This window comes from Heloderma suspectum, chromosome 4 (assembly GCF_057233095.1).
Source record: "Heloderma suspectum isolate Gila_16-S chromosome 4, 16-S_ref, whole genome shotgun sequence".
Lineage (NCBI taxonomy): Eukaryota > Metazoa > Chordata > Lepidosauria > Squamata > Helodermatidae > Heloderma > Heloderma suspectum.
The window spans coordinates 113,563,155-113,707,333 of NC_139461.1; the positions used below are offsets into that span (position 1 = coordinate 113,563,155).

The window sequence follows — 144,179 nt, forward strand, 5'->3', positions numbered from 1 at the left end:
TTGTACGGGGAGATGAGTGGATACTGCTGACCCATGTCTTCCTCTGCACCTCCCTGGGAAAGTGCAAATGAAAAATGCACAATGTGATGGTAATGTATTACTGTTTCCCCACCTCCATTCTGTTTAATTAGCTCCTTCCTGGGGGAGGGGAGACAGGAAAAGATTACAGTGATGAAACTTTGTTATGCGCTTTCCCCAGCTACGGTACATGTTACAGGGGAGACAGGGAGGGAGGAACTTCACAAAAGAGTTTTATTTTAATTTTTTAATAAAACATCTCTATGCCTACTTTTGGCTCTAAAAAGAGCCCAAAGGCGGTTTACAACAATAAGATAGTAATACACTTTAAAAGAGCATTGAAAGGCAAAATAAAACAGATAAAGAAAACCATGACTAAATAAAATTAAAATTCACTAAGAGCTTGGTGGAAGAAAAATGTCTTACAGAGCATGACATAAATGAATAAAATTATGCATGGTGTGGAGAAAATGGATGGGGGGGGGTGTTCTCCCTCTCTCACAATACTAGAACCAGGGGTTATCCCATGAAGCTGACTGGTGGGAGATTTAGGACAGATTAAAGGAAGAACTTCTTCACTCAGCACATAATCTAGAGAATTCGTTACCACAAGATGTAGTGATAGCCACCAATTTGAATGGCTTTAGGAGGGGGTTAGACACATTTTTGGAGAAGAAAGCTATCAATGGCTACTAGACCTGATGGCTATATGCTACCTCCAGTATCAGAGGCAGTATGCCTGTGTACACCAGTTGCTGGGGAACATGGATCGGAGGGTGCTCTTGCACTCATGTCCTGCTTGTGGGTTCCTGGGCTACTGGTTGGCCACTGTGTGAACAGAATGCTGGACTAGATGGACCCTTGGTCTGATCCAGCAAGGCTCTTCTTATCTTCTTAATCCTATGCATGTTCATAAAGAAAACATTCCTACAACTCCCAGCATTTCCCAGCCAGCCATGCTGACTGGGGAATGCTGGGACTTGTAGGACATCTTCCATCTAAACATGTATAAGATTGCACTCTTAACCACCTGTCTCAAGGGCAGCAGGGAAGGAGCCATCCTAACCTCTCTTGGGAGGGAGATCTACAATCAGTGTACTGCCACTGAAAAGTCCCTGTCCCAAGTCCCCACCAATCACACTAGTCTTGGTGGTGGGATGCACAGCAGGGGCTTTGAAGATGAATGAAATTAACTAGGAATGTTATAATACAAATGTTTGATTGTAGTTCTCATGCTTCTGCGAGAGGTTTCACAAGCCGTTGTGTATGGTACTGTGCAAGTGGAAGTACATTGTTGGATTTAGTTTCCATTTTTTGGTGCCATGCTCTTAGCAAGAGGTGTACTACAACCCTTTCATGAGTGGAAGACACCTTCTTCTTCCACTAGGTTATTTTTTGGACACAAATCATTGCATTTAGGTTTGGGATACCAATGGCCTACAAGTCCTTTCCAAGTAAGGAATTCAATATTCCCCAGATTTTGACTTATGAAAATGGCTGCTAGTACTAATTACATGGAATGTAAGCACCATACGCCTTCACCAGATTCTTCACTAGGTTACTCAATATTGTCCAAAGTCCATTGCACTCCCCCAAATCCTCTGTCAGGTAGGAGATTAGAAAGACAATCTATTTTTATTTAAAAATCTAGATTAACATGCTGTGTTAACTTTCAACCTTACTCCGCTCACTTAATTTGGATTGCAAAGAAAAAGAGGTCAAATGGCTCAATCATGCTTCCATTAAACGTATTTGGCTGAACTCCCACTGACATCATTTAGAGAGGGACTAGAGCCAGAACACAGTCAAATGTCTTGTTTTTCCATTGTCTCAAGAGCCTTTCCAGATTTAAGAAACCAATGCATCATCTGTTTCCAGGGTCTTTTTATTTTGAAAATGCTTGTGGGTACAATCCACAGCCTAAGTGCCTACAATTAAATACCTTTCAGCATTTGGTACATTAAATCTGTTTGGTATCCATTTGTTATGCATTTATTATGCTGAGCTCAGACATTGTTGTGCCTCCACTGCGGGAATGTTGCACTTTCCTGGGAATGGATGTGCTATATTTTTATATCTGGGGTACTGTGCCCAGTTACTGACACCACCGCCAATGTGATTGCCACTCTTGTGTTGCACGTAATAATTGACTATTGTGAAGGCAACACAACCCCTCCTCCCCATGCATGATCATACGTTTTGTGAACATGAATGTATATGCATTTGTGCGTGTGTGTGTGTATCTGTGTACACTCTCAATATGCTGTTGTTGCACTAGAGTGCTTTAAAAAAACAACACTATTTCTTCTCTGCTCTTACCCGCTCACCATGAACAAGTGCACTACTAACTGTGCTGCTCCTTTGCTGTGCAAAGCTAGTGTTGGAACACTTGCCTAGCTCTGTTTGCAAAATAAATATGAGTACAACAGAAGGGTTATTTCTGCTGTGTAAAGATACCGACCTGCACCCCACCACATCAATTACTTGAGGATAGGATATCAAGCAAATATTGCTGGATTAGGGGGCTAACATGAATATAGACCCAAAGATAAAATCATGGGATGTACAATATCTTAAAGTCTCTCAAGGCACAGTTCCCAGTGCTATGGAAAGGCAGCTAATAAATCTTTTAAAATAAAATATAGTAAAATGTTCCTTCTTGCCATCTGTTAACCTCAGACTTCTGTCTCCTCCACTGGCTACATTCAAACTGCCAAAGTGTTTCTCTCCAAGTCTTAATCCAAGCAGAGGGGGCTACATCTACAAACTAGTATCCATCAGCTATCAAACATGTGTGCATCCATCAATGCTCACTAAGACACCATCTTTAGCTATTAGCGATACAAAAGCCTAGGTGGTTCTCTCTTCACTTAATACAACACAATAGCATCCTGTTACATCATATTATGTTAGCAAGAAGAGTGAACAAATTCATTTGGTTAAGTATAGCAACCATGTTTCTTCAGTTATTTAGCTTTTCCTGGTTCACATAACTGCAGAAATCTTTTGCCTCTAAAAAGAGGAACTATTTTTGATTTGTAGGCAGCTTGGGGTTTGCAATTTAAAAAAAATAAACAGATTAAAATGTTTAGTGGATACAAAGAGTATTGTATAAAACATAAATCATGAATAAATGGATTAATGTTAACGCCTCTATTTTTATAAATGGAAAAATGACTCAATACATGAGAGATTTGAAGTAAATCCAGAGATTGTTAGTCTTAAATCAATTATGTACATGTCTGCACAGAAGTAAGCCCCACTGAGTTCAACAGGACTTATTCCCAGGAAAGTATGTATAGGATTGCATTCTTATTCATGTTATTATAGCTGTAAAAAACCAAGAACAGCACTCCACCTTGAAAGCATGTTTGTGTTCTACAGGGCACCGTTACTCAAATGTTTTTACTTTTCTGTAAGTTGTCTCCTTATTTTGTTTCATAATTCAAGATCTTTCATTTTCTAGCCACATTACATTCTTAGCAATCATCCACATTTCAAGTTCACTTGTGGAAACATAGCCTGGAAGGAACAAGACATACAGAAATGCAAACCAGCCACACATTTTCCCAATGATACATAATACTCATCAAATACAGAGATCTGTGGTATTTTCTGATAAAAACAGGCTCTGACTTATAAATATTAGTCGTGACTTACAATGACTACTTGTGAAGGAGTGCATTTGCTCCAGGGCAGGGGTGAGGAACCCCAAGCCCAGGGGCCAAAGCTGGCCCTCCTGGGGTCCCAATCCAGCCCTCCTGGGTTCCTTGGATGGCCATGCCTCCTTCGCCTGGCTCCACCCCCTTTCCACTGCCTGCTGATCACTGGATGGTTTCCCGGCTTTTATGCAGTTCTTGTCCCATTCTAAAAGGTTGAAATGCCTCTCCTAAGGTTAAGTTACTGGAAGTAAATGCTTAAAGACAAAATATGCTGGTATTATTTTGCATTTTTGTCCCCACCCCTTTTGCTTTTGGCCCCACCCACCGTTGGAATGCAGCCCCCAAGAGCTTCTCCAAAGTTGAATTTAGCCCTTGGGTTAAAAGAGGTTCCCCACCCTTACTCTAGGGTTTAACAATACCGTTGATGTCATATATGTCCTATGCAAGACACCAGTCACAAGCCAGTGTGGTGTAGCAGTTAAGAGTGTTGGACTAGGATTGGGGAGACCAGGGTTCAAATCCCTACTCAGGCATGAAGCTCACTGGGTGACCTTAGGCCAGCCACCATCTCTCAGCTTAACCTACCTCACAGGTTGTTGTGGAGGATAAAATGGCAGGGGAGAGAACTATGTACACCATGTTGAGCTCCTTCGAGGAAGGATGGGATAAATATGTAATTAATAAATAAATTAAGGGTGCAATCCTAGTGGGATAGTCAGCCACCTCTGAACTTGTAGGCAGCAGGGTGGGCAGAGCACGGAGGGGATACTCCATGGACTTCAGAGAAGGAGCAGGGGGAGGCTGCATGGCGCATAGGAAGTGTCGTAACGACGCTTCTGCAGTCTTCTCCCCTCTCTGCCCCCAGGAACGCCCCTTTTTCACCCGCTCCACACTGCATTTACAAGTGTGGAGACAGAGAAGAATTGTGCCATCTATGAGGGGGCGGGGAGCACGTTTTCTGGGAACTGAGCTCGGAGCCCAAGCTTGGTTCCCAGAAACCGAAAAACCTTTTGGCCGTCTAGACACTGTCTAGCGGCCATAGGATTGTTTTCCCCAGAGTTTGTTTCCATTTACCCAACTGTCTACTGAGTGTCTGGATATTCGAGACTACAGGACAAGCCTTGTAGTATGTATGAAGGCACATTGTGAATGTAATTAGTTCTTTTGTATATGTCCCACGAGTGCCAACAGTCACAAGGAAATGGTAACAATCCCTCATACATCTGATGAAAAAGAGGAAATACCAAGTTTACAAAGAAGGAAATGGATTAGTGACTGTGGACAATCATCTAACGGTCACAGTTAACATTCACTACTGTAGGTCCATAAGGTCAGACTTCAACCAGATGCATGCAGGACTGACGGCCAAAGGATGGAGCATGGAGCATCTTCAGAGGCCTTCTTCAACCTGGGTTCCGCTAGATGTTTTGGATGACAACTCCCATCACTCCTGGTCATTGGCCATGCTGGCTGGGGATGATGGAAGTTGTGGTCCAACACATCTGGAGCAACCCAAGTTCGGGAAAGCTGTTGTAGATCTTTGAATACCAGATGCTGAGAACAAAGAGCCAAACAAGGCTATTGCCTTCATGCCCTGCTTGTAAGCTGCCTAGAAGCATCTGTCCAGCCACAGATGAAAACAGATTGATGGACTAGATGGGCCTCGTCTTAGCCAAACATAGGAGCTGAAGCAGGACTGAATCACTCAGCAGCACTTTCAAATAGCATCCCCAGTACTGAGCTTCTGCATGTCTACTCAGAAATAATGAGCAGCATGGCTACTCACAAGTAAGTAGGACAAGTCTCTACATGTCTACTCACAAGTAAATACAATGTATATTGATATCATTTCCTCATAATTATCAGTTACTGTACTTGGTGCATTCACTGCGATATGTACTTCGTAGTTTGTAAATTCGTATTAAATTAGATATAGGTTTACATTTCCTCTGCCTGACTGAGCCAATAATGCAATTAATAATGCTTGGACAATCACAGACCATTACCATGGAAGTGACTAAGATGCAGCAAACTAAGTGGAAGACCTAAACTGGCTCGAAGGAAAAAACTAATTAAAAAATGGACTACTGCTCTGGATTAGAAGAATTCAGTAGTCAGGTGGTACAAGAAGGGGAAAGAAGCAGACACATGAAGAGACTAACCTGAGCTTTGGTGGGTCATTGAAACACTATGGCAGTTGTATTATTTCACTGGGTACAAACACAGCTCTGGGGCTTGTTGTAGCCTTTTGTACTGGGCGGACTAAAAATATAATAAATAATAAACAAACATGTGGATCTTTGGCTCTTCAATACAAGTAACTTGTCACTCAAGTACAAACTGAGCTGCTCTTGGATTGCTTGTCCCTGTTGCCTCTGGACCACCTGCCCAGACACCATCTCTTGTACCATGCCTACAATGTGCTGGGAAAAGCAGAAGCCACACTAATACAGTACTAACACTACTATACTGCTGCTGCTGCTGCTACTAGTACTACTGCTAATAAACCACAGAAACCCTGAAGGAAGTTGCCCTGTAGGCAGGCACTTAATTGTCTGAGCAAAATTGTTTCTTTACGTGACTATATAATACGAGGATTTGTCTCTGCCATGTTACTGAGAGCCATTCCCTCTTGAGCACCCAGATGAGTTGTTTGCATAGTCTGTAGCTCCACTTGTCATACTGAACCACAGGATTCTCATTATGTGTCTCATGTACAAGTCTGTGATTCACATGAAGTAATTTCTCAATCTGTCTCTCCACGGGATAGCTATAAACACAGCATAACAGGATTTTGTTTTTACCAAAAGCAATTTCTTCACTATTCTTCCAAGGGGAGATGTGATATTAGTGAACAAGAAGGATTGCTGCAAAATGGAGCATCTTAGTTTTATAGCTTTACAGCCATGAGAAATGATGGGGTTATAATTATACCAGTCATAAATAAAGAAGGGGTCAGCCCATAATTCAGTAGTCCCTACTCCAGCCTTCCCAAACCTGGTGTCCTGTTTGTATGTACAAGTACCCTTATCACGTCATGGCTGTCAAAACCATGCGGCTTCTATGATTTGTGAGATTTCAGTGGTCCATTTTTTGAACTGCTGTGATCATATAAACCATAGTGTCTATGTGGATAGCCCCCACAGTGAAGCACCAGTTCTTACAAACAGTCGCTCTGCATGAGCACCTCCTTTGTCCCAAGGTAGATGGCAGTTCCAAACACTTTGCGTGAAGGGCCATAACTCAGTGATAGGGCACCTGATTTGCATGCAGAAGGTTGCAGGTTCAATCCCTGGCTTCTCCAGGTGGAGCTGGAAAAACTCCTGTCTGAAATCCTGCAGAGCCTTTGCTGCCAGTCAGTGTCAACAATACTGGGCTAGATGGACCAATGGTCTGACATGCTATAAGGTAGCTTCCTATGTTCCTTTGTACTCTCAGAGACTTATTAAACAACCACCACCATGCAGCTTGTTTCACCCAGATTAAGGAACGATGTGGATGTTACAGTCCTTCCGTATGACAGGGCCCATGTGATGCTCCTGCCCTGGGTTCTGCCTTTTCTAGTTTCACCTGATGAAATTGAGAAGAAAAGCCTCTCAGGACATCTGTCTCTACTGGGTCAGTTGTCCTTACTGACACACACAGCTTCAGCCCTTTTTACTCTCTGGGTTAAAGAGACACCTGACACGCCTAATTGGTCCCCTCCAACCAATACAGGAGAAGTAACAAGGAAATATATTTTTCTAATGGTAGTGCAATAAGACAAACTAACACGTGGGATTTTGTATTAATAAAACAAATACAAAGTTATTTAATACAAGAAGAATTATATATTATTATTCATCAATCTATGCTTGGTCCTAACCTACTGCCTACTCTACCCCTTCTACATCCTGTTTCCAAAACCCAACTCACTAGATGTAGCTTCCTCAATCCCTAAGGTGCTGTCTAACTTCGGTCAATTCATCCTTTTTATAACCTAATAATCCTCACAGGCACACACAAGCCCCACCCCCGTTTCACTCACTCTCTAACACTCTATTAACCCTATCTTACCTGGGTCACATTTAACAATGCAAACATATACATTAATATAACAGGCATACATTACAGGCCACAACATCTGCTTCCCCCTGCCATATAAGCCCTGCTCAGACGTCCTTCTTACCAGTTTTACTGAACGCATGTGGAGAAGAGCTCTCCAGCCATGCCTCCTCCTCATGTGTTTCCATCACCCTGTACCTGTGAAAGGGACGGCGACGGTCTAAACACACAATCCTGGACCTGGAGCGCTCCTCTCTTCGCACGTTCAGTTAAACCAGTAACAAGAACACCTGAACAGGGCTATTGATGGGCTCCATTCACAATGAAGGTTGTCTATATACACTGGCACCACTGGTTACCAGAATGTGTGGCAGAGGCAAATCAAAGGCAAAGGCAGACTGTACCCAGCAAGATCAAATCTTCCAGTTGATTAGACCAGAGAACAAGCCTGACCTGGAAGCGTATATAGAGAGATGAGCAATGTCTTGGCCTATTGGTGCAAGGAGGCCTTCTTGGCTGGCATGACTGGTTTACTTGCCTTTAGCAAGTAGTGGCACACTGAATTCCTGCCTTATATGCCTTAGGTCACCAAGACTTGCAGTACGTTTGATTCTGGTGGAGGGTCTCCAAATGATTTGATCTGCCCAGGCTAACTAAAAGCAGACTTCAGCCATGATGGCTCCTGTGCGGAGTGCTAGCTGTGGCAATGTTTTTCAGCAGCCTCTACATGGGTGGTATAATGGTTGAACCAATCCTAATTTTGTGGAATTGGTGGCATATGCATCCAAGGTTAGAATACAGTCCTTCCAATCTCTCCAGCAGACTAGAAGAAACTCTGGCCCACCAGTGGGCATATAAGAGTCTCTGGATCTAGAGTTTAGACTTCTAAAATTATTTTTAATGGATGCAGGCATGGGTTAAGCTAGGGGTAGGCACATCCATTTGGGATGGGACAGTCCACTCTATCAGTCCTCTGCTGTTACACCCCTGACACCAATGCTGCTGCATCCTGGGCAGGTTCCAGTGACAATACCTGGAAGGCAATCTACCTGATCCAACTAGAATGACAGGTGACAGAGTGAATCACACAACACCTCTTTCAAAGCAAAACAATGAATGCAAAGAATGTAACTGGCTGACTTAGCAGAGAAAGAATGTCTTTCCTTTAGTTCCTAGGTGCTGATGGGTGTGCACTGAATAGCAAATGCCTGATCTAGATTATCATGTTCCATTCTTTTAACGCAAACAATGTCCCCTGGACTTGACAGAGCACTGACAAGATGCGTTCCGTAAGCTAAACTTTTCTGGAACTTTATCTCTTTATTGAACAGCTCAATGCATAGAGTTCATGATCATCACATTTCAAAAGAATGATTGTAGTCTACTAAAATAAAGTGCCTAATAAAGAGCGGGTCTTATGGTAGGTGTTAGTGTTTGTCTCCCACTTAAAGTTTTCATACTTTTGGTTTCAGAACCAGTGGTCCATTGTTCTGCTGGATTCACACCCTATCCTGAAGAATTTGGGCACCCAGTTGTGCCAATGCCCTTCTGCAAGAGCAACATTTACTAATTTTGGCTTGAGTCAAACACCCAATAAATTTATTACATTTTTAAATAATCCCAAACCATTTCCATGGAAGTAGAATTTTTCTGTAATGGATAGAGGCCATGGATAATCCATGGCACCGTGGAGCTAAAGTATAGTTTGCTTAAGGTTCTTTGGGAACATTCCAAGACTTGGCCAGAGTTCCCGGATGTGTTTGCATGGCTATGTCAGCCACACACTGTATGGCTCAGTTCAGGCATCATGCCAGACCATAGGTTGGGCTAACATAAGTTAAGAACCCAGACCATGGTTTGAGCTTCCACACGTGTAACAGCCAGCCATGGTTTTAGAGCTGCTTGTTCTCTTTCATCTTCCATCTGCTCAAAACTCTGCTTCATAAGTTCATTAAGTTCACTCCTGTCTCCATGATGCAGAAACCTCTGGAGATGGCACAATGGCCATAACTATGGTTTATCCATGGTTTGTAAATTCAGATGTAATGGCAAATTACAGTTAACTCAAAGTGTGGTTTTCTATCCTAGTCATGGCTAAGATATCATGGCTAGTGGGCTGACATAAGTTCAGATATAAAAACAAACGATGGTTTGGCTTTGCATGCCATGGTTTGGCGTAACTTCTGGATTCAGCCAAAGTGCAGGAAAATCAATGTATATGCAACAATCAAGTTCCTAAAAGTATGGAGCTGCCCTTACATCAGGACCTGAAAAACAGAGAAAATAATCTTCTCAAAGGAAGAGTAATTAACCTGTATGTCTGCTTCTTCTTTCTAAGGCCTCTTTCCTTTTTTTATACGGTAGCATTCCTTTCTTTCCAATCCAACAGTTCACTAACAAACAAACAAAACCCCAGTAGAACCCCAAAATCAATTATGTACATTGTATTTTAGATGATATTACATGATTTGTGCTTTCTGAGTGCAGAATTTTGATTTTTTTCCAGTCTACGGGCCTCTGCTTGTAAGGCAACCTGCAGTGTTTCATATGCAATCTATCTTTCCTCTTGCAATGTTATGGTACTCATCACAAATATATCTCATTTTACCAGGGGCAAAGAAGCAAGTAAGGAGGCCTTGACATGTTAGGAGAAAGGCCTCTTGCTCACCTGAGGAAAGCAATGGTCAGCTTGGGGAAGATAGGGTAGGGCTTTCTGGGCCTAGCTTGGCATCAAGAAAGTCAAAAGCAACCTGGAGCATTCTTCAAGAGTTGCTTCAAGAGACATGTGGCAACTTTAGATTATAGTTAAGGCTGCAGAACACCCTTCTCACAAGTGAATCCCTGCTCCTCCAATTTAAATTCATAAAGGAATTAACCTACATTCTGACGGTGGCTGCTTCCTTCCTTCCAGTCTCTCTTGAGGGCCCAGCCTGCACAGGAAGAATAACAAACACCCAGGAACACCAGTTGGCTGTAGGCATTTGTGGGTGCCCTTTTCAGAAACAAATAGCAGGGTTGTGATTGGCTCTGGGGCAACTGATCTGGACTGTATGTGGAAAACTTTCAGAGTGGGCCTCCTGAATGCTCTGCCTGCTGCCTGCCTTAGAAATTTATGAGAATTTAGAGAAAGTTGCTTAGCCAGACAAGATAGAGGGTAGGAATACTCAGGAACCCCAGCCAGCCAGCTAGCTCTGCCCTGCCCTGCCCCACCCCAGCCACTTCCAGCACTAACACAGGTCTGGACTGGAAGAGAGCAAAGGAGACTAGAGAGCAGCACTGCACAGTCAGTGTACGTAACGCTCTTCTCTGGGGGAAGGCAGAGAGAATGGGTTCTGCTGGCAGGATACCTTCCTTCCCACCCTTAATAAGGAACCACCCCTGTATCTGCAACTGTGACAGAACAGTTTAGTTAAGGAGGTTGTAGAAATTGGAAGAAAAATGGACCAAATTTACTACAGTCCAATTTGGCATATGCTGAGAAAGTGTAAGGCACTGATGTGTGAGAGGCTCCCAGAAATTAGCTTCCTCCATCTTATCTCCTATGCCACCAGCACGCTGTACACTGCCCTGCTACCCTGGTAGACTGCTCTGGATTTCAAGGGTATAATCCTGGCTAGAATATCAGCGTACCTGAGCATCTGGTCAGCTGACTCCAAGGACCAATCTCAGTGTAGCTGGTTGTATAAAGTTCTGGGGTGAAGCCTGGCTCCTTCAGAACAGATAAAAGGAAGTACTTCTTCACACTACTCCTTCATTCCCTACCACAAGGTGTAGTGATGGCCACGGATGTGGACGGTTTTAAAAGGGGATTAGACAAATTCATGGAGGATAAGGCTATCAATGGCTACTAGTTCTGATGGCTATATGCTGCTTCCAGTATTACAGGCCATCAGCCTATGCACACCAGTTGCTGGGGAACCCAACCAGGAGGGTGCTATTGAACTCATATGCTACTTGTGGGTTTCCCACAGGCAGTTGGTTGGCCACGGTGTCAGCAGAATCCTGGACTAGATGGATCCTTGATCTGATCCAGCATGGCTCTTCTTAAGTAGTCTGAGCAGCTTGTCTCTAGTGTGCCTAGCTCCGCTCCCTTGTCTTCATTGCTGCTTTAGTTCTAAACATCTGCCTAACTTACCTATGCACCTGCCTCTGACCCCTCTGATCTTTGTTGTGCTGGACCTTGATGTCTATCTGGCTTAGCCCATGTACCTGCCTCCATCCTCTCCAATTCTTTGCTATTCTGGAACTTGGCCTTGTCTGTTTTGGACCATACACCTGCTTCTGGGCCACTTGGACAGACAGCTCCATGAGTCTCAGAACTCAACAGCCTAGAACCTGACCACTTTTAACCCTAATAGAAAGCCCTCCAAGGGCTTTTTTGTTCCTTCAAGCTTTTCAGATGCCCCTTGACTAATCTGTTACCTTGGCCTCAGCATGAATCACATTTGGACTTAATTAAAATCTTATTCCAAGGCCCTTGTCTGGGTGCCCCCTTCATAGGAATTTATGTGGGTGGCAACTAAGAATAGGGGAGGGCCCTTCCTGTATTGCCACCTTCTCTTTGAACCTCTCTCCCCAGGGTTGGACTCCTGGCACTTACTTTGACTAGGTTAAAACCGTTTTATTTGGCCAGGCTTTTTGATGTTCAGTAACTTTGCTTTTTTATTCCTCCTGGTTTTGTTGCTTTTACTGGTTACGTTGCTTGTTTTTGGTGTGTGTGTGTGTGTGTGTGTGTGTGTAATTGTTTTAATACTGTTATAAGCCACCTTAATTGAAAGGGGGGAGTGTGTGTGTGTAACTCATAGAATCATAGAATCATAGAATAGTAGGGTTGGAAGGGGCCTACAAGGCCATCAAGTCCAAACCCCTGTTCAGTGCAGGAATCCAAGTCAGAGGCAGAGCATCCCTGACATATGGCTGTCCAGCCTTGTCTTGAATGCCTCCAGTGTGGGAGAGCCCACCACCTCTAGGTAATTGGTTCCATTGTTGTACTGCTCTAACAGTCAGGAAGCTTTTCCTGATGTTCAGCCAGAGTCTGGCTTCCTGTCACTTGAGCCCATTATTCTGTGTCCTGCACTCTGGGATGATCAAGAAGAGATCCTGGCCTTCCTCTCTGTGACAACCTTTCAAGTACTTGAAGAGCGCTATCAGCGCTATCGAGCGCTAACTCAAATAGATAGATAGATTGATAGTTTGATAGACAGAGGGTATTTGGGACAGCACCAGCTGCCCTAGAAAGCACAGCATAATGTCAATTCACCGTTTAAGCAAGTTAAGCACAACAGTGAATATTCTGGCTATTAGCATCTAGTTTTAAAAAGGGTGTTAACCGCAGAAGGAAATTGCCTTCCTAAACACATCCTAAATCATTCAGCATTTGTTGTTGACTTTTTCTAAGTGCTTAGCTTTCTTATGTCACAACCAATTATAACGTCTTGCATTGCAAGTATATATTTAACTTCTGAGGAAACAGACAAGCAAACCAACCATTGCCCTTCCTTCAGTATCTCAGTCTCCATTGAACTAGGATTAATAGTGATTATAGCTGAGGGTGTAACTAGATATGACACAAGTACGATTTGCTATCCAAAATTACCTGTGTACAGTTTCTTCTTTTCTCACTTTAAGTTTCAGTTCCTGAAATACACTGTGACATCATCATGCCATACATATACCTGCCTCTGCCCCACATGGTTGGCTGCTGAGGGGCTGGGAAAATGTGAGCTGTGCCATTGTACGTCACAAGTTTCAGAAACTGATGTTATGAGAAGGAGGGGGGATTAGATACAGGGTTGCTATTTTGGGCAACAAACCTCCATTTGGCATCATGTCAAGTTCTGCCCTGAAGGGAAGATGCTAAGTTCTCCATATTCTCCCCCACCCCATGTTAATAAATATAACAATACTATATTATGTGTGAAGGTGCATGGCTGGATGAGAATTGTGTCTCTCAGCCTATCTAAAAAAGAAATATAGTTGCGCTGGATCATGAGAAAAAATCCACAGTTGGACAATTCCTTTATTAGGACCAACTGAAATGCTGTGAAAGAGAACTTAATTTTTTTTGGCATTTCGGTTGATCCTAATAAAAGTATCGCTCAGCTGTGGATTTTAGATTCCCCCCCACACACACACACACCTCAGCCTATTAATAACTCTTGACAGTATTTTCACATGTGAGGCTTAAGATGATTCTTGCTTAAATCAGTTTGTAATGCAAATGTAGACATAACGTTGGCCAGAAAGGACACTCAAAGTACACATCCATTCCCTTCTTTGCATGGAGAAACTGCCATATGATGTCGGGGGGCAGGGAGGGGCTTCAGGGAAGGGCCTGCCCCTCATGTTTTTGAGCTCCCTGAAGCACAATCCAGCCGCCCGTGGGCTAAACAGTTCCTCAACCCTGAACTAGAGGGTTACATGTATACATCTAAGAGAGAAGTTTAAAGTAGATTTAAGGCACAATCCTATGCATGGCTGGCTGGGGAATGCTGGGACTTATAGGACTCTTTTCTTTGTAAACATGCATAGGATTGTATCCTTAAGGCCTTGTGTGAGGAAATGTTTATGAGGGCTGGCACAGGCAAGGACTCAGGCATGGACAGGCAAATGGAGGAAGTAGGCTTCAGTCAGCAGCTTTATAGGCCTAGGGGATATCTAACTGGTCCTTTGTGTCACCTGATTCCTGCTGAGTTGACAGCTGCTGTGCCCACCTTTAGCCATTGATGGTGGTGCTGCTGAAGTAAACAGAAACAAGCAAGCACCTCTTTCCCTTAACAACTTACCACTTGACTGTAGGGTCTTACAGCTAGAATTCCTAGTTCAATACCTTGGTGCCTCACAATGTCCTGTATCATTATCTTTCCCATCAGCCAAGTGCAGACTGATGGCTCCAGTGTCAGTGGTGTGGTGAATCCACACTGGGTTCAGTCAGAACCTGTCAGAACTCTAAAGGAGCTATCCAAGGTGCGGAAGTTCTGGATGGTTCTAACTGAAACCTGGAGCAGATTCACCGCCCCACTGACATCAGAGCCACCAGCCTCCACTGTGTCAGCAACTAGTTTATAGAGAGTCAGGAAATTATATAGTAAAAGCAGCGGGAATGTCTTTTAAATGGAAATACTGCCTTTTTTTATGTGTTTTAAACCACTGATAAAATCACACACATCCAGAGGCAACCTCCCACTTACATCCAAAAAGAGAAAAAGAGGGATAGGACAGAAAAGACAAAGATTGTTTCTTTCTTGCTCAAGGGAAGGGTTAAAAATAGAGAAGGGATTTTTTTCAAGAAGAATATAATTACATAGATATTACTCATGTTCCATTCATATCTCATGTTCTCTCACAAACAAACCAGAACACGTTTTGAACTTAAAGGCATGACAGGGACTGAGATTAGGAGGTACTTCCTCAGGGTTTTTGGTTTTTTTTTAAGGTGAAATATGGACAGAAGTGTTTGGGAGCATGGAGAATGTAATCCACATACTCTTCAGGGTCTCATGAACCGCTAGAACAAAACCCAGGCCTGGAAGATTGCATGTTGCTTTTTATGTTCTTCAAAAGCTCAATAGCTGAACAAATGTTAGAGAAGGTGGGCCACCCAAGTGGCAATGGGTGTTGTATTTTTTTTTTTTTAAGATATCAATGAGTAGGTTGTTGTGCAGAAGCAGAACAACAAAAGGTATGATGGGCTCAAGTTTAAGTTGTGTAATTATAGTAACAATGTATATTACAACCAGACTGAAATAATTCATGTAATTACTTAGTGCATTGCTCCAGTTTCTGCGATGGAAGTCTGTTTACATCTCTAATTATGCTATGCAGACACATCCAATCATTTACGCTTGTTTTGACATGAAACAGTCAAAGTAGTAAACACAGAAGAGCCATATATTACTCATGGACTTCTGGAAATAGACACAATCCGTTCTATTATTCTTCATTCGAAAAAAAGAAAAGTGATTCTAGATTTTCTGTGTGGTTTTTAAAGTTTTGCAAGATATAGAGCAATGTGGTGCAATGGATGGAGCTAGCCTTGGTCCAGGGAGACCGAGTTCCAATACCTGCTCAAAAAGTACGAATTATAAAAGGCTGAATCTACACATAGCAGTTTTACGTTCTCATACTGTAGTGATAACTATTGGTGCCCATTGGTGTCATGTGCACCAATAGTTATCATTGCAATATGACAACTGTCAAAATGCTTTGTGTAGATTCAGCCAAAGTACTGCTCAACCATGAAACTTACTGGGTGACCCTGGGCCAGTCACTATTGCTCACCCTAACCTACTTCCCAGCGATGCTGCAAGGATGAAATGGAATAACTCCATGCATGCTCCTTGGAGGAAGGTCTGTGTGTTTGGGTACAGATGTGATCCATATTAAACAGAAGTACATGGGAAATCCTTCATTAAAAAAAAAATGCTTTCTCAGTCTGGGTGGATACTTAGGAAAAAACAAGATAGCATAACATAGGTTAGTTATACTCTCTGAACAGCACGTACTCCCCATTTTGTTACATGATGAATACCAGATCATCATTTATTTATTCAAATATGAATACCTTGCTTTCCCAAGAAGTATCTCCAATCACAATAAAGTTACATTTAAAACCATTTAAAAACCCTACATATTCCAACATAGTAAAACAAAAGAAAGCATCAGCATAGGGGAGGTGGAACTCAACAAACAGTAAAGAACGAAACTTAAGTTCCCTGGAGGACCAGACTGGGACCCCAGATGGGCCTGTTTTGATTCCCCCAGCCTGAGGTTCTGCACCCCTGAACTCAGGCAAGACAAATGATGAGCATTTCTACATTAAGCTTTTAACCTGAAGCTTACCAAAGCTTCTGCTTCCAGATTCTTTGCAGGATTAAGAGCTTCTCTACACAGAGGCTTTTTATCCTGCAACTTTTCCAGGGCTTCTGCTTCCATATTCTTTGCGGGATAAATATTGCCTTTTTCATATACTTCTGTTCCCCCCCCCCCGGGGAGTTCCTTTATCTGCAAGCTGTATATGTTTCATTACACATCCCCTAGGTGGCACTGTGTCATAGCACCACTTCCTCTTTTCGTGGAGAAAATCAACTTGCAATATTTAAATAGCTAGTTATCTGCGGTCTTTAAAAAACTGGGATAAAGGTCAGAAAGCACGGGAGAGGCCCTGGAGCTTGACGACAACATGTAAAGGATCCGCAAACTTCCGTGAGTAACCAATCTCGATTGCAGGATAAATCTCTGTGTGGAGAAACTCTAAGATCAGCTCCTTTACATGTTTTTTCCCTGAGATTTTTCTCAGGAGCCAGGTTTCAGATGTGAGAGGAACCCAGGGCAGCCCTAGAGAATCTCAGCTCTCAGAAACTTTGGATGACTATTCTCTCATCTCCAACACTGATCTCATCAGAAAGGTACAGCTCACTCAGCACACACACCATCTCCCAGAAGACTTCACAAACCAGAAATTTGCCAACCTCGAAGGTGGTACTGAGTGGAAGTCAGCCAACATTGAAAACCAGCTTGTGCAGGGTCAATACCAACCTTGTAATGATGCATCACTGTGCTCTGCATCTGGAAAACTGGGGTATTCTTAGCAGAATATGAAAGGAAAACACTGAAAACCTAGGCTGTCTCTACACGAGTGATTTATTGCATGCTCGTGATTGGTCATTCACGGAAGTTTGCGGGTCCTTTACACGACATCGTCAACCTCCAGGATGTTTCCTGTACATATCCCCTTTATTCCGCTTTCAAAAAGATTGGAGATAAGCTAGTAATAAAAATTAATGGTGCCATATCAGCAGTGTGTAATGCTGCTGTACTGCTATGAACTTGCCAAGGAAAGACTTTCCTTGATTCAAACCACATGTTTGCCATGTAAATGCTTGAGCACATTTTTCGATTGCAAGCCAATCAGAAGGAGAAGAGGGTAAAATGCCTCCCAGCAATGAAGGGAGACAGATCTGAACCCCCACCCCACCAAGCTCAGAATCAATATCCTCTGTTGATTCAGAGCACCCCATTAAGTTCAGTGGGGCTTACTCCCAAGTGTGTCGAGGGTTGCAGGGTTACAGCACAATCTTATATCTACTCAGAAGTAAGTTGTAACTTTCCTGGGGGGCTGTGAGGAAACAGTACAGCACAAGTTAAGCGACGAAATCAAGACACACACACCCCGCACGCCTTTGCACACATGCCAGGGAGGGAGGCGCTTCCTCGATTCAAACCACAGGACTGCCATGTAAAGGAGCCCATCCTAACCATGCAAATACACTGAAAGCAGAAAGCCATGGTAAATATGCGAGTTCTTTGCTAAATGTAGAGACAGACACCCCTAAAGTGAGTTGCTGTATGGATACTTAAAAGAAGAAGAAAGAAACAGCTTATTCCTGTAACAAGACAGATAACTTTCAGAAATTGCTGTTGGCGTAACAAACACATTCTAATGCCTATATTGTCTCAGGTACAAATCTTACAAACAGCAATTCCACATGGATTGCTAACAGTTCTATTCTCTCCATAAATAAAAGGCACTGACTAGGAAATGCATAAAAAAATAAAAGTGATATAATGAGAGACCTGTCTGTGGAACATGGAAAAATATTCCCAATTACATATGGAGAAGATGTATTTCCCTTCCCTTTCTCAATTCTGCCCAGAAGTAGCTGAATATAAATGACCACCCTCTACCAGAAGTGGTGCAAAATGAATAGCAGAAATTAAAAAAAAAATAGACAAACACGGGGGATGCAGAATGGAGAAATGGAGTTAGAAATTTTCATCTCAAAGATATATATCCTGATGGCAATTCAGTATTTTATTGCCTAGTGGGACTGATCATTTTTAAAACTCATCTTTCTTTTAGGAATGCCATAATTTTGCAACAAATTATTCTGGATGTACCAGCACATTTCAGCCAAAATTATACAGTCATGAATGAAAACATGCTACCAAAACAATGAATAAAAATTAAGTTCAACAACTTATGCTGGAATTATTTTGTTTTATAATGGAAAAGATAAGTTTTCAGGTACAAAACTATTGTTCCCATAATCTGGAGAACTATGAGCTTGGTCTCAAATCCCATATTTCTTAGGGCTTCTTCGTATGGGGCTTTTATCCTGCAATTGAGATTGGTTACTCAGGGAACTTTGCAGGTCCTTTACATGACATGTCAACCTCCAGTGCGTCTTCCGCGCTAAATGACCTTTATCCCATTTTTTAAAAGATCGCAGATAATGAGCTATCAAATTACAGTGGGTTGAATTTCCTAGTGAAAAGAGGAAGTGGCGCAATTAGAGGACCTAGACCACAGTCCATCTAGTGGCTGTATAATGAAACGTATCTAACACGCAGATAAGGGGGAAATGTGTGTGTGGGGGGGGAAGAGCGTGTAAAGCGAGCCTATTGTGATCCTGCAGTTAAAATGGAAGCAGAAAGCCCCAGTAAAGTTGAGGGATTTTAGCCTGGTGTAGAAATGCTCTTAGACTGGACTGAGTGGCATAATCTGCATAGCATGGTGTAAGATTCTGACTTCCTTTGGCATTTTTAAAGCATGGGTTTCTAGTCCCCATATGGTGGAAAAATGGAAAACGTGTGATTATTATCTGAGAAATATTTGGAAATGAGCATGTCTTCTGATTTAAGCACATTAATGTTTCTGAGCAGAATCACTGAGATTTTGGGGGTGGCACAGTGGTGGGGATGGGGAGGGCTGCACAAACAGCCATGGCGGCTTCATGCGACCTGTGGGTCGTGTGTTGTTGTTCACCCTCTACTTTGGGCTTATCTGGTGGTTGTGTAATGTACTAATCTTTTGGAAATTTATTCCTAGAATTATCAAAGCTTATAGTGGAAATTCTATCTCTAAAACCTGAAATCATGGTGTTGGTCTTTTTCCTTTCTTTTCTTTTCTTTTTTTGACAATCCATATTAAAAAAATAACATGAATGCCTGGATAAATTTGATGATCACAGCCATATATATATGAAGAAAATAGGTCTACCTGTCATGGAGGAATGCCTAAGAAGTGCCTGGCAAACATTGGTGATGGTGAAATTAACTACTATAAGGGCGCAATCCTAGCATGTTTAAACAGAAAAGAAGTCCTACAACTCCCAGCATTCCCCAGCCAGCAAGGCTAAAATCCAGCATGCTTCAGGCTGCAATCCTATACATACTTACCTGGGAGTAAGTCCCATTGAACTCAGTGGGACTTACTTTTGAGTAACATGCATAGGATTGCACTGTGAGAGTATTAAAACCATTAAGCTTAAGCACATCTAAAACTGTGCTGGATAGTGGCTCCCAAAATTCTAACAAGATACATTAGCAGCAAATACAAAATACTCCAATGACATGGATTTTCAACAGCTTTCTTGTAAAAGTGTCATAATATTTTAGGATTATGCAGGATGCCATAAATATCTGTATGTCCCAGGCTTACAAACAGGCTTGAATAAATGTCCTTATTAACTGGGAAGGGGAATATGCTATTTGAATGTTTATGTCTGAGGGGGAGTTTGACATCTGAAGGGATCATACTGTAGAAATAAATAGCATGCATTTGCAAAGAAAGTGTACATTATGCTGATCTGAGTATGAAAGTAGCACATTTTCTTGACTCAATATTTCCTTTTCTCATTTGTGCAACAAACATTTAGAGGAAAATGAAACAGTCATAAAGGTTCCTGAAATGATGATGCTGTGTGTTTTTGTTGGGGTTGGGATGTCTGCTTGCTCCTTTTAAAACTTTAAAAAAGAACTAGAACGAGATGATTACTCCATTACTGCAGTAGCACACTCTGGGAATATACATCCACTGTGATTATTAACTTTAAATAGAAATTACAACATAAATGTACACAATTCAAACATAAAAGGGCTTGGTGTTGCTTGCCAGTACTGATGTCACGGGCATTCTCCAATAGGTACCCTTGATACATTCCACACAGCTCACAGTTACCCAGCTATATGCCACACAGCTCACAGGGAAAGCCTATGTGTGTTCTGCAGGCTTCCCCTCTGCAGACAAGCCCCCAATGCATGGACAGCATTGGGCAGGGCTGGCAGGAGATGCGATGCCGAGGGCCCTGCTCTCTCTTCACATGATGTTAGTTGCATGGAGAGAAGAATGTCTGAACAGGTTTTAAAGGTTATATTAAATGTGTGATTGCATTGCATTTAATGTGCCTAGTTGTTGTTTTTAAAGCACCCATGGGGAGGCAATTAGGACAATGGTATGTGATATGGCAGCAGGCTAGTCCTTTCCCCAAGCTGCTAATTGTGGAAGGCAAGCTGCCATTGGTGCCAACAGCAGCTTCTCCCAGGGATGGTGGAGAATTTCTCCACGAATCTTCGGGAGGCCGAGTGCCGATGCATTCGGCCCCCTGAAAGTGTTGGGGAAATTCTCCGCCGGCCCCCCGCCCCCCCCCAGATGGGACTTACCTTCGGTGAATGTCCCTCTCGGCGGTGGGTCCCGGCGGTGGTTCGGCGGCAGTTCGGCAGGGTCGGGGGCGGCGGCCGGTCTCCCGACCAGCCGCCGCCGCCGCCATTTCAAAATAAAAAAGTACAGGAAAAAAAAAAAACACCCGTGATAGGCTACGTGACGATTTACGTAGCCTATCACGGCTAGATTTCCAAAGTCAGCCGTGATAGGCTACGTAAATCGTCACGTAGCCTGTCACGGGTGACTTTGGAAGAAAAAAAAAAGCGCCTACGCAAATGAATTCCTTATTTGGACAGGGGTAGTCTACGTAAAGATTTACGTAGACTATGGCGAAAATAAGGGAACGCTATTTGCGTTGCCCTTATTTTCACCATAGTCTACGTAAATCTTTATGTAGACTAGCCATGCCAAAATAAGGAACGCAAATGGCGGCGCCCATGGGGCGCCACCATTTGCGTACGCGCTTTTTTTCCCCCAAAGTCACCCGTGATAGGCTACGTGACAATTTACGTAGCCTATCACGGCTGACTTTGGAAATCTAGCCATGATAGGCTATGCAAATCGTTACGTAGCCTATCACGGGTGTGTGTTTTTTGTTTACTTTTTTTTTCCGCGGCCAGGGAGACGGGGCGCTCCTCCCCGGCCTGAATTTCGCCGGCGAGGGATGGGGCACCTCCCCCCCCGGCCTGAACTTCGGGGGGAGAACCGAAGTGCCTCCCCCCCACCACGAAGCAAGCTGCGGGACAAGGTAAGTCCCTTTCGTCCATCCCTAGCTCCCCTACAACAAAGAGCAGGTTCAGCAGGGCGATTTACGTCGGGGCTGCAATGCAGGGGGAAAGATTTAACCCCTCCATATGGACTAATGTTCCAGTCCTGATTCTCCTCCCCATTGCTACCATTAAAAAAACCTCCAGACATATTAAATGTGATCAGCCATTTAACACGACATGTAGTTTAACCTTTATTTTCTGAGCCATACCTTTGCAACCATACTCCCCCTGGGACTCTAAGACTTTGGTAGCCCAGGAGCTGCCCAGCGGGACATGGGGATAATGCCTCCAGATCACCAGTAACATTGTTTATGGTGGGAACGCTGATGGTTTCCAATTGCCTTCGAATTCTTGTTTATCAAAAGCAGTCTTGGCAAATGCTTTTGTTCTGATCGGTCTGCCTCTGGTCCAAGGGCAGGATCTAATGGTGGCTGGGCACTAGTGCAAATTATGTTGTGCTAGCATAAACCAACTCTAGTGCAGCACCAATAGTGCTTGCTAGTGTGATGAATTTCCCCAGGAAAACTTTTGCACCAGCAACTGCTATTGCCATTGTGCTAGTGTTGATTTATGCTAGTGCAATGTCATTTATGCAGGTGCCCAGGCACCACTGTATCCTGCCCCAAGAATGTAACCTCTAGTGGCACAATATGAATGCCCCCAGCTGTCCCTCTTAATCATGGCCCCAGTTCCAAAAACCCAGTTCCTATTCTATTATTCTCAGGTGGAGTATTCTGGTGACCAGCCTGCTTTGAACACTCTAATGTTTTAAAGGGCACATTTTGGACCCCTGAGGCACTCAGTTAAGAGCATCGAGGAAGCACTGAGAGGCAGAAGCTTGGACAGGCAGGAGCTTGCCTCATAACAGACCACCAGCTCAAGATCCAGCTACGAGCTTTTTAACCGCAGCAACTTTAATATACACTGTTGGAGCTGGAATTACCACAGCTGTTGGCACCAGACATGCCCTTAAATGGATCGTTAAAGGATTTAAAGTGTATTGATTGCAAAAACTCAATTTTCCCTTTCCATTCATAATCAAAAGGTTTGTTGAGTCAAAGCTGACTTGAGTGTCCTTTAAAAAGACTGGGTATAATTTTGGCAATACTACTACTACTACTACTACTAATATCAATATGTCCAAATATAAAAGCTGAATAAGGTTTTAATTATAAAAATAATGGAAATGTTTGAACTACCAGACATTTTATCCCAACTTTATGAAGAATCAATATTGTAAATATTCACATACGCCATAGCCTTGCTGAACCATCACAGTAGTGCTTAGGTTAGGATAGGATGTGCCAACAATTACCTCATTGCAAAATACCTCATGGGATCCTGCTTATATTACAATGGTATCATGGGCAGTTAAGCCAGTGCAAATGTTTAGGGTTAGTATACCCACTTCAGTTTTTAGCTTTTACCACATTTCATTCATTTATTAAATTAATTCACGTATTAAATTAATTAGACTAATTCAGACTTTGCTGTCTCCCTATTTAGAAGCAGGGCTGACATATTAACATCAGATGAGACCTATGACTGCATTCACTTCCATTAGGAATTCTGTTCTTTTTGGGTTACAACCCTTGCTTTTGTTTTATTTTTCCCCTCGAAGACCCTGAGGGAGAACACCATGTAGTGGAATAAGAAAGGGGATTACAAAAGCTTTCTTTAGGTCATATCAATCCCTGTTTCTTGAAATTCATTGAATATTCCCAACATCTAAGAACTCATACAGATGAGAAGTCTAGTCTGTCAATGATATGAGAAAACCTTTGTCACAAGCCACAGAGAAGGGGTGGGCCTGTGAGATGTCCTCACAAACGACAGTTAGCACAAATCATGGTTTGTAAACCCACTTCAAACCATGGCTTCTTATTTTAGTTTATGGCTGATTGCAAATCATGGTTTGGCTATTTGGATAAGCTTCCATAACCATGATTAGGTATTATATCTCAGTTCAGAACCATAGGACAGAGTTTGGCTTAGTCCTGTATCAAAAGCTAGCATGGTTTTAACTAGGACTGCACCATTGCGCTGATTTTCCTAAACAACAATAATTCATACATGTATATAGTACTTTCCAAGGGTATTATTTATGAGAACTGGATACTTACAATGAACTCAGGGTGACAGATCCGGAGTTATCCCATTTTGGCCTCATAATAGGAATCCTATGAAGTAGTGTAGGTTGAGAGATAGTGACTGGCACAGGGTTACTCAATGAGCTTCCTGGCTAGGTGAGGATTGGAAGCTAGGTCTCCCTGATACAACTCTGAAAATCTGCATTGGTTCTCCAAGCACTCCATATTAATTATCTATGCAATCTTTGCAACATCCCTGTATGATAGAGCAGTATTATTAAACCCATATTGCAGAGTGGGGGTTGGGGCTGAGGTTGAGAACATAGCAGCTTGTCTAAAGCAGGGGTGTTAAACCTCTTTCAACCCAAGGGCCAAATTCCATTTCAGAGAAGCTCTCAGGGGCCGCATTCCAGTGTAGGACTGGGCTGAAGGCAAAGGGAGGAGGGACAAAAGCAAAGAGGCAGGGACAAAATCCCCCAAATACCAGGATATTTTAATTTAAAGCTGTTACTACCAGTAACTAAGCCTTAGGAGAGGCATTTCAACTTTTTAGAATGGGGCAAACACTGCACAAAAGCTGGGAAAACACAAACGATTGGTGGTTGGGGAGAAGGTGCATGGCTCTCTGGGGAACCCTGGAGGGCCAGACTGGGATCCCAGGAGGGTCAAATTTGGCCGCCAGGCCTGAGGTTCTGCACCAGGAGTCTAAGGGCACATTTACACATGATAGTGATAAATCCATGTCTTCACAGATTTCCACTGAGCAGTCACCAAGTGGTTAGTTTTGATTGTTTTGAAATGTTTATATTGTTAGGTGCCATGACAGCATTCATACTTAATAGTGGGATATAAATTTTCAAATAAATAAATAAATAAAAATAAGCAGGCATTGGAAGATTTTCAGAACAGAAGCAGTGAGAGGGAGGGGTGCTGAATTCCTATCCCCTGCTCTCCCCCTGCCCGCCATACCCTACAAGGACACACAGATGACATTTACTCCGAGTTGGGCTAATTTCCCACCAAGTGAATTTGGGCTGACTTTGCAGCTCATGTTCTTAGCTATTATACTACAACAGCTCTCATTTCTTTGTGGGGAAAAGTTCGTGCAATACATGTATATCATTGAGTGTACATGCAACGAAAGAGACACATGAACGTATAATTATGAACATGTCATGTACATTCTTTTTCCTAAAGCAAATCTGCTATCTGTGTAGGAAAACTGGCATATGTGAAATGATCTAGTGAGATCCAGCCAGATGTTATGGATCTGGTGATTCCTACTAAATTCCTTCCATATTCAATGGAGCAGGCACCCAAGTGTGCATACAATTGCAACCTTAGTTTCTTATCACTGGATCTCATTGTTTACAAAATAAATCATATGGCACCTATCATGCAAATCCCTTGTAATCATGGTTCAAATAATGTTGATGGCCAACCTTATCAGAGAAAGCACTTACGCAGCTGTTCTGCTGATGGGAGTAGTGTAATATGCAAGCCATGAGTCTACAGTTCCAGTGTTATGCTCACACAAGTGGTGCAAAGGTTCCACATCATGGGAATTGACTCTGATTTGAGCTAGACAGAATTTCTGTTTACAGAAACAAGTGGGCTTTGCTCACTTTTGAAATACTGTACTGCACTTTAAAATAAATTAAAGACAGCTGCAGTAATAAAAACAAGAACACAAAGTGTGTGAAAAGGGGTACAATTTCCAACTCATCTGCTTCACAATAGTCAATTTTCAGAAATTCATTCTGCCAGTCTGAAAACTACTGAGTGGTGACTTAATTACTTAGCTTTATGTAATTTGCAAAGAACTATCAATAATCTTGTAACTTTAGTGCTTTATAAAGTCAAACAGCAATGCAATGTACAGTGTATTTTGTGTTCATATGTGATATAATTGCAACCAGATGGAACAATTTGGTTGTGCAAAGGAATTGCCTTTACAAATCTAGATTTAAAACAAATGGAGCGCAATTTGCCACACATTGAAACAAAATACAAAACTTGCTTTGATTTTAATGGGTCTGGACTACAGTTACGATGTCTATAATTTGGTACTTTCCAAGAATTTTAGCTCCCCATTGTTTTAAAAAAATGAAAGGGTAGAGGGTAAGAAATCCAACAAAATACATTTTCGTATCACACATGCTCTGTTGACATGAATAGAGAATCAAAATTTGTAGTGTGGTATCACTGCATTGAATTCAAGTCAAGCCAAAGGTATTGATTCCTGAAATATAATTCATAATGGTTAAAATTCTTAGGGGTTGCTAACTGCTTAGAAATGAAGGATATGCCCAAGGGATCCAAACTAGGATTCTTTTCCATCTCTCCAGTGGATCAGAAATACTGCAGAAGATTAATTCAAAACAAGCTTGGCTTTATATTGTAAGAAATGCTGAATCCCTCCCCAAAATCCAAAGTTGAGAAATGTTTCACATCATCCTTAAAACTGAACAAATACTAAAATCTGAATTGGTGGTTCTCCCAATATGTGGAGGCCTTGCCCAGGTATTAGTAAATATTAAGCTAAAGCTCTCAATATAACTGTGTATAATTTTCAAGCTGAACCTACGAAAGTGTTACTGTCTGTGCTTGATGACTCAAGATGGAGCTAGACATTATATATTATCAAAAGTATGGTCACAATCCTGGTGTTTTCTGCAATAACAGAACTCTGAGGATGGGTTGTGTTCATACAGGGAGTATCAGCAGGCAGGACATTTAAGGCACAATCCTATGCATGTTTAGACAGAAAAAAGACCTACAAAAAACTCCTGGGAATGCTGGGAGTTGTAGGTCTTTTTTGTCTAAATATGCATAGGATTGTGACCTTAATTCATCCTACACCTGCTAATTCTCCCCTGCAAGAGTTCCCACTTCTGAGGCTGTTTCCCCCCAGTCATGCTCACATCTGGTTTTAGAACTCAGCTGAGAAAAGTAGATTTAAAACTGCCTGGAGGGAATTTGAAGGGCAGAAGTGGGAATGGTCAGGTATCCCCTTTCGCCTGCTAAGTCTCCTCTGCATGTGAACCCCATCCCTGTATTAGCATTATGAGGAAAACAAGGACTCAAGGATTCCATGTTTCTATTCTAATGCCTAGTTCCTCCATCAGTAAATAGCAATGACAAGGCTTGAATTGAAAACCTGTGAGGTGCTGTCAAAATTATAGTCACTAATAATGGGAAATCCTCCCAAATACCATCAATCACAAAATGGTAAAAAAAAAGTCCTGAGGGTAGCCAAAATGTATTGACTACTTCACTACAGGTTAAAGAGGGGTGAGGTCCTATTAGATTTGTGATCCCCATTTATTTCTTTTGGAGAAATATGTAAACAAGTATGTGATAGCTTTTGCCTATGATTTGTAGCTGCCTGAGGGTTGAATCCCATCTTAGTTCTACTTGGAGTAGACCCACTGAAATGAAAGGGACGAGTTAGACTAACACTGGATACAATGGGGGTAGTGGTGGAGGAAGCTAACAGATCTTTGTTAAAGACTCTTAACCCTCTCACACAGAAAGCCATGTCAGTTAAACTAGTTTCAATTCCAAATGTGTTAAGACAGGTGATTGCTTAATCAGGCAAAAGGCTTTACATACTGGAAGGGTGTTACCTGTGCTTGTAATGGGAGGGGGCAAGGTGGAATGCCATCCCATTTCTTCCCAGGAAGGCCTGAAACCACCCCACTTCTTTTCATTAGATATGACTGTGTCTGGTCACCCCACTTCCCCTCCTCACCCCCCCAAAGAAAAGAAACCAACTCACTTCCCTTTCTCTCTCCCACTTGTAGCACTGGTTATAACTACTGTCAAAACCCAGGCATGTATATCTGACATTTCTGTCCCTCCCCCGGTATTGTATCATCTCAGGCCTTTGTCCAGGCTTCTTTTCCATGGAAGTTGAGGAAAGGCCTGAGTTCACCATGCAATCATCCAGTCCCCAGCCTTCCCTTGAGAGGGTGACTCTTTGCAGCCATTGCCTCCCACATCAGTTTTTCCACAACACAAACAATCCTTCTTTCCCTCTCTCTGAAACTATGTACACTCCAGGCCGGGGCAGGGAGCCCAGAGCAGACAGCTGCTCTTAATGAGGCAGCTCTTCCAGTCCAGACCCCTTTTTGCCTGAGGTGGGGGTGGGGAAAAATTCACTTCCTTGATTAATCATGTCTTTGGTGGGACAATGGGAGGCGAGGAGGAGAAAACTCATCATCGTCTCTCAGCTTGTCTGTGAAAACATGCAGATTTTTTCTACCAAGCCTGCATTTCCATGAATTCACATAAGCAAACAGCAGTCGATGCATCTCTGGTGATTATAAAGGAGAGCACGTCTAGCCTGTTCATGTGTTTTAATTACAGACATACTATGCTTTAAAAAAAATGCTTCATGACCGATTTATTTTATTTATTTTATTCCACCGTTCTCCCATTGTGGAATTCAAGGTGGCTACATGCAATTCCCAGATAGCCTCCCCTCCAAGCACTGACCAGATCCAGACCTGTTTAGCTGCAGCAAGGTGGCTGCCTCATGCGCCTTTAGACCATGCCCTGAGATGTATTCAGTGAAATTCCATGGGTCTCTCCTGGAATTCTTCTTGCTTGTGTTTCCTATTATGCAAGGAGCTATACCTCTGTGAGGTGTGAAGAAAGGCAAGAGTGGCCCCATTACTGTAATACAGGACCTACCCAAGACATGGCTGAGGAGGAAAATCCAAATGACACTTCTCTACGGCTACTTAACATGGGCCAAAATCGAGTACGAGCCAGTCCAGTGCAAGCCTCATACTACTGCTTTTCCTCAATAAGCCACGCTCAAGTGGCTCACAATATCATCAGAAGAGTTTACATCATGCAGCAACATTTCAAGATGGTTCTCTAACAATTACAGGACATAACAAAAAGTAAATATAAAAACCAAACAAAATGTTCAGCGATATTTTCATTGGCTGTATGATTGTGTTAGTTGTTGTTTTACTGTTTGTTTGTTTTTATTATTATAAACCACTCCGAGGGCATTTCTCAGTTGGGCAGGATATAAATCTGATAAACAAATAAACAAACAAAATAGTCACACAAATATTAATAGGCTAATCAAAACATTTCATATCAAGAGATATACACCAAGATTAAACAATCCACTCTTAATTCATACTAAAGCCTAACAACAGAGATACAAAAACATACTCCAAATAGCAGCAAAAATTCATCATATCTGAAACAAAACATTGCCCCCAACAACAAGACCTCACCCTGATGGTGTGTAAGGACCTTGGGCAGCAGAAGCAGCCTTTATAGTTGAAGCCAGTCAGGGCCCCAGTCCTAGGCCTGGAGGAAATAAGCCAGGGTGTAGGGGCCAGGTATTGCAGGAAACAGTGGGAGGCAGACAGACAGTTCCCATGGGCCACAATACAGCACGAAATAATCCAGCACAAAGTTCATTCATAGCCCCTGGGCAGCTTCCGTTCATTTCATTGAGGCTTGCGCTGGACTGCTTCATACTGGATTGTAGTCCATCTTAATTCATGGGACACTAGTGTCATTTGCATTGCATATACCTACATTAGGCCCCACCTTTCATCTTTCTTTTCCGTGCTGCATGGAGTGCTGGGAGCCGGGTGTATTTGCCGTTTATAACGGATCCTGTAGGAAATTAAAATGGTGGCTCGGCGCAGCTGTCCAACGTGCTGCCAAGGCCGTTATCACCAGAGAAGCCTACCACAACCTTGTTGTTGTTCAGTCGTTCAGTCGTGTCCGACTCTTCGTGACCCCATGGACCATAGCACGCCAGGCCTTCCTGTCCTGCGCTCTCTCCCGGAGCGTGCTCAAGTTCATATTCATTGCATCCGTGATGCTATCCAGCCATCTCATCCTCTGCCGTCCCCTTCTCCTTTTGCCTTCAGTCTTTCCCAGCATCAGGGTCTTTTCCAGAGAGTTTTCTCTTCGCATTAGGTGGCCAAAATATTGGAGCTTCAGCTTCAGTATCTGTCCTTCCAATGAGCACTCAGGGTTGATTTCCTCTAGGATTGACTGATTTGACCTCCTTGCAGTCCAGGGGACTCGTAAGAGTCTTCTCCAGCACCACAGTTCGAAAGCATCAATTCTTCGGCGCTCAGCCTTCCTTATAGTCCAGCTCTCACAGCCATACATTACTACTGGGAACCTACCACAACCTACCTCTGGGCAAGGGGGCTCCCCAGAGGGCACTTTGCACAGGATCCTCCTCTCGGACCTGGAAAAGGCCCCCTGTAACAGGGGCTGAGCACCCCGTTTTCCCACCCTGGGTCAATCCCTCGAGCGCATTGGATGGGTGTGCTGCTTTGAAGGGGGGAAGGTTTTAATATCTCTCTCAGCCACCCACTCCTTCTGTTGTGTAAGGCGGGAACGATTAGGACTCTTTGGGAGAAGATCTGACCCGCCCTTTCCAGCTGTTGCAAAGACGAAGAGGCAGAGGAGTTTGGATTCTCTCTCCCTCTCCTGAACAGCTTCCCAGCGGGACAGAGCGAGCGCGGACAGCCGCGCCACGTTCGCCCCCTTTGACGCCCCTACTTAAGCAGCGCCGGGTGGAGGAGGGACGAAGCTGGAAACTCTCCGCTTGCTCGACGGCTACGCAAACCGCTCTATGTCCGGAGTGGGCCGGGAAGAAAATCACTGAGCTTTCCTCCGGAAAATCAGCTTGGATTGGCTTGCAAGGAAAGCAGCCGGAAAAACAGCGCCTCGCCACCCCAGCCCCCTTAAAGCAGAGGGAAACCCGGGACGGAGAAGAAAAGAAGCGTCCATATACTCTTCGCCCTCCATCCGTGCACTCTTTCTCAAACGGTGCTTGATCAACCTATCTAATCGGCCTCCGTTTCTCTGGCCCTTGCCGCATTTCCCTCTCTTTCCCTGATCGAAACATCTATTTTGGATTAACGATGGGGTCTGCCAATATCTGATCGATATATTTTATTCCACGTCACCCCTTAGAGGAGTCGGAGAGAGAGGAAGCGTGTTGAATTCTTCCACGTGTTGAATTTGGAAACAAACCCCAAAGCCAAACCCTGACTCTGTGTGTGTGCGTGCGCGCATTTTGTTTTGCAACGAGATCTTTGCCTTGCCAGAGGAAGACCAGATTGCAAAAGAAAGAGGAAGGATCGTTAAGAGGAAGCAGCAGCAGCACAAACACGCAGCAGCAGCAGCTCAACAATCCCGCTCCTTCGGTCTGATGGCGTAAATCGGCGATGGAAATTAAAATAAGTTGTCTAGAGCGAGAGAGAAAAGGTTGGGGCCGAGCGATTGCCAGTTTGCTCGACAGTTCCTCTCTCCCATCCCATGCTTGTGACACGCAGCAGCGGCGGCGGCGGCAAAGTAACGCCGCTGTAAGCAAGGCGGCGGCAGAGGAGGCGGAGGCGCTCGGCTGAGACCTCCCTCCCTCCCCCCCGCGCCCGAGCCGCACCGAGCGCAGGAGGCGCCCGGCCGCCCCGCGTGGAGCTCCGAGGCAGCGCCTTGCGCGCCCTCGACGCCCAGTTCTCCGCCGCCGCCGATGGGGGCTCCCTCCGTGCGTCGCGACTAGAGGGCGGCCGGAGGCCGGCGCAGCGGCGGTGTCCCTGGCGGCGGCGTGGTATGCGCGGGCGGCGGCGGCGGGATGGCCTCGGCCGTGTTTGAGGGCACCTCGCTGGTGAACATGTTCGTGCGCGGCTGCTGGGTGAACGGCATCCGGAGGCTGATCATCAACCGGCGCGGGGACGAGGAGGAGTTCTTCGAGATCCGCACCGAGTGGTCGGACCGGAACGTCCTCTACTTGCACCGCAGCTACTCGGACCTGGGCCGCCTCTTCAAGCGCCTGCTCGACTCCTTCCCGGAGGATCGCCCCGAGCTGTCACAGACCCCGTTGCTCCAAGGTTGGCAGGACGCCTCTCTCTCCGCCGCGCGCGCTCTCTCTGTCGCTCTCTCTCACTCACTCGCCCGCCGTCCCCGTCCCTCCCGCCGCCAAAAACTCACCCTGCTTGGCAAGTCGCCCTTAACTTGGAAGGAAGTTCCATTGAAATGATCAGCGGCGCTTCCTTCCACACACAGTCGTGATTTTCGGGTCTGACGACGACTGAGGGTGGGATGGAAACCTTTTCACCTCGTGTCGCTTTAAACCGGACGCTGGGGCTTAATTAGAAGCTGGGTCTTTCACTCTCAGGGCTGTGCCTTGGAATATAGGAAGATGACCAAAGCAAAAGAAGAGAGTGTTACTATGCACGGGCAGAGTGCCTTTACAGCAGTGTGGTGTAATTAGAGCCAGGAGTCACCATCCTGTTTTCTGTTTGCCACTGAAACATATTCCTGCCCTGAGCAGGGGGCTGGAGCGGATGGCCTAAATGGCCCCTTCCAACTCTGTGATTCTATATGAAGTAAAAGAAGAAAAAGGAAGAGAGTTCCTCAGAGCATGTGAAAAAAGGTTTTTCAGGCAGCAGGACATAACTGGAGGCAAGGTTCCTCTAGTGCTTGGCCACAGAACTGTTTCTGACTCCAGGGCTTAAGCCCGAACATGTGAAATAAAATTTATTTCTTTATTTATTTCTATACCGCCCAATAGCCAAAGCTCTCTGGGTGGTTCACAAAAATTAAAAGCACAGAGTGCAGCATAAAACAATATAAAGTATGAAAGCTTAAAACCACAATATAACAGTATAACTAGAATAAAACCTAGCGGTAATGCAGAGATTTAAAATACAGTTTTAAAACATCAGAGCTAAAATTTAAAATGTCAGAGCTAATAAGAACAGAGTGCCCCTGAGCATGTGAAAAATGCCCCCAGTATTCATCTCCATGGGCACCTGGGATGGGGGCAGTGTCCGCAGGTTAGAGGGCTGGTTTCTAGGCATGCTTGATGCTAATGATAGCTGCCACCCCCTGAAAAGATTAGCCACATAGTGATGCGGTGTGTGAGTGAATGGGATTTTAGTGCAGAATGAATAGACTATGGTCCTTTTGCCCTTATCCCCTTCATGCATTATATGTGTGAAGGGGGTCTCCACGATTAATGGGGCAGCGGTGCCAAAGGCTTCTCCTAGCTCCATTCCAGATGTCCTTTCATGTCGGCATCTGAGTGTGTAGATCTCTATGCGCGTAGGGCTTCCCCAGGAGGTGGAACTTTGATGGTGTGGCTACACTGCCCCTTCAGTCGTGTGGGTTGGTCCAATAAATTTCCAAAACCAAGGGAAACTATGTCACTATGGTAGCTGCCGTACGGGGAACTGCGATTTATTAACTGCATTGATCAGGAGCCACCTGCTCTGCAGGCACGTTGGCATGGCGTGTCCCGCTTTTTCTTGGGGCTCTTGCCCCAGCCACTACTGCCACATCACAAGTGACGGAGCAGGTAATGGTATAGGAGTAGGTAATGGTTTGTGTCCTGGGTTCCAATCACCGATCTCTCATCCAATTGATCCCTGCTAGACCTTTGGACGGTCAGTGATTGCCTCTGTCCCTGTGTAATTTTGTGAGTGTTGGATGTGCTGATTCAGTGAATGTTGTTACTTGCCAACAGGATAACCAAGGCAAGTCACAGACTGAGATTATGACTGGCCTAGTGATCATCTGTGGAAGAGGTGGGAGGCTAATTTGCAGAGTGTCCTGCTTTGGCTGGGCTCCACGATCCCTTGGTCTTTTCCAGCCCTGTCATTGTGTGCCTTCAGATTTCTGACCCATCTTCTCTTAAAGCCTCAGGGCACGTGACACGTGACTTAAAACATACATTACTCCCCCCCCCCAATTAAAAATAGGGAAAAGTGTAAGAATTGTGCAATTGCCAGCCAATTTATCTTGGCAATCTCAAATGGCTTAGTGCCTTACAGTGAGTATGAATGATGCTTGGGCTTTAAACTTTCCGAAGGGTGCTTCCAGATGAGGTTTTTATTGTGCAATTGTCTTTCCTCATTTGTGGAAATTGAATTAAAATGTTTTTAATTAAAATTAATGTTTATGGAAATTAAAATTATGGAATTTTAAAAGGGGTCCAGATGAAGTTGTCTTCAGCTTGTAACCCTCCAGTGTTTTCCCACCTCTTCTTCTGCCTCCCCCCCCCCCAACAAAAGGAAAAATGAAAAAAGTTAAGCAGGAAAAGATGGAGTAACTGCACAGTGTCTGTTGACTGGTAGCGCTAGGAGCCCTCTGATTGGAAACACCCTTTAGGGGAAGGGGTCCCACAATTATGGGTCAGCTCCTGAGAATGCCTCTCCTTGTGGTCCAAATCTGATACAGAGCTGGTTTGCGCCTAGGAATGTCAGCCAGTCAGTGCAGTTTCAAGAATAGACCAGCCTTCCCCAACCTGGTGCCCTCCAGATGTTTTGGACCAATTCCCATCAGCCCCAGCCAGTATGGCCAATGGTCAGGAATTCTGGGAGTTGTCATCTAAAATATCTGGAGGACACCAAGTTGGGGAAGGTTGGAATCAGCTGATTTCCAGAACCAGCCTATTCCTGTCAGGTTCCAAATAATAATCAAAGATGACCCCACAGAAAGCTGGGAGGCAGTTTCCACAAGCAACAATTAATCTAGGTTTTGCATTCCTGACTCTGTAATTCAAATGTAATAACTACATTGGCAAGTTTATATTTGGTTTTCAAATGGCTCCCTCCTGCATTCTGTCCTACACTTATAAATGCATTACAAATGCCCTTTTTGGATGATGGGTAAAAACGTTCCCACCGGGAGCATTCAGCTCACAGTGATTTGCAATATTTACCAAGGTCATGTTTTTAGTTTAATGCAAAGATCATTGACCAACTCTTTGAATATGTAAACACCCTTTATACTTTTTACATTTGTCTTCACAACGACCCTAAGCGGCAGGTCACTATAGTGATATAATGCACTGATCTTTAACTGGCAGGTTGGGAGCCACAAGTGGGTCACACCCCAACCTAATGTGCGTCACACCAGCTTCATAGAATCATAGAATAGTAGGGTTGGAAGGGGCCTACAAGGCTATCGAGTCCAACCCCCTGCTCAGTGCAGGAATCCAGGTCAGAGCATCCCTGACAGATGGCTGTTTAGCCTCGTCTTGAATGCCTCCAGTGTGGGAGAGCCCACCACCTCCCTAGGTAATTGGTTCCATTGTCGTATTGCTCTAACAGTCAGGAAGTTTTTCCTGATGTTCAGCCGGAATCTGGCTTCCTGTAACTTGAGCCCATTCTTCTGTGTCCTGCACTATGGGATGATCAAGAAGAGATCCTGGCCTTCCTCTCTGTGACAACCTTTCAAGGACTTGAAGAGCACTATCATATCTCCCCTCAGTCTTCTCTTCTCAAGGCTAAACATGCCCAGTTCTTTCAGTCTCTCTTCATAGGGCTTTGTTTTCAGTCCCCTGATCATCTTTGTTGCCCTCCTCTGAACCCACTCCAGTTTGTCTGCATCCTTCTTAAAGTGTGGTGCCCAGAACTGGACATTGTACTCCAGATGAGGCCTAATCAGTGCTGAGTAGAGGGGAACTAGTGCTTCCCGGGATTTGGAAGCTACGCTTCTATTAATGCAGCCCAAAATAGCATTTGCCTTTTTTGCAGCCACATCACATTGTTTCATATCAGCTTCTTTTCTTTTGTTTTAGATTTTTAAAATCAGGGGTGCAGGCCCCCTGGCCTGCAGGCCCAATCCTGCCCACTAGACTCCTGCATATGCCCAGCAGAGCCATGGACCTCCAAGCCTCACCCCGTGGAGGAATCCTTACCCTAGAACGATTCCCACTGTTATCTGCAATCTTAGATTGGAGATAACAGCAGATCAGAAGTAATAGTGGGGATTTCCCTGTGTGCCACTCTCCCTCCCATTGGAATAACTGTGGGGATGTGGGCCATTTATTGTTCTGCACTCCTGTGTCTTAAATGGGAAAAAAGAAAAGAGGGTGAATGAGAAATGAAAGTCAGTGTTAAATGTGGGTCCCACGTCAGAGTTAAAGGTGAGTTTCAACTAAGAAAATTGCAGGCTGCTGCATAGAGCGACATGCTCAAGGCTAGCCATGAATCTGGGGCAGAGGTAAGTTTGTGCCACTAACTGCTAGGTCATATACCTGGGATTCTATCATATGGTTGGGAATCAGAAATGATAGTTAGAAGTTTGTGACCACTCTAGCTGATGGTAGATGTAAGTAGTAGAATATAGTATTTGCCAAACTATACCATTTTTTTTTTCTTGTTTGAGCCAGGAGAAAAATTGGGCTCTGCCAATCTATATATATAGAAAACACACACAGGGCTGAATCCAGACTTAGTCATGCTTAGAGTAGACCCATTGAAATCACTGGGACTTAGGTTAGTCATGACTAACTTAAATCTTATAGGTTTCAATGGGTCTACATATGAGTCTAAGCATGACTAAGTCTGGATCCAACCCATAGTAAAGCCCTCCTGTGAGGGCACACACATGTGCCATTTTAGAGTACATATTCGTGCTTGCTGCATTAAAAAAAATCCATGTATGTAGAAAATTAGCCCATCCAAAACAAGACTAGGCCACAACCACTTTCCTTGACTCTCCACACACTGGGCATGTGTGTGGAGAATTTGAATGTGGAGAATTTGATGAAGAGGATCTCTCCCCTGCCTTCTGAAATGGTACAGTCCCAGGGGAGCAGGGATGTACGAAAGTCACTTACCTTTTCGCAGGGGTGATTCACGGTGGGGAGGAGGCGCTTCGCTTCTCCCCCCGAAGTTCAGGCGAGGGGGGGAGGCGTCCCGCTTCGCCAGGCCGAAATTCAGGCCGGGGAGAAGCGCCCTGTCTCCCCGGCCGCAAAAGAAAAAGTAAACAAAAACAAAAAAAACCCCGTGATAGGCTACGGAACGATTAACGTAGCCTATCCCAGCTAGATTTCCAAAGTCAGGCGTGATAGGCTACGTTAATCGTCACGTAGCCTATCACGGGTGACTTTGGGGGAAAAAAAAACAAACGTGTACGCAAGTGGCGGCGGCCCATGGGCGCCGCCATTTGCGTTCCTTATTTTGGCACGTCTAGTCTACGTAAAGATCTACGTAGACTACGACGAAAATAAGGGCAACGCAAATAGCTTTCCCTTATTTTCACTGTAGTCTACGTAAATCTTTACGTAGACTAGCCGTGCCAAAATAAGGAACGCAAATGGCGGCGCCCATGGGGCGCCGCCATTTGCGTATGCGCTTTTTTTTTTCTTTTCCAAAGTCACCCGTGATAGGCTACGTGACGATTTACGTAGCCTATCACGGCTGACTTTGGAAATCTAGCCATGATAGGCTACGTAAATCGTCACGTAGCCTATCACGGGTGTGTGTGTGTGTTTTTTTTACTTACTTTTTTATTTTGTAATGGCGGCGGCGGCGGCAGCCTGTCGGGAGACCGGCCGCCGCCCCCGCCCCCCACGAAACGTCGCTGAACCACCGCTGGGACCCGCCGCCGAGAGGGACATTCGCTGAAGGTAAGTCCCATCCCGGGGGGGGCGGGGGGCCGGCGGAGAATTTCCCCAACACTTTCGGGGGGCTGAATGCCTCGGCGCTCGGCCTCCCGAAGATTCGGGGAGAAATTCTCCGCCATCCCTACAGGGGAGTCTTTCCTGAGGGTGTAGGTTTCTCTTTTAAAAAAGTGTATCTTATCCTTAGTGGGATAAAGCACTTAGGAGGGTCAATTTTCTGTGGGAAAATGGCACAAGGAGAAAGGGTTAAGAAGCCCACATCCCCCTGTACTAGTCTCCCGCTCAAATTGCAGCCTCAACTGCATCGGCATTGTATAAAAACAACATCTTAAAATAAGTAAATGACATATAACATTTAGGCCTGCCCATAGAGAGTCAAAAAGGTGTGGAGGACTCAGATGCCATGATAAGCTGTAAATTAATGGAGGGGAAATGCCACAAAGTGAATGGGGCTTGGTTGTGCTCTGTGTGACACTGTGGAGTCTCATATAAATATATATATATATATATGCATGCATGCATGCATGCATGCATATGTGTGTGCGTGTGTGCACCAACTGGGTGTCCAGGAAGAAAAAGGAATGCTACCTATTCACAGTGAAAGACTGGGGAAGCAGTAGGAGATCTGTTGTCATAGTTTGGCTCAGATTGCTGGGAAACTGAACTGGGTAATCAAGCTCTATGTACACAGACGCAACTGAAGCCTCTGAAAATAATTAAAGATAGGCAAGGAAAAGTGATGCAGAGAAAAGAACCTGGGTGGCTTTCTCTATCTCACCAAACGGCAAAATTGTGGCTGATCTACTGGGCAGGGGGGCTCAAAGCCTGATGAAGAATACAAAATAATAACCCCTGTGTTAAGTGTTACCATCGTATAGGGCTGCCATCCCCAACCTGGCGCCTTCCAGATGTGTTGGACTACATTTCCCATCATTCCCAGCCAAAAATGGCCCACGGACAAGAGGCTCCTACTGCTGACTTCAGACAGAAAGAACCTTGATACAATTACATCAAGAGTGATTTTGGAAAATTCAGAAATTCAAAAACAACAACAAATAGAATAATGGAGAATGCAGTGGTTGGGGGTGATAGGAGTTGTAGTACAACACATCTAGAGGGTGCCAGGTTGGGGGAGGCTGCTGCTGTAGAAAAATGCCAGGCTTCTTGTCCATAAATATCCCATAAGCCTCTGGCAGAAAGCCTGCTGACATACCTGATTTGAGGCTGGTTCTCGTATTGCAGGCACTACTAGTAGGCCCCTGCGTAAAGCCCTCCACAGGGTGGCTGTACCCACATGGTACCCTGCTCAAGTGGAGCAGGCTGTTGAAGTGGATGGGGCGCTCTGGCAGCCTCAGATGTTTCTGGAAGCCATGTTGCATGGAGGCCGCCGAGTGCATGATCCAGCCTTGTGTGTCATGTAATTGAGTGATGAGCAATCATGTCATGTGCAACTTGCATGGGTGAACCAGCCCAGGGTCACCTGATGATGGATGGCTAGGCGTCCTCCTGAAATTCCTCAGCTGGAGGACCAGTCTGTTGGTGTCTTGTTAGGACATCTTTGCTGTAGCAATGTCAGGTTGTATTGCCTCTTAAGCTGACTTTCATCCAATGTTTTTCCTGGTTCTTGTAACCGGTTAAATTTCTTCAGTCTGCCTCTGATGGAATTTTGTTCCCAAGTATTTGTACTATTTCATTTTCTTTGCTTCTGCACGTAATCTTTATTTCATTGTTCTGAGTTGTTGTTTCCTTTTCTGATCTTGGAAATGTGAAGTTATTATTTCCACATTTGTTTCTTTTCAACTTGAAGCAGAGAGGGAGGCAGAAAGGAATTTGGCTGGGACTCATTGTCCTGAAGTGCCCCCTGCAGACAGATCTGAAACATTGCCGTTGAAATCCAGAGATGAACACAACCATGTTTGGTTTTTTTAATGTCTTGTGAACGTTCTTGCTATTCTATAATTTACTGATGAAATTCTGCATATGTGTTGGGTTCCTTGAAAATATTTTTGCGAAGTCCATTTCACTAATCTCCCAGGGAATTGTGCTTTACCTCACAGGGTTTGATATTCTGTACTAATAACAGGAGACATACAGAATAGGTAAGGTGACCATTTATTTTGGATTTTTTGTCAATAAAGCAACATACAGGCATTGGATTTGCCCAGATCTTTTCAATAAGCACAAAGCGTTCTGTGTAATATCCTTTTTGCAGCGTCCTTTCAAAATCTGTTCAATAAAAAATATAGCCTCACCTGTTTTGTATAATTTCCCCTAAATTAAATGTTACTGACAATTTGTAGGTTCGCATTTAAAAAATCACAAGAACCTGTGCAGCTAACAGGAAAAGATTCAAATTCTTGCAGAACCACATACAAGAAGCGATTGCATTTGTATCTTTACACACTATGTCATTGACCAAAGCTTCTGTAACATTGCCATACTGCACTGGATCCAGGGTAGCGCTTGATGGAGTTCTGCTCACCCCGGAGCAAGGGGGCGGGAAGGCGATCTTCATGGTTCCCCTTCCCCCTGCAGTCCGCTGGGACTCCTGAAAAACTGCTCTGGACAGCTGGGGGACCCTTGGAGCAGCATGAGAGATGATGCAGGAGGAAGGGGGAAGAGGTGATGCTCGCCTCCCTGCCCCCAGTGGAGAGCTTTCGCCGGATCCCATTGCCTTCCATGAAGGGAAGGAGCCTTTCCATTCGTGAAATGGCCAATCAGGAAGTGGTTCCACCCCACTGTGTAGAGTATCTCCTGTTAATGTCTATTAAGTGGGCTCCTTTATTGTACATGGTTTTCATTTTCAACTGGGGACACGAAACTTCTTGTGCATCTTTTACTTCCTGATAAGTGACACAGCAATAGCTATCTATAGCTACATCATATTTGTCATTCAAACATGGTATGTCCAGTGTGTTTCTCCTTTTGTTTATCTGGCTTGATCTTTCAGTTCACTTAACCATCATTCATGTGCAAAGATTTTTGTATCCAGATAAAGGGCCCTTGGATAAAAAGAATTAAGCAGCAGTCTTTCATTGTGAACTAATAACATGCCTGTCATTATGGTGGGTAGAATGTATGGAGAGGGAGGACTTATATATTACAAGGACCTGTGGGGTGAGGTGGAGGATGCACTGCAGTTTCATGTATTTGCTCGGGGCTGGAGGACAGTTTTTGTCATCCCGCAGTAGTGTCCTCAAGTGCAGCAGTTTAATTTCCTCCATGAGAATGAATGACACACAACAACCATTTCCTTGCATGTGCGTTATTTCCAGTACACTGTCCCTGTCTCCACTGTGTTGACTCCAGTCACTGAGAATCAAGCCTGGTCTTCTCGGCACAGCCTCATCCTTTCATTTGCATAGCCCCACCTCTTCATCTGCATACCCCTGTCCTGGGTTCTGTTTCTTGGTCTCATTATGGAGCAGCCTGGGGCCCTCCAGATGTTTTGGATTACAATTTCTGGCATTCCTGACCACCAGCTGTGCTGGATGGGGCTGATGGGAGTTGAAGCCCAAAATATCTAGGGGGCACCAATTTTGGGAAGATTGTGACAGCATGTTTGGAACTGGCGTCTTATATATTTGGAATTGGCGTCTTATATAAATGCAAAACCATTTAAAATAGTGTTGAGCTGAGAAGAGTTGCCCAGCAGACATTTGGGGGTGGGGTGCAACCCCCCCCAAATGCTCAACCTTCAGATTTGTCCTTTCTCCCAGTATTTTAGCATTTTAGCTTCCTAGTCTTTTAGCTTTGGTGTTTTAAGTCTATATTTTAACTCTCTAAGTTGCTGCTAGGTTTTATTCTGGTTGCACTGTTATATTGCAGTTTTAAGCTTTCATATTTTATATTGTTTTATGGTGTGCTTTGTGGTTTTACTTTTTGTGAACCGCCCCTAGAACTTCGGCTATTGGGTGGTATAGAAATGAAATGAATAAATAAATTCTGTGGCTGCGAACAGCCACAGTGATCACTGCCGTTTTGCCAGAAGAGTCGTCTGACTGTCAAGACAATGTGGGTGGTGATGGTTTCCTGTGTTTTGTTGTTATTCTCTGCAGCACAGTGCAGAAGACAGGGAACTGTCCCCACGTTGCCTAGGCAACCAGGTGGCTCTTCTGATCGTCCATCTGTAAGAACAAAATGGCAGTGATCATCATTGCTGTTAACCACCACAGAATAAATGAGATGAAGGAATGGAGGGCAGGAAGTCAGTGCAGTGGGGAAGGCTTTGCCCTACCCGAAGGATTAATGAAATGTGGGGTACAGCTTCACAGCCTACAGGCAAGGCTGCAAAAGGTCTTGGGTTCCTGTCAGCTTTGCTCCTTTTTTATAAACGCAAAAGCAGCTGGGCCTGTTCAACCTGTGAACTGACTGCAACAAAGTTGCTCAAAAGAGCTATGGATGCATACAGACTTCTTCCACATCTCCACTATCTTTAGACTGTTTAGGATTGCAGCTGAAGAAACACAATCTTGCCCTGGCCTGCACAACTAGTGAGCCACCAAACTGAAGTGGCCTACTGAAGGTTGGCCTACTGAAGGTTTGATCACTTTAGAGGGCTTTATTTGAACCCCCCTTAAAAGAATACGTGGGAGGCTTTCCGGGCCTTGCTGTGTCGTTTTGCTGTTGGCTGCGTGTTTAGTAGCAGTGTGAAGGGGTCCTTCATGTGTACCTGTGTACATGCACAGGGCTCTTCCATGCAAGGCAGAAAGCTCATTCCCCACTACGTTTGTTAGACTTAAAGATGCCCCAGAACATGTTGTTTCCTATAACAGGCTTGTGCTTCGTGTCATGGTTTTTAGGTATAATATTGAATAAGCAGCACTGTTGCACTCTACTAAATGCCCACAGGCACAAACATTCTCGCTGGAATTTGAGCCATGCCATTTTCGCCACAAGAATTAAGGTGTGAACACTACAGAATAACCACACGGTTTCCCTGGATTATATCAAGATTATCGCTGACACAAACAATGTGCAAATCATGGCGATTTTCCTTGTGTGAAGGTCAGCGGGAATCATGACTAGTTCACCAAAGTCTTATTCATGCTTAACATTTTGAGAAATTAATCTCTTTGGTTGGCTTCTCTTAAGAAGAGGGCTTGGCTTGTCCAAGCAAGAGCACCCATTATTTCTGGTTAAGAGTACAAAGTAGTCTAGAGAAGTAGTCCAGAGTTAGATCCTGATCATTTTCCTTGTGATACTATAACGATACGTTGGCTTGGATCAAAAGTCATGCCACACCATGGTTTGGTGCTCCGTGAATGAACATGGTGCTCATGTGCTCCTCTTTCCCCTTTCCTCATGTACTGCGATTCAGTGAGTTACCTCCAAAGCCCTCCAAAGTAGGATTTCAAGCTACAGTTTGAAACTGGAGGGTAAGATTAAACCACGGTTTGATCGTTTGGATGGCTGTAAGAACAAACTGTGGCTTGTCCTAAAGCGGAAGCAATTCATTGCATCGGAGCATGCAGAGAGGAGGGCGGGGCAGGGAGCAGATGAGCACACGATTCACTCACGTAGCACCACACTGTAGTTTGGCATTATGTCTGAACCAGCCTAATATATGAATAAACGGAGAGGTTGGGGAATGTTTATGCAGGGCCGGCCCTACAATGATGCAGCCTGATGCGGGAGCATTAGATGGCACAGAATGGGAAGAGTGGCTAAGTGTGCCATGCTCTCCACCCAAAGCGCCTGCCACTAACTGCCCAGCAGTTAGCCACACTCTTTCCCCCTCCTGCCACCCTGTGCCGCTGCCGCCGCCTCCTCTGGCATCTGCCTGCCTTCCTGCTCGCCGGCTGGCCTCCTGGCAACGTGTGCCTTCTTCCCCAGCTGTGGGGGCCTCCTGGCAGGATCGGGCAAAATATTACAAGAGTTCCTGGCTGCTCCTGCAGCTGGGACCTCTCACAATATTTTGGCTGACTCTCCCAGAAGGCCCCTGTGGCTAGGACATTATGTAGGAAGGGGGGGAAGAGCCATGGCTGCCTCTTCCTCCTCTTCCTCCTTTGGCACCTGCCTGCCTCCCTGCTTGCCAGCCAGCCTCCTGGCCGGCCACTTCTACCTTCTTTCCCAGCCACGGGGGCCTCCTGGGAGAGTCGGCTGAAATATCACAAGAGGTCCCCGACCAGTCCCATGGCTGGGGCCTCTCTCAGTATTTCAGCCAACTCCTAGGAGGCCCCCGTGGCCGGTGAGCAGGGAGGGAGGGGAGGAGCTGCCACTATCACTGCCACCCTCCAGAAGAAGTGGGGTGGTGGCACCAGTGCCAGAGGCAGCAGGATGCCTAGGGCCGGGGTGGGGAACTTCTTTCAGCCAGTTTTGGAGAAGGTCTCTGAGGGACGCATTCCAGTGGGTGGGGGTCGAAGGCAAAAGGGGCAGGACCTAAAGAAAAGAGGTGGGGGTGGGTGACTTTCATGTTCCTATGGTGTATTAAATCAAACCAAAAATAATGTAGAAGCCCCATTAACTGCACCTCAGATTCCTTCATTTCCTAATTAATGTGATTGAAATTTGCACTGCACACTAGGACTTGGAAGTGTTTTTGGTTACTGTAGACACTTGAAATAACTTCAGAAGAATGAACATACTGCCACTTAGACAGTTTGTCAAACATCTGTTCACCTACCCTTTGAGTGAAAATGCTTATTCTTAAAAATAGCACTAACTAAATAGCGCTTTCCCTCCCTGCAGTCAGAAAGACAGTCAGTGGTCTATTTTGTGGGGCTGTAATTATTGCATCTGTGTTCAACACTGTAACATCATAAAGTTCATCTTCTGGCTTTGGGAATGACAAACCAAAAGCAAACTCAGACTATTTCTAAAGCTCTGTTGCACTAATGAGTCTGATGTGATAATTAAATAGTACCTAAATATGCATGTTATGTGGGGCCAGCCTCAGGGGCCTGGGGGGAGCACCCTGTTGCTTTGTGTTGCTGGGGTTGGCAGTTCGAAACTCACTGGAACCTCTGCTCAAGGGGTGAGTAGGCTGTGCTTTTGAAATTGTAGGGCTGCTGCAATATATTTTGAACAAGAGAATTTCTTTTCTGTGCAAATATAATACCTATTTGTTTCCTTCCCTCTCCTAAGACAGCCAGCAAAGTATAATCTTAAAATGGAAATGCAGCATCATGTTGATGATTAAATTTTTAAAAAAGCAAATGTCAGCGTTCTTTTTCCATTATTGGGCACAGTCCACCAGGAGGTTCTTTTGTACAAGCCCCACTGAACAAGAATGAGAGCTGCGCAAGAGCACTGCTGTGCTTTAAGCTGTGGAGCATAAGAAGACCCCTGTTGGATTGGAGCAAAGGTCCATCCAGTCTAGAGTTTCCAGTGATGGCCAGCCAGATGTCTCTGGGAAGTCCACAAACAGGGCAATAATAAACAGCTCTCCCTTATTGTTTGGAGGTATTCATCCAAAGCTTGTGCAGGTCCACTAAGCAACCGCTAGCCATGCAAAAACAGAAAGTGTATTTTCCCTTCCTCTCTATCCAGGTAACATGCAGACATGCTCCCAGTTAATATGTACCATGAAATGCCTAGTTTGTATACAGTGGATTAGATTCAGACTTAGGGAGACTCTACACCGGAGCCCTTTTGTGTGTGAGGCACCACCATGCCAGTGGTTTTTCAAAACACATTTGTTGTTCTGCTGGCACACGCTACGAATGCAGCACAGTATCCATCGTGTGTATAGTGTGACTGAGTGCCACACACAGTTGTGATTGTGGGAGAACTAAGAGGAGTTCTAAAGGTCACGTGTGTTCTGTCTTTTATGTTTGTAGTGCAAGCTCAGGACAGAAGTCTGTATACAGCTGCGATTGTGCGGGAGATGGCTGTTTCAGTTCCCTTTTTTGTGTGTGGCTCTGCTAACTGCGTATGCAGCTTCAGTGGTGCGCAGCAATAGAAGTTTAAAAACACACCGTTTGGTGATTCACAGCTCTGCTTCTCCATACGTGCCCAATCAAAAACAGCCGCAAAAAAAGATCATGGAGGAAGTTGGGGAGATCATGGTGCCACTGCCCTGCGCCACTACCCTGCAGTTGCCGTTGTCCCCTCTCTGCCTGGGCAGATCCCGGTGGGGCAGATGAGCACCCCTCTCTCATTGTCTTCCTCCTCCATCTTGGGCTGCCTTCAAGCTGCTTCAGCCCCAGTGGAGGCAAGTGGCTCCGATTTTGGTGGGGCTGTGAAGCCATTCTGGGTTTCAGTCAGAACTCTAAAGGAGCTATCCAAGGTGCTGAACCCTATCCCCAGAATAGGTTCAGCATCTTGGATAGCTCCTTAGGAGTTCTGATTGGTTCTGACTGAAACCCGGAATAGATGCACAGCCCCACTGATATAGGAGCCACCAGCCTCCACTGCCGCTTCCTTCTCCTCTGCTCATGCCTTTGGCATGCCATCTGCCGAGGGACCCCCACCCATCCTTCTTTTCTCACTTGCTGTTGCACTGTGGCATCCAGCAAAATGGCCCCTGCTCTGTCCCCAACCTCCACCATTGTCGCTGCCCTCTCCCTTTGATTGTATGTGTTTGGTTTTTTTCCTGCCCACAAATAAAATCGGTGCAAGGAAAGAGCAGGGAATGAAAGAAGGAAGAGGAGAAAGAACATAAGAGCATAAGAAGAGCCATGGTGGATCAGACCAAGGGTCCATCTAGTTCAGCGTTCTGTTCACACATTGGCCAACCAGCTGCCGATGGGAAACCCACAAGCAGGACATGAGTGCAACTGCACCCTCCCGCCCATGTTCCCCAGCAACTGGTGTACATAGGCGTAATTACTCTGATACTGGAAGTAGCATAGAGGCAAGGGGAGAAAGTGGGGAAAAGCTTTAAGTCACTCTCCCACTAAGAGTTATAATACTACTAGGTTGGAGAACGCATGACTTTGTAGCACATGGAAACCATCATAAAAGTACTTTGGTAAACAAAGGAATATTGAGGGAGAAAAGACAACAGGACAACCGGTTGGGGTGGGCGTTGTGTACCCCACAGGCAAGTCAGATGTTATAACACTGGGGGAAAACAGTACTGTAGATTGGCCCTTAGTCATACTTGGAGTTAGGGATGAATGGAAGTCACTTACCTTTTTGACGGGGTGATTCGCGGTGGGGGGGAGGTGCTCTGCACCTCCCCCTGAAATCCTAACCTGGCCGGCTCCACTCCGCGGAGGTTCCACAGAGCCGCCGGCTGGGGCCGCCTGCAGCCGGACATCCAGCTGCTGGGTAGCCTGCAGCCAAAAAAACAAACAGCGTACGCAGATGGCGGTGGCTACGGCGGCCGCCATTTGTGTTCCCCTTTTTTCGCTGTTTTAGCCTACGTAAATATTTATGTAAGCTATTATGGCGAAAAAAAAGGGGAATGCAAATAGTGTAGTGGGCGCCATTTGTGTTCCTTTTTTTCCTGCCGTTTTAGCCTACGTAAATATTTACGTAAGCTATTACGGCAAAAAAAAGGAACGCAAATAGCGCCCACTACGCTATTTGCGTTCCCCTTTTTTTCGCTGTAATAGCTTACGTAAATATTTACATAGGTTAAAACAGCGAAAAAAAGGGAACGCAAATGACAGCTGCCGTAGCCACTGCCATTTGCGTATGCTGTTTGTTTTTTTTAGCTTGCCGTGATAGGCTACGTAAATACTTACGTAGCCTATCACGGCCTCTGCAGGGACGCAAATGGGCATCCCTGCATTAGCCGTGATAGGCTACATAATTATTTACGTAGTCTATCACACTTATGATGAGGAAGCGAATGGTGGCCGCAGCACAGCCGCCATTCGCAAGTCAGCGCGGACGGCAGCAGGTAAGTGCTCCATTTCGCGCGCCTTTCGTGGGGGGGGGGGCTTTGTTCTGCCACGGATTTTGGGGGCTGAATGCACTGGCATTCGGCCTCACCGAGATTCATGGCGGAATTCTCTGACATCCCTACTTGGAGTAGACCCACTGAAACCAATGGAATTTAAGTTAGTCAATGTGTCTACTTTAAGTGTGGCCAAGTCTGGATCCAACCCATTATCTGTACACCTAGCAGGGCTGTTACTGGTGAAGAAGAGTCTTTGTACCAATATATTATCATGCTAGTCTACAGGTTTCTCCCTGTTTTCTGAATATCGGTAGCTTCGCAGGAGCACACCAGCCATTTCCGAGCACACAGTTGCTATGCTGCAGCAGTAAAGATAGCATTACACTTGATACACAACATCAGTTGTGGCACTTTTTTTGCTGGCTGTATCAACAGTTGATTAATAGAGCTTGCTCAATATCTGTGGCAAACAAAGGATCCGACGCTTTAGTTATCCAACTGAAAGCAAGTTTTTGGCCGCCTTGATCTCCTTTAGTTGTTGTTGTTGCTGGTGTTTACAATCGGGCATGGGCTGTACACTGCGGGCATGGGCATGGGCTGTACACTCCCGTTTTTTGTTTTTTTTTGCTATGAATCACTTGCTTTTATGTGCCCCGAGGAAAGGATCTTGCTAATGTGCTGCAAATCTTGTTGTGCTTCCTGGGAACAAGGCCCTGGACTTCTCTGATGTATGGTGTCACAAGATCACTTGGATGTACTGACTAACATCCTGGCTGACTTATTTGCAAGGCGACTAAGCCAGCCTTGCCCATAAACAGTGGTGCAACGAGGGCTGGACCTTGGAGCCAAAGTCTAAGGCCCCCTAGCCCCAAATGACCACCCTGAGAGTGGCAGGTAACTGGGGCATCAGGGCAGCAGAAGCACACTCTGTTTTATTCCTGCAGCCATGATGGTGCTATTATTTAAGTGAGTTGAAATGCAGAACTGCACATGTTCAAAGTATTTTTTTTTAATCAGGCAAACAGTTTTGTTGTTGTTTAAACATTTAAGGAATATAGACATAGTTGTAAAACATGAATGGCAGTTGGGGGTGGAGGAGCGAAATGTTAGTTGTGTGCTTCACAACCAAAGTAATGCACATGGCTGTCGAAAGGGTCCCCCCCACAAGACTGTTAAGTCCAGTGTCCAAAATTACTTAGCTCCACCACTGCACATACGTCTTCAGAAGGTACTAGTCCATAGGTACTGAGATACTAGCCATGTACTCCAGGGGCCCCCAACATGGTGCCCACTGGGACCTCCAGTGGTACCCATGAAGCTCGCCGCTCCCTGCCCCTTTAAACATTTATTTTTAATAAGAACCTTGAAAAACATTAGAGTGTTGGGTTCTTCTTCTTGCTCTTACACCTGCTGGAGATCAGCTGTTGTCAAGCAGGCAGAGAAGGAAAGAGTTGCTTTCTGGCCCCGCCCAGTCTTCCGCCTACACAGACCTTTCCCCTTTACTCTCTTGCTCTCGCTCTCTCCACTCCATCTCTAGTCTAGTTATTTCTCTCCCCACAACCCCTTTCCCCGCCATTTCTTTCCCTTCCCCATCCCAACCCCTTTTTTCTCTTCCCCCCACTCCCAGCCTCTGGCCTTGCTATTTCTCTCTCCGCCTCTTTAGCTCACTTTTGACCAGCCAGGCCCTCGAGGTAGCCATTATGTAACTAGCCATATCCACTGTGGGAGCCATTTGTGGTGGTGGCCACAGCAGTTTCTCAAATTCCCAAATGTGCCCAGGGGTCCAAAAAGGTTGGGGGTGCACTCCCTCATACCTCTGCTAGACAAGAGTGGGACAAAGCTTCTCTGCCTAGTTGCCTGGAGGCAATGTTTGCTCACCACAGGTGCCAGCTGTTTACAAGCCTGAACTAAGCTATCAAAATTTACCAGCTTTGCTATCATTTGCAGTTTTTTGAGACACCCCCGGCAAGGGTAGCTCTTCTATCCTTTTTACTCACTTCCATTCTCTACGGGTAAAGGGCCAGCTGGCCCACACACTGGAAAATGCCATGTTTGATGGCATGGTTTTCTTATCCCTTGTCTATGTGCTGCATTGACTTTTGTTTGCCATGTTGTTAACAAAGAATTCCCTTCTCTGTATTGGTTGGTTTTGTGGCTTTGCTTTTAATCCTAGGCCCATTGATTTGAGAACCTCTCTAGTGAGAGGTGGGTATGCCAGGGATTCTGAGATGGTTTCTTTCCCTTTTAAGAGTTGCATTTCACCACGTGTGGCTTTTTCCCCATTAGAGCCCTACAGTGATGGGAGAAGTTGCTACTGGGTGAAATTCTGCCTTCCCCACAATTTCCAAAGATACAGGAACCATCTCAAGGCATCCTAGCTGGGGGTAGGACTGCTACACCATATGGCAGCCTTCCTTAACCTGGTGCCCTTTAGAAGTGTTGGACTACAACTCCCAGCATCCCCCAGCCAGCCATATGCTCTCTGCCTCCAGAATGGAATACTCCTCTGCGAACTCACTTCATATTCTAAGGGCAAAGAGCCAGCCAGTTCACATTCTGGCAAAGGCCATGACTGGTAGCATGATTTCTTTTTGCTTGTATATGTACTGCATTGACTGCTGTTTGTTTGTTTGCAGTGCTATTAACAAAGATGTCCCTTATTCTCTTTAATGGTTGACTTTTGCGACTTGGCTTGTAATCCTAGGCATGTTCACTTGGGAATAAGAGCCTTTCCTCACGAGGCTTTTATTGTGCACTTGTGATTGCTCATTCACAGTAGTTTGCAGGTCCTTTATACGACATCCTCCTCTTCCAGGGCCTCTTGTGTGCTTTGCAATCATTAACATGGTTTTTTTCTTAATGGAGAAAGTCTAGTATATCCTGAGTGGTGCTATTAAATTCTCTGTGTAACTGTGCAGTTCTGCTATACCACAGTGCCATCTAGTGGCTGCATAATGACACATATAGGAAGTCAGAGAAGGAAAAACCCCTTGAAAAAACTTGTGTAAAGAAGCCGATCTTGATCCTTCAAAGAATCCAGAAGCAGAAGCCCCGGTAAAGGTGTGGGATAAAAGCCTCAGGTAGAAATGCCCTAAGTCCCACTGAACATACTGGGACTTACTTCCCAGTAAACACGCATAAGATTGTGCTATAAGTCATCCCTTCCCCTTGCCCTGTTTTTTTTTCGTATTCAGTTACCATTTATTTTTTGCTACCTGAATTAAGGTATATGTTACATAAACAGAAGGCGCTTCCATCTAGCAGTCTTGTAACATGTCCCTAAGACCTTCTGAAGAAAGCATTGTCTCCTCTGCTACTTTGTGCATAAGATCTGATACTTGATTAGGACCCTCTGTGCCAATGAGAGATTTTGCAGGGGCCTGGGTGTGATTTTCATTGGGGCTGTGATGCAGAGGAAGAGTTAAACTCCCTCTGTCCTTCTGCCCTGGTCCCAATCTTGATCCCACACCTACTGGTTTTGTTTGTTTTTTGAACAGTCATGATTAATGCAATAACAAATTTAACATAACATGTAGTTTGTTCCTTAGGCACCATGTTAAGAAAGAAGAAGTCCCATTTGGTTTAGGCCAAGAGACTGGTCACTTAATACTGACTTCCCATCTGGACTACAATTCCTACCATCTCCAGTGATTGGCCATGCTTTCGGGGGCTGATGGGTGTTGTAGGGCAAAACATCTGGAGGGAGTCTGGTTGGGGAAGGCTGACATAATATATAACTTTGTCACAGCATAGAGTATGATGTTGTAAGACATGAAAATTATAGCTGACTGAGGATATGTTCACACCTAGGCTTTCAAACAGTAGTACCATACTACAGCAGTCAATTTACCAGTAAAGTACTTCTTTACTGACTCCTGTGCTAACTTGGTGGGAAGTAAACTGAATTAGCAGTGCAGACACAACAGAAATGCAGTACTTCTGTGCTGATGTTACTGCTGCAGCTGAGCTAATGCATCCATAAAGTATTGCAGAGCATGAAACTTCGAGAGCTGTGATATTCATTTCTTGTCCGTGCTGATGGATCTAAATTAGAAATTAAATATTCAAAGCCATTCAAATATTGAACAAATGCTGCAAATTTGTGCTTGGCATTCAAGTCACACAGCCATCGAATGTTTTGTTTTACTCCGGATTCATTTGTTTGATATTCATTCATTCAATATTAATTCAGGAAGTTGACACCGTGTCAACATATTCAGATTCCTTTCTGGAAATGAATGTTCCAAATAGATTCCCAAATGAGAAGAGTTTTTGGCTCTGGTTGAAGAGACAGAAGGGAGTAAAGCGAAATTCTTGGCTTATGAAGTCCATGGTTGAACTGGCATACATCCATTAAAACAACCTTACTGTCTGGACCAAAGCTTCCTTCGTCACAGTACCCAGTCTTTGACAGTGCCGAGAACTGGATGCTGTGCATGCAACAGGTCAGAAGTTTGTTTCGGAAGTATGCACGCAGAAAAGGATGCTTTACACAACTAATGCCATGTACAGTCCTTTGCCAAAAAAGAGGACATGGATCGCCAAAAAAGAGAACAAAAGATGATACTGATTTGCATAAAATATGCATATGCTAATTTATATATATATATATATGCAAATTCAGAAATTATTATTATAATTTAAATATAAATAGAGTACATCTCGTGATAGTATGGAAGACTCTGCCTTGCTCAGTTTGCTCTCCAGATGCTGTCAATGGGCAGCTTCAAGGCCCAGCTCTGCCTTCTGATGGTTATCTTTAAACTGGACTTGGACTGGACAGCCCTTCAGGTAAAACCTTCAAAATAGAGGACAGTCCTCTGGCAGCCCTTCAGATAGAGGACTACCCTCTATAAAAGAGGACACTTGACCACCTTACTTTTGCAGGACTCACTAGTGGCACACTTTCCCAATTTCATTTTGGTTCCATGAATGCTTGATTGAAATTCAGGAATTGCACAGTTTCCCTCTGTATATTTATATGAAGAACAGGGAAGGTTCTCATGAAAATCAGAAATGTGTCTGTGTACACGCGCTCATGTGTGTAAGCATATACGATCCCAGCAAAAGCCCATGAACACTGGCTTATACTATACACAGGACTATACTATACTATACACAGGATATTATGCAGTTCTCTGAATATGCTGTGGAAGCACAAAATTTGCTACCAGGATCTTGCAATCTCAGATTCTCAGAGAGGAAATAATTAGGTTTGTAGCCATTATGGCTATGAAGATTAAAGTGGATGTATGTAGGCAGTGTCTGGTGAAATCTCAGAGACCAGTGGAGAGATGTGGAGCTGATGTCATGTTTCCAGTGACTGAGGATGATGTGGAACTACACTAAGCTTGAGTAAATCTGATGACATTAAACAATTATTCACACTTCTGACATATATAATGGGAGGTTTTGAGGTTTGGAAGATGTATCCAGTTTCAAAGATGGTAGTTAACTACCATTTCAAAGAACAGCTGTAAATGCTGTAGTCTTATTTCAGATACAGTTACCCACAGAAAACAGCTTGATTTTTTATGTTTCTTCTTTTGGTTTTCCAGCTTTTTCCTTCCATGGAGCATGGTTATAAGAAAAGTTATGTAACATTTCTCCAGGATCATATCAGTTTGACAGTTTGGAGATGGATAGCTGTATATCTCAGAACAGTATTATTCCTTCCAAGCTATCTGACCATTTATGATACTTATTTTAGGTACTTAATATAGGAAGAGCTTCAACAGTTTGTTAGCAGTCTCTTCAGGCCTGGGAAATGTAGTTCTGGGGTAAGGGAGTGGGTGAGTAGGATCTCTGACAGATAATTCTCAACATCTCGCTAAGCTACACCTCCCAAGATTCTTCAGGGGAAGTTGAGATAGTCATTAAAAAAAACAATGAGACATTTGTAGTATAGATAGATCTGCCCTGATTAAGAGAGGCTGGTGGGCACTGATTACTGGCAGAATTCCATGGGATCTCTAGCAAGATAATTTAAAGTGTTATTCCACATACAGAAAATACTCACTAAACTTTTCACATGGTGTCATCTTTTAGGCTTGTAAACCCTGACCAGAATCTTTCCAATAGAACTGGATTGCCAAAGCATAAGTAGGCAATCAAAGAAGAACTCAGCTAATATTATTAAGGGTCTATGGCTGCTGTGGCCCTGTAGCCTTGTGGAATCCAAACTCTAAAAAATGAGTATCCTCCAAGCCAACAACAACAGATTAGTCCTTTCTTTGGAGGTTATAGCAAACTAGAAGCAAACTGCAGGAGTCAGACAGGTACACCATGACAACAGTGTATCCAGGACAAGATACGATGGAACATGCATAAATGGCCCCACCCGGATATCTCAAGCAAGTAGATATGCCACAGGCCCTAAAAAATGCACCAGCCACTAAAACAAGGTCCAGATTCACGAGCCAATCTGACCCGAAGGAAAATTCCTTCTTGAAGCCAAATGTATTGCTCTGTTTTGTTAGGACATGTCTATATTATTCTGAAACTAATTTAATTGCCATGGCTTCCCTTCAAAGAAGCTTGGGAGTTTGGAGTTGAAAATGGTGCGAAGGAGTCTTGATTTGAGATCTCTAACCCCTTTAGGCCTAGTTCTTCACAAACAACAGGTGAGGGGGCAAACCTGTGTCTCAGTTGTACTACTGTGAGAGAGTGCTGACGTTACTGACTGCCTTTCTGTGCAAAAAGTCCCCTGCACATAGACAACTGACAAGTGTGATAGAAAGCCTGGCTAGAACTCATTCCCCTGATGTCTAACTCTCCACATGGAGGGAATTACTATTATTTTTGAATGAAGAACCATTCTCTCTTGGGTGTCTGCAGACAGTAGAAGGGGAGGCAATTGTACCCCCAACCCTGGATGAGCCATAATCCCCAGATCCCCAGCTTTCATTTTTTTAAAAAGCAAGTCTCTAGCCCTTGTAGAACCCATGATAGGAGGCAAAACACACAGCCATTATTCTGGCCATTTGTTTTTTATGTAAAAATTGCCTGCTCCAACCTTTTAGGGTGTTAGCCAATGAACAAAGTCATAGCAATGTTTGACACACCCACTGTCTGGGGTATATACCTATATTTTGAAGGGGTATAGCCCACACAGATTCTCAGCCTCCTTATTCTCAGAAACATTTAATTCTGGTGTTTCTGAGAATAAGGCTTTAGATTATTACAGGTCTGGTTAAGGGCTTGGTGGTGGTGGAGAGTGATTTATAATCTGCAACTCACATCCCCTGGCAATTTTTGGAAGGTGCAATTGCTGAGCTTCTGCAACAAAGGAAAAAGATTGTTCGTAATGGTAGCCCATCAGCCCTTTTAAGAATGGGAAAAGCCACTTCTGGTGGGAGCGTTTGGGAATGGGGAGGTGGCAGGGGAGAGGATGTATAACCCTTGCGGAAAAGCCACTGGCGGGACGGGGGGGCAGTTTGGAGCAGGGAAATGGCAGATGAGGGAAAGGGTTATGCATCCCCTCTCCCTGCTGCCTCTCCGTTCTTGGCACCCCCACTGGAAGTGGCATTTCCTGTTCTAAAAGGGCCATTGAGCTGCCATTTCACACCTTTGTCTGTCATAGAGCAATTTGAGAGTAGCACATTGTGACCTACAGCTCTGGCCAAGTCTGTTTCATTAACCAAGTGGTTCTAGAGACAGGTTTTGGGTCACTACACAGGAAAAACCTTTAAGCTGCACCTGTGTCAATGCAGCAGTCTGATCACAAATAGGCAACTCTCTCTTTGAGAGAACATCATCCCTTTAGTCTTCACCCCAACTGAAACAAAGTCTAGAACATCAGAAGAGCCATGCCGGATCAGACCAAGGGTCCATCTAGTCCAGCATTCTGTTCACACAGTGGCCAGCCAGCTGCCCACGGGAAACACACAAGCAGGACATGAGTGCAACAGCACCCTCCCACCCATGTTCCCCAGCAACTGGTGTACATAGGCATACTTCTTCTGATACTGGTGGTAGCATATAGCCATCAGGACTAGTAGCCATTGATAGCCTTCTCCTAAGTACATGTTACAGTGTTTGCACAGATTCATTCATGGTCACATATTTGCACATCCTATTATCCTTGCCTTGCCTTTTCTCTTTTCCCTCAGTCCCTGTTGACTTGATTCCTCCAGTGTCAAATTTTAAGATTAAATTTCCTCAGGGCAAAAGACTTGTCTTGGCTAGTTCATTTGTTTCGTTTCAGCAAGAGCTCTCAAAGTGGTTTGCATTAAAATAATGAAAACAGTAATATGGTGTACCGCAGGGCTACACAAGTCATCATCAGCTTCACGGGCCTCACATTTTCCTTCTGGGTTATGACGTGGACAGTGTCCTCAAAAGCTTTATGCTATAATAAATTCGTTAACTTTTAAGATGCCACAAGTATCTCTGTTGTTTTTGCTGCAACAGGCTTAACACAACTACCCCTCTAGAAATTGCAGTAAAAAAGGTGATGCTTTGCTGGATGATTTTGCAAACAGGTTTATTGCATGATACATGGTTGATTCTTTTCCATGCAACAGAGGGACCTAGTGTGCACTTACCTAGGGGTCCTGTGTGCACTTACCTAGGGGTAAACACAATTGAACACAATGCATTGAACAGAATGAATGGGATTGCAATGTGAAGCTGCAGACCTTAGGGCAGAATCCTATGCATGTTTAGACAGAGAAAAGGCCTACAACTCCCAGCTGGCTGGGGAATGCTGGGAGTTGTAGGCCTTTTCTCTGTCTAAACATGCATAGGATTGCACCTTTAACCTGAGAGCAACTCAGTGGGACTTACTTCCAAATAGACATGGATGGGATAGCACTGTTAGAACATGCTTCACAGAGAGTAGCACTTAATGAATCCTGGGCCGTGTATAGCGTTCTGGCACTCTCTGCTGGAAGTCTTGCAAATTGTCATGGAATTGATACTTATTTCTCTCTCTCCCTCTCATCCTTGAATGCCCAGGCTCTTTCATATGATTTTCTGAAACAAATTTTGTATCTTGTTTACTGTATTTTCTTTTCTCAATTTCTACTCCATCTTACTTTGATAGTAAAATCAAGTCAGTATCATTTTGAATTAAGAGTAATAAATGGATATCAAATAATTACAGAAGATATATAGTCAGATAATATACAAAAAAGTAAAACTTCAACGTATTGTTACATGCTACAGCAGCCTTCCCTGACCTGGCACCCTCTGGATGAGTTGGGCTGCATCTCCCATCACTCCAGGAAGTGTGGCCAATGGGGATGATGGGAGATTAGTCCAACACATGGAGTACACCAGGTTGAAAAGGCTACACTGGAGTTGCAAAGAAACAGGACTCAGGCTGGGCTTTGCTGAGAGAATCAGGCTTGATTCTGAAGAAGTTGATTTTCAGTGGCTAGGATAACGAGGGGTAGAGAACAGGTTTAAACCCTGTCCAAGCTGTTCTCTCATGTAAGTGAATGGTTTTCATTCATTCCTATGGGGTAAAGTAAACCACAGCATTTAAAAGACTCTGTTGCAGGGAGCATCACTTTATGTAGTAAAATCAACCAATCATCAACAAAAACATAAAAAAACAGTAATACTTCAAGCAAGGCATATCCATTTGATATATATCCCATGAAATGTTTTAAATTAAACCTCCTTCAAGAGTGATTGTCATTGACAGGTTTCCCAAGAGAGGGCTACCCCTAGGACCAGAGTTATGACCAAGGTGGCTCCTGATGGAAACCTAGAGACAGATAATCTTTAAGATCAGCCAAGGGCACTCTCTTAACATCAATTTGTGCTGTGTTTAGACCACAAGGGGACACAAAGGCCTTCTCAGTGGTTGCCTTGCAGTTCTAGAACTGCATGGACATTCTACAAAGCTAATGTGTGGGCTTATTTTACAAGCCCTTTAAAGGCATTTTTACACATGAGGTCTTCTAAGCCTCTGTTTCGTAAGTAAAGAACCATTCTGGCCAATGATTTTGAATTCACATTACAAATCAGCTTGAGGCAGGAGCAGCTTTAAGACCTACTGTAACATCTTTTTTCTGTTTGGGCTGTAATTTGAAGAAATGGGGGCAGACTGAGATAACTGGGCAAGGGCTGAAGATTGGTCTTTTAATACATTTGAACTGGATTTCTTTCTTTTTTCTTTTTTCAACTCTGTCTAATCCATTCTTACCCTCTTTGGAGTCCTCAGGAGAGGTTCAGCATTAAATGTATATTCAAATGTATATAACGGAAGAAAATAAAAAGCAGAAGCCAGTATAAGATGCTAGTTGTTCTTCTTTGTTTCCAGGGCTAATCACAATTAAAGAGTCTCACGACATAGAAGCCAGGCTGAACGAAGTAGAGAAGCTTCTCAAGAATATTATAAATATGCCTTGGAAGGTAAGTAGATCAGATGTTAACTAGCAGGAGTGAGGCACGGGTGCAGAAGTTCCAAGGCTCTCCCTCATGTAGTCTTTAGAATACTACTGTGAGACGTGGACATTATGTCATTGAATCATTAAGCACATTATTTGTGTGTTACAGGCACAGTCTGGCCAAAGCTGAGCACTGTCGGTCCCCATTGTGCTCTTCCACTGGGCTACAGCCCCTCCCATTTTTTTGGGCAGGCAAGGTTCAGATGGGAAGACTTGATGACTAGAAAAGGTGACTCTTGCCAGATCTGTTGATGATTTCTGGTAGTCAACAATAAAGCACCTCACTGATCTTTAAAAGGTAGAGAAATTGCCGCGACTCAGGGCTTCTCCACATGGGGCTTATATTGTGTGATCAAAATAGGTTACTCATGGAAGTTTGCGGGTCCTTTACACATCATTGTCAACCTCCAGGGCCCCTCCCGTGGTTTATGACTTTTAGCTCGCCTTTGTAAAGCACGAGGAAAGTCCAATTTTTGCCTAGGAAACGCTGTGAAGCACTTTACTTGCTGGGTGTACTTCTGTAATGGCACTATAACAGCAGCACCATCTAGTGGCCATAAAATGAAACATAAGGAACTTTCCGAGAAATAAAAACAGCAATGGCAGCCTGTGTAAAGGAGTCGATATTAATCCCACAGATAATCTGGAAGCAGAAGCCGTGGTAAGGATGCAGGATTTTAACCGCACATGGTGAAGCCCTCAATGATTTTTAGTGGGCAGTAAACTTCTCCCACTGTTCTGATTGTGACTTTCGCCACTGAGAGGAGGTGACGGCCTAAGCAAGATGAAAACAGATAGGCCTAATTCTCTGGAGCTGACTGGGTGCTGAGGCGTCAGGAACCTGGACAAAGACTGCGATGCTGAGTCAAAGTTCACTAGGCTCAGGACCACAGTTAGGAATCTAGCAGCTGAGAGGAGCAAATTGTCTCAGCACTGAGCTGGAGCAACTGCCAGAAATTTATAGTCTGGGACTGGTAGTCAAGGCTAAAGCCCCGTCCCCTGAGTGCTGCATCTAGCCAATTAAATGGCCAGGGCCTGTTAAAGCAACTGTTGGCTTCTTCTGACGAGCAGGGTTTCAAGTTGCAGGGATATCTCTGAGGGAAGCTCTTCAGGTCTTTCCTGATCCTCTAAGGAGTCTGAGGTCCAGTCACTGAAGTGTGGTGCAGAGGTGCCATCAGAGGGCTCTGGTGCCAGCAGATCCACTCGGGAAGGATCAGGGAATGAATCCATCTCCTCCTTGGAGCTACTGTTGCACAAGGTCTTCAGATCCAAGGATTCGGGTTTAGGGCCATGTCACCCACACATTATGAGCTCCTCCATTTATTTCAGTGTGCATTCCTTCGTACATTTGGATTGGCTCCCTCCACTGAAATAAACAGGGAAGGACACACAAATCTCTTGACTGGGGCAACTGGCTCTAACACTACAATCCTGTGCACACATATTTGGGAGTAAGTCCCATTGAGACCAGTGGTACTTACATCTGAGTAAGGAGGCCAAGATTCACGTGACATGCCCATGTTTCTTTCCCATGATAATGTAAAATAAATACGGGCACCAATTGACAACTTGATCCTCCGCAGAGTTAAGCGCACCTAAATCCATTACGGTTGATACGACTGAAGATTCAGAGATACAGGTGGAGTTTTTTTGATAGCGGTTATAATGTGAACATTCAGTGTGAGAGTGTTCCCCCCCCCCCCTTTTAGAAAGCACTAAGAGAAACACAAAAACAGTTGTTGGTGGTGGGGTGGTCATGGGAGTTGTGATATGTTTCACTCTTCTCAAAAAGATTTGACCCAGTAAAAGAAAGGCAGGAGTGGCAGGGTGTATTCACGTGATTTATGGTTCATGCAGGATGCGTCTTAAGTCATAAACATTTGCACCATGCTATCTGCCTGAATTGCAAGCGCAGCGATGCAGTTTGTGATTATGTGACTGTCAATAAGCCTCACCCTAAGCATTTATTTGCTACAAGAGCAAGTCTTACAAATGGGTCCTGTAGTATCAGGACCCAACCAGACACAATGGCAGCATTTTTGTGTGTTTAAATCTGGAACTGTGCCGGTCACATAGAAAAGTGCCTTCCACTGAGTCACACCATTGGTCCATCCACCCAGTACTGTCAACCCTGACGGGCAGTGGCTCCCCAGGGTTTCAGGCATGAAACTCATTGGTCCATCCACCTAGTCAACCCTGACTGGTAGTGGCTCCCCAGGGTTTCAGGCATGAAACTCATTGGTCCATCCACCTAGTCAACCCTGACTGGTAGTGGCTCCCCAGGGTTTCAGGCATGAAACTCATTGGTCCATCCACCTAGTCAACCCTGACTGGTAGTGGCTCCCCAGGGTTTCAGGCATGAAACTCATTGGTCCATCCACCCTGTCAACCCTGACGGGTAGTGGCTCCCCAGGGTTTCAGGCAGGAATTCCTCCAACCCTTTCTGGAGATGCTGGGAATTGAACCTGGGACCTTCTGCACGCAAAGCAGGTGCTCTAGCACTGAGCTGTGGCCCTAGTCGCTCCAGAAAGACTGGAGTGGGGTGGGTGGATCTGATTTACCAGCGAAAGGGAAGCATAGGCAAGGCGTGCAGAATTGCAGCCACCCACAGCTTACTTCCCTGTGGCTTGCTTCCCAACATACTTCTCTTTTCAGCTGAACTCCGATACTGGGAGTGTGCTCAAGCTGGGTAAAAAGCCTTTTTTGGGCAGAGGTGCAGCAAGGAGGTAAGTGGCAGGCACAGGACTGATCCAGTGCCCTTCACCTGTGAGCTTCTTGTGCTGTTAAAATCAGACCTCACTCCCCGTCTTTCTATGTGATTGGGCCGATTCTGTGTTTATAAACACACTGAACTCCTGCTATTGGGTCTGAGACTTCCAGGCCCAACCTTAGACCCCCTACTTCCATAAGTAAATGGTTAGGATAAGATGCGTCTAGCTTGGTCCTGAAAATTAAGTCTTAGATGAGTTTTCCCTGCTGATCCACTCCGTAATTATAATTCTCTATTTGATCCCTTTTCTCCAGTACTCTAGATCTGAAGTTGTCCTCACCTTTTTCGAAAGATCTCCTTTAGATCAGGTGTTAAAAAATGACAATGTCCATAAAATTCAATCAAGCTTTCAAAGTCCAGTCAAGATATCAGGTAAGATTTATCAACTTGCTACAACACAAGCCACGATAGTTATTATTATTGTTTCCTGCTGTCCCGTTCCTCACCTGTATGGCGCAAAAGAGAGTTGCTTTCATCCTGTCCTCTTCATTTCCTAAGGCTAAGGGTTTCATTTCCAAAAATGAGAATCACTGCCTTGTTTCCCACTCTCCTCTAATTTGCTTTGAAGCTGAATACTGTCAGAGGCATGGCAGTTGGCTAGATGGACTTCAGTAGGAATTAGATCAGCTGGTTAAGGATTGCCATCAAGTGTTCTGGGCTGATGTTAGAGAAAACAATAGGTGATCAGGACAGTCATATAGAGAACTGAAGATATGTTGGGGTGACGAGGCAACAATCCCTTCCGCCTCTATCAGATGCTTCTGAATTTAGTTAGGTGCTGCTGAATGTCTATATCGGGGGTGGCGAACCTTTTTCCTGCTGAGGGCCGCATTTACTTGGGGGTATTGTGTCAGAGGCTGCATGCCAGCAGTGGGTAGTGCCAGAGCCACACACACATGCACAAACACACCACCCCCATCCATCCATCCATTCACACACACCAATGGAAATGGCAGGCACTCAGGCCCAGATCAGGACTGTGGCACAGGGAGCAGGGGACTTTAACCCATTGCCCCCACTGTGGTCCCAGTCTGGTGTGGGGTGGAGCCCTGAACCTCCAATTTGCATTGTCAGAAAAGGGTTGCATCTGGATCCTTCAGTGACAATGCAAATTGCAGGTTATCTGTCATCTCCTCCCCCCCCCCCCCCCCCGGAATCATGCTCCCAGCACCTGCAGTTAGCTGCTTTTCCCTGCTTGCCGGGGAGGAAGAGAAACCGCTGCCTCTGCAGAGAGCATAGAAGCCAAGGAGTGGGGGTGAGGAGGAGAGGCCCAGGGGCTGGATGGGAATCCTCCAAGGGCCGCATTTGAACTCTGTCAGGATTGTCTCATACATTTGCAGACAGGCAACCTGACATAGTTCTCAAGGCTTTTAAAGAATTCCCCTGAGGAAGGCCCCAAACAATGTATTGGGCTGAAATGTATTGGGCTTCTTAAAGAACAAGCTATTTTTCCAGCATCTTGAGACTAGGGATGTTGGAGGAATCTATCTGGGGGCTAGAAATCACCAGGCTTTCAGCAGCTCACCCCCCTGGACTTTGGCTCGCCTCCCTGCAAGCTGGCCTGACTCGATAGCATCATGTCGGGACAGCTTGCAGATTTCCCTTTTTCTTTTCCTTTCCTTTTCCATATAGAGCTGGGACTGGGAGCTGGGGGAGAAACATGGTGGGAGCTGGGAAACCCAGTGGGGGATCGGGTTGCTGGAAGAACGGAGGGTTGGGAGATGTGGTGGGAGGAGACTCGGGTGGGTGGGAGAAGCGGCGGGGGTGGGTGGGAGGGAGATGTGGGGAGAGACACCTCAGGTTGTTCAGAGTCGTGGCGGAGTGTGGGTTGGGAGAGTTGTAGTGAGGAGAGTAGACACGGCAAGGACAGCAATGTGGGGGTGGGCAGATTCCTGAAGTCCAGGAATTTTTCAAGTTTTTTATATTTTTTTGTAAATAGCTATTTCTGCAAATTACACCTACAGTTTACACAAATTACGCAAATGGCAGCTGCAATTTGCGCAATTTGCTTTTTATGACCCCCCCCGAAAAACAACCCCCTCCCCAATTTCAGGAATAAACCCCTCGCTTGGCTCACAAAGGCAAGCTGAGTCTGGGGCATCACAGGAATCCATGGGGCCCCAAAAGGACCAGATTTACCCATGACAGACATCCCTACTTGAGACTAGTTGGCTCTTTTTGGATCTATTTTGGATGCTTTCCGGTTTTCTCATACCTTTTGCTAGAATAGATGGCGTTAAAGTTGTCCGCTAAGCTAGCATTTAACCTTGGGAGAGAAAAGCTGTAGTCTCGAGGACAGGAGGAGAAAAGGAGAAAATAGCATTGTGTTCACATTTCACATTGGGTCTGCTACAGCTTTGTTGGCAACTTGTATCGTCAAAAGGGGAACATATTTTGTGTTCACTAAAGAAAAACCTGTTCCCAAAACAGTCCCTCTCCAGACTGAAGAGGAAGAAAGAAAAGGGGGAAAAATCAAGCCTACCAGATGGAAACAAGTTTGAGCCTTGAGTTTAATTGTGCAGTGCAATCTTTTGTTGCTGAAGATGAGTCATACTTTAAGTGCACTTCCTGGTAGGGGAGAAGGAGGCAACAGAGACGGGACTGATAAAAGATTAACAATGAAAATGTTTTACCAAACTCAGAATGAACAAAAGGAAATTACTCTCTTGCTCAAGTGTTATGTCTGAATGAAAATAAGGAGAATATATTGAAAACCATAAATACAAGAAGATTTAGTTGTATCTTGCATAGTCGGGTTAGTTTGACATGGTTCACAGATCAAAGGTTCTGGCTTTCAAAGGCTCTACCTAATTAGATAAAATCTCTCATTATTTTTGTACAAAACTCTGGCACGTAAGATACAAGAGTCTTACATTTTTCTTTGTCTCCACTCTCCCCCCCGCCCCGAAAATCTGTTACTGAAATCTATCATTGCTTGGCAAAATTCTGTTCAAGGAAACAGAGCTTTAGCCTCCCACACTAATTTTCAAGCTCTGTCTTAACTGTTTCTATCATAGTGTCCTGGTTCACATGATCAAATCAGCCCACTGCCATTTTGAATATGCAAACATGGTGTGTAAACCGGCCCATTATGATGGAACCATTAGGAATCATAAGCAGTGTTGATTCCAGATTTTTGAGGGCCCTTGGGCAAGGCACCTTGATGGGCCCCCTCCCTCCATGAGTGTACCGTCTCACTGCCATTCTCTTTTTTTTATCATGAAATTTTATTTTATTTTGAAACAAGGTTAACAAACTAAAGGCAAGAAAAAGAAGAACGTGCATAATAATCACAATCACGAAAAAAACAAAGGAATTCGCTAATTGTAAATCTAAGTAGGAGCTCAATTTCTAATGAAAGTAAAAAATGCAACATATGTAAGGAGCGTGTGCAGGTGTAGCCATTTTGTGTGTTTGTGCATAGTCATCAGAAAAAATACAGGCAACTGTATTTTGTTGGAACTTTATCAAAGGTTTGAGGTACCTTAGCATAGGAAATGAATGGAAACCATGGTGTCATAATATCGTTCTTCAATATCACCAGCTGCTACTGCTCCTCATCCTCTTTCTTGTCCTTGCTACCACTTGCTTGCTTGCCAGGCAGAGAGCCAGCGAGTAAGTAGGCCGTGGCATCTGCTGCTCCTCCTCACCACCACCACCATTGTCTGGGCTAGAGCAAGAGGCAGGGGAACAAGCGGACTGCAGTGGTGGTGAGGAGGAGGAGCAAGATCCAAGGGCTCTTGTCAGTCACCCCCTGCTGGGATCTGGGCCCTCAGCAAGTGCCCAGCCATACCTGCCCTTGACGCTGCCCCTGATCGTAAGTCATAGAATCACAGAATCATAGAGTTGGAAGGGGCCTTGTAGACCATCTAGTCCAGGAGTGAGCAACTTCCAGGGGTCAGGGCTCTACATTGTCCCCGCAGCACCCCTGCCCTGCTACCACTGAATTTGCCACCAGACTTTGGTGGCACAGCGGTGACAGGAAAAAAAGCTTCAAAATAGCCCCAACTTTAAAGGGGAAAACTTGCAGTTTGCCGCCGAAATTCAGCAGCAAACTGCAGCTTACACAAAAAGGGGGTATTTGCTTTACAATAGGGACTATTTTGAAGCTTTCAGCCCACCACTGCTGCTTGAATCACCAAATTTCAGTGGTGCAGTGGCAGTAGGGGGCTGTGAAAAAGGCCAGTGGGGGGCCACACGTGTCCCACCTCTGATCTAGTCCACCCCCATGCTCAATTCAGGAAATCCAGAGCCTGAGCATCACCAGCAGATGGCTATCCAGACTGTACTTGAAGACCTCCAGCAAGAATCCAGCACCTCTCTAGGGAATTGGTTCCATTGTCAAACTGCTCTTACAGTCAAAAATTTATCCTAACATTCAACTGCAATTTACTGTCCTGTAACATTAAGCCTGTTAGATCTAGACTTGCTTTTGGCCCTCTTTTATCCGACAGCCCTTCGGGTATTTAAAGAGTGCTTTTGTGTCCCCCCTTAGTCTTCTCCTCTCCAGGTTACACTGTTCCTTCAGTCTTTCCTTATAGGACTGGTTTTCCACACTCCTAGGGTGGCCATGTGTCCAACGTTACAGAGGGGAGTCCTCTGTTTGTCAGATTTAAACCATAGGAAGGTGGTGGCGGTGGTGGTTTGAAGAGTTGTTTTAGGTCAGTGTGACTCATAGGTAGCCTAGGACTGTTTTGCAGTCATTTTGAACCCCGGTAAACAGTTACACAAGGTATCAAAAAGTCATGATACAGGAAAATTGCTGTGAGACTTGATTTAGAGGTGGCTGTAGACTTCAACTGTGGTGAGGAAAATAATTGGCTCCCCACTCCCCACCCCTGTCTTTCTTTGGCAGTTCATCCAAGGATGTTTACATCACTGATGTGCTGCAGTCAGTGACTGTATCAAGGAAATGATAGAAATGACCACATGATTCTATTCCTTTAAAGTGAATTGGAATTTGCCAGTTCTTTCAAAAGAAACTATTTATTTATTTATTTTATTACATTTTATCCAACAGATGACCCACAATTTTTCTATAGCTAAGCCCTATACCATAAAGTAGAAATGCTTAAAGAAAACATATCTATGTGCTCGTTTTGAAATAAAATCTTTCTCCTTTCACTCAAGGTATTTGAATTGTTGTAATCTCATTTCTTGGATAGGGCTGCATTTCTTTCCACCTTTCTGGACTTATTTTTGATGTTTTTCCTTTCCTTCTTCCATAGAAATTATGCGATCTAATGGATTTTGTTTAGCCAATACTGAAACAATAGTTATTGATCACAGTATACCAAATGGAAAAGAAAAGCACTTGGATGTCGATTCAGCAGAACATTTGTAAGTATATGTGATCTTTGAATGTCCAGACCCATCTGTATCTTGCTGAGTGTGATCAAGGAACAAAATGTTAGGAACTAGTTTGGGAGGAGGAAGATGATGTAGTGCCTCTTCCCCATGCCCCTTCCTAAATGGGATCTCACTTTGGAGTGAGAGATTGGGGGGGGGAATGTGTTCCCCATATTAACAAGGTTGGTACATTGTGGGGGAAGAGTGGAGTGGAGGTAGAAGTTTGGGATCGAACTTTGGGGTGGGAGATGACAGGGAGAGGGCAATGTGTTTTCCATACTACTTGGGGGAATATATAGGTATGGAGGAGGAGTTAAGTGAGGATAGAAATTTGGGAGGGGAAGGATCAAAGTAGAGGAAGGAAGGACAAGTGGTGAGAGGGGACAGCCAGTGCCAAGGAATGAAGGGGAATGGCCAGAGCTGTACATTCCTCTCACAACACCACTCCCCCATGAAATTCCATTCGTCTTTCCTTAATTAAATATAATTTGAACAGCCGTCCCAGTGACAGTGCTCTGAGACACCTATATTTCTATCTTTTCCCTCTGTAACATGATGAAATTATGCATCGAAGAATTAGAATTTATTTGGATGTTTATAAGAGGCAAACATTTAAGAACTATCAGTCACTTTCACTTCTGAACCGCCCTGTATACGATATCATACAAAATGGAGACTCATGGGTCTCACCGTTTCCCATTATAATGTATGGCAGAGAGCCATCACATATCTAATGTATCACTCCAGTGCAGGAGCAATCAAGTAGCCTTTCAAAACCTGGTGATGAATAGCAAACTCGCCTCCTTGCAGTAATGCATCCTCATTTCTTGAACACTTATTTTCTTTGAATTTATTTCTAGGTTGTGTACTCGCCCTCTGTTGCTCTGGAATGCATATTGCACCTGTTTGTTTGTTTGTTTTTTAAATGGATGAATGGGGTTGTTCCTCCCCACCCCTACAACAAGACTACCAGGCATAGGGAGCAGGCACTGCATTACTAATCTGAAACAAAGCAAATGCTAAAAACTATTTTATTTTTATTTTGCCTGCAAATATTTTTCTTTCTACTGCAGACATTGTGATAATGATAGGACTTTGTGCCAGGAGTTGAGTTTATATATAGCAACCAGATCAAACTATTAAATACAGATAATAAATTAAATACATTAATAGAGAGATACAGATAGACAAATACATTAATACAGCTAGAAATATACAAATTAGAAAGAAATGTACAAATATACAAATTAGATAGAAATATGCAAATATGCAGATACAAATACAAATACAGATAGACAGATACATTAATAGACAAATACAGAGAATACATTAAATACATTAATAGACAGCTATGTTGACAGTCAGATTTTCATTGTAGAAGATGCCTGGGAAATTCTATTGTGGCAGGTGATTGATGAGTCTCTCAAATAACTTTTAATTAGCTACAGGTAATAGTATCTTCAAGAATTCAAATATTTGCAGCACAAAAGATGAATTCTTCATCGGTTGAGACAGGAGACAAGGGGAGGAAGGGGAAACAATACTAAAACAAAACAAAAAAAGCATGGCAATAAAATGGATCAACCATTGGTTTGTAATGTCATGTGGCTCGGGCCAATGGTTCCAGTCTCCTGATCCTTGCACATAGCAGTGGGCTGTGCTCATGCAGCTGTGTACAAGGATCTCCATGCACCCACCCCTTAACTTGAACCATCTGCTTTTCAGTAGAGATCTTCTGACACTCATGTGACCACATTCCACACAACAAAATTATCCACTAGTATCCCAGCTCATATGAATTAATTCTGTTGACAGGAATAGAAGCCACACCCTGGCTAAGTTTCAGCATGGGTGTGAAGGGGGCAAACCTGCTTGTCTGGATAGAATTTTCAGACTTGCAAGCTGATTGGGGCGTTTGTGTTTTAATTTTGATTAAATAGGAAGCAGAAAAGCATTCCCCACCACATCCGCCAGAAGGAGGTGCTTCTAATTCAGTAGGTGGCGCTCTTTCCTCTCTGAGACTTTCTGTGTATGGAACAACATTGGATTGTTTCCTTCCGGAAGTTTTAGTTGCTGCAGTTATATTAGTTTTGAAATCATCCAGCTGTACCATATAGTATTTATAGGTCAGTCCCTTTTCAGATAATTATTTAGGTCATGTCTAGAAAATACCAGAGTGAACCTTCACCCTCAAAATAAGCATATCTTAAATTGCAAGTACCATGAAACAGGTGGTGGTAAATGTCAAAACAAGAGCAAGGCAGAGAATGCAAACACATTTCATTCCTGTTTAGCTAAAATGTAAACCTCACTTGTCCATGACTGTAATGAGGGCCTAGATTCCACAGCCACTGAACACAAGGTCAGGTTCTCTGTGGCATTATGTATTTGTAAAATGTTTAGTCCCCCTTTCTATAAAAATGCCCAACGCTGTCTTCGCCAATACTGCAGTGTCATGGGGAATAAGTCACGTAGGGGCACCACCACAGGCCTAAAGCACAACTGGATGTGCCATATCATGGAACCCAGCTCATGAAGCGTGTGTGGTGGTGTCTCCATGTGTCCTACTTTACAGAGTATAGTCTTCTGTTTGAAGGTCTGTCAGAGGACAGGCCTCTATTTAACATTGTCCTGTATTTGAAGGGCTGTCCAGTCCAAGTCTGGTTTAAAGATAAAGAACATAAGAAACCGTAAGAAGGGAGAGCAAGGATCCTGAAGGTTCCCACAAATAATTAGCATATAGACAGCACACTGAGCAGGCACACAGTCACCTGGCTACAGTCTTCCCCACTATGATGAGATGTATTGTATTTTTCTTTAAATTATAGTAACTATTTATAAATTTGCATCTATATGTATAATAATCTATACATATAATATATGCTTACATATAATATAGATATCTGTATACATACATATATCTATACATATAATAATCTATACATATAATATAATTGCATATACAATTTTTGTGCAACCCAGTGTCCTCTTTTGTCCTCTCTTTTTTGGCAACACAAGTCCTCTTTTTTCACAGTGTGTAACTAGTCACCGTAAGTAGTGTGGCCAATATTAACCTGGGCATTTGGTGGCGTTCTCACATGATCCGTTCAGAACAAGTAAACTGCAATCCAAGCTGCCACATGACTCAACAGGCACTGTGGTTGGGTTGAGTTTGCTCTGAAAATGAAGGCCACTTTATATAATACATGGAAGGAATGAGCATAGCTACAAGCCAACTTGCGACTCAACTTGTACTATTTACCACCCCCTCAACAAGCCACTTTGAACCAGTATGCAGTGAAGACGTTGAGTTATAAGCTAATTTGTGGCCAGGCACATGCTTCATCAGAGCCTCTCAACATTCCTCTGCACCACCACATTAATGCTGGTCGTGTGAACTGTCACTAGGTGTTCTCACAGACAGTAGTAAACTGCACTGGGTAAAGAATTAAAATGGAAGAAACAGGAGGCATTTAAAATATTTTTTTGTTTACTTGCGGCAAAACCCGTAGCCAAAGCAATGGCATCGTCTTCATTTTCAGAACCTAAGAAAAGAGTGGACTTCATTCTGTGCTGCCCAGTATGTGCTGAGCACAGAGGCCTTTGGAGCAGCTACCACAGGCTTTTAGGGTAAAATAGGAAGGTTCTGGGATTCAGTTAGGACTCGTTGCCCAAGTGGTTTCTAGCTGTACTCCTTCCTTCATCCCTCACCCAAGTAAAATGAAGCGGTTTGACTAATAGACATGACTTGCCATGGCGACCTTGCTTTCAATCAGAGTGAAAGGCATCTTTGTGATTTGTTGATTGTGGAAAGACATGCAAAATTATGCTCTGTGCACATTTTGCATGTAGACTGAAACCTAATAGACTCGCTGTAACCAAACGGTGTGACTTGGGCACAATCCACATATGAAATTTCTTGTGGTGTATGTTAAATTCCTGGTAGAGCTTCAAGCTTTTTCATTTAATTGATCCAAATAGCATATCAGTTAATTCAAAACATAGTTTCTTCTTGAGCAAAAGAATATGGAGACCAAACAAAGAACGCCTTTGTTCTTTGGAGTTTAAGCCAGAGGTCCAGGTTCAAATGCAACGCTAAACAAACCAGGGATGGAGCATCCCTAGCTTGTTTAGCTGCTCCTGCTGGCAGTGGGAACAGCCAGGCAGTGTGCATGAGCACACTGGCTCATTCCCAAAAAGCCAGGCTTTAAATAAACCCTGGGTTGTTGTGATGTGGGAACCAGGCCTGTGTGTCTCAGGCATATCTGCTCCTTGACTGGCTTTCAGCACCATCAATATTGTTGTGAATAAACTGGTGTGCTGAAGCTCATGGCTTTAGAGCACTGTGATTAGGAGAATAAAAACATGTCTTATCCAGTTTACTTGCCATAGAAATCACTGGCTGAACTTACAAAACTGAGACTGAGCAGATTACGTATTGAATATGTGTGTAGTGCAACCGCACCCGGCTACTGAGCATCCAGGTTTTCTTTGAGGAAATAATAGATTAATCTTACACCCTGGTGTGGCAATCCCTTTTCTGTATTTCAGCTTACCTCTGTTGAGATAGTTTGTGTGTAAACATTGGCTGTGAGCAAGTCCACAGCTAACTCATTATGCATGCCACAGCGATGTCTGCAAAAATGGCAACCACAGGTCACGTTCTTCCCCTTCCTTCATAACATATTGGGATATTTACACCAGGGGCAGGCAACCTGGTGCCCTTATGGGCCTACAACTCCCATAAGTCTCAACTTGCCGTGCCAGTGGCCAGGGATTATGGGAGTTGTAGTTCAAAACATCTTGAAGGCAACAGTTTGCCTCCCCCTGCTTTACACCATGACATGACATCTGTGTTTCCCTGTCCCCTCTCCGTATGACTGATGGTGGGTGGGGAAACTCACAGCATGGTGATGTCACATCTTGGGTAAGTCTTTCTAAATGTTTTGTGGGAGAGGAAGAGAACTTGACATGGCTGTCATTCTGGCCTAAGGAACATTTTTCAGGACAGTGACAAAGAAGGTGTGGGGGGCACATTTTTTCCAAAATGTTCCTTCCCATTATGGTCCAAGTGGTCCTGCCCTGATCTTGACAAGGAGCCCACAGGGGATGATGGGGCAAGGCAGCAAGGAAAGTGAGCAGCCTGCCCCACAAAATCTAAGAGGCTTTTATGCTTCCAGGGCCAGATCGCCCCTCCCAGCCTCTGCCCCTTCCTTGATGAGTGCAGGGCCTGTGGCTTGGAGCTTAGCTCTTCCTCTTCCTCCTTTTTTTCTGCCAATTCCCTCCAGGCACCTTGCCAGTTTGACATGGGAACACAGGTCCCTGGCATGGAGGTGGGCAGTTCCTTTGGTGTGGGGGTGGGGAGGCGGTACTTGCATCCAGGGTACAAAGGTCCCCACTCAGGGGTCCCTGGCTCAAGAGCCCCCGATTCGATGGCCTTCAGCTCTGGCTCGGGCCTGGTCACAATGCTGGGGCCTGGACTGGCCTCTGTAGCCCTGCCTCCGATGCCACTGGTCTGATGGACCCGGCTGATCCCTCCTTGTCCAAGTCAGAACCCAGGCTGCTGCTGCTACTCAGGACAGAGGTCTTGTCAGGTCCACTGGAAGAGCCAGAGCAGGCAGAAATCAAGGTTCAGGGCAGCAAAAAAATAAAAAATAAAAATCAGTGGGGATAGAAGCAGGTTTGTCATCCAGGTTGGCTGAGCAGATGGTCAGGTTCCAAAAGCAGTGGGGACATCTGTACAGCTGCTCTAGCAAGAAGCTGCTAGACAGAGGGCATTTCTACACCAGCCTAAGATCCTGCATTTAAAATGGGGCTTTCTGCTTCCATTTTAAATGCAGGATCATGACGACTCCCTTTTTCACCCGCTTCCTTTTCCCCCTCCTCTTTCCCACTCCTTCTCTCTGTATCTGAGTCTTCCATTACCTTTAATTGATCTTGCTCCTCTTCTTGCTGCTTTTCCTCTTTTCACGGAGGGAACTTAAGCAGAACACAGTGAGGTAATTTAATAGCTCATTATCTGCAATCTATTTAAAAACAGAACAAAGGGCATTTAGTGCAGGAGACCCCTTGGAAGTTCACGGCATCATCTAAAGAGCCTGCAAACTTCCGTGAAGGAGCAATCTCAATCGGAGGATAAAAGCTCTGTGTGAAGAAAGCCAGAGAAACAACCAGACAGAGAAACCAACTCTGAAACAACACTTACAAAAGGCCAACCAGTCCCATGTCAGCTCCCCAGATCTCTTGGCCTGGCTTGGCTGATGAGCTGTAGTACATACCCCTCTGGCCATTATCTGGATGGTGCTGCAACACAGCAAGTGTGTGTGTGTGTGTGTGAGAGAGAGAGAGAGAGAGAGAGAGAGAGAATTGGTGCATACTCTAGAGGCTGAAAAAAGATGTAGCTGCTGTACACACATTTAAAGTTCTGCAACACAATATTAAATATTGTGCAAATATGTTATATGCAAATATTAAACCAGTAGCTCCCACTGCCTAAGAGCTACCTTGGTGGTGTAGGTAGTAAGACGCTGGGGCCCAAAATCCCTGGTACCTTATAGTAGCCTTCTCCGACCCGCTGCCCTCCAGATGTGTTAAGAGTCTTTCTACAAGAGGCTTTTATTGTGCGCTTGTGATTCCTCTCTCATGATAGTTTGCAGGTGCTTTACATGATGTTGTCATCCTCCAGGGGCTCTCCCATTCTTTGTAACCATTATAGTGTGTAGGGGGTCCTAACAAGGAGTATCTGGTATTTCCCTGAATGATGCATGAAACCCTGGTGTATTTGCACAATTCTGCTATACCACAGCAGCACCTAGTGGTTGCGTAATGGAACACATAGAAAGGCAGAGAAAGAAAACCCCTGGGAAAAAAGTGTAAAGGACCCGATCTTAATCCCACAAGGAATCCAGAAGCAGAAGCCTCGGTAAAGTGGCGGGTTAAAAGCCTCTTGTAGAAAAGCCCTTAGACTGCAACTCTCATTGTTCCCAGCTGTCATGGAAATTGTGCAGCATGGCCATGTACACCCAACACATCTGGGGGGCGCCAGGTTGGGGAAGGCTGCCTTATACCAAAAGACTTTTCTGCCTCTTCCCAAGAGTTTCATTTCTTGTCTACTTGGTATGTTCCGTTCCTTTTTCTGTACTGTAGCACGCACAAGAATGAATGCTCTTAATGATTTGCTTCATCCCCTTCTAGGTTTGAAAATGTTAGCGAGTTTACCCCTGAGCTCGAGGAGAGCAATGACCCAGCTGCTTACGTCACCAACTTGTCATACTACCACTTGGTCCCATTTGAAACGGATATTTTGGACTAAGGCTATAGGAACGAATAGACCACGGCCCACATCAGGTGGGCACCTTGACGTGAGACTCTCACTGCCCCGTTGCTTTGCATTTGTGAGACATGCTCTAGACATGTCATACCAGGCCGAAAAGGGCTGGCTGCAAAAGTACATCTTGAAGCCTATAGCAGAGGCTTGGATCTTCAGTATGGCTCCTGAAAGGAGGCAGCTCTCTTAACAGACAAAGAGACTTTCATTTTGCCAAAAGGAATGGAGCGACGGCATTCCGGGCTAGAGAGGCCCAAGGAAATCTACCATGCAGCAACAGCAGAAGCGCCGACAAAACATTGCTGATACAAAAATCAGTGGCACCAGTTCTTACTGATATACAGGGAAACTTGCGAAGACCATCCACATTTCTCCTCCATCAAGCCATCATGATATTTTTAACCATTTGCATTGAATTGAAAAGCCGTCTGTGTTCCGACACCAGTTTGGTTTTTCCATCGTTCCTCAGAGTGACAGCATATAACAAATGCCATGGTCATTTGTTCATTGAGAGATACCAGAGTAACTGATGCCTTACGTCATGTGTGCCTAATAGGAAATAAGCACATAAATGGACTGCTTAATTTAACTTATCAGCCTGGGGTTTTATTTAATCATCTAAAGGCCTGTCTTTCTCACTTGAAATAATAATAATAATAATAATTAATAGTAATAATAGTAAAAGCAGAGGAAACAAGCAAATTACATGGGGGGGGCATAATTTTTAAGTACTTTGAATTTCTGAGGGTTCTGCTAGAAATGTCATGATTTTTTTTTCCTCCTCAACCAGGAAATGTTTGCAGTACTCAGTATTACAGTGTTTACACTAGAGAGTTACATACCTTCATATCATTTAACTCACTTAGGGACTGGAACAAGTGATTTTTTGCCACAAAGAAGTTGCTCAAAATGGCCTTCCCGCGATGAATGACCCCACATCCCTTCCCCTGTTGTAATACATAGAACTACACTAAAAACCTAATCCTATGCCTGTTTAGACAGAATGGCTGGCTGGAGAATGCAGGGTTGTAAGACTTTTTTCGGTCTAAACAGGCATAGGATTGGGCCCTAAGGAACACAAAGAGTGGGGACTCACAGTGTGATGGTGCAGATCCATGTACTAAGGTAGATCTACACATTATGACCAGGGCAGGAATCAAGCGCTAGGGAAAGGTGGTTTCCAGAGGCGACCCAGTGGCAGCTGCCACATGTGCTCTAGTTCTAAGGTAAATCCAATTTTTCATAAGGGTTTCATAGCAGCACAACATCAATACTAGTACAGCAGGGAATAAGGAGAGGGTGCCTGCTTACTAATTTGGAATGTGGCAGAATTCCCTTCACAGCCCATTGTTCATATTTCTCCTTTACTCAGAAATAAGCTTCAAACATACTCATGTGCTCATATAATGCTATATTCTATCACGGGTCCCCACCGCAGGGCCTGCAGGTGTCATGGCACCCGCAGGGATCTCCAGTGGCACCCGCAAAGCTCTCCACTCCCTGCCCCCTTCCAAAATGTGTTTTTATTTTTAAAAAACTTGAAAAAATGTTAGGGTGCCAGGTTCTCCTCCCTGTTCCTGAACCTGCTGCTGACCAGCTGTTCAGTGGGCCGGAAGAGGAGGAAAGAGTTGCTTCCTGGCTCCACCCAGTTTTCTTCTGCCCACACAGGTTTTTCCCCTTTGCTCTCTCTCTGTCACTCCACTCCTGGCCTCTAGCCTTGCTATTTTTCCCCATCCCTTTCCTCACTATTTCTCTCCCTTCCTAGCCCCTAACCATGCTCTTTCTCTCCCACTCACCCCTTTACCTTGCTTTTCTCTCCACTCCCAACCTCTAGCCTCACTATTTCTCTTCCCCCACACCTCTACCTCACTGTTTGTTCCCCTCCCAGCCTCTAGCCTCACTCTTTCTCCTGTTTGCCTTGCTATTTCCCCCTCCCTCCCAGCCTCTAGCCTTGCTATTTCTCTCACCCCCACCTCTTTTGACTAGCCAGGGCCTCCCAGCAGCTGTTATGTGACTAGCCAGACCCTCCATGGGAGCCATTTTGTGGTGGTGCCCACAGCAGTTCCTCAAATTCCCAAACGTGCCCACGAGTCCAAAAAGGTTCTATCATGTTCCTTTACCCTACCCCAGCTCCTAAAGAAAGTGCTCCAGATATTTTGGACTACAACTCCCAGAATTCCTGACCCCATTGTCCATGCTAGGGCTGATGGGAAGTGAAGTCCAAAACATCTGGAGGGCCCCAGGTTGGGGAAGACTAAAGTAGAGGCTTGCATAGTGTGGCTTCTTTCATCAGCACAGTGCAGTGACTAGAAGGAGCTACACCTAGTGAACTTCCATGCCCAGCTGTTAAGGGTACAAGAGCACCCTTAAAAGTCCATGTTACCTGGCTCTTAGCTCAAAGGTGGACAACTTGGGGCCCTCCATATGTTGCCGGACTGCAAATCTGTCACCATTGGTTATGCTGGCTAGGGGCTGATGAGAGTTGCAGTCCAACAACATTTCAAGTGGCCTCTGGCTAGGAGAAGAGAATGAGTAGCTTTTGCACTCCATGAAGAAAGTGGGACAGAGAGAAGATCCTAGGCCTGAGGCAGGAAGCATGATATGGATGAGGAGGGAGAACTGGTTCTGCTGGGATAGTAGTCTGATGAGCAAACTCAGATAACATGAAGCTCTTGAGGTGACAGCAGAGGCAGGCCTTAACCCCTTTGAAGTACTGAGTGGTGCTGGGTTAACCTTGATTTTGGCTCCAGCTCGTGGGATAACAAAGCACTTAGTGTCATGGTTTGCTCACCACACTTTGTGACTGAGCTGTTTACTAAAGGCACATCTCACCAGGAGAGGGCTGACCTCAGGCTTGTGGATCTATGTTTTTTTTTACTAGAATCCCTGGAGCCAGATGCAAAATGGTGGCTTAAGAATATAAGGAGAGCCATGCTGGATCACACCCAAGGGTCCATCTCATCCAGCATTCCTTTCACACAGGGAGCAGAGCTGATTATCTGCTACACCCCATTAGCCATAGATTGGGATGACATTATGCATAAATATCTGAGTGACTTACAGATCAGGGATTCTAATAGTTGAAAGTTAGACCTCCAAACAATATTGCTAAACATTTGGGAACTGGAGCCCTTGCTGATCTACTGCAAATCACCAGACATCTACCAGTAAATCTCGGCCTACCTTCTGCCCACTCCTGATCTACACTATAGACCTCAACTGGGTTAATGGTCATTCCCTCGCCCAAAGGAACTCTGTGAACAGAGCTGGGGATCTTGAACTACAGTTCCCAGGGGAGGGGGAATGGCAGTTAAACTCACATAAAACTGATACAAGTTTATAGCGTAGATATGCCTGTCTTAGATAGTGTAATTGCCAGAATTTATGTATAGGGATGGGGTACGGGGGGAGAGAATACATTCCAAGTTATATGTTCTGGTTTCCCCCTACTCATCTTTGAAGAATATGGTGCATCTCCCCTTTCTCCTGTGAACCTTTTCAGTATTCTTTTGTATAATACTTGTAAAACAAAATTTGATATTGTAAATAGTAATAAATTATTGAGAATCTGAACTCTTTTACAAGATATGTTTCCGGTATATTTTAATGAAATAAAACATTACTTGTCTTAAGTGTAACAGCAGCCTTTAGCATGATTTAATAATAACAACAATTTACTCACTTGAAGCTGCCTTATGCCGAGTCATTGGTTTAACTAGCCCAGCCTTTCCCAATCTTGGCTCCCCAGATGATGTTGGACTACAGCTCCCATCTCCCCATCCAGCATGATGGGAGTTGTAGTCTGACAACATCAGGGGACCCAATGTTGAGACAGGCTGGTTTAGTCCAATACATTTTACACTGATTGGCAGCAGTTCTCCATGGACTCAGGAAGAGCTCTTTCCCAGCCTTGCTATGTGAAGGCCTGAGATATAGGTTAGGCTGAGACATAGCCCACATTCACCCAGTAAGCCCCATGGCTGAGCAGGGATTTGTACCTGGGTCTCTAAGGTCTTAATCTACCACCATGTTTTTGTTTTGGTGGAACAGACATCTAAAAACCATCCTTGAGAAGCCAGAGCATCCACTTTCCCAAATTACATTGGGAAATGTGCTGCATTGTGGTTTCATTTTTGCCGCTCTGTCACTGCTGCAGATGTAATTAATACCCGAGAGAGAACAGTAAATCCTGCTCTTAATGCCAAATGTAGAAATGGATTAATAGTCTTCAATGAAACAGCTGGGGGATTGCCTCAGTCCTTGGGAGACTAAACTCTGCTGAAAGCAGTTTCAATAGTGAAGCAACTGATTAGAACAGCTGTCCCTGGCCTGGTTCCGTCCAGATGTGTTGGACTAAAACTCTCATCTTAGCCATGGGGGGGTGATGTGTGTTTTAGCCTAACACATCCGGAGGGCACCAGGTTGAGGAAGGCTGGATTATAACCTTATCCTGCCTATAAAGCAGGGATAGGAAACTTGTGAGCCTCCAGATATTTTGGCCTACAACTCCCATCATGTCTTACCATTGGTTAGGCTGGCAAGGCTGATAGGAGTTGTAGGCCAAAACATCTGGACAGCCATGAGTTGCCCAGCCTTGCTATAAAGGTTATAACTCACAGTCTTGCAACTGCTTAAGGGCATTTCTACACCAGTCTAAAATCCTGCATTTAAAATTGGGCTTTCTGCCTCTGTTTTAAATGCAGGATCACAACTGACTCCCTTTACACGTGCTCCCTTTCCCCCCTCCCCTTCCCCCCTCCTTCTCCTCGCATCTGAGCCTTCCATTATCTTTCATCGATCTTGCTCGTCTTCTTGCCGCTTTTCCTCTTTTCACGGAGGAAACTGAAGCGGAACAGAACGGGGTAATTTGATAGCTCATTATCTACGATCTATTTAAAAACGAACAAAGGGCATTTAGTGCAGGAGACCCCTTGGAGGTTCACGGCATCATGGAAAGAGCCCGCAAACTTCCGTGAAGGAGCAATCTCAATTGCAGGATAAAAGCCCGCTGTGAAGGAAGCTTAAGTTACACATTGTGTGTGCCGCCCAGATCACGGACCAAACCATGTTCTCAAATCCTTACTTCTGGAGGGTGGGGGGGACTGCCAGTTCTTATGAAACCACCCTTAGGTCTTGTTGGTTTGGTTTACAAACAGAATGTCAAGTCTTGTTTTGCTTACTTTTGAGGACACAGACTTGGACGTGAGAAAAAAAAATGCAGTCAATGGGAAAGGAGGTGGAGACAGCAAAATATTTCTTCCCTCTCATGATACATATTAGAACTTGGAGTTTCCCAGTTAAATGGTGTGATAGTAGGTTCAAGATGAATAAAACAAAGGGCTTCTTCACACAACATACATGCATAACCAATGGAGTTAATTTCACGCAACTACAAGATGTGGTGATGGACACTAGCTAAGAAGGTTTTGAAAAAAGACTAGAATAGGCAGGTCTGTCAGTGGCTATTCTCCTTTCTAGCTAAATCAAGCCTCCAAGTACAGGGGCAGTATACCTTGGAATACCAATGTTGGGGACAAACAAGATGAGAATAACATCCCCTTCAAGTCCTGCTTGTGAGCTTCCAGAGGTATCTGGCTAGATGCTGTTAGAAATACAATACCTGAACTAAATACCTTTGCCTGATCAGAAAAGTAGTTCTTCCCTTCTTTTTACCTTTATGCCAGAGATTGTCCAAACACACTGGGCGCTGCTGGGTTTGTTTTAAAAGGCTTTCTGTAGATGTAGCCAGCAAAGTAATTTTCAAATCATCCCATAAAAACAGCTCTTTTACTTGAGTGCTTAACATACAGTTGTGGTCTTCTCTCTTGGTTATCTTAAGGATCTATTTTTTTATTGTGGTCTATTCATGTTACCATTTCATTTGAATCCCTTGAGTAAAATTCTCTTGTTTTCCATTTCAGTTTTCAGAACTCTAATGCTTTTTTCCTCTTTCAATGTACATAAATCAACATTGCTCATGGACTTGACATAATCAGTGCATGGTGCATAACTGTGCTTGACGTCACAATTTTTAAAAAACTGCCATCTGAGCCTTCCATTTCCAAAGATACTTCTCAAAAGATGAAATTAACTGTGCTGGATGGTGTGATTACTTTCGGTAGCTGATGACAGCATGAAGCAATAGTCCCTGGATACAAACTGCCTGCTTTTGTTTCACTGAAATTGCACTAGTATGGAAACAGGGACGTTATATTAACATCCCTGCAGCCTCACCGCCTATGTTTCCTTCAAAATAGTTATCAGTAAAACCATTTGGGGGAGTGATTAATTGGTTCCCTACATGTTACATTTGAACTGATTTAGAAAACGCCACAGTTCTGTATGTGATATATCCATTTTCCATCTGTGATTGCCAGATCATTCTTAAGTTGGGGTCACTAAAAAATTCCTTTGTGTAAAGGAATGTTCCAGGAAGATGTGAAAATCCCTTTCCTGTTCTTCCTCCTTGCTTAATTGTAGGGTTCCACCCCAAACCCAGGAGGAGGAAGGGGAGTGAAGAACTAGTTGGGACCAGAGCCTCTGAGCAACTGGAAACCTCTGAATTGAAATAGGGTCGCCATGTGTCCTAATTTATAGAGGAGAGTTCTCTGTTTGAAGGCATCCACTGCTTCAAGGGCAGTCCAGTCCAAGTCAGTTTAATGATAACCCTAAGAAGGGCGAGCAGAGGCAGTGGGCTCCTTCACACTGAGCTTTTATCCTGCGATTGAGATGGCTCTCTCACAGAAGTTTGCGGGCCCTTTACATGATGCTGTGATCATTCAAGACGTCTCCTGCACTAAATGCCCTTTGCTCCATTTTTAAATAGATAACAGATAATGAGCTATCAAATTACCCTGTTGTGTTCCGCTTCAGTTCCCTCCGTGAAAAGAGGAAAAGCAGCAAGAAGAGGAGCGAGATCAATGAAAGATCATGGAAGACTCAGCTACGGGGAGAAGGGCGGAGGAGGAAGCACGTGAAAAAAGGAGTCGTTGTGATCCTGCATTTAAAACAGAAGCAGAAAGCCCCAATTTAAATGCAGGATTTTAGGCTGGTGCAGAGATGCCCATGGGAACTGCCCATCAACAGCGAGCACCTGAGGCGTCTCCACATTTAGCGAAAATTGCACAGCTTTACCGGAGCTTTGTGTTCCAGAGTTTTCACAGGTTTAACAATCAGCAAAATACACACACTGCGTGTTTTGCTGGTTCCCTCCCCTATGTTTAATTGATACCACTAGCAGATGGCGCAGTTTTATCATGCAATTTAGGCTTATTACCGCATTTAAGGTGACTTTTAAAATGGCGGATTATCCCTTGAAAACAACACGAGAGGCATTGGAGGTTGACAACGTTGTGAAAAGGACCCATGAACTTCCATGAGCGAACAATCATGAGTGCACGATACATGCTTCGCGTAGAGACGCTCTGTGTCCAGGTGACTCGTGTTCCAGCCTGTTCAGCCTGCTGTCCAGGTACTAATTGTTGATGGGCAACTGTTCTTCTGGCTCATTACCTTTTAGCTGGAAATTGGACAGAAGAGCCCTTCAAATGGAGTATGCCTTTAAGTAGAGAACAGTCCTCTGGTGGCCCTGTAAAAGAGGACACCTGGCCACCCTAGGCCAAAACTAGCCTGAAGTGGTTGGTATGTAAAACCCACCATGTCCCTCTCTCCTCTTTGAGGAAATGTGGCTGATAATGTTACACAGGTTGTGACTGCCAGACCAACCTAGGATCCTCAAATAACTCTGCCCTTAGCGACTGCCGCATGTATTCTGGCTCTTTGTTGACCTGGGGAAACAAAATTCCTTAAAATAGAAATGTGGTTGATAAGGAAGTAACTAGGATTAAATGTTGCTGTCATATACTGGAATAAGCGAGAACCAGGCCAGGGAGGGAGCCGGTAAAGGATGGGGGAAGTGAGTTGTTGGGGAATGCGGCATCATAAGATGACCCTATGCCTAGGGCCATCTTGCTGTGCCTTCTCAGCATCTGGCTACACTACACATTCAGCGTCTTGCTCATTAAGATAGCAGGGAAGAGGAACACATCCCTTATTTCCAGTTCCTATTTGAAACCTGTCATACGGGTAGCAGGACCATGCAGACAGGGGGAGCCAACTTATCCCCACAACACTATGGGGCAAATCCAATTTGCCTAGTTTTATTCACCCCAAAGAGCCACCGCGTTCAACTGGAAACAGAAGGGGCTGATCCAATTGCATTGGAACCGAGACAGCGTGGCGCTGCTGTCCTTTATCAGCTTGAGGGTGGCCCCTGCAAGCTACACAATGGAAAATGCTTAGGCCCTGTTCACAGCTGCACAACCCACTCACTGAAGGCCTGGAGAGAGGAGTGGGGTGGTGCCAGCGGCCCCCTCCTTGCATTCAGCAGAAGGTGTGAACGAAGCTCCATCACTGTACACTTGAATATAAATAGCCTCTTCAGTGTGATCGGGACCCGAGCATAACTAGGGTACCTGGTTGTGCATACAAAGATATATGCATGTATGGCTGTACACGCACAGCGCTCCTTCATGTGTCCCGCTGAATGCAGGTCATGTGAAAGGGGCTGGACCAGCAGGGGCCCTCTGTTCCTCCCCTCTATGGCTTCTGTGAACATAGTTTGACTGTGTCCATAGGGAACAGCCAGGCTCAGTGAAGGCTAGCGGCTCTGAATTCAGTGGGGCTGTAAATTCCCTCTAGGTTTCAGTCAGAACTCTAAGGGTGCTAAACCAACTTTGGGGATTGGGTTCAAGCTCCTCTTTATGATGAGTATTACCAAAATCCATTGCGTGCTGTCTCATATTCTAGCCAAACAATGTGCTTGCTGCATAGTGCTTAGATTGGGGGGGAAAAACACCCTTGATTATTCACTACTTCCTGTTTGCAGCAAAAGAAAAAAAAAATCATGCAAGCCTTGGGTTAAGTGAACAACTATATAGCGACCCCAGTTTTGATTTTCATATACCCAAGAAGAAGCCATTACAGATCAAGGATGTATGAAGCTGCACCATGTATTAGAGTGCCCATGTTCCCTCCCCTTGGTAAGGCTTAATATGAAAAATGTATTCCTAAGTCAGCATTCTATCATCTGCTGAATTTTTAATATCACACAAACAAGGAAATAAGAATTATGAAGACTGTTTAGAGTGTACACTCTCTTGGGCATTGGTGATAAATCTCCATAAATGTAAAGATCGTGGACATGCTCCTGAGAATGTTAAGGATTCTTAAGTGCTTCCACCGTGTGCTAGTCCAACATTTACTGGAAGGAAATTGGTGCATGGTGGGGGCTGGGGGAGCGTGGACAGAAGGGAGGAATGGGGCAGCCAAGGCAAACACTGTGGAATAAGAACAACAGCACTCCACCGAGCAAAAACAAATCAGTGCAAGAACCCACCTCTCTAGGGCCATTCCAGCTGTGGTCCCCACATTTTGCACCTGCCCCTTTAACAGCAATGTCATCTGCTGCAGCAGCTAGCGAGTAATAATGTCATCAACACAGCTTTGCACCACATTTAAAGCTCTACCAGGGAGGGACAAGTGCAGTCCAGGCCAGGCCAGGCCAGGCCAGGCCATTCCCCCACCCCCCACCCCTGGCCAATTGGCAGTCCATCTCCAGCTCCTGCTCAGATTCTCTGTCTTCTGTCTGGCCAAGATTTTTTGCACTCTGGCATCGCCTGACATGAAGTTACAGCAAATGAAGGGGCAACATTCAGCTCACAGATGGTACTGGCCAAGTTGGAAGCCATCACCGAGGGAGACTCCATAGTGAAATTGCTGAAATAGAAATGAGGAAGTTTGATTCTATTCATTTAGGCCTGCATTGAGACAATGGTTTTCTCTCCCACTGCCACTGTTAATTAACATTAACAATGACTACTAGTTAAGATGTCTATGTACTACCTTGAGAAGTACCAGTTGCTAGAGAACATCAGAAGAAGGTGACTGCCCTGCCTGTGGACTTTCCAAAAGTATCTGATGGGTCACTGTGGGAAGCAAGATGTCAGACCACATGTGTCTTTGGTCTGATCCAGCAGCAGGGCTCTTTCTTACATTCTTGGGCTCTTACTGGCTAGGATGGTTGTGCTATCATCAATTACTGCTGTTGTAAATGGTCACTATGTTTCTTTCTTTCATTAATGTTTATCCCACTCTTTGATCCAGGGCACTTCCAGACCAAGGGCTCCAAGTGTTAGCAACCAGAGGGCACCATGCAGCTGTTCCATCTTTTTCTCATTAACAGATTTTCTGCATTAAGGGAAAAGGCAGAAGAAGTAGTAAGAGGTTGTTAGTGCAGTATCCGGTTCCGGTCAGCATGAGCAGCAGCAGATTTCATGGCTCCTGGGTCTGTTTGTTTGTTTTAAATTTTAATTGTTTTAAATTGTCAGAATGTGTTTTAAGTTTTAATTTGCCAGTTTAAACCTCTATTATTGTAGTGCACGCCAGGCAACTGTAATGTTTTGGCTGCCCTAAAGGTTTAATCTGTTCAAGTTTTTACCAGCTGTGAGGAGGCAATGCGAGAGCTCTCAGTGTTTGGATTATGTTTTCTATTCTTCTGATAAAGTCCTTACATACACACACAAGCCGTAGACGCATATGTGAACGCCTGCCTCATTGCTTTGCCAATTTTGCTGACTTCTGTAAGCATTTATCAAGTGGAGGAGCTAACGGAGTGGTGCTACCTGACTTTTCTACCCTCTGTTTGCAATGTGTAGTAAGTAGGGATGTCAGAGAATTTCACCACGAATCTCAGGGAGGCCGAATGCCAGCGCATTCGGCCCCCTGAAATTGGTGGCGAAATGGTCTGCCCCCCCCCCGGGACAGGACTTAACTTGGGCGAATCCTTCTGGCGGTGGCGGCTCCGGCGGCGGTTCAGCGGCGGCGGCTGTGGCAGCCAGTCTTCCGGCCGGCTGCCGCCACCGCCATTTCCAGTAAAACAACAACAACAACAAAACGTGATAGGCTACGTAAAGATTTACGTAGCCTATCACGGCTAGAGTTTTAAAAAATACCGTGATAGGCTACGTAAATGTTTACGTAGCCTATCACGGCTGAGTGTGTGGGGGGGAACCGCGCGTACGCAAATGGCGGTGCCCATGGGCGCCGCCATTTGTGTTCCTTATTTTGGCACGTCTAGTCTACGTAAACATTTACGTAGAATACGGCGAAAATAAGGGGAATGCAAATAGCATAGCGTCTACGCTATTTGCGTTCCCCTTATTTTCGCCGTAGCCTACGTAAATGTTTACGTAGACTAGATGTGCCAAAATAAGGAACGCAAATGAACGCATTTGCGTACACGCGGGGTTTTTTGGTTTTTTTTCACTCAGCTGTGATAGGCTATGTAAACATTTACGTAGCCTATCACGGCTGACTGCAGGGATGCAGACGGCGGCGGCTACAGCCGCCGCCATTTGTGGCCCGGCCAGCCAGGATTCGGGGGTGGAGGGATGGAGCACCTCCCCCCCGGCCAGAATTTCGGGGGGGAGGGACGGAGCGCCTCCCCCCCGGCCAGAATTTCGGGGGGAGGGACGGAGCGCCTCCCCCCCACCGCGAATCAAATTTCGATACAGGTAAGAGACTTTCGTACATCCCTAGCAAGAAAAAGAGGCAGAGAGACCAACTAGAGTCTCCAATTTCCCTGTTTCAAAACAATCTAAAATTGATAGCTTCATGTTCGGTGGCTCTGATACCCCTGGAGGACTCCCAATCCTTACTACTAATCGATATTCAATCCTGGCCTCCCCTTTGGGGGAAAATGATCAGTCCCCGGAAGGAAAAATGGATGAGTCCCAGGAATGGAGAAACGAGGAGAAACAGGCAACTACTGGGCTGAAGCCTGAAGATGTGAACATGGCTATTATTGATACCATGGCAGAACAGTGCTTGTTAATTTTTAAAACTCTAATTAATATTTTTGGGACAATCGGAGCTATAAATGATAAACTAACTCCTATCACTGGATATACAAAGCAACTTGATGAGATTATACAACTTCTCAAGGATCAGGATACCAGAACAAAACAAGACGTGAATCCAGAAGTAAATCAGAAAGACATGACACTTCCAGTTTTACAACCTATACAGGCTTTGGTTCCTTCAACTGTATCCCAACATTCAAATTTCTTGAACCTTGCAGACTGTGGAGAACTTGTAGAATTGAAGAATTGGGACTTTAAGGGGAACTTAATTTTAGTCCCAGACCAAGTGGCCTTTGAAATATCACCATTATCAAATGGGGTTCTGCCTAGTAGGGATGGCAGAGAATTCCGCCACGGATCTCGGTGAGGCCGAATGCCAGTGTATTCGGCCCCCCGAAATCTGTGGTGGAACGGCCTGCCCTCCCGCGGATCCCCCCCGGGACGAGACTTACCTGGGGCAGACCTTCTGGGTGGCGGTGGCTCTAGGCGTACGCAAAGGCATACGCAAATGGTGGCGGCTATGGCGGCTGCCATTTGCGTACGCGGGTTTGTTTGTTTTTTTACCCAGACATTTTAGGCTACGTAAAAACTTACGTTTTTACCAACTAAAACTTACCAACTAAAAACTTAGTTGGTGGGGGGAAAACCGAGTTGTGTATAATCTTAATGCATTGTTGAACTTAAGAATTCATATAAGAAATATTAGATCTGTACACACACTTCCAGGCTCTCTGTATTTACAGAGATGTATAATAACTTTCAACTCACCAATGTTGGTTAAAGAAATCTTTGCTGCGAGGCTCCAACTGGGTAAATATGGAGTAAGGGCTAGAAGGGTCTTTAAAACTTCTTCATTAAGACCACTATTTAAGCAGATATCCAGAAGGAAAGGATCAGTATGCCCCAGAAGCCAGAAGCAAGTCGACTACATAATGTTCTAGAGCAGTCTAACACTGAAATGCTCATTGATTTTACAACTCAGGAGACAGATGTTGGGACCATTGATAGAGACTCCGCTGATCAGGGCCTACAGAGAACAAACTTTAGTTCTTTATGTCCCTCTAGTCCCCCACTCAAAAATGATGTTTTGTTAGACACTGAAATTCTCTTACCCAATACTGCAATTAATTCTATTATTGACAACTTTCAGCTGATACTGCAAAAAATCCAGAAAACAGTGGTGGCTGAAATCAACACCACAGTAGTCCCAATAGCAAATAATTCTCAAAGGAAACACATGATCCAGAACTCCGCTTTCCGCTTAAATGGTGCCGCACAGGCGCAGCTTGACCCCTCAATAGATCAAATTACATTAGATTGTTCCTCCTGACAAAATAAGGCTCTGGGGAGTTCACTTAAGTGTGTCTCCTGGAACATCTCTGGATGGTCTAATAAAAGGGCAGATGGTTCGTTCAGAAGGTACCTTAGATCTTTTGATATATTCCTACAGGAAACATGGTGCACGGGGGAAATTCTTTTGAGTGATGGTAAAACCTCTGAAGTCCCTGCAAGCATCCCCAGAGGCATGGGACACCCATGGGGGGGATTAGCCTGTTGTATATCAACTTTATTGAAAGGCTAAAGCTATCTCATCAGTAATTTGCAGTCCTGGGCTTTGGCTATATTTTTCAAAATTAATTCAACATCATATATCATGGTAAATGTATATATTCCTCCTTGGAAATCAACCCATCACAGCAAGAATGTTTGCGAAAGCCTTACAGATTACATACTTGGCCTGCAGACCCAACTATCTGAAGCTCATTTGATATTAGTTGGTGATTTTAATGCCCAAATTGGCCCAAACTGGAAGGCAATAGAGCCAGTCTCCATTTCCCTGGATGACTTCCCACTGATAAAGGATAGACAGTCAAAGAATCACACAATTAACACCCAAGGGAAGCTGTTTATTCAAATGATCTTTCAATCAGGACTTCTCATTCTGAATGGCTCCCAAGCACGAGGGTTGCAACGTACCATCGTAAATGGGCAAATGTGGATTTAAATGCTTTGGAACGCTTATGGCATTCTGAGAATGTACAACTCTTGCTGAATACCCTGTCCTCTTCCAAAGAGACGGAAGTAGTACTAGAATGTTATGCCCAGATTACAGCAGCAGTCGAACCTCTCTTATTTTGGAAAGGCCAAAGAACCAGAGGCCAAAAGAGGGCAATCCATGGTTTGACATGGACTGTAGGAAACTTAAGCAGGAAATTAAAAGACAACATAAATTCCTAAGAGACAGAGGTATAGTCCCTTTACCACAGTCCTATTTGGCACTGCGTAAATTATATAAGAATACAATTAAAGAAAAAAAGCAAGAGCATGCTAGGTTGCAGTGGGTGGAACTAGCATCAGCACTCGAAATAAATGATAGACCTAGATTTTGGCACCTTACTTCAGACTTAAGATACTCTGGGACTCCATCCATTGACTCTGTTATTACGACACATGAATGGGAACGACACTTCCATTCCCTCTTTTATGATGAGATGGCCTGTCTTCCCCCATTGCAGGAGGAAGACCCAGAATCACCTAGTTGGCCCCCAGTCACCTGTGAGGAAATAGCTATGCTGATACGGAAGTTGAAGCATGGAAAGCCCCCGGAAGGAGTGGCATTTCACCAGATTTCTTGATCAATTATCCTCATTGGTGGATCCCAATGATAGCAACCTTATTTACACTTATTGATAGAACTGGGAAATTTCCCCACGATTGGGCAGTGGCTATTGTAGTGCTTATTTATAAAAAGGGCAATTGGTCAGACCCTAAGAATTATCACCCTATAAGTCTACTGGATGTTATAAGTAAGTTGTATGCAAGACATCTTTTAGATAAGCTGGAAAATTGGGTGCTCAGGGAGAATCTCCTAGTTGAAGAACAAGCAGGCTTCCAATGTGGCAGATCTACAGTAGACCATTGTTTTCTACTAAAATATTTGGCTGGGAAATATACATCTCCCCCTTATCACTCACTTTTTGCTGCATTTGTAGACCTTCGAGCAGCCTTTGACTCTATATCTAGACCCCGCCTTTGGCAGAAGCTTACACTTTTAAATGTGGATCATAAATTGCTCAGGAGAATACAGGGGCTGTATGAGAATTCTATCTTGCATGTGAGAGAGTCTTCAGGTGATCTTTCAGACCCCATTATTGTTAACAAAGGAGTGCGCCAGGGATGTTTGCTTGCACCTCTTTTATTCAATCTATATCTTAATTATATGGTTCCCTACTTATCTAATCCAGACTTCTTCCCACCTCTTTTAAAGGACAGGAATATTTCAGTGTTATTATATGCTGTTCTTCTGTCATACACCCAGGTTGGGATGCATAGGCTTTTAAGAGCCCTAAGCTCATATTGTGTGAGAGAAGCCCTTCAGGTCAAGTACAAAAAAACTAAAATCTTAGTCTTTGGCAAAAGGAGGAAAAAATACCGATGGCAGCTGGATAACCACCTGCTTGATCAGGTCAACAAATATAAATACCTAGAAGTGACATTTTAAAGTTCAGGATCTTGGTCGGAGCACTTGAATGCAATAGCCCTGACAACTAATGCAACTAGTAATGCCATTCTTTGTTTCGCTGCTGGACCAGGTGGTAAGATGGTGGCCCTTTTAATAGAGCTATATAAGGGCAAATTACTTCCCCAAATATTATATGGGGCACCTGCCTGGACCCATGCTAACATTGCTTCATTGGAGTCAGTACAGCATAAGTTTCTACCCAGAGTACTCACGGTTCCCAGATTCACTTCTAAGGCCATTGTCCGACTAGAAACAGCTTGTCAGTCAGTGGGAATGCTTGTCCAAAAAGCTGCCACTTTCTTCTGGTTAGAGATAGTGTTCCAACTGGCCTCCCCCTTGGTCTTATTGGCATATGAAGCTATGGGAAGGGGCTCATGGGCAGACAAGATAACCACATCTATCTCTGAGTTGGGCTTTTCACAATCATATTTGCTTGCGAGGGGCTATGATAGAGCTAGGGATGAGATTTCAAAGAGGTTACAGGATGTTGATATTCAAACAACAATGGCTGTTGCTGCTGAAAGTCGCTCTAACAAGATCTATAAAAGCATCTTGACCTCTCCGGGGAAGACTCCCCCGTATTTGATTTCCATCACCTCACATGAATTGAGATGGCTCATGACTAGGTGTAGACTGAACTCACTCCAATTGATGGAGGTGAAGGCATGTTATAGGATCCATCATGACATGAGTGCAGATTGCCCAGCTGGTTGCCCCAAGGTAGAGGACATGGTACACTTTCTAGCAGAATGCCCATTGTATATCGATTTGAGGAAGCAATACCTTGAGCCCCTATTAGCTGTGCTTGAGGATACTTCTGGACTGGTGCAAGCATAACTCAATTATTATTAGCTGGAACAGATCATTATACATCATATAGGACTGCTAAGTTTGTCAGTCGAGCCCTGGAGAGGTGAAAGTCATTGACTGTTATAAAAAAACTAAATCCGTAAACATGGTAATAACATTCTGGCAGATATTGTTTTAGGATTTTAAAATGTTTTTAACTTGCTCTTGTTAGTTATTTTATTAATAATTTGTACTTCGGTCTCCCTTTTGGGTTGATGTGAGAAATCTATTTGTTTTGTGTGCGGATGGCCTGATTGGCTAAAAAGCAATAAACTGTATTTGTATTTGAAGTGGTAAGAAAACACAGGAGGGTTGCAAGTAGTAGTGTCAGGGTTCCCCTTATGACCTGGACCCCCTGAGCAACTCCTAAAGGATCTCTTGCCTCCTTAAGAGTCCTACCTTCCTTCTTTTACCTTCCCCTTTCCAGTGATGTGGGGTTTAAGCTGTAGGCATGGGGTAACCGACGCTCAAGACACAGGGTTCAACCACAACAGTTCACTGGTAAATTAAAGCAAGCAAATCACAATTAAAGGCATTTACACATAGAGCTGAATGATACAAAAGGCAGTAAGAGTAAATAAAAGTTGCAAAATGCAAGTTCCTTTACTCTAGCTGTCCTTAGACTCCTCTAAACTGCTTCTTCCTGCTCCCTCTTCAGGCACTGATCTCCTCAACTCTGTCCTTACTGGCTCTCTCATTCTCTTTATATATCCTCCTCCCTCAAAACCGAAAGTACTGTTTCAAACCTGAAGAAATGAAACTTAACTGGGGAAATGAAACTACTCCTCTGAGGGATACCCCCTCCCAACAAAAACTCCAGGCCTTTAAGCCTGACCATTTTTCCCTTTGCCTCTGTAGGCCTCAAACCTTCACAAGTAGACAATGACATCCGGGTCTCCTGGAAATGGCTGTGAGTGGGGCAAAGCCATAAAAGCCTCTGCATATGCTCTGGAACCCATGATTCTACTCATGTAGGAAAAGTCAACCCCCCTTTACCAGTCCATAACACAGGCATTCGCCTGCCCATGAATGGAGCTAAACAGGGAGGTGATGTGGGTGCACATTTAAGCCCCCTCTACAGCATCACTACATGTCCCGCTGCCTTCTAGATTTTTGCACTTTCAGCGCAAAGATCTGGAAAGATTTCTGTAAGCGCATTCGGCTGAATCCTGATTGTGGGAGCTCTGTATGTGCATTCAGCCAAATGTGCTTACAGAACCCTCTGCAGATCTTTGCACTCAACACATGAAGATCTAGAAAGCAGCTGGGGACGTTGGGAAATGGACCTTACATGCATGCCCATATCCCCTCTTCACTTTTGCTGCACCACTCTGCAGGCAAACACCTGCAATAGACATATACCTTTTGCATTTGTGACTCTGAGTCCCACTTTTATTCTCTATACCCTTATGTGTATATTATGTCTGCCAACTAAGGACAACTCTTGATGTATCTGATGAAGTGAGTTATAGTCCACAAAAGCTTATGCCACAATAAATCTGTTAGTCTAAATGGTGTCACACGACTCTTTGTTGTTCTTGCATAACAGTAGTATCTCTAGACTTTCATGCTATATATATTATTTACTGTGGTCAACACACCAGAATCATAAACATACAAAATATGCAAAAAACAATCTTAATTACAGAACATAACATAATAGCCAGACACCCTCAGCCCAAGCATACAGTTTTACAAAAACAATTAACCTAAAATATCCCCCCCCCATCAAGTCAGTAATTGCTTCTTCCTTCACATTGCTTCTGACAGCTTACATGCTGCTCTCTAGAGTGGCCAGCACTGCACAAGAATCAGAACTGGGCCTCTGCCACATAGTAGATATTCTTTTCTTTCTATAGCATATAGCACAGAACTGGTACCTTTACTGATGGATTTAGGCAAAATGCAAAAGAGTCAGTACAGCACTGAATACTTTGGTACCATTGAAGTGTAGGTAAGGTGCCAGTGATCATGACGAGAAAAGCACTCTCATGATGCAATTCTGATGTGCACACTTACCTGGGTGTGAGCCCCACTGAACCCAATGGGACTTACTTCCAAGTAAATATGCACACAATTGTTCTGTTAATATTCCCCAGTCAGTGCCCCCTGTGTGTTACTTAGCACTGGTAATGTTTGTGTGTTGCATCAGACCTTTGCCTACGAACTTCTCCTGAATATTTTTCCCACCAGGAGTGCATTGCGTTAGCAATTAGAACTATTTTTTTAAGTGTTTGTTATTCGGCAACAGAGTGAATGTACAAGGGGCATTCCTGTCGAAGGCTGTGTTGATGTTACTGATTAAATATACATATATTTAAAGAAGGGTGGGCAGAGTGAAGGGAGTCCGAGAATGAAGTGTTGCAATGATTTGACATTAGCCAACTATCGCGTGATGTCAGAAGGAGAAGTGGGAACAGGGCTATACAAGTCCCCCTGCCCCATTCTTTTTCTGTCAGTCAGGGATGGGCACACAGTGCAGCCCACCCGCCCGCCCCTTCCTTCAAGGGATGCGTACCTTGGGCTGGCACTCTTTATAGAGGCCCAGGAATTCTTTCATGCCTGACCTAATCAGCCTTGGTTGCACATGATGTTTGCTTCCTCAGGGGGTGAGGTATTTGGGGTCAATATGTACATGTTGATTTGGCTAATTGAGTTTAAATCATTTAATTATTCTCACAACTGTGCAGGAAGACCAGTTCAGGAGGAAGAGGAGCTTGTTAGGCAGAGAAGCAGGACAGGGGGCTCTGAGACAAGAGTAAAATGATGGGTGGGAGATTATTGTAGGATATATGCAGTGATCTTTTAACAGGAGGGGGTGAAGGTGGTCTCTGCACAGCACTGCTAGGGGGCAGCTGGGCGGGGAACACCCCACACATCCCTAGAGTGTAGCCAAGCTAGCAGAGAATAGGAGACCTGGGAGAGACCTGTGGCAAGACAGCCAAGCCAGGTCCCTTGGGCATGGGCTTAGGATGTAAGTAGCTACCCTCCTCACTGTTCCTAGGTTCATTGCAGCTCGTAAGCCCAACCATTAAATAAAGTTGCAGCCTCCTTGAATCTCAGCATGGTGTCCACCTCTCTTTTCCTGTCCTCAAGCGACATTGGGGATGATTAACTTGCCCTGCTCTGTTCCAGCTGTTATCCGCAAGCTCCCTTGCTTTCTTGTGGAGGCAGTGTTCTCTAGCTGAGCTGTAAGTAGGCCCAGAGAAAGTATGCTCTTAAACCATGAAGGACTGACTTTATTACAGTCATTTTACAAGCAGGGCAGGCCTAAGACATTCTGCCGCCTGATGTGAAGGATAAGATCCCCTGCCTCCATCCACGTATAGAAGCCAACTGGACTGGCGGTTCAATCTTACTTCAACATAGCAGACTAGTTTAGGGGTCACAGGGAAGTCCATACATGGCACACACACCACTCTGTCCTCCAACGGAGGGGAACTACTAAGGGGATCAGGAATAACAGCCACGATAGCTGCCACCACTACTGCCCTACCCACCCGCTAGCATCCACCTCTTCAGGCAACCGCATGGCTAATGACAGCCCTGGCCCTCTTTGCAAGGTATGCAGAAGTGAAAGAAGTCATCAAGGCACTGCACCTGCTGAGTGTTTCTTCTTGTGCAGTTTAGCTAGGAGTGTGAATAGACCTTGTGTGTGAACACCCGAGGCAGCCAAATTAAGATTGGGGGACAAATTAAGATCAGTTTGCAGATGGCCCTGAATAATTGGGTATCATCTGCAAACTTGGCCACCTCTAACTCCAGATCATCTATGAACAAGTTAAAAAGCACCAGTACCAATACAGATCCGGGGGTGGGGGGCACTTCTTACATCCCTCCATTATGAGAATGGACTAGTTATTCCTACTCTCTGCTTACTTTCTTTGACCAGTTAGTGGTCTAAAAGAAGACTTATCCTCTTATCTGATGACTGCTACATTTACTCAGGCGGCTTTGGTGAAGGACTTTGTCAAGGCCTTTGGAAAGGCCAAGTACACAGTGTCTTCCACCATGCATCAACAACATCTACATTGTGTCTCAAACCCTAAAAAGTTGTGGGGATCCCACCACTCCTCACAAACTCATGGGCTTTGTAATGAACTATTTTAAGGCTCAATATGGCTTATTTGCTCCAGGGATCTTCAGTTGGTGAGTCAAGACCTACAAGTGGGTTGCATCAGTGGGCACAGCACCATTTTCTTCTTCTTTGTTCAAATTCTCTCTTCTAACACAACTATATAAGGTAGTGGAGTCCTCTCCTTCTTTACATCTGGTCATCCCAGAAGAGGAGAAAGATGAGCACGTATCAAGAAAAATAAAAAGTGGATCCCATGTCGCAGGTTGGGGTTAAAGATAGGTCCTGACGAGTTGTATGGCAACCACATCATCTTGAGCAAAGCACATGCTGGAGCCAATCTTCACGGAACGTTTTCAGCTTTTCTCTGCTTTTTCCTGATATCAGCTTTGGTCCATCAGTGGTACACAAAGCAAGAAAAGCGGAGTATGCACTACCTAAAACCTGGCTTTTCTTGCTTTGTGTGCTGGCCCTTTGACAGAATGCATTAACCTTCATCCAGAAATGCTAGCCTCCTCCTCCTACCCACACTTTTATGAATGGGTGAGAAAGGCTAGATATTCTGACGGGCAAAAGTATGCAATTCTGAAGCCCCCAAACAGCACTGTACTGTTTTTATGAATGAGAAACACAGGCCCATTAAGAACAACCAGCTGGCTTCCCTCCACATCCCCCTTTCCGTGCTACTCAGTGATATGTAAGAAGACAACCAATTACTTCCCCAACATGGCGGCCTCAGGAAAAAATTAATCTGGGGCAAATTAAAGTAAAAAAATATGAATTGAAAAGGCAGGTTAGGTACTCCCAGTGGCAAAAGAGTGAATGAGCAGGGAAGGAGCAACAACTGTGCAATTGTGAATGGGAGAAACCGCACTGTAGCACATTTATGAATTGAAAAGGCAAGATCATTACTTCAACTGGAGAAAGAATGAAGGAGGGGGGAGGCGGCCCCACCCCTTGACCACATTACTGCAAGGTCACAGCTACGTCACAGAGGCACACCCTGGATGTAGTGCAGAGGGACAGGGCACACTGCAGCTGAACTGCCTGGGAGCCACTTTAAGTAAAAAATACAGAGTAAAAAGACTTTCGGAAAATGCAGCTTTTGAAGAGGGAAGCTGCTGGTTGGCTGCAGATTGGCAACAACATCATGTGTCACAAAGGACCTCAAACTGTTCTCCTTCCACACTCATGTACATTGGCCCCTGAAATATACAGAAGATTTCTAGGTGAGCAGGTGGAAAGAAGGCAGGCTTTAAGACTTGACATCTGGTCACTCTAGAAAGATGAAGAAAAATGAACACATGTCAAGAGGAGAAAGATGAACATATATCAAGAAAACATTAAAAGGGTTAAGCTCCAGAAGGCAAGGTCAAGCACAGCAAGGGTCAAATTCCAGAATGGTCAACATGAGGGAGAGCCCAGAAGCAAGGTCAAATACCAGTTAGAGAAATCACCACAGCTGCCAGTGGGCCTAGGCTGGAAACCACATAAGCTCAGCTTCCAAGTTGCTCCAGCAGCTGGCAGGCTTAGACTGAGCCTTAAATAGGACTTGGGCTACCTAGAGACTGCTAGTTCCTCCCACAAACTGCATGAGGCCTTCTCCCATAATGGGCCTCTACCTGTTTTTGAAGTCTTTTGTGCCATGTCTGTGATGGCATGGAGGTACCTGGGGTATGGTAGTGATTTCAGAACTGGAGCCCTCAGAATCTGATGATAATGGGACCTCCTCCACAATCAGACGGCCTGGTCCCAAGGGCTCTTCTGGAGCTGAGGGCCCTGAGGAGAGAGGGGCAGTGATGGATACTTCTATGCCCGCATCCTCTTCTGTGTCTGAGAGGTCTATATCAAGGCTTTTCCTCCTGAGGAGTGGGAATCTGGACCCTGGGTCATGACACCAGTCTCCACTACCTTCCTGTGGGGAAGCCCTTACTCTCCAGTGGTGGGCCTCCTGTTCCTACCCCCCGCCGGGACCAGGGGAGTGTGTTCCTCTGGAGCAGCCATCAGCAAGGGGCGTGGGAGGAGCATAACCTCCCATCACAATCCAAAAAGATTGAAGAGACTGACTGGCCCCTACCTTAGGTTGTGCACAATGGGAGCACAAGTTGCTTGTACCACCAATGTACTTTCAAGGACTGAGGCTGGGCTGTCAAATCCCAAGCATTGTCTAGATCAAGGGTAGGCAACCTGATATCTTCCAGATGATTTGGACTCCAACTCACATAAGCCACAACCAGCATGGTCAGGGATTATGGGAGTTGTAGTCCAAAACATTGGTAGTGCACCCAGTTGACGATCTGTGGTCTAGAATGTAGATAATAAGTCCAATGATGTTTGATTTCTAATCCTTAACAATTTGCAAAGCTATTAATGAAACAAGGAGTGTGGATGGTAGGATCAGAGCATTCATTATGCAACTACAAACACAGCAGGCAGTCTGATCCTTACCGCAGAAAGAAATTTGTGGAAAAAGAACAAAACCTCCAGTAAAGTTATAGATGTTCCAGGAGTACATAATGAACTTGTTGTGTGTGCTCTGTTCACCTCAAGCTGTGTGAAATGTTGACTTGGAGATCAATCATATATTCTTTCCCACTGAGCCAAAAAAAGGGGGGGGGGTTGTGTGTATGTACTAAGCCAAGAAATGTATAATTCGGCAAGCCAAGAGGGAATTATAAAATAACTTTGAGGCTGTGTGGCAAATTCTGGAGATGGGGCTATTACATAGGTAACACTGAGTTATTCTGCTCCCTAGATATAGATATATAGATATGTACCATAGATCATGATAAGCTTGACTTCTTGCTGATGGAAGAAGGAAAAGATGGCCTTAAGAAAAGATTCCGAGGGCGCAATCCTATGCATGTTCAGACCGAAAAAAGTCCTACAACTCCTGCATAGCTGCCTGGGGAGCTAGGCCTTTTCTCTGTCTAAACATGCATAGGATTGTGCCCTAAAAGCCTCAAAAGAAAGATGGTAGCTTGTTAAATATGTGCAACTGGATGGGGCCCCATTGGGGAAGGGTTGAGAGAATGAATACAACATCAATATTTAGGAGATTTTCAATAGCAACACGATGCAATTTTTTTAAAGGCAATCTTTCACTCCAGTCTGCTGGTTGAATTTTAATTGTGCACTGAGGAATACTTAAAGAGCAGCTACCTACTACAGTTAGGTGTTGTTCTAGCCTAATATATTCATAAATTCTCATTTTTAGATAAAAAGTGGCATGTCTGCCTGAGGGAATAGAAATAGTATCTGTTAAATAGGCACATTTGGAAGATAGTATACAGTGTAAAACATCCTTCCCCAATCTGGTGCCCTCCAGAGGTTTTCAACTCCCAACAACCTCAGCCAGCATGGCCAATAGCCAGGAATGCTGGGAGTTGTAGTTTGGAGGGCATCAGTTTGGGGAAGACTGGTGAATTGCTGCAAAATTATGTATGTTATTCATTCAGGGCTGGCCCTACCATAAGGCAGAGTGAGGCAGCTGCCTCAGGCAGCAAATTTAAAAGGACAGCAAATTGTTAGCTATTCAGTTTAATATTGTGTTTTTAATGCTAGAGATCAGAAAAGGCACTCATGGGATTTTCTGCCTCATGTGCCCAAATAACATGCCTGGCTTTGCGTCCTATGCACCTTGACTTGGGTGGGTGAAAGGCACATTTGCTGCTCCACCTCAGGCAGCAAAATGTCTTGGGCCAGCCCTGTATTCATTATAGAAAAGCCCTCCCTTGGCCTATTTCTGATTCAGTGTAATCTATGGATCCAAACCTGCCTCCATAAGGACGAGCTGACAGACCTCATGAATCATGTACAGTGTCTTTGTTTGTTTTTTTAAGTTGCCTGCTCAAGTGTCACACCTACAAAATGTGGATTTTGTTTTATTATGAACATTTCCTAGACAAGAACTCACTTGTCTATGGATGGAATTTGTGTAATGAAAATGACTGCCTCTTGCTGTATAGCTGCCTCAAATTGTATTACATACATATAGCATGATCCATCTAAAACTAAGCAATTTTAAGATTGCAATCCTATAGCCACTTTCATGGGAATAAGACTCACTGGACTTAATGGGACTTACTTCTAAGTTGACATGTATAGGATTGTACTGTAAGTCCCAATGATATAATTTTCCATGGGACAAAGTTAGACATATATGCAATTGAAATCAATGCATCTTGAAAATGCTTAACTTTGGCTAGATCAGGCTTGGCATCCCATTAATTTAAGTGGGAGAGTTAAGCATGTGCTTAATTCTCTGCCAGTGAAATCAGTGGGATTTTAAAGGGCATTACTTTGGCTGGATCATGCCCATATAGTGTAATGTCACTTTCTACACAGAAATGATTATAATGTATGAGGACCATTTGCAATGGGAAAAAAAACTGTGGAAGAGCTTAAAAAGTAATGCTGATCACACATGGAGCAACTGCTGCAGGGAGGCCTACTTGTGTTTTGTAACTTTTATTTTCTCTTAATGACTTTTGTATCACTCAGCTCTATTGTGTAAGTAAGTACCTTTAGTTGTAAACTGTTGTGGCTAAACCCTGTGTAGAGTGTCAGTCGCCCCACACCTACAGCCTAAACACCACGTTATTGGAAAGGGGAAGGTAAAAGAAGGAAGATGGGACTTTTAAGGAGACAAGATATCCTTAAGAAGTTGCTCAGGGGGTCCAGGTCATAAGGGGAACCCTAAGACCCCCCTACCTCAGCTCCCATGTATACCTTTGGCTCCTGCCCCAGCCTTCCACTTTGCTCACCATAAACACACACACCACACACAGGCTCTCCAACTTCATATTTGCCCCAGGCCCCATAAATCCTCTGGAGCAGGGCTTTTTTACCCAAGGCATTTATCATGCTCTCCTCATTCCCTACTCATGGTTGTTTATGAGTTTTTTAGATGATGTCGTGACCCTCCAGTTTCACTTCTGTGTCTAACTAGCACTTTCTGCAAGGTTATTTAGAGCAGAGAAAAATGTGGCATTTGATTGTGAAAGTGAAAGAAAATGCAACTGCCTCTTGTGCATATTTCACTATACCACAGTGCCACCTAGGGGTTATGTAGCGGAAAAGGAAAGGAAAGACTTGTGTAGTGCTCGGATCTTAATTCTGTGATGAAACCAAAAGTAGATACAGCGAATTAACAGCCTTGTGTAGAAAAGCTCACAGTCATGAGAATTCGTAGTAAACATACCATGGTCAAAAGAGATGAACAGAAGAACATAAATGAAGTGGAGACCAGGAGAAGATTGGGTTAATAAACTTTAAATCTTATTTTCATGGTTGGAATTTCTGCTCTCTGTCTCTCTCTTTTCTAGCATAATCCTGATGTCATCACATACATTTTTTTTTTAAAGGAAGGAAGGAAGGAAGGAAGAAAAAGAAAGAAAGAAAGAAAGAAAATAAGACAGGCTCTGGTTCTTTGTACTCAACCTCTTAACATTTTTTATTTCCTTTTCTTAGTCTGTGTTTGTCCTTTGATGGAATTTCCTACTGAGCAATAGTTACCATGGTAACCAGGACATGGTTGTTCTAGTAATGAAGAATCCCTAGAGAGCAAATAAACAAACCATAGAGACATAATCCTGCTTTGTATCTTGTGTATTGTGTATATGTGTGTGCCTTTCAGATGTACATCGTCTGAACAACTACTTGATAAAATCTATTAGAAAACCAACCGCAACTGAATCTGTTAGCTACCCTAATTTTGAATGTATGAATGGAACCTGTTCGAATTCTAGACTGTTGCTGCCAAACTTGCAAATAGGTTGCATGAATGCTTTCTGACTGTAAAACAATGAGTCTAACATTCCTCTCCATTTCTTGAGGAGAAAAAAGGCTGGGGACTGTCACAGCAAATGTGGACAATATTAAGGAATAAGTAATAGGAGCGTTGTTTGAAAGAAATAGGTACATTATGAAAAAAATGCACACAACATAAGGTGAATCAGTGACATGCTATTAGCACAATTTGAATTTGGTCAAAAAAGAAGTTAGATATTACAGAATCAGGTAGGACATATTTTATAAATATATATTTTGAGACAGTGGACAAAACTAGAATATTCAATTGCAAGGTACCCAAAAAAGTAGAACATGCTTAATTCCACCAGTTAACAAAGAAAATCCTGCTTTGCTTATGAATAATACAGAAACTGAAAATTCAGTTGTTCAATACTATTCGCTTTTTAATATTTCACAGACACTAACAGTCATTATATTAATAATTTCCTTAATGGAGGGAGGGAGCAATCCTATGGCCACTAGTCAGCAGCTAGATGGCCATAGGATATGTGGTTTTCCAGGAACCGACCTCAGAGCCTGCACTCCGAGGTCAGTTCCTGGAGAACCAACCTTCCCCCCCTTCTGCGCTGCGTCGCAGGCAGCGCGGAATGGCCTGCACTCCGCACTCGGAAGAGGAGCACAGCGCAGCCAAAAAGGGACAAGTCTGGGGGGTGTTCTGGGATGATGAGGGAGGAAATGTCTGTACAACACATTCACTGTGTCATGCAGCAGCCTCCTTCCCCGCTCAGCCCTCCCACGGCTAGAGAGCCGCATTCAGCTGTCTAGCCGAAAATGCAGGGCAGGAGGCACACAGAGGGAATGATTCTCTCCGTGCTTCTCCTGCCCTGCATTGGATAGGCAGTCACCTCTGAGTTTGGAGGCGACCACCAATCCCCATAGGATTGCGCCCTAAATGACAAAGATTAGGAGTTTACGGAAACTAATATTATTCAAGATGAGATGGTTAAGGCAATAAAATCACTCAAGTCCAAACAGGCCTCCAACCCAGCTGGCTTTATAGCAGAAGAAGATAAAACTGTTGTTCTCTACTTTAAAGAAACCACAGATGCTTTATATGGAACGCTAAGACAAGTGTAGTAGGGAAACCTGGAAAAGGCAGAGTAGATTTTGCCTCATACTGCTCAATATCTTTCTTAAATATTTATGGTAAGAAATTCACAGCAATTCTTGCATCTAGGTTAAAGCGAATTGTAGGAAAACAAGTGCAATCTGCAACAAAATGTCTCAGCATGGAGTACTCTTATTCACTGTTCCAGCAAGTCAGCCAGCCAGCCATGCTTCCCTCATCCAGGATATTTCATTCCATTCCACCTCCCACCCAGTTTCCAGCTCCACCCCCCTGAAGAGAGAGTCAGCATTCCATGACCACTGAGTGCACTCAGGCCTCAATGGGCTGTTTTTGCACTTTCCCCATTTAAGGTTTTTTCCAAAAGCTTTTTTTTTGGGGGGGGGGTATTTCTGCAAACCTTGGAGTTCCTCCAAGCCTGATACCTCCCTCTTGTATGTGTATGGTGACATTTTGGTTACATAAAGACTGACATGTGACTCTGAGTTTTGTAAATAAAGGGAATGAGATATGGACACTGACAAAACAGCTATTATTCCAACAAGTTACTTTTCTTTTAATGCTCAGAAAGGATTAAATCTATTATGGTTTAAATGAATGAAAGAATAAATAAATATCAAACTACCCACAATATTTTTGTTTCTGGGTTCTGAGAAGGCTTTTGATACACCCCAGTGGAAATATCTTTTTATAAGTTTAAGGGAGAAATCCTGTGTCCCCTAGGCAGTGTCTGGGGGACATAGGATTGTTCAGTTTCCTGGCTACCAGGTCAGAGACAGCACTCTGACTTTGTAGCCAGGAAACTGCGCTCTCTGCCCCTCCCCCTCGTGTCCGGCACGGAGAGAACTACACCAACTACCTCTCTGCAGTGCAGAGATAGGTAAAGGGCATTCCTGGGGGCAGAGAGGGGAGGAGACTGGAGCAGCTGCCTTACACCTTTTCGTATTGCTGCCTCAAGCTCCTTCCCTCCCCCTTCCTGAACCCTCTGGTAGACTGGCAAAATCGCCCATATAGCTAAAATGCAGACAGGGAGGCACGAGGTGCTTCCCTCTCTGTATAGCATACTCATGAACTCTGAGTTTGGGGGCTTATGAGTATTTAGGGAGCAACCATGGGATTGCGCCCTAAAAATTTTGAAATTTGGGAGATTCTTTTTCCCCCCAAAATAGATTGGGATAATTTATGAACACTCTAAGTCAAGAGTCCTAGTGAAGAGTTTTGTGTAAGATTTTTTTTGTTGATGTAACATACAAAAGAGCACTAGAAAGGCATTCCCCTCCTCAGTTTAACTTTTCACAGCTTCAGCAGAATCCCTTGCTATCTGTGTCAGGCAATACAGTGCATGTGCATCAAAGACAATCAACATAAAACAAAGGTCTTCTTTTGTTTAGGGAGAATTAACAATTAAAATGAATGTTAGGCCAATTTTAAATTTTGTTTTGTAACATACTAATTTGTTTCATATCTGATAGGGCTGTATCTGGCAAAACATGTTGTTAAAGTTCATTTGGGGAAATAAAAAATGAAGAGTAAAACAAAATAGTATGTGAGACAGAAAAAGGAAGGAATTGGAATGCCAAGTTATTTATTGTATTATCCTATACCTAAACTCATATTGCTATTAGTTTGGGTAGAAAAAATATAGATTATTCTCTAATAGTAGTAGGACAGTTATGTAGAAGGCTTCTCCACTGTACCTTGTTATGGTTAGAAAAACCAAAAGCATAGATACTAACCCCCCCCCCCCCATGACGTTATTGGGTCTCCCTGTTAGAGACATGGGATAAATATGGAAAAGAGCAATCTCCATATATGTCTCCTTTCACATCTGTGATCAGAAATCCTGCTTTTAATGTTCATCAAAACGAGGAAACTTTAAGTTATATGAAAGATATGGTTATAATGTATTTCTCAACAGATCAGTTAGGCATATGGGGAGCTTACATAAGTTGTTCAGCAAAAATGTATCCCTCTCTTTCAGTATATCCAAGTATAATGCACAAAGGGGAATTTGTAATATATTACAGAAGTTGACAGAACTTGAACTTCCTTTGGGAAATAAATTATTTTCAAAACTATATCATCTGTTATGAACAATAGGATCTCTTTGGCCCCACAGCTATCTGGTAAAATGGAAAAGAGTTACAATGTTCATTGACTGATGAAATGTGGAAATTTCTTTTTACTAAAGGTTTGAAATTATCCTTCTTTCTACAATTCAAGAAATAATTGTTTTAAAATGGTGATGGCATTTGGCTCCATCAATTTTTAAAACACACACAAAAACCTACCATTCGGTAGATTGACAATGTTACTTTTGTGACAGAGATAGACTTTATCCACATATGGAGATTCGGTAGATTGACAGTGTTATTTTTGTGACAGAGGTGGACTTTATCCACATATGGAGGAGATTTGTAAGAGTCCAAAAGATTGGAATATGATAACTCCAACAAATATTTTGCATTATATGGACTAGGAGATGAATGTTGTGAGATTATCTTTAAAATTTATTTATTGCAGCTAGACTAATTTTTGCTAATGCTAGAAACCCCACGTAAAACTGTCTAAAAAAGGATGAGTGCTGAAGGTTTGAGAGATCATAAAACTTGTCACATTAACAATGGATTGGATCTAGATTTTGATTCCTGTGAACAGAAAGGCTCCTTCTGTCCACATAAGCCTTTTGATTCAGCACAGGAATCCCACTAGTGGAAGTGGGAGGAGAAATTTTGAAATGATTTCTTTCATCTATGCCTCCCCAAAATCTGTTCTGGAAGATTGGGGGACCATCAGAAACAGTGTTGGAGATGTCACTGTGGGCTGCTGGGGTGGGGGAAGGAAATTACATAAAATTTTCTCCCCCCACCCCCTGCCCCACCTGCCGCAAGTGGAAATATTCTAAGCAGAATTCCACTCTGGGAATGCTACCACCACCAGAAGCAAACTCTGGATCCAACCCATTATTATGATTAAAAACATAACTTAAATTGCAAGTAATTAATGAAATATAGGGACTGATTATTCTTATATGAGGTTGGGATACCAAATGAATTTTCACAATGCATTTTTATGGTAGAATAAGAATTTCTGCCTTAATATTTTATTTTCTGTTTAGTGTCATATATGCAGATCTAATATATTTTATAAAATAGCAATATAAGAATGCATCTAAAAAATTCTGGAGACAGTAGTTTTTAAGAGAACTGAGGGTGATATAACACAGGCATTGCTTCTCATACTGTACATACTACTTTGTTTTGTCCCACTCTCGGGTGTAGTCAGACGTTTGAAATCCTGAACAACCTGTTTACCTGAGGGGGGATGACTGCATGTGTGCAAGTGGAGAATCACTGATAGCCCCTTCTCCCTTACAAAGTGCCCCCAGGGTAGGTGATTTGCATTAGGGGAAGGATGGGATGGGAGACCTTAATCATCCCCACCCCACCCAACTTCCCCAGAGCTGCTTTTTCTCCCCTCTGTGGGTCCCAGACCTCTGTGTTTGTGAGATACATAGAGTACATAACAGCTCTGTTCTGTCATACCAAAGGCCTATCTAAGCCAGCAGATGAGCAGATGACATGTTACACTACAGCTGTGGATGTATGAAGCACCGATAGTCCCTTCTCCTTTACGAAGTGCCCTCAGGGCACTGAAAGGAAAAAAAAACATCACTCTTTCAAGTTAAAAAGGAGGCAAAACAAATGCTGTGCAGAATTATAAAAAAAAGAAGACATATTTATTCATTAACACCCCCCCCCCCCAATATAGCTCTGCTGGTCCATGAGAGAAACCCCACTCAAAATCTACAGTTGGGCAATACTTTAATTAGAATTATTAGAATTTTGGTTTTAAAAATAAAGGTATTGCCCAATGGTGGATTTTGATATTTATTTATATACCTGCTTTCTACTATTATGACTCTTAATCTTTCTTTAGCCTAATGTCATCCTTTGAGGGTTTTAATTTGACGGTTCTTCACCCATTCTTCATCATTTTCCCAAACCACCTTGCTCTTCACTTTTTACCTGGCTGTGGAAGAGTTCTGCAAACCTTATAAAGTACAAACTCTTTCTCCCTTTTTCAAGTAGAAAGTATACTGCCTTATCGTTTTTGTCCCTCAGTTTCCTCATACATGCGTTTTCTTTGTTTTCTGTCACAATATGTTGCAGCTTCAGCCTCAAATGTTGGACGGAGGTGAGCAGGGTTCCATGGCTTTCTGTTGAAAAGAAGCAGTTGTCCCATTTCAGGGGAATGAGGTGTATGGGGGTGGGATGGGAGATTTTGAACGTATATCAGAACTGTAGGTTTTGAGCAATAATTTGGTGTTAACAAACTCTACATTGCCAACCGTTTAATGTTCATTTTTCGTAATAAGCATTAATTGTGCTAATGTTGTAATGTCACGCAAATGTGAAATATTTAACAGTTGTGCAGCCTGCGCTAGGCAGCTGAGAAATGAGGCCTTCAAACCGCTTTGATAAATGAATGGATTAAGTAGTGGTAACAGTCAGATGCTTTTTGCTCAGGCTGATCCGTTGCTGCAGTTGCTATCTGACAGGGACTGGCCATGAATGATTGTTCAATGAGGTAACAGCTGCTTGGTAAGGAGACTGCTCCATACAGGCATTTACTGATGGTCTAGGACACCACATTGTTCATCTCTAATATCATTAACTGCATGATACTACTAGGAAACAAGCATAATTAGGTTCCTGTGAGTGGGGCTGCTGCACATAGATGGATGGATTCTTATTATCCACATTGGCCCAAACTCTCATTAAGACGGCAGCCAATATGCTGGAGTGTACAACCCTTTTGGGATTTGTAGTCCAAAACACTGGAGAACCACAAGTTTCCCACCCTTGCTTTAACCTCTCCCCTATACCAGCAATTCTCTCCTCTATAACCTCTATATCAGCACTGGCCACCCATGAGCCCACCAGCAGCCCTGGACACTCTTGCGATGCTCATCCAGGGGCCATGGACAAATCTGATGCCCCATAGCTCTTTCCCATCCACTTTATTAAGAAAAATTGGAACTGCAAGTATTAATAGTACTTCTCACTAGTGCTCCAAAACCTCAGTTGTATATTGTTGTGCCCCCCTGCACCCCAATTCTCAGAGCTGCTGAGAACCCCGGGGGTGCAGGTGTTTTTTACCCAGGGTTGGTTTCCATAGAATCAGGTCTCTGAAGACTTGTGGCATTTCTGTGATATAAGATTTATTGACACATATATACAGAGTACATGTGGTAGATTTATTATGATACAAACTGAAGTTAACAGAAACTTGGGACCAAGTTCTTCAAAGCACAATGCAACATTTAAGAAAGGGGAAAAGGAAGTAAACTTCCAAACATTCAGCTATTGCTCTCTGTTTTTTTTTTTTGCCAGGACAGCAATATAATTTTGCTAAGACATCAGTGTGTGAGGGGTTTTTGTGGGGGGGGGGCAAGGGAAGAGAAGAAAAAAAATTAAATGGGGGGGGAAGGATGTTCAGGGGAAAATAAGAAATAACAGCCACAATCTTTTGAACTTTTAAGGGCAAATTATAAAATGTTTGATAAATTCCGACAAGAAAAAGTCACAGCATCCTTTATGTTGAAGCAGTGACTTTAAACAAGAAAAGCAGAACTATAACATTTTAACTTTTTCATCCTTTCTTTACAGGTTACCTAGACACATATATACAGGCTTAGCATAAGATGGGGTTTCACAGCATTAATCTCCACCCAACAAATTCCTGTTCCCCATCAGATTTCTAGGGGAACCCATAATGCAATAGGATTTCCTACAGAGAGTCAGCTTTCTCCCTCCATTTTAGACTCAACTAAGAGCTTAAAAGGACAGGCTAGGTTAGTTCTCTCCCCTAGTCACTAGGGCAAAAAGATGAGTCGTCTTCCATTCAGGTAACTCTCAGGTCATGCCTGGGCAAGATCTGGCCAAACCACATTCCTTAGTGGGGGAGGGATGGGGAAGCTTCTCACTAAAAACCTGGATCTCTTTGTAATGTAACCTAATGGGCCTTTGGAACTCCTGAAGGGTAAGGGGCCTGAAAGGTCACTCAGACCAACCTCAGATCCACAACAGCATGACGAAACAAAGCCATGGAGATTACTGTGATTCTGAGAAGCCAACATGTAACAAAGAAGGTTTGTTAATTAAATGACAAAAAAAACCAACCCTAGGCTATAGAGAGCTGAATACGTAAAAGCAATTTGCTCTTCATATTCAGCTCTCTATAGCCTTTTTCATTTTCAGTTAATTAGGGAACATTTTTGATACATATATGATGAAAGGAAATACATTTTACTCCAGAAATGTGAAGCACTACAAACTCCTCTCATGGGTAAGGTTGTGTGTAAATGAAATTAATCTCATTACTGTGCCAGTGCAACTACCATGTTCCTACATTGCAATGGCAGTTACACACATTTATTGTTACACATGACCTGGCGCTTAAATCAGCAGTTCTAAATCTGTTCTTAACAGAAACACGAAGACGTTCTATTTTCTCCAGCATGAACAACATTTGGGGATGACACCCACCCAAAGTTTCACAGAAACTCAAATGAGCTTTGTACGATGGCACAGGAAAAACACCCTGAGACTTTCTTGGAATTGGGGGATTCAGTGGACAAATGGTTAACCATTCAAAACGTGGGAAACTGACTAGGTGGTAGGAAATTTGACAGACTTCTATTCTGACAGTGTGCTCTCACTTTTGCAGACAAGGATCTTATCTTACAGTTCTGTTCTTCTGCTTTCTCTTGGAGTAAATGTTTCACCTGTTTTGCATTCAACTTGTTCTATATTCTGACCCTTGTGGAAGGAAGTTTTCCCAGCCACATTATACTCATAGGTATAACTCCTTATTCTTGTTGGTCACCAGTTTTTCCATATTCAAGAGAAATAGCCGTGTTAGCCCCTGTTGCAGCAAAAACAACAAAGAATGCCGCGAGATTTTTTTGTTTCAGTTTTCCATGTAGTTCTTCATCAGCTAAGGGATTAAAGATGTGTATACAATCTTTGTATACAAGAATGCAACATTGCAAGACATGGCTGTTTAGGCTCACAGTTTTTAAATCTAAAAATCACAGTACAGTAATGCCATTCTGAGGAACAACTAAAATGACACAAAATAGCAAGCAAGCTTTTGAGTGTGCTCACTATTATCCCCACTCACTGATTCTTGACTCCCCCTCCCATAGACTAATATCTATGACTTTTACAAAATCATCACTGCTAAAAACTCTGGAAGAAGTCTTGTAGATAGTATGTATATGTGTAGGCCCATGGGGGCATATGTATGTAATGTTCTGTTTTTAAGACACATTGTCCAAAAATCATTAGGATGTCTTAGTTATGGACAAATACCCACCAACAGCTTTTCAGCAATGTCGAAAGCTATGGCAATGGACTGTTAACAGCTTTTTAGTGCAGGAAATGCTAATCAGCTGATTAGTGCTGTCAGAGGTATTGAATTCATTTGCACAGACAGCAGGGTTCCTGAATAAGGGTCAATCTAAGCACCACCTTATTCCCAGTTTAGTTGGTTAGAGTCATTGATTAAAACTTTTGATTAATTAAAAATGTGCTCTTGACTTATCATGCAGTGGGTTTTATTAAATAAAATATTTTACTGAAAGTAATTACAAAACCCATGGTGGCAGGTACCATGTTAGAAGTGCCTTTTCCCGCTTCTTTTACACAAGAAAGAATATATCTTCTGAAATGTTGCCTTCTGCAAAGCATGCATGCATAAATCTAAAATGAAGTATACCTTTCCCTCCATAATTCTCATTTCTATCCACATAAAAATGTATGCAGAGTGCAAATGGAACTGATTAATCAATTAACCAGTTCAGCCGTGCTATCATCCCACCATAAACAATCCCATAAACAACAGCAGGGTTGTTAACTCTGGTGGGTGGAATTCACAGTTACATAGTGAAAGAGACGCTCTCTTCAGAAGAAACCTTCCCATGTTGGATCAAGTGAGTATGGAGTGGGACCACACTGACTAGCCCCCTTCCTGATGTCATACTCACCAAGCAGCCCCACTCCTGGCATCTGCATGAAGATTCTCACCGTAGACCAGAGATGAGGAATCTGTGGATCTCCAGATGTTGTTCTACAACTTCCACAATCCCTTACCACTAGCCATGAGGTGGATGGGAGTTAAAGTCCAACAACATCTGGACAGCCACAGGTTCCCCACCCCTGTTACAGATGTTCATGTTGTATATGTGGACACCAGGGGCAGGACTTGTCAAGATGTGCAGTGTTGGGGTAGACCTGGTTGACACGGCTCCACTCACACATTGGCCTAACATGTGAGGGATACTTCCAAATAGGGCTACAGTGAAGACCCAAGACTGTCAACATGGCCGCACCTTGAAATTCCTTGTTTGTGTAGATGGAGCTTGCAGAACAGCCACACTGAGCCAGCAACTCTGGATCTGATGAACGATGGAAAACAAGCCTTCATTGTATGAAGTTCTGACTTTGGGGTGTCAGGACTATAGTTTGATCAAAATATAAGATGTTGATACTTTTCAACCTAGAAAAATCATTCCCACCCATGGCTGTCTTGTTTTGGGTCCTGGGGCAGTGTAATTTTAAGTAGAGGAAATTCCATATTGGTAAGAAGGGAACATTTCTCTACAGGCAGCTGTTTGAAACAGCTGAAGAATGGTGCCTGGAATGCAAGAACAAATCCTGGGGAGATAGCAGATGCTGTAAACATAGGAAGAGAACTACATCATTTGTTTTCTTGCATGAGATCTGGTGTTATCTCAGTATGAATCGAAATACTGCCTTCTCCAAAGAATAAAAAGTCAGTGCAGGTCTGTAGTTTCTACCCTGAGAACTTTATCGGTTGAAATTTGCTACTGGATCTTACATTCTTTTCTGCAAAGGCATGAATGATAATAATTTGGCACCTACTGGTCCTTGAGATGGGGTGGAATGTATACCCCAGCATTTTTGCAAGATTGCACAGACAGAGCCTAAATATGTACAGCATATAGATGTAACAGTCAGTACATGAAGGTCAGGACTGTTGAATGACGGTGTTGCACTCAGTTTTATGTTAGAGATTTTATTTTATGGCCTTAAATTTAAGTGGCCGTAGCTGTCCTGTAGCTGTCCACCTTCATGGATCACTGCCTTGTTGTGGTGAAGGGGCTTGCGTAACTCAGTGAAGCCATAAACTATGCCATGCAGGGCCACCCAAGATGGACAGGTCATGACGGAGAGTTCTGACAAAATGTGGTACCCTGGAGAAGGAAATGGCAACCCACTCCAATATTCTTGCCAAGAAAACCCCATGGAACGTATCACAAGGCTAAAAGAGATGACGCCGGAAGATGAGCCCCTCAGGTCGGAAGGTGTCCAATATACTACTGGGGAAGAGCAGAGGGTATTTCCAAGTAGCGCCAGAAGGAGTGAAGCGGCTGGGCCAAAGCCGAAAGGACACTCCGCTGTGGATGTGTCTGGTGGTGAAAAGAAAATCCGATGCTGTAAAGAACAATATTGTTTAGGAACCTGGAATGTAAGATCAATGAATCAAGGCAAGCTGGAGGTGGTCAAACATGAGATGGCAAGACTGAACATCGACATCTTGGGAATCAGCGAACTCAAATGGATAAGCATGGGCGAATTTAATTCAGGTGACCATTATATCTACTACTGTGGGCAAGAATCCCTTAGAAGAAATGGAGTAGCACTCATAGTCAACAAAAGGGTAGGAAAAGCAGTACTGGGGTACAATCTCAAAAACGATAGAATGATTTCAGTACGAATCCAAGGCAAACCATTCAACATCACAGTAATTCAAGTCTATGCCCCAACCACTGATGCCGAAGAAGCTGAGGTTGATCGCTTCTATGAAGACCTACAACACCTTCTAGAACTAACACCAAAAAAAGATGCCCTCTTCATCATAAGGGATTGCAATGCTAAAGTAGGAAGTCAAGAAATCACCGGGATAATAGGCAAGCATGGCCTTGGTGTACAAAATGAAGCAGGACAAAGCCTAATAGAGTTTTGCCAAGAGAACACGCTGTTCATAGCAAACACTCTTTTCCAACAGCACAAGAGGCAACTCTACACATGGACATCACCAGATGGTCAATATCGAAATCAGATTGATTATGTACTTTGCAGCCAAAGATGGAGAAGCTCTATACGGTCAGTAAAAATAAGACCTGGAGCTGACTGTGGCTCAGATCATGAGCTTCTTATTGCAAAAATTCGGCTTAAATTGAAGAACGTAGGGAAAACCACTAAACCATTCAGGTATGACCTAAATCACATCCCTTATGAATATACAGTAGAGGTGAGGAACAGATTTAAGGGATTAGACCTGATAGACAGAGTGCCTGAGGAACTATGGACGGAGGTCTGTAACATTGTTCAGGAGGCAGCAACTAAATTCATCCCAAACAAAAATAAAAGCAAGAAAGCCAAGTGGCTGTCTGATGAGGCTTTACAAGTAGCTGAGGAAAGAAGGGAAGTGAAAAGGAAGGGAGAAAGGGAAAGATATAGCCAACTGAATGCAGAGTTCCAGAGAACAGCAAGGAGAGACAAGAAGGCCTTCTTAAATGAACAATGCAAAGAAATCGAGGAAAAGAATAGAATGGGAAAGACTAGAGATCTCTTCAAGAAAATCAGAGATCTCAAGGGAACGTTTTGTGCAAAGACGGGCATGATAAAGGACAAAGAAGGCAGGGACCTAACAGAAGCAGATAAGATTAAGAAGAGGGGGAAAGAATACACAGAAGAACTATACAGGAAAGATCTGAATGTCCCTGGTAGCCATGATAGTGCGGTCACTGAACTTGAGCCGGACATCCTAGAGAGTGAAGTCAAGTGGGCCTTAGGAAGCATTAGTAACAACAAAGCTAGCAGAGATGACAGTTTTCCAGCTGAGCTATTTAAGATCCTAAAAGATGATGCTGTTGAAGTGCTGCACTCAATATGCCAACACATTTGGAACACTCAGCAGTGGCCGCAAGACTGGAAAAGGTCAGTTTACATTCCAGTTCCAAAGAAGGGCAACGCCAAAGAGTGTTCAAACTACCACACAATTGCACTAATTTTTCACATGCCAGCAAGGTTATGCTCAAAATCCTACAAGCTAGTCTTCAGCAGCATGTGAACCGAGAACTACTGGAAGTACAAGCTGGGTTTTGAAGAGGCAGAGGAACTAGAGATCAAATCGCCAACGTTCGCTGGATCATGGAGAAAACAAGAGAATTCCAGAAAAACGTCTATTTCTGCTTCACTGACTACGCTAAAGCCTTTGATTGTGTGGATCGCAACAAACTCTGGCAAATTCTTAAAGAGATGGGAGTACCAGACCACCTTACCTGTCTCCTGAGAAACCTGTATGAGGGTCAAGAAGCAACAGTAAGAATTGGACATGGAACAATCGATTGGTTCAAAATTGGGAAAGGAGTACGACAAGGCTGCATATTGTCGCCCTGCTTATTTAACTTATATGCAGAGTACATCATGAGAAACGCCGCAGGTCGGAATTAAGATTGCCGGCAGAATTATCAACAACTTCAGATACGCAGACGATACCACCCTAATGGCAGAAAGCGAAGAGGATCTAAAGAGCCTCTTGTTGAGGGTGAAAGAGGAGAGTGCAAAAGCAGGTTTGAAACTCAACATTAAAAAACCGAAGATCATGGCATCTGGCCCCATCACTTCTTGGCATATGGAAGGGGAAGAAATGGAAGCAGTGACAGATGTTATTTTCTTGGGCTCCAAGATCACCGCAGACGGTGACTGTAGCCATGAGATTAAAAGACGCTTGCTCCTTGGAAGGAAAGCTATGGCAAACCTAGACAGCATAGTAAGAAGCAAAGACATCACCTTGCCAACAAAGGTCCGTCTAATCAAAGCTATGGTTTCCCAGTAGTAATGTATGGCTGTGAGAGCTGGACTATAAGGAAGGCTGAGCGCCGAAGAATTTCCAACTGTGGTGCTGGAGAAGACTCTTATGAGTCCCCTGGACTGCAAGGAGGTCACATCAGTCCATCCTAAAGGCAATCAACCCTGAGTGCTCATTGGAAGGACAGATACTGAAGCTGAAGCTCAAATATTTTGACCACGTAATGCGAAGAGAAAACTTTCTGGAAAAGACTGTGATGCTGGGAAAGACTGAAGGCAAAAAGGAGAAGGGGACGACAGAGGATGAGATGGCTAGATAGCATCACTGATGCAATAAAGATGGACTTGAGCACGCTCCGGGAGAGAGTGCAGGACAGGAAGGCCTGGCGTGCTATGGTCCATGGGGTCACGAAGAGTCGGACACGACTGAACGACTGAAAAACAGCAACTGAGTGGTGGATCCTGGGTTTCTAGTGCAAAAAGTGAAGAAAAAGAAAAGTAGATCCTGCAAACCTGAAATCTGCCCACCCATGATATAACACTTATATATAAATAGTATATATAATCTGCTGCCTGATTCATTAGAGAGAACCTTTTAAATGGACCAAAAGATTTTGAATTAATCAACCTAATTATAGCCTACTTAATATAGTTGCAAGACTGGGACTCTGTGAATAGCATTGCTTTGAAGTTGTGCATGGCTCTGTTCAGCCATTCATACTGGATAGGATGTATACATGTGGGGAAGGAGGGGTGGCAGGCTCTTTTGTTGACCTATGTATCTATATATGTATGTATGTATACATATGTATGCATTTGGATTCCAGGGAGATGCACAGCAGATAAAATCCTTAAAAGCAGACTAAGGTTTACACAGACTGAAATGCCTTGGCAAATAAAAATATTTTTGCCCGGCACTGAAAATTAGGCCTGTGCACTGCTTCGGCCCAAGGCTCAAACCCCGAGTCGAAGCGGGCTGCTTCAGGCCATTTCAGGCCTCTTTGGAGGCAAAGCGGAGGGGGCATGAAGTGACCCGGAGCGGGCTGGGAGCTCTTCGGAGCTTTGGCACCCTGGCCCAGCTGCGCCAGCGCCTCCAGCTCCTTACCTGAGGTGACTCACAGGAGTCACTTCCATCGCCACCCACTGCCACCCCTGCCTCCTCCGCTGCCTCTGCCTCCGCTTCCACTGCCGCCATCATCGCTGCGACCCACCACCGCCAGCTCCTGAGCCCTGGACGTGTGGTTTCAAAAATGGTGACTCCCGCCAAAAAGAGCCGGTGCACGTCCAGGGCTCAGGAGCTGGCAGTGGCGGCGGCAGCAGCGATAGCAGCAGTGGTGGAGGTTGTGGCAGCAGCCCAGGTAAGGAGCTGGGAGTTTGTGCGGGGGCATCGGAGGGCCTGAAGCAGGATTCAGGGCTGAGTTGGGTCAGCCTCCCCCCCGAATTAGCCCGAGTTGAATTGGGCCTGCCTCCAAAGCCACGAAGCAGCTTCTGAGTTGCATCAGGGGTTCCCTGCACAGCTCTACTGAAAATATTTCAATGGGGTGTCAGGCAACCCCTGGGGAGGACTTTCCTCAACTGGGCTGCCACTGCTGAAAAAATGCTCTCCCTTGTAGCTAAATAACATAGTCCAATAGAGGATGCACATGAAGAAGGGCGTCAGCAGATCTAACAGCATGGGCAAGTTGGAATTGGAGTGGGTGCTCCTTCATGTATTTGGGTAATGAGCCATTTAGCTCTTTAAAGCTAAGGACCTTGAATTGGGCCCAGGGTCAACAGGCAGCCAATGAAATTCTTTTAAAATTTGCATAATGTGCATAAACTGGGCTGCACCAGTCAAAATGCTGGCAGCCATGTGTTGCATTAGTAGAAGCAGGTCATCTTCAGGGGTAGCCCCACATAAAACACATTGCAGTAATCCATCTGGGAGGTTACCAGAGCATGCATCACCATGGCCAAACTATCCCTGTCCAGAAATGGCTACAGCCAGTGAACTAGCCGAAGCTGTTAAGAGACTCCATATCATTTAGGCCAACTGGGCCTCTAGTGACAATGCTGGATCTAGGAGAGCTCCCAAACATTGACCTTGCTTTCTCAGGGATATTGTAACTCTTCCCTCACCTCTGGACAGGTTGAACACCTATTCCCCGAAAGGTAGAGAACCATCTACCCATAGTGCCTCCATCTTGTCAAGATTCAGTTTATTGACCCTTATCTAGCCTGTTACCAAATCCAGTCACTGGTTCAGCACCTCCACAGCCTCACCTGACTCAGAGGACAAGGGGATGTAGCGGTGAACGTCATCAGCGTACTGACGTTCATTAGAACACATATAGTAACTAGAACATACACAGTGGCTCCCTACAAACATGATAAGAAAACACCTACACAGGAGGGTGGAACCTGGCCTTCCCCCACAATGCTGCATCCCCAATATATGTTCACTCTGCCTGGATAAATGACTGAACAGAACTCCAGTGTTATCACAGGACATGGGCAGCTGTATGTGCAGGGAGATTTGTGGCCACAGCAAGCATCTAGGTAGGATTAATGCTTTGGGAAGAAAATCTGTACTATGGGGAAGACTGACTCATGGGCTGCTGTTTCTCCATTCTTTCCAACCTCTAAGCAAAGAGCCTCAAAGGAAATAATAGTCCCTGTTGCCTAGAGAGAGCGAGATGCTTTAGGAATAGTGTGTGCAAGCATTTCAGAGAAAGGAATCACTGTTCAATTCAGAGTTAAGAGACTGAACAGCTTTAAACAGCTCCTGAAGAAGGAGATATCTCCGAAGCGCACAGAGCACAATACATTTTCCTTTTTTGAGCACTGGGGCCTGTCTCCCCTTCTTTGTTGTTAGCACGCAGTACTTCTTCCCTCTTCACTCCTCTCCCCTTCTCCCAACCTTGAAGCCGGTATTGATGTATGGGTATTACACCAATGGAAGTGGCAGCCAAGTGCACGCTGAGACAGCCGTACGTGCAAGTCCTTTCAGGTAGCAAGCCCATGCGGCTGTACTACCCTATCCGCCCACACGGACCTATGTAATTTGTAGCCTAAGAGAAAGCAGACTTTGTACCTAGGCAACCAGGCAAGTTCTGTGTTCTGGCACAAAATCCAGAAAATCCATCCATTGAATATGGAGCAGTTACATGGGTAAACAGTTCGGTATTAGATGCATCAAGAATAGGCATGCAGAGCAGGGCTGAAGGCAAGTAGGATAGAGACGTTCATGGTGTTAATCCAGGAAGTAGCCAGCATCAACCGACCTGTGGAAGGAATGCCTAACTTCCTTTTAATGAGGGTAGCAGCAGGAGGAAAACAGAGCCAATATTGATCAAAGAGCACAGCAATGTGCGACTGAGTGACTCATGCTTAGCTCTCTTATCTTCCCGGGGTAGCAGCTGCAGCCACAGCCCAGCTTCCCGCTTCTGCCACCTCCAGTCCTCCGTTGATTTCTGCAAAGCTGTTTCCCCTCAATTATCCCATCCTCTGGAGGTTTGTGAAAGTACACACGTGAGTGCATTCCAGGAGAAAGCATTAAGTGCCCAAGGACAGGGGGTGTGGTGTAAATGAGGGTAACTGTAGCTTATTTAGCTTTCAAATGCAGGTTTTAAAGCTGTCTCATTGATGCTACCACGCCAGAGTCTTTGGGGGTAAAGCAGCAGGTTAAGCATTGAAACAGAAATAGAAAATACCCCATTTGCCTGGCCTAAGATGATTTTTATGAATGTGGAGAGCTCAAAAACTGGACTGGTTAAACCAAGGGTGGCCAGTTGGGAGTCACTGAAAAAAGAGGAAACACATCACCAAAAAAGAGGACAAAAGAGGATACCGATTTCCATAAAGCTTGCATATGCTCATTTATATGTACAGATGCAAATTTAGAGAAATAACTATTGTAATTTAAATAGAAATGCAGTCCATCTCACCATACTGTGGAACACTATGACCAGGTGACCTGTGGGCTGGCCTGTTCAGCCTCCTGCCCAGGTGCTGTTGATGGGCAAGAGTTCTTACGGTTCTTGATCTTTAAACCAGACTTGGACTGGACAGCCCTTCAAATAGAGGATGCCTTCAAGCAGAGGACAGTCCCCTGGCAGCCCTTCAAATGGAGGACTGTCCTCCAAAGAGGACACAAAGCCACCCTAGCCTCTCTTGATGACCATAGCTGAAGACTAGCTGGGATCTTCCCATAAAGTATACTGATGTGTGACCCTTTAAAAATGTTTCCCTTTGCTCCAGACTATGGCCTTCTGATGTCATCTAGGGATAATCTAGGGTGCAATCCTGTATATACTTACCTGGGAATAATCCCCATTGAACTGAACTGGACTTACTTCTGAGTAGACATAGAGAGGATTGCACTGTTATTCCTGCATTTCCTCTAGCATTGGTTTACCTGGATTTGTAAGAGCTTGCTAGCTGTGATGTGGTATACTGTGATGAATGCTGATTTGTTTTTATTTTTTCAGAGGTTGAGATTAAAAACTTAATTATGGGCAGAGACAGTACTTAATGCTGAGCTTCTATAGTAGTACTTATTTCCCAACCGCTACCCAGAGGAGGCTGGTGGCTCCGATGTCAGTGGGGTGGTGAATCCGCTCCGGGTTTCAGTCAAAACCATTCAGCACTCTAAAGGAGCCATAAGGAGCCATAACCAGCCTCCACTGCCATGACCATGTCTTTGTTTTCTGCATTTATTTTATTATTTATTTAAAACATTTATAGGCTGCCTTTAAGGACAAGAGCCCTCCCAAGGCAGCTTGCACAATAAAATCCCATACAAAACCCATACAGTAATAAAACAGCAAAAATGAATAAAATCAACAAACCCCAGGAATAAAACATCTAGCCCAGACAACAGTAAGCTAAAACACAATTGCAGCTAAAAACCCTGAACAGTCCAATAAACGTCACCAAGAAAAGGCTAGCAAAAACAAGAAAGTCTCTAGGAGGCTTGCAATGATGGGGCTTGGTGGAACCCCAATGGTAACCTATTTAGATGTGTGGGGCCACTGTGGAAAAGTCCCTCTCTTGTGTACTTGCCCACTTAACTGCTCTCAAAGGTGGGCAAATGAGAAGGGTCAAAGTTGTTGAGCTTAAAGTGCAGGCAGACTGATATGGGGAAGGCAGCCCGTTAAGTAATCTGGTCCCAAACCATTGTAGGTCAAAACCAGCACTTTAAACTGGGCTCAGAAACCCACTGGTAACCAGTGCAACTGGTGAAGTATATGATCTGACCACTTCACTCCCACCAGCACTTGGGGGGCCACATTTTGCACCAGTTAAGTTTCTGAACTATCTTCAAAGGCAGCCCTACAGTAGCCCAGTCTGGATGTCACTAGTGCATGGGTTGCCAAGGCAAAGTCCATCCTCTCCAGATAGGGATGCAGCTACCCTATCTGAAGTACCAGCCTAAGCTGGTAAAACGCACACCTGCACACTGCAGCCATCTGCTGCCCAGAGTCCAGGAAGACTATCAAGCTACGTAATTGGACTTTCAGGGGGAATGCAACCCTATCTAAGTTCTAAAAGCTCCATCCAGAGTAGTGGGTTTCCCAATCCACAGCACCTTTGTCTTGCCTGGATTAATTCTCCGTTTGTTTGTCTTCATCCATCCCAAAACTGCCTCCAGACACTGGTTCAAGAGTTCCACAGTGTCTCTGGGAAAGCATGTGTAATTCAAAATGAGATGTAGAGCTGGTTATCATCCACATACTAATTATACTTCAGCACAAATGTCTGGATGAATTCCCCCAGCAGTTTCTTGTAGATGTTAAAAAGCATGGGGACAGGATGAAACTTTGCAGCATCCCCAAAACTAATAGCCATGGGGTAGAACAGGAGTCCCCCAGTACTACCTTCTGATACTGCTCCTCCAAGAAGGAGCAGGACCAATTTAACACTATGCATCCTAAGCCCAGTCCAGAAAGATACTGTGGTCAATGTTATTGAAAATCACAGGGGTCCAGAAGAACCAACAGGGTTGCAAATCCCCCCAATCCATTCCCTGATATAAGTCATCAACCAGGGCCAAGGGCATCTCTACATCAGCCTAACATCCTGCATTTAAAACGGGGTTTTCTGCTTCCATTTTGTATGCAGGATCACAACGATCCCCTTTCCTCCGCTTCCTTTCTCCCTTCCCCTTCCTTCTCCCTGTGTCTGAGCCTGCCATTATCTTTCATTGATCTCACTCCTCTTCTTTCCGCTTTAACTCTTTTCATGGAGGAAACTGAAGCAGAACACAATGGGGTAATTTGATAGCTCGTTATCTGAAATCTATTTAAAAACGGAACAAAGGGCATTTAGTGCAGGAGACGCCCTGAAGGGTCACGGCAGGGTCATGGCGTCATGTAAAGAGCCCGCAAACTTCCGTGAAGGAGCAATCTCAGTCACAGGATAACAGTTCAGCGTGAAGGAGCCCCCAGGCTGTTTCCACCCCATATCCAGATCTGAAACGTGGTTAGAATGGATTTCAATAATCCAGCACTGCCAGGAGTTGAGAGGCCACAAAGTACTCCAGCAACTTGCCCAAGAACAGCAAATCTGACACCATAGATTTGTTCCCCACAGAATACAGCATACATCAGACCCAGCCAGCATGATCAGGGATGATGGGAGTTGCAGTCCAAGAACATCTGGAGGAGCACAGATTCCCAACTCCTTAGGATATGCTTTTAGGATCAGGATAGGGACACATCTCATTGGCACCCACACCTCAAGCTCCACCTTCACTGGGCATGGAAAACAGCTCAAGGAAAACATTAGCTTCTTGTAAAATGAGGCTGGAACTCAAAACCTGCCTGGAAGATTTTAGTCCATGCCATGGAAACCCAACATCCCATCCTAAGGTGATTACCATGACACCTTACAGCTATGAGGGTAAGAAAGCCCTAGCGAATGCACAGCATAGACAATAGCATACTTACTACTTGAAGAATTAACTTCAGTCATAGCTATGAGTAACACAAGAATTGGTATTACTTTGAACTGAAGCAATCATATTTCAAAGGGCTGCAAGCTTTCATTAGTTAATTGGTATGATGAATCAATGAAAGCATTAATTGCAGATTAAAATTGGCCCACCAATTCACTGGTGAGCAGATAATAAGCAAAAACGCTGAGATCAGGGACTCATGAAAGACCTGCCACTTTAGACTACAAGAATACAGTGGCTGGATGGTTTCTGGATCCTGCTAACTAACTTTAATAATATTGGGTGTTTGAAACCTTGGGTATAGAAGACCAGATGACAGATAGAATACCAAAAAAAAATCAACTTAAGTACAATTCACAAACAGATGTGATATTTCATTTGTATGTATTATTAAAAAAGGTAAAGGTGTCCCCAGCCAGTCGTGTCCGACTCTAGGGTGTGGTGCTCATCTCTATTTGTAATGGAAGAGCCAGCGCTGTCTGAAGACGCTTCCGTAGTCACGTGGCCGGCATGACTGAACACCGAGGTGCACGGAATGCTGTTACCTTCCCTGCCGAAGCAATACCTATTTATCTACTTGCAATTATTATTTGTACTGATGAATAAAGGACACTTTAATTTCAATGTGTGGAGTTTATGTAATTTCAATCATGTTGTCAGCTCAGAATATTCAAGCGTTTTTAGTCAGTTAATCATCTGACATCTTAATAGCAGTAAATATCAACTTGATGCACCATGCTTACATTTTGAAGCCAGGCACTTGTTGTTTGCTGAAGCAACATGCAGTAAGGCTTAGGAGAGAAGGGAAAGAGGGCAATTTCTACAGCTTGAACAAAAGGATTTTGTGGTGCAATCCAGTATATGAATAGTCAGATGTAAGCCCCATTGTGCTCAGCAGAACTTGCTCCCAGGAAAGGGGGTACATGACTGCAGCCTTCGTGAGCAATTTCACAAGCTCGTTTTCACTAGCAGAGGCTTGGCCAGCATCAGAGACAGTGCACAGCTATATCTGTTTGCTTAGAAGTAAGTCTAACTAAGTTCAATAGGACTCAGTAGTGAACTGCTTCCCCTTCATGGATCACTGCCTTGTTGTGGCGAAGGGGATTGTGTAACTCAGTGAAGCCATAAGCTATGCTGTGCAGGGCCACCCAAGATGGACAGGTCATGGTGGAGAGTTCTGACAAAATGTGGTCCACTGGAGAAGGAAATGGCAACCCACTCCATTATTTTTGCCAAGAAAACCCCATGGAACGTATCACAAGGCTAAAAGAGATGATGCCAGAAGATGAGCCCCTCAGGTCGGAAGGTGTCCAATATACTACTGGGGAAGAGCAGAGGGAATTTCCAAGTAGCGCCAGAAAGAGTGAAGCGGCTGGGCCAAAGCCAAAAGGACACTCAGCTGTGGATGTGCCTGGTGGTGAAAAGAAAGTCCGATGCTGTAAAGAACAATACTGTCTGTTTAGGAACCTGGAATGTAAGATCAATGAATCAAGGTAAGCTGGACGTGGTCAAACATGAGATGGCAAGATTGAACATCGACATCTTGGGAATCAGCGAACTCAAATGGATAAGCATGGGTGAATTTAATTCAGGTGACCATTATATTTACTACTGTGGGCAAGAATCCCTTAGAAGAAATGGAGTAGCACTCATAGCCAACAAAAGGGTGGGAAAAGCAGTACTGGGGTACAATCTCAAAAAAGATAGAATGATCACAGTACAAATCCAAGGCAAACCATTCAACATCACAGTAATTCAAGTCTATGCCCCAACCACTGAGGCCGAAGAAGCTGAGGTCAATCAGTTCTATGAAGTCCTACAACACCTTCTAGAACTAACACCAAAAAAAGATGTCCTCTTCATCATAGGGGATTGGAATGCTAAAGTAGGAAGTCAAGAAATAACTGGGATAACAGGCAGGCATGGCCTTGGTGTACAAAATGAAGCAGGTCAAAGGCTAATAGAGTTTTGCCAAGAGAACATGCTGATCATAGCAAACACTCTTTTCCAACAGCACAAGAGGCGACTCTACACATGGACATCACCAGATAGTCAACATCGAAATCAGATTGATTATGTCCTTTGCAGCCAAAGATGGAGAAGCTCTATACAGTCAGTAAAAACAAGACCTGGAGCTGACTGTGGCTCAGATCATGAGCTTCTTATTGCAAAAATTCGGCTTAAATTGAAGAATGTAGGGAAAACCACTAAACCATGCAGGTATGACCTAAATCATATCCCTTATGAATATACAGTGGAGGTGAGGAATAGATTTAAGGGATTAGACCTGATAGACAGAGTGCCTGAGGAACTCTGGATGGAGGTCCGTAACATTGTTCAGGAGGCAGCAACTCAATCCATCCCAAAGAAAAAGAAATGCAAGAAAGCAAAGTGGCTGTCTGGTGAGGCTTTACGAGTAGCTGAGGAAAGAAGGGAAGCAAAAAGCAAGGGAGAAAGGGGAAGATATACCCAACTGAATGCAGATTTCCAGAGAATAGCAAGGAGAGACAAGAAGGCCTTCTTAAATGAACAATGCAAAGAAATTGAGGAAAAGAATAGAATGGGAAAGACTAGAGATCTCTTCAAGAAAATCGGAGATCTCAAGGGAACGTTTTGTGCAAAGACGGGCATGATCAAGGACAAAGAAGGCAGGGACCTAACAGAAGCAGATGAAATTAAGAAGAGGGGGAAAGAATACACAGAAGAACTATACAGGAAAGATCTGAATGTCCCTGATAGCCATGATAGTGCGGTCACTGAACTTGAGCCAGACAACCTAGAGAGTGAAGTCAAGTGGGCTTTAGGGAGCATTACTAACAACAAAGCTAGCAGAGATGACAGTATTCCAGCTGAGCTATTTAAGATCCTAAAAGATGATGCTGTTAAAGTGCTGCACTCAATATGCCAACAAATTTGGAACACTCAACAATGGCCACAAGACTGGAAAAGGTCAGTTTACATTCCAATTCCAAAGAAGGGCAATGCCAAAGAGTGTTCAAACTACCAAACAATTGCGCTCATTTCACATGCCAGCAAGGTTATGCTCAAAATCCTACAAGCTAGGCTTCAGCAGTATGTGAACCGAGAACTACCGGAAGTACAAGCTGGGTTTCAAAGAGGCAGAGGAACTAGAGATCAAATCGCCAACTTTCGCTGGATCATGGAGAAAGCAAGAGAATTCCAGAAAAACGTCTATTTCTGCTTCATTGACTACGCTAAAGCCTTTGATTGTGTGGATCACAACAAACTCAGGCAAAGTCTTAAAGAGATGGGAGTACCAGACCACCTTACCTGCTTCCTGAGAAACCTGTACGAGGGTCATGAAGCAACAGTAAGTACCGGACATGGAACAACCGATTGGTTCAAAATTGGGAAAGGAGTACGACAAGGCTGTACATTGTGGCCCTGCTTATTTAATTTATATGCAGGGTACATCATGAGAAACACCAGGGTGGATGAATCAGAGGTCGGAATTAAGATTGCCGGGAGAATTATCAACAACCTCAGATACGCAGACGATACCACCCTAATGGCAGAAAGCGAAGAGGATCTAAAGAGCTTCTTGTTGAGGGTGAAAGTGGAGAGTGCAAAAGCTGGTTTGAAACTCAACATTAAAAAAACGAAGATCATGGCATCTGGCCCCATCACTTCCTGGCATATAGAAGGGGAAGAAATGGAAGCAGTGACAGATTTTACTTTCTTGGGCTCCAAGATCACCGCAGACAGTGACTGTAGCCATGAAATTAAAAGACGCTTGCCCCTTGGGAGGAAAGCTATGGCAAACCTAGACAGCATAGTAAGAAGCAGAGACATCACCTTGCCGACAGAGGTTTGTCTAGTCAAAGCTATGGTTTTCCCAGTAGTAACGTATGGCTGTGAGAGCTGGACTATAAGGAAGGCTGAGCGCCGAAGAATTGATGCTTTTGAACTGTGGTACTGGAGAAGACTCTTACGAGTCCCCTGGACTGCAAGGAGGTCAAATCAGTCCATCCTAAAGGAAATCAACCCTGACTGCTCATTGGAAGGACAGATACTGAAGCTGAAGCTCAAATATTGTGGCCACCTAGTGCGAAGAGAAAACTCCCTGGAAAAGACCCTGATGCTGGGAAAGATTGAAGGCAAAAGGAGAAGGGGATGGCAGAGGATGAGATGGCTAGATAGCATCACCGATGCAATGAATATGGACTTGAGCACACTCCAGGAGAGAGCGGAGGACAGGAAGGCCTGGCATGCTATGGTCCATGGGGTCATGAAGAGTCGGACACGACTGAACGACTGAACAACAACAAGTGAACTGCTTAAGAACACAGCCCTAGTTTCCTGTGAAAGGTAGAGCACTGGCGCATGCTGAAACTGGAAGGTCAATGCATGTGGCTAGTTTTCAGCTTTCAGAAAAGGTCATTGGCAATCTATGTTGTTCAGCTGCAGTTTAGGATTTTGACTCAGATTTTCCTCCCCTGAAAGACTGCTTTGAAGTAAGGGGCAACAGTGGTCCCAGCCCAGAAGGCAAATTCATTATGTAGCAGTAATTCTTCTCTCAGTGCTTGATTGATATTTCAGGCACTGATAGTGAAATCCTTGTTTTAATCAACTCATGTGTGGCATTTAGCTCAGAAAGAGATTGCCAGACAACCTTTCAAAATGGAACTTTTAAAAAGATAAGATAATTTAAAAAGTGTGTGAGTGCATGACAGACAGACAAGACAAATTACTATAATAATGTGACAGGATTTTGGATTAATTTCCTGAAAAATCTAGTGGACCACAAGCAAATAGATGTCATTTGGGTTAGATTTTTAACCATGGCGGTTATTGGGGTTTTGTTTTTGTTTTCTGTCCTGGGCTAATTATAATTGCCTCCCCTCCCTCAGAGTATGGCAAAGAAGCAGCCAAAGGAAGTGACATCGCTTTCCCCCTTTCTCCTACTAACACGGGATATTCTGTGCCCAAAGTGCCTTATCTGAAAGGATTCAGAAAAGCGGGGCTGCACTCCCTCCTGCTTATTTACATGACTCTTCATAACGAATCATTCTACTCATTTTAAAGAAGTCCTTCATAAGGTAGAAACCATTTCCTTGGCATAAATAGGCATCCCGTAGCATAACATTGAAATTTCCTTCTTTAGAACATAGGAATTCTAGTTGACATTTCTGTAGAATGTATTTTTAATGATTTTCCAGCCTTAACATAAAATACTTCTAAATTAAGGGATTCTTTCATAACTGAAGCTCCGATGTAGCCTTTTTATACTATGACATTTCTGTAAATGAATGCCAGTAATGTCATATTCCAGTTGTTTCCAATCTACTCATGATTGTTCTGTCAACCAGGCCAGCTACCAATCTCCACTATTTGTGAAGTCAAATAATTTGCTGTTTTAGGGATATTCATCCCACCCACATACTTTTTTTTTAATGTCAAATGCTTTATGATAGCCTAGATGTTCTTTCCATTTATGCATCTTTTGTGACACTTCCTTCAGAGAAATATTGAGAGGCATACAAACAAAAGGAATTACAAACAAACAAAAGGAATTACAGCAAGAACGAACATCTTGATTTTGATAATGCATGTTGCCTGGGAACATTTAAACCTCTTCCGCATTTGTCTAACCAGATCTGGCAGCTGGTCAAGGTCATTTCTTGGCTGGATGAGAACCAAAGTTTGGCTACCAGCCAGGGTTTTCTTTACAGGGCAAAGTTGGCTAGCCAGTTTGAGCAGGTGGATCTATGACTATGTGCCACTGGTGTGTATGAGAGAGTTGGGTGTGCAAGCAGGAGCATGAGGGATCATGGGCCGTGTGTGTCATGGATGGCAGGAGGCCTGCAAGAAACCAACATTGGTGCCCCAGGTTCTCTAGCACTGTAACAGAATGAAATTGAGGAAGCCTATGTCTTTGTAACATTTATTTATGCACCAAGGATCTCTTCCCTAGCTTCCTGCCCCCCGTTATGTGTTTTCGAGGTACCTGCTCTGCCTGGTGCCACTGACCTCATTTGCTCTTCAGTAGCCTTTCCTGCTGTGGCTTGGAAACAGGGACAGCCCTGAACTTCTCCTCATCCAAATTTCTCCCACTTCCAAAGTTCCTTCTGTCCAGCCAGCTGTACCAACCGAAACAACTTTCTCTGGCCAAATCCATAACTGTTTCTACAAGCTCCCACCCCCCACCCCATGGGCAAAAATACCCTTGGATTGGGGTAACTCTTGGCCATCTGAGGCTGTGCAGGATGCTCCTTCAACTATCAAGCTATACAACAGTGCAGGAGAAGCAGCTGTGAGGCTGGCTGGGACTTCTATAGTACTTGAGCCCCACCCCAAAGGAAAGGCTACCCAATTAGAGGAGTGGGGAGAGCAGAGTATTTGAATGTGAAGAATTGTTACCCTTTATGAACTCTGTTTCTCAGCTACTGTGTGGGAGCTATTTGTGAGTTATGCTTTCTCTACGCGAGTGATACCAGGATGATTGCAGTGCAGGTCCTTTATTCCATTGCATGTGGAGCTGCATGGGAAAGACTGTGGAGATTCTCGCTGGTTTTAGCCTGCAGCTGATGCTGGCTTGAGCCTTTAGTTCCTCTGTAGTTGGACCATTGTAGGAAGCCTACCCAGGGTCATTTATCAAATCCAGGATGTCAAAATGACTGGAAGATTCACCGCCTTGGCAATATGGTTATCTATGTGGTGACAGGAATAAAGCACGGACTGAGGCTGCAATCCTAGGAACGCATGGCTGGAAGCCATTTCCACAGAACTTCCAAATAACCGTGCATTGGAATGGGCTGTAAAGTCACCCTATTGAGGAGAGCATTTAAGACAGCGCAATGCAATAACATATGCTTCCCTTATCACATGGCTTAGATTTTTAGAGGAAAAGAAAACAGAGGCAGTCAAACCTATTTAACAGTCTAATTTCAGCACTCACAATGAGCAGTGTGGGTTTTAAAAATATAATTACGTACAACTTTGAGACTGCCCGAATTGACTGGGATTGTACCTACCTGTTATGCTACTAACTGTATGAAATAGTGTGATTTTTTTTAAAAAATGAGACCATTTCTGTTTCCAGAAAAATTTCCGCCTCACCACAGTGGCGACACCCTCAGTTTCCCACTGAGGATCATAAAGAGGGCAACACATTCTCTGCGACCACCAATCAGGAGGAGCTACTACAAGATGGCTGAGAAGTTCTGGACTCTTCTGGAAAACAGAAGGTGACAGGGATTCTGTGGGTGGGATGTTGATGTCATTTCCATTTGGCATAGGACAGCACTGGGGAGCAGGCAGCTGCAAGCACCAACACGTGGGTGCTGGGGGTCTGAGTTCCAGCAGAATGGAGCCTGAGTTTATAATGAGCTGCAGTGCTGCAATTTGCAGGAGGCCGTGCCAAACTAATAGAGACTGGGGAATAAATAGGAAAGTTAAAGACTGGAGGTCCTTGGACAGCCCCTAGATATCAAAATAGATGAGGCTACAATCAGGCAAAGGCAAAGGCAAAAGCCCTATTCAGGAGGGCAAAAATGGGGGTGCATTAGCCCCACCCCTCTCCTTTGTCACATCCGTCACCCTCTATACATGGAATGCGACTGTCTGAAGAAGAGAGCCTGAATGGCTACGGAATGCTAAAAGGGTCAGGATTAGATTGCAGACAAGTTAATTGTGACCCTTTCCATGCTATGTAGCTGTTATGGATGCCATTAAAAAAACTGGGTAAATTCACGGGGCAGCAGGGGGCGGCAGGGGCCACATAAATATTTGAAAGCCAATTAGCAATAAATTTGCCTCCCTCACCTTAACAATTGTATCACCCCTTCGACTTTTCTTCTTGTTCCTTGATTCCAGTTTCTGTGTGCGCACGTGGATCTCGTTCACCTGATCACCACCACAGCGTAAGCCACGCTGGGTTGCAGCACGCGCCGGCAACTTTTGCATATTCAAGCTTCAGCTTGTCATGTCATGCGAACCTGGGTGGGTTGTTGGCACGGTTAAAAAACTGCCCACAACCCTGAAATAGCCCAAGGGTTGTGGGTGGTTTGTTATCCATGCCAACAACCCACCCTCGCTGCGTTCACACAACACAAGAAGCTGCAGTTGTGGCTTCAATATGCAAAATGGCTGTAAGCGCCATTAATCCCTGGGGTTTAATTAACCCGCCATGGCGTAGGGTAAGGTGCGAACTGCCTCAGGGTGTCTTAGTTGGAATAAGATGAGAATATAGTGTAATTGCTTGCTCCTTTGGTGTCTTTCATGTAGCAGGCCTGCTGCTCCCACCTGTTCTTCGATGATCAGGCAGGTTCCTGTTCCAGTCTATCAGCTGTGATGATGGTTGATCTCCCCCTTCAAAGAGAAAATTCATATTAACAAGGACTTAAAACACAACATTTCACCTTCACTCAAATATCATTTGTCACTGTCACTTCATTAAGACTTCTATCTTCTTTTATTTCTAATCCCCGTGTGCCTTGAAATGCCTCCAGAGCTGTAGCTAACTAGGGATTTGGTGTTGTTTATGTTTGTCATTGCTGAAATATATAAACTCATTTTTCTTTTCCCCATATAAACAGAAAGTAACTGGGTGCTCAACCCTGACCAAAGGCATACACTGTCACCTGGAAGCCTTATCCTTTACCCAAGGTATTGACTGTAGTTACTCATTGGCAAAGGAAGGCATTCTGTACATGCACCTTATGGTACTGTGTGGACACTGTCATTATATAGATGGCACTGGACTTAGTTGTATTTGGGTGGAGTCAGGTCAGGTGTTTTCTGTTGCTATTTCTTCATGTTTAAGGGAGACAATTGTATCCTGACTGGTCTAGTTTTCTCTAAGTTTCTCTTGACAGGTATGTTGTACATTGTTATTTGTTCCGGTATTCCAGAGTTCTGTCATTGAAATTATGGGAGGGGGGAGGCACAAGATTTAGTTGGCAAAGGTGTAGTGGTCAGAGGGTTGAACTAGGACAGGAAAAACCTGGGTTCTAGTCCCCAGTCTGCCATGAAGCTCTCTGGGTGACTTTGGGCTACTTACTTACTCTCAGCCTAACCTACATTACAGGGCTGTTGTGAGGATAACATGGAAAAGAGGAGGATCTTGTATGGCTCTTGGGTTCCTTGGTGGAAAGGCGGGATATAAATGTAACCAGGGCCGACACCAGATTCCAGCGGACCACCGGCACAGTGCTGCTGTTGGGTCCTGTGCCCGTGTGCCACCAAGGCCCCCACCCAAGCCACTCACCTGCCGCCAGCGGTCTTTTCACCATTCATATGCCCTCATTGGCCATCCTCAGCATCGGCAGTGTCTGATTGGTTCAGACCTCTGCTACTCTAACATAAGGTTAAAAAGTTTTACTTCCACATAGAATCATAGAAGAGTAGGGTTGGAAGGGGCCTACAAGGCCATCGAGGCCAACCCCCTGCTCAATGCAGGAATCCAACTCAGAGCATCCCTGACAGATGGCTATCCAGCCTTGTCTTGAACGCCTCCAGTGTGGGAGAACCCACCACCTCCCTAGGTCATTGGTTCCATTGTCGTATTGCTCTAACAGTCAGGACGTTTTTCCTGATATTCAGCCGGAATCTGGCTTCCTGTCACTTGAGCCCATTATTACGAGCCCGTCTAGTCAGCTGCCACCATACTTCCTTTTGCCATAACTAACTAATCTAGAGAGTCCTGGCTGTCATTACAAACAAAACAAGTTCCCTGGGTTCATAGATGATGTAACATTGGAAAAAGAAAAGGATCTGTCTTAGAAAGGATTTGTCTTTGTCTAATTGTGAAGACAAATGACAGAAATCTGCATTTGGAACTCTGTGTATCATACAGGTGTACTCTCCAGAGAGAGAGAGAGAGAGAGAGAGAGAGAGAGAGAGTCTACAGTAGTGCAAACCCAGGTTGGTACTAACCAGGTGATCTGTGGAATAGCTCACACAGCAAAGTATGTTCCCTGTAGTTTTCTTAGCAGACATAGAAAGAAAAAAGATGACCTTCGGCCTGGGTGTGTCTTCCTGCTTCATTGCATCCTGGAGTGAACACCTGTCTCTCTTTGCTTCCCACTCTGAACAGGCAGGTTCTACCTCAGTGTTCTTTCCAAAAAGAAAGAAAGAAAAAAGGCAAAATGTCTCCCAATATGGCCATATGTGCCAACTGTCATTTGACTGCTTACAAGGGACATTCCTTGTTTTCTTGTACTCATTCTTGATAAAATGCTGCCACTATTTTCTCCCTATTTTTTTGCCTTTTGGGGAAACATTGGGCAGGACCAGTATCAGCATGTGGCATCCTTGGGTGGCTACTGGGTTCCAACTCTCTCCACTGTACATGCCTGCCTTGACCCCACCCTTCACTCCAGTGCTCTGCTGAGCATCAGGCTGTTGAATCCTGGAGCCACCATTTTAATTTTCCACAATGCCCTTGATGTAGCACTGCTGTCGAGCATTGTGGGTAATTTAAATCAAGGGTGGGCAGAAGGTACATCTCCAGGCCTTTGGACCTCAACTCCCAGAAGCTCCTGCCAGCATGACCAATGGTCAGGAATGCTGGGAGTTTAAGTCCAAAATATGGAGATCAACCTTCTGCCCACCTCTGTTTTTAATGACCCTCAATAGGGACCATTTTAAATTTCCCCAGTTGCCCCTGACATAGCATCGCCCTGGAGCATTGTGGGGAATTAAAATGACAGTTACAAAATGCAGTCTCTTGGCCTTCATCAGAGCACTATGCTACTGCTGCCCACCCCTGCCAGCTAAGCCCATCGGGCGCTCACTGACCTAAGAGGGCGCCCACCAGAGTGCACTTTGCCATGCATCCCCTCAAACCTGCCCCCCACTCTGATGTTAGAGACACCTCTTTAAAATGTTCTTGTCCACTGATACATCCCCCCCCCCAGGTCTCTAGCAAACATACTGCCAGTATACTGCTTCCCATAACCACCTGTCCAGAGACTAAATGTTGCTGAATATGCTCAAGTTGCAGTATTGTATAATAAACACTTCCATATCCCACCATGCATCAAGAAGAGGTGCAAGCCAAGCTGTTTAGTTGCAATGTAAATGAATATAACACGCTGAGTGAAGGACAATTTTCAGCAATGTAAAATTGACAGGGTGAATTGCAGGAGCAGGATCTGGAAAAGCCTGGGGTTTCTCAGAAGCTTCGTTGGGGTTCCTCAAGGATGGACAGTTCGCCCATTGCTGCTAATATTCTCCTGCAATGTACAACCACTGGAGAGAGTTGGGTGTAGGCAGTAGTAGACAGAGGGTAGATCTCCCGGTGTTTTGGACTTCAACTCCCATAAGCCCCTACCAGTATGGCTAATGGTGAGAAATGGGACCTTCTCAAACTGGGGAAAGGTAACAAGTGGGGTACCACAGGGCTCAGTCCTGGCCCCAGTGCTCTTCAACATTTTTATTAATGACTTGGAGGAGGAAGTGCAGGGAATGCTGATCAAATTTGCAGATAACACAAAATTGGGCGGGATAGCTAATACTTTGGAAGACAGAAACAAAATTCAAAGTGATCTGGATAGACTGGAGCGCTGGGCAGAAAACAACAGAATGACATTTAATAGGGATAAATGCCAAGTTCTGCACCTAGGAAAAAGAAACCAAATGCACAGTTACAAGATGGGGGATACGTGGCTCAACAACACTACAAGCGAGAAAGATCTTGGAATTGTTGTCCATCACAAGCTGAATATGAGCCAACAATGTGATGTGGCTGCAAAAAAGGCAAATGCTATTTTGGGCTGCATTCATAGAAGCATCGCTTCCAAATCCTGGGAAGTACTAGTTCCCCTCTACTCACCACTGATTAGGCCTCATCTGGAGTACTGTGTCCAGTTCTGGGCACCACACTTTAAGAAGGATGCAGACAAACTGGAGAGGGTTCAGAGGAGGGCAACGAAGATGATCAGGTGACTGGAAACAAAGCCCTATGAAGAGAGACTGAAAGAACTGGGCATGTTTAGCCTTGAGAAGAGAAGACTGAGGGGAGATATGATAGCGCTCTTCAAGTACTTGAAAGGTTGTCACAGAGAGGAAGGCCAGGGTCTCTTCTCGATCATCCCAGAGTGCAGGACATGGAATAATGGGCTCAAGTTACAGGAAGCCAGATTCCGGCTGAACATCAGGAAAAACTTCCTGACTGTAAGAGCAATATGACAATGGAACCAATTACCTAGGGAGGTGGTGGGCTCTCCCACACTGGAGGCATTCAAGACGAGGCTGGACAGCCATCTGTCAGGGATGCTCTGACTTGGATTCCTGCATTGAGCAGGGGGTTGGACTCGATGGCCTTGTAGGCTCCTTCCAGCCCTACTATTCTATGATTCTATGATTCTATGATTCTATGAATGCTGGCAGTTGAAGTCTAAAACATCTGGAGAACTACCTTCTGCCCACCCACCTTCTAAGGGCCAAAGTAGACACGATGTAGGAGAAACATGGAGGATCTCATGAGGGTTCTAAATGTTATGTTATTTTAGTGTAGCCACGGGGAGCTCCAAATTTGATTGGAATAGAGGTGTAGGTGTGCGCACGCACATGCATATGCATAACTCTTTCTCCACAGGCCATTCCTCATCAAAACCACTCTCTCCCCAGCTGCAGTCCCAACTGTGGTGGAAAAGATACTGGATAATCTGAACTTTTCCTTTGTGGAAAAGCAGCTGGAATCAGCGATTCCTAATAACCAGAACATCTCTCTCTTAATATCAGATTCCTATACAGGGCTAATTTTGACTAGGGATGAGTGCGAATTTCATTTGGTTCAAATTTTTATGTGAACATATCTAATTCACACTCCCTGAAACAAAGCATGAGCTGAAACTAGGGATGTACGAATCCCTTACCTGGCTCCGCAGTGGGGGATCTGTGTGTGGGGGGAGGCGCTCCGTCCCTCCCCCCGGAATCCTCCCTGGCCGGCTCCGCTCCGCTGCAGCTCCATGGAGCCGTCGGCCAGGGCCATCCGCAGCCGGAGTTTCGGCCGCAGCCGGGCTGTTGCAGACGCAAATGGCGGCCGTCATAGTGGCCGCCATTTGTGTCCTGCCAGGCTGCCGTGATAGGCTACATAAGTATTTGTATAGCCTATCACGGCAAAGAGCAGGGACGCAAACGGCCGTTTGCACCGTAAATAGGCTACGTAAATACTTACGTAGCCTATCACGGAAAGAGCAGCGCCGCAAAATTTGCAGCCGCAGCAGCCGGCTGAGTGACCAGCTGCCGCCGCCACCGGAGCCGCCCCGGAGCCGCCTCCGCCCCAGGTAAGCTTCATCCCTGGGGGATCCTGCGGGATGGTGGGGGGTGGGAGGCCGTTCCACCACGGGTTTCGGGGGGCCAAATGCCAGTGCATTCGGCCTCACTGAAATCCATGGTGGAATTTTCCACCATCCCTAGCTGAAATGCAGCTGCGCTCCGAAATCTGCATTCTTCTGAACTCTAAGTTCAAGTTTGGCACTTCAATTTTTAATATATATATTTTTAATGTGCACACAAAATGTGCATATTAGGGGAAAGTAAACACAAAATGGCTTTAGCTTATGGGGGAAAATGTGTATATATTTTTAAATGTGCATTAAAATGCACAGATCTGGAAAACTGTGTACAAAAATGTATATATATAAGATGTGTACAAAAACATGCACACATTTTCATGTGGCTTTTTAACTGTTCACAAATCAGTGCAGAAATGGGATGGAATGAATTTAGTCTGACAACCTGGCTGAAAATGAACTTGACCAATCCCTCATTTTGAACAGAAAATACAATCAAACTATATAAGATGGTTTTTCTCTCGTGTTTACATAAGATAAATACTGATACCAGGATTTGTATGTGTAGCTATGAGAGGGGTGTGTGTGAGAAAAAGAACAGTAAGAACATAATTAGAAGGTCAGCAAATCCTGAGCTTTGTTATCGGAGTCCACCTGATAACAGTGAGTTTTAGGAACAACAAAGAATCATTAATTACTTATGTAAGCATTTTTTCTTTCTTTGTGGTGACCCAGAAAGCTTTCACAGTTCCTTGTTCCTAGTATGGAGGAAGGCTGTGTTCTTACATTGTAGTGTCAAGTTTTCATTGTACTCGGCCGTGCTGTTTAGTGTAGTAGGAGATCCTGCTCATAGAAAATTTTTGAAAGGTAAATTCACAAGCAGGAGACTAGATGGCACTTCATTGTGACCAAAGGATGAGAAAGAAAAATAATTCTGAGCCTATTCAAAATATTGATTTCAAGTGCACATTGCTGGGAAATCCACCTAAATCGAATCTCCCAAACCCATAGACAATGAATCGTTGTTAATTCTATTATCCACCTGTCAAGTCGCTGAATCACACAGACATTCCATCACCCTTATGCATGATCCAGTTACATTCTTTAATCCTGTCTTTGAGTCCATGCTTGGTGTGTAAGCCACTCTGCAGAGGGGCTTATAAATATAATAAATGCATGCTCTTTGCATGCTGAAGTCCCAGGTTCAATCCTCAGCATCTCTGGGGAGGGCTGGAAAACCTCCTGCCTGAAACCCTGGAGTGCTGCTGCCAGTCAGTGTCGACAGTATTGGGTTAGATGGACCAATGGTTTGACTCTGTATAAGGCAGCTTCCTATGTCCCTATAATGTAGCCCAATTTTAACCTCGGGGCCCACTTTTTATGCCAGTGCTCACTAGGGCTGCAATCCTATACACACTTTCCTGGGAGCAAGCAAGTGCCATTGAACATGATGGGGCTTAGATCTGAGTAGACATGTACAGGATTGCACTATATGGCTCAGATCCAACATCTGTTTTTTTCAGTGCCAGAGCTCATCCCTGAAAGGTGAGAAGTCAGAATAGATAAAGCTTCCCTGGAGAAAGTGCAGAGTGCATTTATCTCACCACTTAGTGATTACTGAGAGCAGGGCCAGCTCCAGGTTTGAGGCTCTGTCTCAGGCAAAGTGCTACTTGGTGGCCCCTCCCAACGTGACCACTCCACCTGACATGAGTTGGCCCCACGATGGGCCCACCAGTGGTGACTGTGATTTGCAGCAGGTGACAGTAAGCTGCCTGCCATGTTACTTTCCCCAAATGCCCTGACATAGCATAGCTCTGGGGCATTAGGAGAAATTTTAACGAGCAGGCAGGTCACAGCTGCCCACTAGAAGGGGAAACTGAGCCAGGAGGGACAGGTGGGCTACAACTGAATCCACAGGCACCAACACCCATGAGCTGAGTGTGCAGAATGTTGACACTGAGCCTGACAAGAGTTCCCACACATCAGGGATTGGGGAAAAGGCTTCCAGCAGTCATTTACAATGGTCTTATAGTGAGTCCATCTAGCTTAATCTTGTCTACACTGACCGGCCGAGGCTTCAGGCACAACCGGGGCACATTAGGTCAGTAAGATCAGGTCACATAAGGCTAAGAGACCATGGACTGCCTAAGGCCAGGACTGAGTTCATAGCAGAGGAAATATCAGGGCTGATCTCTTAGCCCCGATGCCACAGTAGTTGTGCGTTTTGCATCGAGAAAAGTATAAAGTGCCTATATGAAAGTGAAGGATCCCAACTTCTGTGTGCAACCCAGTCTTTGACCTTCTGACTGAAAGGGGGGCTTTTCCGAGAAAGTTCAAAGCAAGAGGAAGTGGCAGGAAATGGTGGGCCCACTGCTCAGTAAGGATGGTGAAACGTTAACAGGTGAAAAAGAGAAGGCCCAACTTCCCAACTCCTATTTTGTCCCTGTCTTTGCCCCAAAGGGCAACTGTGTGCAACCTCACAACAGTCGCGTGACTGCTAAGGGGTCAGGATTATGGTTCAAAATTAGTAAGGAGGTGGACAGGAAATACCTAGCTAACCATTGCAAGGGTGCAATCCTGTGCATGTTTAGACAGAAGTCCTACAACTCCCAGCAGGACTGGGAGCTGTAGGACCTTCTTCTGTCTAAACATGCACGGGATTGCACTCTGAATGAGTTCGAGTCTTCAGGGCCAGATAAAATGTGTTCTGGGGTGCAAAAGTTCTGATGCACTTTCAGAACCTCTGTCTTATAACCTTTGAGAAATCCTGGTGAAGAACTGAGGTGTCTCAAAACTGGAAATGGGCAAATGTTATCCCACTTTTCAAAAAAGGGAAAAAGAAGGATCTGGGAAACTGCAGATCAGTCAGTCTGACTTTGAGATCAGGGAAGACACTAGAACAGATGATAAAACAATCAGCCTATAAGCATCTGGATAACAATGCTGTGAACAGTGGAAGTTGTCATGGATTTGTCAAGGATGAATCCTGCCAGACTAACCTTTTGTTATTTCTAACTGGGTAACTAGCTTAGTGAACTGTAGGGAAGTTGTGGATGTAATTTATCTTGATTTCAGCAAAGCATTTGACAAAGTTCCCCATCACATTATTACTGGCAAACTGGTTATTTGGGGGCTAGATGATAAATCGCATCAGATGGATTCAACGCTGGTGGGAAAATGGCACCTAAAGAATGTTCATCAGTGGCTCCTTCTCATTGAACTGGAGGGAGGTTTTCAGTGGGATGCAGCAGGTCTCTGTGCTGGGTCCATCCTCTTCAGCTGAGGCTGAGAAAGAGTGGCTTCCCTAGCTCAAGCTGCAATCTGAATTTAGGGTGGCCAGGCATGCCCTTTTACAGAGGTGGCTTCTGTTTGAAGGGCTGCCCTCTCCAGTTCCAGTTTAAAGGTAATGAACCAGAAGAACAGTTGCCCATCAACACGTAGTACCAGGACAGCAGGCTGAACAGGCAGGGCACACAGCTCACCTGGTCACAGTCTTCCGCACTATGGTGAGATGTACTGTATTGCTATTTAAATTATAGTTATTCTTTCTAAATTTGCATCTATGCATATAAATGAGCATACACAAGTGTTATGCAAATCACTCTCCTCTTTTGTCCTCCTTTTTCTGGTGATTCATAAGTGGCCACCCTAAATCTGATGCACACTTACTTGGGAGTAAGCCACATTGAACCCAAGGCCACTTTGATCACATTATGCCACTATTTGCACTGGCTGCCAGTTCATTTCCGAACCAAATCCAAAGCGCGTTAACCTTTGAATTCCTAAAGAGTTTGGAGTCAGGTTACCTGAAGGAGCGTCTGCTGTGCTCACATATTTACCTACCTGGACCCTACAGTCATCATTTGAGATGCTTCTCCAGGTATCCCCAGCAAATGTGGTACAGTGGGTGGTTACAAGAGAGAGGGCCTTTTCAGTGGTGACATCCTGTGTGTAGAATATCCTCTACGGAGAGTCTCTCCTCCTGCCTATGTTACAGTGTTTTTGGTGCCAGGTGAATACCTTCTCATTTTCCCACACATTATAGGAACTGTTTTAGTGCTTTTAGAGCTCTGCACTGTTTTATACCTGATGCTGGTTTTCCTTTTTGTTTTATTCTTTGTTCGTATTTCTTTATTTTTAGTATTTTTATACTGCCTTTCTGCCAGTGCTCCCAAGGCGGCGTACAACAATATTATCTGCTGTTATGTGGTCTATTTTATTGTCATTTTAATGGTTATCTTGAATATTATATTACATTACATTATATTATGTACACTAAGGGCTGGGTGTGTCTGATCTTGGAAGCTAAGCAGGATCAGCCCCGATTAGTACTTGGATGGGAGACCGCTGGGGAATCAGGCTTCCTGCAATGAGCAGGAGGTTGGACTCAGTGCACTTGTAGGCCCCTTCCAACGCTATGATTCTATGACTTGGAGAAATTCATTTATCAAGCAGGTTAAAATCTAAACAAACATGCATAAACATAAACTGTTAGTCTCTTAGCCACTATATTAGCTTTCAGAGTGTGCAGCAAATTTTTATTGTTTGTCCTTCAGGGCATATTTGCATACAGAAATGGCCTCCCTTAAAACCTCTCATTTTTCTGACACATAGAGTGAAACTTAGGGCGTTTCCAGATGATAAAAAGCTGACACTCTGACACATACACTTGACAAGCCTATTTATTTGCTCATGGCTTACAGTACTGAAGAAAAGATGTGAACTTTCCCTTGTCACTATTCCCAGCATGAGATTGTGGCTTGTTTTGCATAGCTCAGGAAAGGAAGCATTCCTTCATTCTGTTGTTCTAAACAAAAAATAACTTTTTGTCATTTGTGGTTAGAAGGGGCTTCCCCCCCCCTATATAATACAATTCTGCACATGCTTCCGTGTTCCCTCTTTACCAAGGTTATGTCCTGATTATTTGCTGCTGGCCTCTATTTTGCCTTTTGGGGGATGGGGTGGGTTGGAAGGAAGATATTTGGGATATACCTTTTAACACTTTTCTTGCTGGAGCTGCCATTTTTCAGCTTTCCAGGTCTGTAGAAATTCAACCTTGGGAAGGGGCATTTTGCTTCTAGTGCACTGCATATTTGTATACCTGCGCATGGATGGACATCTTGTTGTGTACAGCCTGACATTCCGCATCCTGCAATTGCTAAAACTCATATTGGACCCACAATACTTGTAGGATTGCACATAGAAACAGGGTGGCGGGAGGGAAGAATCAGAAAGATATTTGGGGGTTGGACTCGATGGCCTTGTAGGCCCCTTCCAACCCTACTATTCTATGATTCTATGAAATGAAGAAAATGGAAGTGGTCTCAGAGAATGTGTGTCCTCAGAAGCCAATTTCCCTCCCCCTGCAGCCCTCCATGGCCTAGCTCCACAGGGCTCTGTTCAGTGGTGCGCCCCGGTTGTGCAATGGCCTCTCCAGACAGGCTCACCTGGTACCTATGTTGTGGTCTTTTCAATCCCAGGTGAAAAAATTTTCCCCAAGCTTTTCAGTTTTAAAAACAGGTTTTAGTGCTTTTTAAACCTTGGGCACTCCTGTGCTGGTTTTATTCTGATGCTATCGAGATAGATAGATAGATAGATAGATAGATAGATATTTCTCTCTACACTGCCCAAAGAATGTCTTATTACTGGGAGGTATAAAAATGCCTCCCAGTAAAATGTAATAACAATAACAACAACAATAATAATAACAGCAGCAGCAGCAGCCAGCATAGGCCTCCCGTTCCATGCAAACAGACTTCCCCAGCAGCAGCTGTACTGAAATTGGTCAGGAAGCCAAGCGCTCCCCTGGCTCAGATGAGGGGGTGGGGCAACCACCAGCCTCCCATGTTCCTAACCATCAACACACTTCTCTATCATGTTTAGGCTAGATCTGCAATGGCACCTAGGAATGGATGGTGATGATGCGCATAGAAGGTGGCACCCTTCAGGCTGAGCTAGTCATGCATCAGCTGAGGAGTGTGGTTGGCGCACTTTGTTGTGGGGGTGGGACCCGCATGTTCCCACTCGCCCCTTCACATGTTTGCTACTCACAGGTATTGAGTGTGTGAACAGGGCTCTTATTATATGTCGTATTTTGTACCAAGAGAGGCAGGGGAAGGGAGCAACAATCCTTCCAAAACCAGGTTGATGGGAACGGTTCCTTTTGAAAACCTAGAGCTGGTTCACCCATGCATGTCCAGTGTATCACTTGGTTTCTCAGCTGAGTACAGTACACTTGATAGCTGGCTGCTGAGTAATAACTGACTCAACTGAAAAGGCTGCTGTCTATTGAGACAATAGAAAATTCTAGGCATAGGGTGGTTTCCCACTTGCAACATGCAAGTCCTCACATGATATTGCTGTTATCACGTTATGAAGGGCCATGTGGCGTGGCCCCTCATCTCCTCTGCTCATTTTCATGATTCATGATTTAATTCATTCATTAAGGGCAAAATCCTATGCATGTTTAGACAGAGAAAAGTCCTACGACTCCCAGCATTCCCCAGCCAGCCATGCTGGCTGGGGAATGCTAGGAATTGCAGGACTTTGTCTAAACATGCATAGGATTGCGCCCTAAAAGGCCAAAATCTTAGAAGTGGGGGGATCCCTTTCTCTGGTTTTACAAGCCACTACAAAAAAATGTAAAATTCTCTGCAATGATGGCCTGGCTGTGTTTGATACGAAGAAAACAGCCTTGCTTCAAAGTGATCTGTCACATTCAGTTTGTGTAAGACCTTCCTGCCAGCCTACCCAATAAACAGCTGTTGAGCAGGAGCCACGAGTGTGAAAGCTGTGAGTGAGTCACACTTTAAGCATGACTGTTTCACCACCAGCCATTCCCTAGTCTCCCCCGTCTTTTGCTGTCTACTATCGAACACATTTAAAATGTGCCAGAGGTTCTTTCCTGTTGTTTAACCTCCAGATAATCTCTTTCTACAACTGAGCATAAAGCAGTAATCCAGCAGAAAATATGTGCTATACTTTGAATAATTAGTTACTATAATCTTAAAAAAAAAAAAAGTTATGAAGGCTTTCTCTTCTTTTAAAATACTAGTGAGGTGCACGTCTTGCTTCAGAAGTTCTGTTTCATTTCATAGTTGACTCCGTTTCATTTCCTTCTGTCTGAAGGATTTTACTGCAGGTTGAACGGTTTTTGAGTTATCATTATTAGTGATTCATTGTTATTTGTACAGGGCTATCAATGTACATGATATGTTACATCATAAGCAGAAAATATGAGCTCCTACCCCAAAGAGCTTTTCGACTCAAGAAATGTGTTTATGTTTTCTCTGCCCTGGCTACAAACTGCTGGGTTGATCAGCCACATACCACATACACTTGAAATGCCATGAATGCGCATACCAGTTGTTCCTGCTTTATCTTCATTGGCTAGTTAGTGCGTATAACATTACCAACAGAGAAAATCAGGGTGAAACCAACTGAAAATCCTGAACTTGTGAGCTGAACTTGAACCCAATGCCTAAAGTCGCCTTGCATCTCTGAAAGTGACTGGTGGGTTTTAGCCTGCTTCTGTTGGGGCCCTACTCTCCCTGACATGCTAACTTTCCACAAGCAGGGAAAATCTGATATCAAGGAGCTTTCAGATATGAGGTGTAGTTCCAGAGCAGTGGTGCAATACAAGTTCTAAATGTGCAGCTTGGAGCTCTGTGTCAGGGCTGGTCTAGGGGAGCAATCTAAGGTAAGCCAGGAACACGCTAGTAATCAGGACCAAACAAAGAGGAACACACCAGAGCTCAGAAACACCCTGTTGCTCGAGCAAAGCTCAACTGGAACAGGAAGTCTCTTATATGCCTTCCTGTCCAGGAGGATCCAGTGGCCAGCAATTGATGGGCAGAATCAGTCTGACTGAGAAGTGACTGGCTGCAGTTCAGTGGCACACCACATGGGACGGCTGTCCACAGATCCTAGCAGCTCCTGACACTCTAGCCCAACCTTTCCCAATCTGGGGCCCTTCAGACCTTTTAGACTTCAGTTCCCACCAGTCCCAGCCAACGTAGCTAATGATAAGAAATGAAAAAGCCTGCTGTAGCCACCAGGCAACCCTAAATGGCTTTAGTATGGCTCTTTGTAGGGGTCACATTTCTGTGTAGCAGTAGTAGTTGCTGCTGGGCAACATTCTGCTTGGTGGATCCAAATTTATACAGGCCTGCTCTGTGCCCAGGATGTGCCCTGATAGAGTGGCCATCTGCCCTGCTTTACAGAGGACAGTCTTCTATTTGCAAGGCTGTCCCGTCCAAGAGTGTCTCTGTACGAGCGATTTATTGCATGGCCGTCGTTGGTCACTGACGGAAGTTTGCGGGTCCTTGACACAATGTCATTGACCTCCAGGACGCCTCCCACACATTTCCCCCTTTATCCTGCTTTCAAAAAGATTGGAGATAAACTAGTAATAAAAGTTAATGGTGCCATATCAGCAGTGTGTAATGCTGGCATAGCACTATGAACTTGCCAAGGAAGGACTTCCCTGATTCAAACCACATGTCTACCATGTAAATGCTTGAGCAAAATGCCTCCCTGAAACCAAGAGAGACAGGTCTGATCCCCCCCCCCCAAGCTCAGAATCAATGTCCTCTGTTGATTCAGAGCCCCTTCTTAAGTTCAATGGGGCTTACTCCCAAGGAAGTGTGCTGAGGGGTGCAGACTTACAGCACAATCTTACATCTACTCAGAAGTAAGTCATAGTAGTTTTCCTGGGGGCTGCAAGGGAACAGTACAGCACAAGTTAAGCGATGAAATCAAGACTGCCCAGCCCGCTCCTTTGCACACATGCCAGGAAGGGGAGGGAGGGAGGCACTTCTTCGATTCAAATCATGTGTCTACCGTGTAAAGGAGCCCATCCTAGTCATGCAAAGAAACTGAATGCAGAAAGCCCTGGCAAGGATGCAGGCTTTTTGCTTAATGTAGGGCCACCCCAAGACTGGTTTAAAAATAAAAAACCCTACGGAGGCGGAACAGGGGCCTCAAAGTTGCCCATCAACATGTCGCTCCTGGACAGCGTACTGAGCAGCCACACAGGTCACCCAGTTGCAGCTTTCCCTTCTGTGGAGAGAGGTACTGCATTCCTGTTTAAATTATATCAGTTATTTCTAAATTTGCATCTGCACATATACATTTGCATATACAGATTTTATACAAATCTCTGTCCTCTTTTGTCCTCTTTTTTGGTGATGGATTGCCGCTCTGTAAGTGGCCATCCTATCCACCCATCAGACTGGTAGTTTTAAAAAAATATCCGAATTTGGCTTCCTAGTCTGTGTGTGAGAGCGGGAGGGGCGAGGGAGAGAAGAGAACACCTCTACTACTTACAGTAATTCACCCGCAGCAGCTTTTGTCTTTCAAAATAAAATCAACATCCCTGCATGCTCTCTTGTTTCTGGACCCAAACAAACCACTTCAGCATGCAACACCACGCTTCCATGGTGTCGATTGCCTTGTGGGGAAGAAAGAAAATGACACCTTAAACCAAAACATTAAATGACAGAGACAAATAGATTCACTCATGCTGGCAGATGGCTTAAATTGTTATTTGCAACCGAGAAAACCCAGTAACATTTCAGCTCGTATGTTTGCTTTGCCAGCTTGAATGAATGAGCTACTTCTTTATATAGGCAGCGGCTACACCACTTGCCCTTCTTGACTTTGGGCCAGGCATAAGGAGCATGACGGAGGTCAGGCTGCAAACGGACCAAGGGTGCAATCCTATGCAATAGCACAGTAAGTCTTCAACCTTTTCAGACCTAGGACCGACATTTTGCCCTTACATGCCTTTTGGGACCCACTTTTTAATTTTTAACAATATATTTGTATAGTGGAAATGCTGCTAGTACAATGTGCCTTAATCTGGCTGTGACCCAGTAGTGGTCCCAACCCACCAGTTGAAGATCAATGCAATAACGGCTTTCCCACCTTTTCCATCCTGGACAAAGTGAAAGATAGCACTGAAGATCAAAAACATGCTGCCCGGTCCTCGGAATGTTAACTCAGAAGGCACTCCCATTGAGCTGAATGGGGCTTACTCCTATGTAAGTATGTAAAGGATCGCAGTCCTAGGCTGCAGTCTTATGCATGGGTACATTTTATTATTAAATTTATTAATTGCCCATCTGGCTGGTCACCCAGCCACTCTGGGCGATGTACAGCGTACAATAAAACAGTTTAAAACAATAAAATTCTACAATAAAAACATTTTCTAAAATACCCTAACCCACCCCAAATGCCTGCCTGAACAACCACGTTTTTAATGCACGACGGAAGCTCATTAAAGCTCATTAAAGTACATGAAGCTTACTTCTGATTAAATATGCATACAGTCAGGCTGATTCAGTGTGTGTGTCCATGTGTGTGTGTAGGAGGGGGACTTATCAGCCAAAACATTGGCCGCTGGTCCCTAGTTCTGCTGAAATGCTTGGCCAACCAGATTAGTAAAGGAATATCATTTCACGTTTCAGAGAAATGGAGTAAACAATCTTCACAGATGCTCATTCAGATGAGTATGCATTTTGCTTTCCTATTTCTAATCCTATACTCACACTGGAGTGAGCCCATTGAACTCAGTAAGATGTTTTTCTCAGTAGACTTGTAAGACTTTATAGGATTGGTCTGCTAACCATTTTAAGAATGAGCCATACATACCTCAGCAAACTGGGGCAGTGTGTGTGTGGGAAGGTAACAAACATACGAAGAGCCCTGCTGGATCTGACCAAGGGTCCATCTAGTCCAGCATTCTGTTCACACAGTGGCCAACCAGCTGCCCACAGGAAGCCCACAAGAAGGACATGAGTGCAACAGCACCCTCCCGCCCATGTTCCTCAGCAACTGGTGTACACAGGCACACTGCCTCTGATACTGGAGGTAGCATAGAGCCATCAGGACTAGTAGCCATGGATAGCCTTCTCCTCCATGAATTTGTCTATCCTTTTTTAAAGCCATCCAAACTGGTGGCCATCACTGCATCTTGTGGAAGTGAATTCCATAGTTTAAAAATGTGCTGTGTGAAGAAGCACTTCCTTCAATCTGTCCTGAATCTTCCACCAATTAGCTTCATGGGAAGGCCTTGGGTTCTAGTATTATGAGAGAGGGAGAAAAATGTCACCCTATTAGGGATGTTGGAGAATTCTGCCACGGACTCCAGTGAGGCCGGATTCTAAAGAATCTGGCCCCCCGGAGTCCGTGGTGGAACGGACTACCCCCCCCCCTGAAATCCTTGCCGGAGTGGACCTACCTGGCGGTGGTGGCGGCTCCGGCAGTGGCTCCAAGTTGTCTTCTGGCTGCAGCCGGGCTGCGGCCGCAAATGGCAGCTGCTATGCCGGCCGCCATTTGCGTCCCTGCCAAGCCATGATAGGCTACGTAGATACTTACGTAGCCTATCATGGCTTGGCAGGGACGCAAATGGCGTAGCGGCCACCATTTGCATCCCTGCCTTTTGTCGTGATAGGCTACGTAGATACGTACGTAGCCTATTACAGCAAAGAGCAGGGGCACAAATGGCGTAGCGGCCGCCATTTGCGGCCACAGTGGCCCAGTAGTGGCCGGAAGTCCAGCTGTGGCTTGCCCTGGCTGGCAGCTCCGCGGAGTCGCCACGGAGAGGAGCCGGCCGGGGAGGATTCCGGGGGGAGGGACTGAGCACCTCCCCCCCATCGTGGATGCCCCTGAATGGAGCCAGGTAAGGGATTCGTACATCCCTACTCCCTATCCACTTTCTCCACATCATGCATAATTTTATGC

At 44.4% G+C, this 144,179-nt stretch overlaps 1 protein-coding gene across 1 annotated transcript; it reads left to right on the forward strand.

Moving 5' to 3' along the window:
* Window positions 1-28,976: 28,976 nt before the first annotated feature.
* On the forward strand, window positions 28,977-76,717 carry PXDC1 (PX domain containing 1). Its single transcript, XM_084850430.1, has 5 exons — window positions 28,977-31,917; window positions 57,509-57,600; window positions 60,660-60,777; window positions 65,634-65,745; window positions 72,949-76,717. Exons 1-5 carry the CDS (start codon window positions 31,662-31,664, stop codon window positions 73,064-73,066), a joined length of 696 nt encoding a protein of 231 aa, XP_084706556.1. The 5' UTR covers window positions 28,977-31,661; the 3' UTR covers window positions 73,067-76,717.
* The last annotated feature ends 67,462 nt before the right edge of the window (window positions 76,718-144,179 follow it).

Excerpts from the sequence above, each read along its gene's own strand:
- PXDC1 (XM_084850430.1), top strand. The coding sequence starts at position 31,662 with ATGGCCTCGGCCGTGTTTGAGGGCACCTCGCTGGTGAACATGTTCGTG. Across the intron at positions 31,918-57,508 it reads ACAGACCCCGTTGCTCCAAG|GGCTAATCACAATTAAAGAG; the intron begins GTTGGCAGGACG and ends CTTTGTTTCCAG. Across the intron at positions 65,746-72,948 it reads GTCGATTCAGCAGAACATTT|GTTTGAAAATGTTAGCGAGT; the intron begins GTAAGTATATGT and ends ATCCCCTTCTAG.